The 144,179-nt window shown below is 41.5% G+C and overlaps 2 protein-coding genes across 4 annotated transcripts; one reads left to right on the forward strand and one right to left on the reverse strand.

Moving 5' to 3' along the window:
- Positions 1 to 15,317: 15,317 nt before the first annotated feature.
- SLC45A4 (solute carrier family 45 member 4) lies at positions 15,318 to 85,651 on the forward strand. Of its 2 annotated transcripts, none has more exons than XM_072851818.1 (8): positions 15,318 to 15,392; positions 43,159 to 43,775; positions 70,406 to 70,594; positions 73,644 to 73,823; positions 73,929 to 75,004; positions 75,103 to 75,202; positions 78,076 to 78,287; positions 79,122 to 85,651. In XM_072851818.1, the coding sequence occupies exons 2-8, from the start codon at positions 43,532 to 43,534 to the stop codon at positions 79,482 to 79,484; spliced, it is 2,364 nt and encodes a 787-aa protein (XP_072707919.1). In that variant the 5' UTR covers positions 15,318 to 15,392; positions 43,159 to 43,531; the 3' UTR covers positions 79,485 to 85,651. The 2 variants fall into 2 exon arrangements, with proteins under 2 accessions (XP_072707919.1, XP_072707918.1); XM_072851817.1 differs by having other exon boundaries at positions 15,337 to 15,521.
- Positions 85,652 to 94,072: 8,421 nt separating this feature from the next.
- Positions 94,073 to 134,447, reverse strand: DENND3 (DENN domain containing 3). 2 transcript variants are annotated; one of them, XM_072851819.1, is made up of 23 exons: positions 134,234 to 134,447; positions 128,876 to 129,149; positions 128,025 to 128,140; positions 127,383 to 127,522; positions 121,724 to 121,835; positions 119,990 to 120,109; positions 118,286 to 118,504; positions 116,736 to 116,857; positions 116,106 to 116,261; positions 113,238 to 113,334; positions 109,311 to 109,414; positions 108,816 to 108,997; positions 107,658 to 108,179; positions 106,108 to 106,370; positions 105,379 to 105,549; positions 104,959 to 105,088; positions 104,375 to 104,482; positions 103,005 to 103,144; positions 101,598 to 101,758; positions 99,810 to 99,943; positions 98,655 to 98,770; positions 98,388 to 98,525; positions 94,073 to 95,599 (listed from the first exon to the last, which is right to left on the reverse strand). In XM_072851819.1, exons 1-23 carry the CDS (start codon positions 134,315 to 134,317, stop codon positions 95,399 to 95,401), a joined length of 3,810 nt encoding a protein of 1,269 aa, XP_072707920.1. In that variant the 5' UTR covers positions 134,318 to 134,447; the 3' UTR covers positions 94,073 to 95,398. The 2 variants fall into 2 exon arrangements, with proteins under 2 accessions (XP_072707920.1, XP_072707921.1); XM_072851820.1 differs by lacking the exons at positions 128,876 to 129,149; positions 134,234 to 134,447 and having other exon boundaries at positions 127,383 to 127,533; positions 128,025 to 128,135.
- Between the last annotated feature and the right edge of the window lie 9,732 nt (positions 134,448 to 144,179).

A 144,179-nucleotide genomic window follows, 5' to 3' on the forward strand; every position in this document is an offset into this window, starting at 1 on the left:
TGCGGGTAAATCTCTTGCATACCTCTTCCTTCCTCTGTTACTAAAGTACCTTCCATGGGCCCTGTTCATGCTTCACTCTTACCCATTCAGGATATTACCATGGAGATTTTTCTCCTAACCTCTCCCTTTTGTCTTGCTTCCCAGTCTGTAACCCTCCACTGGCTCCTCCCTTCCTGTAACATCAAACTCAGGTCTTCACTCTCAAAGCCCTGTGACTTCTCTGACCATGGTGATTCCCACCAACAACAAGCACACGATGGTAGCCTCTGTGGCCATCTTCAGAAGGGCTCCTCAGAAACATCCACAAATCAATCCCATGAGAGCCCCCCCAGTCCCTGATAGAAGCCCATCTTTGCCCCCAGTACAACAGTCAGGTTGGCACACAACATACTGACAAACATCGCTTTCCTTCCCCATGTTCTCCTGTTTGGCTGAGCCCACCCATTTTCCTATGTCTCAATCTTGGAATAGCAAACATAAGGGTTTGTTGCGTAGCACAGCTTAGCCCAGCTGCAGCTTCTCGTCCTATGGCAACAGAAACCAGGAATAATAATAGCAAGGTGGTGACTCATTAAAACCAATAACCTCAATAATTAGGCTTACTTAACTTTTCCAATTGTATAAACAACTGAAAAAATAAAGCTCTTAAGCTTTTCCAATATTTTTTACTTTTCCAGTTTCGCACAGAAATTGTCAGTATTGGGCACTTGCCTCAGTCAAATTTCCTCTCTACACAACAGTAAATTCATAGAGTGAGGCGCAACATTTGCCTTGCCCATATTCTGTTAGTGCTAAAGACTCTCCAGCACCTCTTTGCTTCTGAGCAAGGAGGAGGCCAGCTGCAGCCCTGCCTTGGTGCTGACACTGTTCCAGCTGCCGTCGCTATAGGAAAAAAAACCAAAGGCAGAACTGTCCAAGTTTCGAGTTCCTGAAAAATCTGTTCAAATCAGCAGGGATAGAGTCTGGATGCAAATCTCTCTCCAGATCTGATGCTCAGTGGGTGCATCTCTGCCACCCACCACTGCATGCAGCTACTGCTGGTTGAAGTTGTACCCTGGGTACAGCCTCTTCTCTGCTACCCCTGCTATCTGCCCCTCTCTAAATAACCCTTACCTGCCCGTTGCCTCTTGCCAGAGGCAGAGAAGAAGCCATGGACCAAGACAAGAGCGGCCTGTGGGCTTAGGAGAGGGTGTTCATGGGACAAGGAGCCATCAGTAGGAGGAGAGCACTTGGGAGAAGGCACCTGAGGGACAGATGGGCAGGCAGCCCGGGGGCAAGCGGGGCAAAGAGACTGGGACAGTGGCTGGTGAGATAAGGAGGAGTCCTGATGGAAGAGGGTGGAACAAAGGAGACAAGGAGCCAGGGAGGACAATATGAGACAACTGGGCTGAAAAGGGGACAAAGGGACCACGCTGGGAAGAGGTGGGCATCAGATCCATAAGCAAAGCCTCACGCTCCACTCCCCTTCTCTGTCCTTCTCCCTGCATTTCGGGCACACCAGGACCTTGTATTCAACTTCGTCTTTTTTTTAATTGCAAAAGACCTCAGTACCCTGCAGCTCCCAGGCAGACTGGCAGCAGGACTGGTGACTGAACCAGCGCTGCCCTGGAAATGGCTGTTTAGACCCCAGCAGGGCAACTGCCCTGATGCCAGCATTGGGGAAGCCTTAGTGTAGACAAGACCTCAAGAACTTGACCTCCAGGCTGTCAAATCTGCCCCATAGTCCTCATCACCCCCAAAAAAACCCCAATGAGTACAATAATATGGTGTTAAAAATGGAATGTGCTTATGGAGAGAGATCAGCTTGCTTTGTTATGCAGTTTTATGTCCTGGAGTTCCTTTTGATGTAAATGTGTGAAATTACACATTTATTGCAAGATTCAAATGTAGCCATGGCAACGTGATTATCAAACAGTTGCATATGGAAGTGGAAATCTATACAGGTTTCTGGCTGGCGAGATTAAACTGCCCAGGGACAGGACTCAATGTACGCCAAGCCCAGGCCCTCCATGTCCAAAAGGGATCAGCTCTGGTTTTTGTGCCTGAGAAAATTTCATTTCTTTGCATCCAAATTGTCTCCATTCAGCTGGGCTCACCACCAAGCAGATGCAGAAGGACAGCTAAAGAAGCCGGTACCCTCAGCAGAGACGCAGCATCATGCACCTCCCTGCACACCGCTACACGGGGCAACGCTGCCTTCAAGGCTGGTTTAAGCAAACTCCTTTGCTCAGCCTTGTAAGGGACAAGGAGAATTCAGCCAGGAGCTGTGTCTCCGAAGAGTAGGTTTAAGTTACACCTCAAGCAATCGTCAGGCTGTATTCATAGATTTACCGTGCAAGAAAACAGGCTGGGCGGCCAATGGCACCATGCTCAGAGCAGCCAGGGCATTCCCCCACCCACGGTTCACTCATGTGACAGCGATCTGGTGACATCCAAAGAGGGGATGAGCAAAGCTGGCATGCATACTGGCTGCAAGTAGGAAAAGGCTGTGCTCTTACAGCCTCAAAACCATGACCTTGCTGGCCATTCCTCAGAAACAGAGCCCATCAATTAATTTTCCACAGCCACCAGCTACAGGCTAAGTCACAGTATCGCAGCCAAGGAAAGTCTGTCGCAGTCTTCTGCCTTCTCCCTTGGACACGAGGCAGGCTCCAAAACCTCAGGTAGTGGTGTTTGCACGTTGACTGTGCTCAGCTCAGAGTCCTGTTGTGTCCGGACTGATGAGTATATCATCAGGTAGACTGTGAAACAACCGCAAAACTGTTATTAAAAGAAAAAGAAAAAAAAAAAAAAGGAACATGTACCCCAGCATGGAAACAGGCCAGTGGGGAGGAAATACATGTTTTAAATACACACTCAAAGTTTGGCTGAATTTGGCTGTAAATGAAAACAGAATAGTGGAAATGCACAAATTTGTCCTTGTTTTGCTTTTTTCCACAGGCTTAAAGTGGCTCTTTCACCGAGAAACGCAAAAGTAGGGCACAGTCCTCCAGCAGGCACCCAGGAGGTATTCACAGCCCTGAGGTTTGGGTACCTGAGGCAGGAGCCCTGGCATCCCTCTGTAATCAGCAGAAAAGCAGGTTATCTCCAAGACAACGTGGTGAGCAGCTTAGTCGGACACCTAAAACATCTGATGGCAATGCCCCCGAGCCGTCATATAGGAATTCACGGGATAGCTTCCTCAGTAGGATGTTCCTATAGTTAATTAACCTCTGATCCTTATTTCCAGCGGGAACATCTCTTGTTTCTGTCTTCAGCAAATAGCTCTTGTAGCGCTTTGCCTAATAGATCAGACAGCCCACTCAAACCTGGCACCTTCTTCTGCCGCAGGTATTTCTAGGGACCGATCAAATCCCTTTTAACCTTTCCTCCTGCAAGGCAAACATACCGGAGCTCCACCACACTCTTGTTTCCAAACCTTCCAAGTATGTGAAGTTCCAGATCAACTGTCCTCCTCAGTTTCTTTCTCTGCATTGTGACGTTTTATAGCAGAACCTCTTTACTTTTTCTCAGAGATTATTTTAAATAGTACTGTTTCACAGGGAATTTTTGGCTTGAATAAAATATAGGCACTCGTCACTGAAGACAGCCCTTTCTTAGTAAACACGAGGCTTTTGATTTTAAAAGTGACAAATATTGTTTCTTAATAAAAAAAAAATGAATTTCCCCAAGCCGTTTTAGAAAATTAATAAAAACTATTGCTGTGCTAATTGCTATTACCCAAACAATCTTCACATCAGCTCCTGCCTGTGGCCATGCAGATATGGGTCGTCCTGCATACGGACCTGCCATTCCAGGCTGCAGCAGACCAAGTATCTGATTTTTGGTTAACCATGAATTATTGCTAAAATAAAGGCACCACAGCCCTGCCGTTAACGCTGCCTGATGCAACGCTCAGACTCCCACAACGTGGGAGTGCCGGTGTGCTGCCAAACTGTCCGAGCCATGCTGCCGCAGCATCTGCTCCCCAAACTTCGTCTCTGCGGCTTGAGAAAATGGACCAAACCCCTCTAAAGAGGGGAGGGAAGCTGTTGCCTGCATCTCCTCATTCCCCTCGCTGCACTGCCCTTTGTGGTCCTTTGATCTCTGTAACCGGAGAATACTAACGGGAGCACTAGAGTCTGAAGTGGCTCAAAGCCATTTTCTTTATTGCTGGATTAGTGCTGGGAGGGTATGAAATCTGCCGGCGCTCAGCTCAGAGCAAGTCAAGAGCTTTCTGCTTCTCGCAGACATGAGTACGCTAAGCATACCGGCCTGCCTCGCTACAGCACTGCTAACTGCTTTTATGAATGGAGTTAAAAACAATAGATGCTGTGAAGCTGTTGCTAAGAAGCTTTTTTTTTTTTTTCCTGGTGTCCGGACTGCTCCGGCCAATGTAAGCCACAGCACTCCCGAGCACCACACAGCCCTGAAATCAAGAAGGTGGGCAGGAAAAGAAAAGCACAGGTTTCCTATGTTCTCAGCCTGTGTTTAGTTGAGCAATTATGCAATTCCAGATCTGCGATTATTCCTGGCAAGGTTTATTCATCTCATGGGAGACTTTTGGAATAACACAGTGCTTTTGTAGGGAGTGTCAACCACCAGGCGAACGTGCCTTCCAGATCTGATTTTTTTTTTTAAATATGTAAGTAATTGTTTCTTTACAGTTTAGTCTTTGCCTTTTAATGACTCACATTTCTACCTTGTCAGCTTTCAGCACAGGCCCTGCCCTCCCTCCCAGTACTACAATCCTCCCAGATCTCACCTACTGTGCCAGGTCACCCAGGGTGAAATCGTGAAAGACGAGAATCCATTTTGTCAGCGCCCTCTCCAGATGTTCTGCTTATGGGGGCTGCTTTTAGGGGGCTGCAGAGACTACGTGCCCAGCAGTCAGAAGGCATAAAAAACGAGGTGCAAGCCTGCCTCTAATACATTCAAATAGAGGTTTGTCTGTGGTTTATTATTTGGACAAACCCAGATGCATTTTCACGGAGACGGCGACAGACTCTGATCCCCAGCACTGCTTCTGTGCCAAGTGTCTCATTCCGCTTCCAGCCTCCTGCGGTGCAAAAGTGCTCTTCAAAATAAAGAGGGAGAAAGCTTAAACATTCATAAAACTAATTCTTTAGCTTTAATCTCAGTGAAATATGACTGCAACTTTTTAAGAGGGGGGTTTTTGTGTAACTTTTCCCCCTTCACTCCTCTCCAAAAAATGTATTCAACTTGAGGCAGGGAGCAATTATGGAAAATTTCAGGCTGAATGGTTAAAGCATGGCCAACTTGTAAAGTAATTGGAAACATAGAAAGGAAAGTGTTTGGCAACATGGGATAAAGGGTGCTATGTAAGTGGAGGATTCTTTTTTATTGCAACTTCTCCTCTCTCTGATATGTTAATTGTGTTTTGCCTGATCCCTTGACAGTTCATTAATTTTTTTGTCCAATCGCAGGCTGTTGAGTGCAAATAAATTTCAGGCTATTATGGGAACACCCTAGAAGTTTGTATAGAAAGGAAACTCTCTGTTTCCTGTATCATCCTTCTGGGGATCTTGAAAGAGTTCACAAAAGCCACTTAAGCAAACTTTCTTTGCTGGATAACGGAAGGAAAGGAAACTGTGAACAAGCAAACAACACTCAATTCCATGAGACAAGAGATACTCATAGGTCATTAGAGAGAAAGTAAAGTCAATGAATGCAAAACACACACACACACACAGAAAGTATCTTGTACTCTAAAAAGAATGGGAATTTCTGCACCTGCGCACTATTTCTGATCTATAAAAAGGTAAATGATGCAAACCACCAGTGAGACGGGTGGTGGAATATCCGTCCCTGCAATGCGTGATATCTTTTTGAAGTTTTTTGCGGTTCAAATAATGTATCACGGGCTGAGTTGGAAATGGTCATGGATCAGCTGAACAGCTTCACTTTCTTCCTGTCATTAACAGCATGGTTGCCAGAGGTCTGCTACAACCAGCTCTGTATTTTTTGTCACGTACAGATCAAAAGCAAAGGTCTGAACAGCTGTAAGTTTTCCTGGGGCTGGCTTCAAGCACAGAATTGGGACGGAGCTCAGAGGGCTGGGGCAAAACACAGCTTTAGGTGTGCAAATGCAGTCTCTGCCTCCAAACCCTGGAAATATTGGGGACTCCAATTTATAGGCTTGTCCCTGTCTCTGAATTTTACACCAGTTTTCTAAGGATGTGAGGTTGGCTCAACAATATGCCCCCTTTCCTGACAACTTTTAAACCTCTTGGCTTCAGCTGCATTTCAGAGGAAGATCAAAATCACAGAGCGGCTGAAATGCTGCGAGTTTGTTAAAATAAGTGCTTAGAAGAGGAGATTTGCAAATGGCTCATCTGGAATATGGATTTTGTGGTGTTTGATATGAGTAAATCCACATGGTGGAGAGACCTTGTATCTACTTAAACCACAGGAAAACTTCCGGTTGAAGTTTACAGTCAACAGCAAGGCACAGACATGTAAGAAGAAATGGTTTACGGGAATACTTGGTTAGCAGTAAGCAGAGCAGGGAGGAGGGAAGGGAGTGAAAGGGAAGCAGTACAGCAGCATCTCTCATTTCTGGGTAGTGAAGTTCAAAACAAGGCAGAAGGGATGACATAAAGCTGACATCCCCTACAAAACATACCTCTCTCAGAAGAGGAAGAATTTGTGCAGCAGGGTGATTGAAGATCAATATGAAAGGAGCAGGCCATCTGACAGGTCATTATCTATCAGGAGAAAACAATCTAATTACAGCTCAGTTCAGTGCCCCGTAGTCCCCCCTGAACTGCTCTGAACTTCTCCAGCCACACTCTAACCACAGCCTCACCAGACCACACTGAGAGGTCATGAGGAACAGTGTTGCTCATCAGGGGTCGAAAAATACACCTCTAAAGGCAACGTCATGGGCTTGTTGGGCATCTCAGCAGGGAGGAGAAAGACAGAGTGAACTATGGAGCCAGCACCAGCAGGTCTCCAGTTCGGGTCTGACAGATGATAAGAAAAAATGGGAGGTGGCTGGTGTCTGCTCTGTACCTGTTGTATCATTGAAGAGAGGATTTCTGTCTCCAAGGGCGCTGACTGGCAATTTTTGAAAGGCATTTAAGAAAATATAAATTGTGAAAACATTTTTTCTGGCAGATTCTGCAACATATGCTTCTGGTCTGACCAAAACCACTAACAGGGAAAAAAAAAAGAGCGAGGAAAATACATGAAACTTTTGCCAGCTGGAAAAAAAGTATTTCGTTCAAATTCGGAGGAATCCATTCAGGCCAGTTCTTGTTTAATTGGGACTGAGGAAGGCCTTTTTTTGCAGAAATACAACTGATTACTTGACAGGAAAAATTCAAACTCCTCAAAAACATTTCTCCTGGTCTCTTCTCAAAGTTCTCCGCAGCAACAGTGCTTCCCTGGGGAGCTAGTTAAACCTCCCAAATAACCTCATTGCTAGGAACTTTCTCTCTTCTCAGTTTTATTAACTTCTTTATCTTAAGCCGTAATCTCCCGAGTCTGCTCTCAAGGTTGCACATAATCTCCATTCAAATAGTCACCTTGTGACCTTCTGTCATCTTTCTGTGCTCTGGCCCAGGTGAGTGGTAAGATGTCCTTATGGAGAGCACCTGTCTGCATCCAGCATAAACGCATTGCCACTCCAGAAAAATGGGCTGAGACCCTTTCAAGGAGAAAGACCCATTCAAGGAGAAAGGATCTTTATTTATATTCTGACATATTCAGAAAATATCCCCTGCTACATTTTATTCACTAATACTAGAAGAAAAAAAACAGCAATACAAAACTTTTGGTCCTGCCAAAGCAGCCCGGGATCTTTGAGGTACTTAAGTTAGGAGCTTAGTCACCAGGTTCCCTTTAAAAATAAGAAAAGAAGCTGCTGAACTGATAGGATTGCCCAAGTAAGAAGAGCAGCAGGAAAGCACGTCTCTATTACCCCTCTGGTTTCTTTGCTGTTGGCACAGTGTTCATACACACAGCCCTACAAAAGAGCAGTGCCACCTCCGGGTCCCCCTCCAGCAGTTTGTATTGTAGTCTTGGGAAGATCTAGGAAGTGTTTGAGGAAGATGATGAAATTGCTTGAGAAGGAACTGAAAAGTGCAGCTGTTTTCATAGGGGTCAGAAGTGGGAACTGGAGGGTGACTTACCCTTGAGTACTGCAGGCAGCTCTGGAGTCCTCAGCACAGGAAAGACCTGGACCTGTTGGAGCGGGTCCAGAGGAGGGCCACAAAAATGGTCAGAGGGATGGAACACCTCTCCTATGAAGAAAGGCTGAGAGAGTTGGGGTTGTTCAGCCTGGAGAAGAGAAGGCTCCAGCAAGACCTTATTGCAGCCTTTCAGTACTTCAAGGGGACTTATAAGAAAGATGGGGATAGACTTTTTAGTAGGGCCTGTTGCGATAGGACAAGGGGTAATGGTTTTAAACTAAAAAAGGGTAGATTTAGGCTAGATCTAAGGAAGAAATGTTTTACAATGAGGGTGGTGAAACACTGGAACAAGTTGCCCAGAGAGGTGGTAGATGCCCCATCCCTGGAAACATTCAAGGTCAGGTTGGACGGGGCTCTGAGCAACCTGATCTAGTTGAAGATGTCCCTGCTCATTGCAGGGAGGTTGGACTAGATGACCTTTAAAAGTCCCTTCCAACCCAAACTATTCTGTGATTCTATGATACCCTGGGAGAGAAAATATTATGTGAAAGGGCCTGACCATTATCTGCCAGCCTCTGCAAGTTGAAACAAGGTTTAGGACTGTCGCGTGAGTCAATGTGCATGGTTTATCCAGCAGAAAGCTATTCCTTTTTTAATGTAGGGTCTCCCACCAAATCAGCTAGATGAACTGGCTCATCCTGAGCATATACAATCAGCGGACAAAAAGGAAAGGAAAAGTTTCTCCTTTGGGGAGAAACTAGCTTTTAAGTCATTTTAGCTGTAAAGTGAAACTAGACCCCAAGAAGATCAGTGTGCAGTATTCACACTGTGCTTCAGGTAGAGGGATTTCCCCAAATCAAACACTGCATGAAAATTGATGACTGGGGTGATATTCAGTTCTAGGAAAAGGGAAAAATTGTTGAACACAACTGTTTTAATTCCAAAAGCTGTGAATTTGTCAGTTTTCATCCAACTTTTAGTAGGGGGAAGTGATTAAAAGAACCCTAAAAACATCTCATTATTTTGCTGGGGATTTTAATTTCCACTCCAGTCAACTTTGGACTTTGGAAATGCATTTTATTTTTTCCTGAAAGTTTAGAATTGCTTCCATATGAAACACTTCAGGGTCTGCAGTTGTTTGGTTGTGTTTGGAAATTCAAGCAATTAGAATAAAAAGTATTCACCTGATTCATTTCAGTTTCTTGGTCACAACTACAACAACACTCTGCTCGGGGTTATTCTTGAAATTTGGGTTGCTTAAGTCATTTAAATAGATTTCTATTTCAGAAACAAAATGAGAGCCAACAATTTCACAATTAAAAGCTCGAGGGCTATAAAACTTGGCTTCACCTAAGACTCTTAACATTGTTTTTATTATCTTAATCACTAGGTTCTTTACATACTAATTTTCCATCCCGTTGCCAACCAGTGCCAATCCAACTCGCTTTTCCATCACCCAGGTGAGTGTTACTCATGTTTTCAGGGGAATGTCAAAAAACCCTGAATACAGTCAGCACAACAGTATCTATTTTTGCGACCGCTCGTGGACCTCTGCTAACACTGAGTCATAGCTGCAGAAGTCACTAGCTTAGGTGTAGCTCCTTCTGAGTTGTTTCCTAGGATTTTCCAAAAATACAGAGAACACTGCAGATGCAGTTTTGATGACACAGGGCTAAACAATTTGAAATCCTGTCTATGCTGGGACCCAGAATATTGCAAACACTGATTAGGTATATGACCGATTAGGCAAGGGGAGAGATGAGATAAATCACAACACGTGGTTGTAACAGGCCTTAGCAGAGCAAAGAGTAAAGCGAGTCCTCCAGGAAGGCTATAGAGGCTTCAGGTCCCACCTGGGTGATGAAAACAGATGTACCCAATAACACCTGCGTAGTTTAAATCCAGCTGTAGTTAAAGGCTGCAAAACAAGAAGGCAGTGTGAATAGGGACAAATGCTCAGTTAACTAGAGGTCATGTTTTAGTGTCTAGAGCTATAGACTAAGCATTTGTGTTGTGACCAGATAAAATATGATATTTTATTCTGCACTGGACTAGCCCAACTGGCTATCATCTATAAATTGATCCACGAAACATTGTGTTGTTATGAGAAAGCATTAAAGGACCAGGATCTCTCAGGTGAAACTTCAGTAAAGTTGGCTTTCTGGCAGGCTGGAGGAGCCTGTGCAGCCAGAAAACTAACTGGTCTTTTTTCTGTGTTCGCTAGTGTAAACGGGCAATAATACTGGCCAGCTTTCACCAGGGTAAGGCTAATGTGAATGAAGTCACTTGAAAATCATCTCAGACTCAAACAGCCTCCTGTACTTCAGGCTTTGGTTCAGCATTTTGGTTCTTTGCAAATCCAATACGATGAAAATGTATCAGTTTCTCAATTTGGCTTGGAGTAAAAATAGAGAGACCAAAGTACAAATATCCCTGTGCAGCAATGGAAACCTCATAAACATCATAGTCATGGTTTAATATGAGGCAGCTCGGAAGGAAAACTGACTAATCTCAGGTCATTGCCCAAGTGGAGAGAAACAGAAAGAGTAAATAACATAAAAAAAAGAGAGGTTCTGATCTCTCGGTTGCAAGGGAAGAAGTGACTGAACTGAACAAGCCCTGCAGTTCTCAAATGCTCTCTAGCAGCATTTTAACTGCTCTTGGCACTTAAGTGAGGACTGAAAGCCACAGTTCTTGAAGGCCTGTCAAGTCATCCCTTGTCAACTATAAACTGCACTGGAGCTTACTTCCTCGCAGTCTTATTGTGAAGATAATTATAGACCATATAAATTCAAGAGGCAGGATAATTTTTGCAGCAAATAATACCACTTTTCAGCTGTGCAAACCAGGAAAATAATGATAGGGAACTCCCATTCTTCAAGGCATGAACTCATGATGAGACCTCACAAGTGGCAGCAGCAGCAAACACATCTTACAGCCTCTGTGAGCATCTTGCCAATGTAACTGCTATCAGCTTGAGTCTCCACCATGAGCCGTTCATTTTCCATAAGGGGATGGTATGGGAAGGTATAGCTACTGCTTTTACTCCAGGTTTCAGCCCAGGAGAAAGGCAAAGAGACCCTGCACCTGCACCACCCTGTTTGCTTAGGGCTGTTGACATTGCTGTAGGGTGACATGAGCCAACTGTCTCCAGATGGGTAAACTTTGGGCGCGAGACAGGGCAAAGGGTGGGTCGCGCTCTATATCTGCAGATCCTGTCTGAAGCCATTTGGCCCTCAGAATTCAAAGTCAATTTTGGCTACCACATGCAATCTAAATTGACCAGCAAATCTGCCTGTCCGGGTCCCAGTCACAAACCCACACGCAGTATCCTGCTGTCCATGACTTGTCTGTGTCCAGACAAAATATCTTTGGTTGGCTTTCTGCCTCATCCAACAGGCAGAAACCAGAAGCATCCCAATGCTTTTAGGGGGGAAAAAAAAATGCATCAAGGGACAAGGGCCATTTTATACAGCCATTGAAGTTCCAGTTTAATGACAGCATATGTTGGGAGAGGGGAGGAAGAAGGATAAACAGCAGTTTCAAGCCCAGAGCACTGGTTTCCCATCAGATATCTCACCCTTTGTGAGAGATACCCCGAGGATACGTTACCGGCCAAACATGTAAAAGTTGAGACTCATTCTTCATGCTTGTTTACAAGTGTCCTGGCTGGGAGACCTCACCTGGGCTTCTGGGTGCTCCGACTGGCTTCAAGTCTAGCCTTGGGCTTCCTAAACCCTTGGCCACTCCCCATTAGGAGACACCTCTAAGAGTTGGCTGTGTCAAACGTCATTAAGTCTGAAAGCAAGTCAAAACAATCTCATGGGCTTTCGTCCATCCAGATGAAGAATTACCTTTTTTTAAAGTCACAGCTTTCAAGGGTTTAGGAGCAGCAGCAGTCTCATGAGGTTTGGATAATCTAGGAATCCCCGCGTTTCATATAAAGCAATTCACACTAGATCTGAACACTGGCAAATAGTCAGCTAAATCCATTATCGCATGATAATGCTCAAACATTTCATTAATTCCTAACCAGCTGTCCTCTGCTCCCTTACCCCTTTCATCATACAAACATTTCTTTAACTGTCTGAGGGAGGGGAGAGGGAGGATCAGACGCAGCCTCGTAAAATTCCTTCACCCGCTTTGCCTGCGGCAAGTTATTTCTTTTGACACACATGTAAAATCATATTGGGGGTGTTGTTTGTTTGGCTTGGCTGGATGGTAAATTTTCATAACAATTTTGTAAGCCAAGTACCTGTGAAATGGAGCAGAGAGAACTCACAGCAGCTTGTTGATGATCCTGCCATCTGGTTAATTAATATATCTCGCTAAATAGGGAAGACCCCTTACTCCAATTTCTATGCCAAGACAGAGGGCAAGGCTTTTAGATCAGGATATTGCTCTCCAGTGATCAGAGGTCCCGTAGATTTTTTTTTTTAAAGTCCTTGGGTACTGCATGCCAAACAAACCAGTGGAAGCAAGGATAAGTGAGGGATCAGTACCTTGGGGGTTTCTCCAAATACACAATGCACAAAATGGAAACATGCATAATAAGAGTCATACAGAGATTTTAAGGTGACTTCCGGATGCTTTCTTTAGGGAAAGCTCTCACTGAAGTGCCTCAACTCACTACACATTGCCTAGAGTCGCACTGAGGAACAGGACTCACAAAAGACCACCCTGCTGAGCAGGGACCCGCTGAAGGTAGATCCTCACAAACGCCGGGAAGGAGAGCGTGTCTCCAACCTCCCTCTCAACGACAGTTTAGGGGCTTTTCTCCCAGTCCCACAAACATCAGCCCCTCTCCCGCGCAAACGTGGCACACGTCTGGACAGCACATCAGTGTCTTGACTGACACTCATTTCTCCCCTGCCAAGACTTCAGAATGCATTTATTTATTATGGGTTGAATAGTTGGAGTTGAGTAAGAACCTCAGAGGGAAAAGGTGGGACTGCTTCCTTGGATTTTTTTTCCACCCCCTCACTCTCATTATAAAAAAAAGGATTTTTTCAACTAAAATGTTTGTTTTATGGAAAATTACCCTTTCTGACTCTAGGCTCAGCTAAGGGCTGACAGTTAACAACTCTCAAGCAAAAATAACATGAGGAAATACAATGGAGAAATATCTGGACACGTCTGGACATGTCTGGACATTGCCGGAACAGGTCTAAAATGTCAGGGCGAGGTAAGGATCGCACTTCGCCACAACAGCAGGCAATGAAAGGACAAAATTTTTTTTCAGTTATTGTAAAGCGAGCTGTCAAAACATCAGGTAGCCCAGGCTGCCACAAATCTATGGATAAGAAGCACATCTTAGAAGTTGTAACTACACCACAACTTGAGATCCCTTCTTGGTATTTTTGGTTGTGTTAGGGTCTCATATAATTTCCACTAAAGTCACTGAAATCATTTCTCTTACCATAAGTCATTAGACTTTTCTACTACTATAAATATAGGTATATTTTGTTTCTTCTGTGGAATAAACTTTAATGTTTTATTAAGCTATACTACGTACATTCAGTTGTGATACAATGCATGTTGTTTTACTGTCAAGAGTAGGTGTTACACTGGGCTGTTGTCAGTATGGTAGCTTTAACTTTACCATTTGGCTAATTAAGAGAATTATTTTGCCACATTTTTTTCAAAAAGCTAGCAAGGTCATTACAATATTTATAAACATCAGTAGTATGTCAAAAACTCATCATTCTTTGAATAGACTTTGGGAATCCTCACCATAGGACGGTTAATTTAGTGAGTTGTGCATGATTGTGGTCATACATGCTTTTCAGTCCCTGGTCTGAATTAGCCTAAAAATAACTACATCTTGATAATAGCATTTAAGAGTAAAAGATTAATGCCATTATTTTTGTTTCTTTAGGGCTGGCAATTGCAGTATTTTTGTTAGACTCAAGATTCATATTGTTTTTTAATAGCACGTAGATGTGTACAGTTCTTCCATTTTGCCTTCTGTGGTTTTCCTTTTTCTGAAGTCTGGTATGCTTCGTGGTTTATTTATTCATGAGCTGCAGAGAAAGAAGTTCACAATTAAAAAAAATTGTTTTGGAATATATAGTTAACGGCGTGTCAAGAAACACAAAACAATTACACTTATGCAACGTAACATGCATTTTTACATGCCACTCACACACTGTTTTATGCATCCCCAGTTTATGTAAGTAATGAAAGTTAAATATTACGCTACCCTGCCCAATGCAGTCAGCACAATTAAGGCTAGGAGACGTAAGTAATTGGGAATAAAAAACCACACGCCTGTGCTAAAAAAATGTCATCTTTTATGGCAAGTTTGCAGGGGTGCTTACTATGTGGCAGGACTATGGCTGCAGTCAGGACCAAAGCGTTTTAATTTCCTGGGGTCTCAGCACGTTGTATATTGAGCATTGCATATCATAGACGTGACGAATGCTAATTGCCCCCTCGCACAGGGCAGGCGATGGTTGCCTGGCTTGGCACACCCCATTAAAGTGCTGGGCTGGGCTTGTGGAGATGAGGCTCATGGCCTCCAGCGGGTGTAGTGCAGTAGAGGCCAGGTGGGGAGGCAGGATGGCACCTCGCATGTGGCCAAACCTGCGGAAAAGGTGTTATTTTTCCTCATGATGAAGGAAAATTTCGACAATTTGGGGCTGACGTGTTTGCAGTATCTCACGTAGGGAAGGGCGTCCGCTCCAGCACTTGCGAAGTTGTTACGTTTGGAGCTGTACTTGGCACAACTTTTCCGGTCGGGAGAGGGGCTCCAGGCCGTGTCGCCACCAAGTTTCTGTGGAAAACGCTCTCTATCTCGGTGGGGGCTAATCAGGTGGCAGCCTCCAACCGCCCTCAGGTCGCCGCTCGGCGACTCAACGGGCTCACTTTCCGGCCAGAAAACCCCCTTCAGCCCCGGGAGAGGTGCCGGCGGGCTCGTCCCTCCCTCCCGCGGCAGCGGGAACGGCCGCTACACCTGACCCGTCCCCGGCCGCCGCCCGCTGCTCCCCCGGGCTCCCCTCAGGCGGGAGCGCCGCCCGCGCCCCCCGCCCCTGGGGGGATGCCTCGTCGCCCCCGTAGCCCGCCCGCCCGTCTCCCTAGCAACGCCCCCCGCCCGCCCGCGGCCCCCCGGGCCACGCCCCCTCGCTGCATATTCATGACCCCCGGCGCGAGGAGGGGGCGGGGAGGGGGCGGAAGCGGAAGCGGGAGACGGTTTCCGAGGAGCCCGGTATAAAGCGGCCGCTGGTGCCCGGTGTCGCCTGCCGCGCTCGTGCCGTTGTGAGTGACCTCACCCCTCCCTCCTTCCCCCCCCACCCTCCCCGCCGCCCGCCGCGGCCACCCCCCGGCACCGCCGCCTCCGCCGCCGCACGGAGCAGGTCCCGGGTGCAGGGGGAGACCCGGGGGCAGGTAAGGGGGTCGGCGGGCGAGGGGCTTCGGGGGGTGGTTTGGCCTCGGAAGGGGGGGGGGTGTTGAGCTGTAAGGGGTGCCTGGAGTGAGGAGGTGGGGTGTGAAGGTAAAGAGCGGTTGGGGAGCTGTGGGGTGAGGGCTTGGGGCGAGGGAGACGAGGGGCTGGTGAAGGCGAGGAAGGGCTTGGGGCGAGGGAGACGAGGGGCTGGTGAAGGCGAGGAAGGGCTTGGGGCGAGGGAGACGAGGGGCTGGTGAAGGCGAGGAAGGGCTTGGGGCGAGGGAGACGAGGGGCTGGTGAAGGCGAGGAAGGGCTTGGGGCGAGGGAGACGAGGGGCTGGTGAAGGCGAGGAAGGGCTTGGGGCGAGGGAGACGAGGGGCTGGTGAAGGCGAGGAAGGGCTTGGGGCGAGGGAGACGAGGGGCTGGTGAAGGCGAGGAAGGGCTTGGGGCGAGGGAGACGAGGGGCTGGTGAAGGCGAGGAAGGGCTTGGGGCGAGGGAGACGAGGGGCTGGTGAAGGCGAGGAAGAGGATGAGAAATGAGGAGGGAGAGTGAGATGAGGGGCTGGTGAAGGCGAGGAAGAGGATGAGAAATGAGGAGGGAGAGTGAGATGAGGAAGACATAGGGCTGCAGAGGTGGAAATTGAAAAGGGTTGAGCTCTATGGTGAGGGATTGGGCCAAAGGAGAAGTGGGGCTGCAGAGGTTGGGAAGGGATGAGGGAATGTCTGGGATAGTGAGTCCTAACGAGGTGAAGATAGGATAAGAGGTGGCCAAGTGTCCCTTTGGGCTTGTATTGGTGGTGAGTATGCTGGAAGGGGACTTGACAAAGGGACCAAAGATGGAAATTAGTGTAGACTTTCAGACTATTAAACTTCACTGGTCTGCCATTTGAATAATTCCACACTTAATCTGTAACCTGATCTCAATGCTTTACCATGAAGCAGTTGAGTCTCACCTCACCTAGTCTGATATGATGGTGGGAGAGTACTGGGGGAAGAAATTACTTAGCAGTTAACTCTTGAATCTCCCATGAAAGCTGCAATTTTCCTTAAGATCATGTTATCAGTGATTTGCAACTCTAAGATGCCCTAATTTAGCACCTTTATCAGGTGCAGAAACTGTGTTTGACCTTGAAAAATACTCTCCCTGTGGGGCAGTTTTCTGTTGTAGTGATTGGCCTCCAGTATTCTCTATGTATAGAGGAAAACAGGAGGGGAAGAAAAGATCTAGCCAAGGCTCTGACTTGGCACTGGATGCAGTGAGTGAATCAGTGTTGCTAGAGCTTGGCTAATGCAGTGAATTGCAAATGGGAAAGGATAGGAAAGATATTGCAGGATGTTGAATGTTGGACAGAGGAGGTAATTTCTTCTTCAGGAAAGCAGAGATGTTACAGGAACTGGACCTACAGGGACAGGCAACACTAAGTGCAGAGCAGACAGATAACTGCAACATTTTGAGGATTCATGAGAAGAAACTGCACTGTTACAGCATTCTTACTGCTCCAGTATGATTATGTCATGTTCCACTGCCTTGATCAGACAGTGCTACTAAAATATTTAATGAAATATGGCTTGAGCAGGCACTTGAGCTCAAAGAAAGAGCTGGTGAATATTTTGTTTTCCTCTAGAAGTCAGGCTTTTTTGTAAATATCTGGCAGAAGTGGTTGCTGATGTGATTGCACTGACATAGCTTGTGTATGCCTTCTTCCCCCATGTCAGTATTGCAAAAGATAAGGTCTTCCTCGCTTCGTTTGTTTAACGATTATAGTGGACTGATGAAATGTTCAACAGGCCTAATTTTTCCCTTCCTAAATAAGGAAAAGGGCTTCAGATAACAGATTAAGGTATTTAGTTGACACTCTGGCTATAAATGCTTCCAGAAGTACTTTTTACTGTAAGTTTGAAAAGCTGACGCTACCTTAAGCTACTAAAACTGCATCCAGTAGTCTGAGGCATCTGAAAACATCTATGAATTCCTGTGTCTGTCAAAGGTAGTGGCAGCTGCTGTCTTGGAAGTGAGAGCTTCATTCCTGTATTAATGAGATTAAATTGGGTATTTAAGGGAATTTTCATGACAAAATAACAATTTCCATGATGTAATGGATGTGATCAGTGGAACAACTTCTATTTTAGTTAGCTATTTGTAATATCGGAGGCCAGTTTACATGGGCTGGCTTGTGCCTCTGAGCAAGGAAATGATAGCAGTTCTTGCACTCAACTATATGACTGAGGCATCTTCAGTAAAATTGAAAACATATGGTTCTATAGATAACCCTCTTGTGTAATGCCTGTTAACTCCTGTGGAAACCTGCTGCTCTCTGGGAGTTTGTCATTGAGAAAGGAATGAGCAGTATCTGCTGACATGATCTTGTTTGGATGTTATGGGGGCTGCCTGCAATCGAAAGCAGTCCTCTCCCTCAAAGCTGAAATGTCATAGCAATTCAGTCTGTTTTAAATACACTTGTATTGTACTGGCTTAAGCTGACAAGGGAGGATGTCTTCTGCTGGAGGTGTCCTTCATTAGTGGTGAGAAGGTGGTTGGAAGACTGACATAGCTGGTGAACTTGTTGCTCCTTCTGTGTCATGTTACAACAAAATTCATGAAGTGCAATTTTGTTCATGTGCCTCTTCAGTGGAGCAAAACAAGTGGAATATTTACGTGGCTTTCAAGGAAGCATGGTGTAACTCTGAAACAATACACATGTTTGTGTTGAAGTACATGGGACCTAAACTTTTAAACCAAAGCAAACATGTAGCCTGTTTGAGGAGCTTTCTGAAGCAACTGCCTTTCTTCTGCCATGTGGAAATACAGGCTCTGAGGAGCTTAGAGAAAGCAGTCTGAATTTGGACCCATCTCACAAAGCTGTGACCTCAGAGGTTAATTACCTTTAAACTCACTCCAGTCCTGGATTCACTGACAGCTAGAACGTTAGGTCTTGGTAATTTAATATTGCTCTGTTTGTGTGCTAAGGCTGGAATGTGTGGGCTCTGCCTCTATCCCTGTATAAACTTGTTGTAGATGGATCATTCCTAAAAGCTATGAGAATACTAACATTGAATGGTAGCTGCAGAGTATTTCACCAGTGAAACTGCATCTAACATTCAAAAAACCTTCTTGAAGTAAAAATGTGTTGCCAACTGAGTAGCTTAGAAAAGATGCTTAAGCTTTGAGAGGCATCTTATAAATGCCTAGGTGGGAAGCTGATGGCTGAAATGACCTACGAGCTGCTAGATAATGCCTGTGGTTGTGAATACAGTTGCATGTAACACTTCTGTAGTTTCAGCAGACACTGATTTAAACAATAAGCAGTTCCTTTACACAGTAGCTTATCTGTAAACTCTGCCTCTGATGTACTGCTGTTGTTCTTAGTAGAACACCTCATGACTTCAAGCTTCAATTCCTAGAGAAGGTAGCCAGTTTTGCCCACAGTATGTGAGCACCTCTACTTGTGTTGGGCAAAAGCAGTGAAACCCTTTCACATTGCCACCTGCAGCTTCTTATGATGGGTGGTTCTCTCTGAGCTTAACTAGCAGTCTACCTCTGCTGTTACTCCTACAGTAGAAGCCACCCTAAAATACTTGCATCAAATGATGAAGCAGTATGCATTGAGCAACAAGGCACATGCAGTGGTGTCATGCTTGAGATAAGAAGCTTTGCTTGCACTTCAAACTGACTACAATGTGATGGTTAGTGTAAAAGCATGCTGAAAAGAGGCAAAGCTACTCAAGTTGAAATGGGGCTTTCCAGTTGATCTGCCAGGAGAGCTGCTGTGGAAGCGATGAGGCTGTCATGTGATGGAGGGGGAAGCTTTAGCAGCTTGCAGAGTAACTGGTAACATGAAGAACTGTTTGTGCTGCATTTTAGTTTTGCAAGGGTTGCTCCCATGACCTTTTCATGTAATATTTGCAAGGTCCCAGGCTGTGCCCTAGTCCAGCTATAGGCATAAGATTTGTCAAAACTACACTGACAATGGCATACCTGTGTGTGCAGTTGTTTCCATTAGAGAAGGCTTAACTGATTTGATAACTATTCTGTTAGAGCTCCTGGTCCTTCAACTTGTAGCACGTTGTCAGCCTTACTAAACAGCTTCCATTCAACAGTGTGGTTAACTTGGGGAATACAGAGTGCAATGATTGTCACTTGGCTTATTATACCAACACTAAACTGATATGAGTGTTTGAAACAATACTTTTCCTAAGCAGAGCATTATTCCTGCCTAGTAACTGCTTTGAGTCCAATAAACTTTTTAGCAGAGCTGTATATTTAAGTTGCCATACAGAAGCAGAAAATACAAATGATTCTGGCAAATCCAGCTGCCAGAAAGTTGAAGCAGAATGCCTGCTGTCAGGGTGAGTGACACCCTGTGTATAGCTTGACAGATAGCTGGTGTTTCAGTTTGAGAGTCACCTTCCAGATGGGAGATGTTGGACAGCCCGGAAACCAAGCTTGGAAGCAGACACTGTTAAGCTGTGGAGCTCTGTGCTGTGAACTAAAGACTTTACATGGTTTTGGTAAGCTGCTGCTGGTCAGGTGACTGTTTTACAGTCAGCAGCTTATCAGTTACCCACACATCTTTCATTTGGGTCACAGCCCTACTTAGAGTAACCACCCAAAACCTCCACTGGTAAAGGATATTATGTCCTCCACCTGGGAGTGGGAAGGTCTCTTGAATCCCAGCACTGAATAGTTATTGCTATCTTGAATAAGCTGGTTATTCTGTTCTGCTTCTGTATCACAGTTCACGCCTCTGAGTGGAATAAGATACTCTGCATGAAAAAGAGCTGAGTTCATACTATTAAATCTAGATCTCTGATAGAGTTGCTGGAGACTGAATTTGCCTCAAGTTAAAAGCTGAACTTCAGGCATCTCAGCAATGGATTCACAGCACTGCAGCGTCTGAGTCAGAGTGGTTTGTGTGCTGTGAACTGCCATCTTAGGGAAACTGGCACACAGTAGCTTAACTAAAGCCCCTTAGTGCTGGTATTTCCAACAAGTGCTGTAAAGTCATTTAGATTGTGGCTGGCATACTGCATTATAGCAACTTGGGAGAAGCAGCCAGGTTTTCTCATCAAACTTGCTCTTGGTGAGTGACTGTGGCAAGCATCAGGATGCAAAGCTTTCATTGGGTAATGATTTGGTTTGGCTTAGGAGCTGCTTCTGACCTTGGTTTGGCTCTTACTGGCATGTAGTCTGCTTGAACATGAATCTTAATATATAGGTGATGGGAAGTTGGTCTCCACAACATGGACAACTAATAAAACTCTTAAAATCCAGTTAGAGCTGTGGAAGACTTGCTTTCCAGGACTCCCATCTATGAAGGATATTAAACTAGTCTCTTTAGCTTTAGGACACTTGACTGGCTTGACACTTTAGGCTTGACTAGCAGTCTCTTTTGCAGTGTTATATGAAGACTGACTAATCTAGGGGCCTGAGGTGCTCTGGGAGTGGGCTGAGACTGACTTTCCTTGCAAGACTGAAATTGTCAGTCAATAGCTGCTACTCATGTAGCAAGGCATAAAAGAGTAGGAGGTAAACAAAACTCAGCCCTAAGGAATAGACTGAAGATGCTTTTAAGAATCTTAGCAGTGTGTAAACAGCAGCAGGAAAGCATTACTCCTGAATTGTTTTGCTAAACTATATCTTAGGTGGATTTTATCAATGTTCTGGGGAGAGAAAGACTGGTGCTCTTAGCAGAGTGGAGAGAGAACCTAGTTTCCTCATCTTGTATTAAATGAGAGCTCTAATGTTTTTGTAACTGAAATTGAAACCAGTGTTATGCTGACCCTGCATATTTTCTATCCTCTGCTGGCTGGCCTGGACTACTTCTGCATGAAGTATAGTTCATTTATTTTGGAGACTTGAAAACAAGCCATTATCACCCTTCGGTGCCAGATAAATAAATGATCTAACTGGGGGCTGAACCCAAAGCACTCTTTTTGTAAAAGCACAACTGCATGTCACACTTATCGTCTTCATTCTGTCCTTGAATATATGATCAGTCTTCCTGGACCACATCCAGAAACCAGTGGCTTAACCCAACAAGCAACAACTACAGAACAGTCAGATTTCTATGCTGCTTAATTTCCTATCATCACTTACATGCAGCAAGCGGTCTTCCAGAATATACTTAATCTGAGCGCTGTTTAACCTGCAACTTGCTTATCAATCATATGGGAGTACAAATAGGAGGAACAGGAATCAACTATTAAAGTAGTGTTGATGCTGGATCTTTGCTTCCAGGGAACAAGAGCTTCAGGGGTTTTTTGTGGGGGGGGAGAAGGCACACATGCAGGGTAAAAATACTCCTCCCCTTTTCTGAGGGGAATATCTGAGCAACTACACTGGCCTGTGCAGCCTGGCTCTGGGTACTCCCAGAGGAGTGATTTGACAGTCTGAACTATTGCTCCTTAGAGTAGTGTGGCTGGCCAGCTAACTCCCAAGGGTTCAAAAAATAACCCAAAACAAATGCACAACTTGCTTTAACACTAACACATCTAGTGCACATGTCCTGTTTGCTGTCTGAAATGTGTCTGGGGGAATCGGCTTGTGATGTAGGTTTGTTCTTGTTCTTTTTCTTGGCTCTTGTTCTGCTTCTGACTTCAGTGTAGAGAGGGAAAAGGCTTGCTTCTCAGTGCAGGAGTTATCCTGATTGTTTCCAACATCATAGCATCTGTGTGGCTCTGGCTGCCATTCATGTTGGTTGTCACAGCCTAAAAGTCAAAACATTTAGCTCCTTCAGTAGGCTGAAAAGGGGAGTGACTTGACAGTTATCTGTACCCTTCATGCTCCTACAGTTATTGCTGGCCTTACTGTTGGAGCTTTTTCTGCTTTGCTTTATAATCACCTTTCCAGTTTGTCATCTTCCAGGTATGGTCTGTTCAAAACTCAATATGCAGCTGCACAGTAGTAGATCTGTCTGCTGGAGAAATGGCATTGAACCATAGAACGTGTCCTCTTCCAGATGGTCACTCTGGGGTAGTTTGCATGACAATTCAGGATACCATTTGAAAATAAGCCTTTTGACCCTATAGTGCTAGTGGGACCTCTAATCTTCTTTGTATGCATATGAGCTGGACTGGAATGCTAGATGAAAGTATATCTACCGTGGCCTTTCAGCTGTGTAGTAGTCCCCAGTTAAGCTATGTATAAAAGGGTTTGGGTTCCCATCCAGTGAATCTTGTGCTAGCATCTTCCATAGATGCCTATTCATCTAGTGGGCTTGATATTAAGTTGTTAGTAATTCACTTACGAGTTAGGAACAGTAGAATGTACTTGTGGGCAAGTAATAGTCTTTGGTGTGATGACTTAAGATAGAGCCTTACTAGTCTGTCTTGGGGTATTCTTAGCCTGCTCATGGCTAGATCTAATTAATATCACTTCGTCTATGTAAAACCTAATGTGTCTCAGGGATGTTCAGTATAAACTTGACTCTGTATTCCTTAAACAGATTTCTTTGCATCTTCCTACCTCTGCAGAAGTCACTTCATGGAAAGCTACACTTACAAAAAAACCCCACCAGTGTTCAGTAACTGGAAACTACTAAACATGTATGTTCACCAGACTACAAACTTCCAGCTCATTCCAGCAGCTCAACACTGTACAGTATTTCCCTGAGCTGCACTTAGCAGCTTTCTCTTCCTCATTAACTATGCTCCTAAACTAACACACTTTCCAAGAGATCAGTTCCAGTTCTGTGTTAATGCTGGTTACTGAATAACTGGTTGTAATGAATGCCTAAATTTATCATTGGTACAATAATACCTACACTGTTCCCTTAACTTCAGCCTCTTTCAGAAGCTTTTGGTCAACAGACTTGCTGTCTGGGTGGCTTTAAGGAGTCTGTGTAGGTATTTCTAAATATCTCACTTGCAAGATTGTTCAATGAACTTGACAACAAGTTGCCTTGATTGCGGATCACAACCTCATACTGCCTGCTCAGAATTTAGTAATTGATGTGTCTCTGATGGCACTCGCCAATCTTTCATGTTTTAGGGGCTTTTCCACTGACAAAGCCACAGCCTGGTAAGTGGCCCATGGTCAAACATTCCTACTAGACAAAGCTTTAAGTCCATACATAGTAATTACTGTATATTCAAAGACAGAATATATACCACAGCTTACAAAAGACAAATTCTTTAAGTGAGTGGGGAATAAGACTTCACATTACATGCAGAAATTGCTGCAGACCAAATGATTTGGAGATCTTGCCTCTAGGAAATAGAATAAGAAAGCTGCTGCAGTTCTGTGCTTCAAGCATTCTCAGTAAAATTGCTTTGTGGTTGAAAAAGTATTCTGACCTAGAGAGGTGTTCTAGGAGAAGTCTTGGTAATAGTTCCCCAAGCTTTAATACTAAGGGTATATTGTCTAATAAGGGCAGAGTCTAATGTTAATGTGTTTAAATACTTCAGTTCTGCATTTATAACATTTCCACTGTGCAATACACTGGCCATCTTGCATCTAAATTAGTGTGGTCAGGGTGGAAGTACTGTGCAAATGAAAGCAACACTTTGTTTATCTCCAGTAGCAGCATTCAGTTTGTTAATATTGCATCTACCTGTAACTTGGAAAATGAGTGGAAGCCTGCTGGTGACAAATATTAAATAAAAATGGATCTCTTATTTTTGCTTCAATGATTGTCCAGCATCCTTTCTAATTCTTACCTGGTGTGGCTATACTAGTGCTATTATAGTGCTTCATTTTCTTGCTCACTGTTGATGTAGGGATTAAGTAACTTCCTCTTTAATTGTCTGGGTAACAGTGATACCTTTCAAATAACAATAAGAATACTGGCCAATTCTTGGCTTTTGCTGAAGAAACTTTTCAAAATATTGGACTAGACTGAGAGTGAACCAGGAAGCCAAGGCTGGAAACTTCTCAGCTCCGTTGTATCTGATAAAGCAAGCAAGAGCCCAGAACTTTCCTTCACTAATTTATTAGCCTCACAGGACAAACTGTAGCTCTAAGTTGTTTGTGAGCAGCTAAGACTAAAGGTACGCAAGTCTGTCTTTTTGCATCTGAAAGGATTTAGGCTTGTAATAATGCTGTCACCCTTCCAAGGTTGCAGGAAAGAATGAAAATATAGAAGGCTTACATGACCAATGAATATATCTCAAATTGTTTATATCTGGGCTTGTAGTTTAATGTTAGATCTGCATTCCCCAGACTTCTACTTAGAAGGTTAGGCACAGATTTAAATTGCAGACTGGGCAGGGAAAGCCTGGAAGTCTGGGTAGCTTTTCTCATCAGTTAGGTGCACAGTTTCACTCACAGCATATGTGGGGAGGATGTATAAAAAGTGACAGATGAGTGTCCACTGTTCATGATCTAGTGGGATTTGGAGTATGGCTTAGTGTGTAACTACCACCACTTCTGAAACCAGCTTAATCACAGCAAATGGTAGTCACACCTGCTCCTCATGGTAGGAAGTCTTTAATAGAAAGCATGTGAGAAGGCACATATGTGTTCAGTTTTTTGTTCTTGTTCAGTTTTTTCTGTCCAGCAAAGAAATCTGGGATCAGGCCACTCAAGATCCTCCCCAGATGGCTGGGTATGTTATCCCATGTGTGTCCTAAAGTAAACTTGAGTTTACTGGAGTAAATATTTTGTACTGAATCTGGGAAACTTGTGTCTATGCTAATTTCAGTTCCATGTTTTGAAGGCCAATAACAATTTATTTGCAGAGTTTTGCATTCCATGCCAGGGAAGGTTTAAGCCTGGTTGAAGCTTATTGTTACAGGCCAAGTATTCTGTCATCAGGGAAAATACAGGATATAGTTGCACATTCTGTATTCATCCTGTTTCTCCAGACTTCATGTATGATGAGTGGTGAGCAAGGGCATACTAAGTCCTCAAAGGAAGGTGAGCTGAGAATTTTCTTAGCCAAAACTTTTTTGGCTTATCTGCAGTCAATGCAAACTGCAGTGTGTATAAGTAGGGAGGACTTTACAGGTACCACATGAATTCTTTTCCTGCAGGATTTATTTTTTCCTAGTTAATCAATAATTTGTTATCCCCTAACTGTCTACCCCAATTAAGTTAACTTAAACTAACTGCAACTTGATTGAAAGCCATAATGCAAGCTAAGGATAGTAGTGTGTCACATCGTAGCTGTTTTATTGTGGAATTGCAACTTAGAAATTTAAGTATCTTTTGGCTTAAAGGCTTGAAACAAAATGGCAGTGACCTTTTGAACTATGGCTATCTTACTATATGGTGATCTGTACTTCTCCAGAGAAGTTCGTGAGTCACAAGTCTGCCCCGTTATTTTGAAGAAATATTTTTGTAGAGGAAGTATGTCAAACTTAGAAATTTGCTACTGGAAAAACAAACTTAAAGCTCTTACAGGATAATAAATGCATTTCACTTAAATAACAGGGATGTGGTGCCCCTGTTTTGTCTATTAAATCTTGACTGTTACACAAAGCAACTTTAAGATATTTCAAATCTATTTAGGCTCTTAAAACCTAAAACATTTAAGTTATCCTTAACTGCTTATTGCTTTAATCAAATCTTACTCCTCCCAAAAATCTGGCAGGTGAGTGTTCAAACAGTAAACACATTAGCTTATTGCATAAGCTGGTACCATAATTGGGAAAGTAAAATGACTAAGCACAGCATTCTCAGTAAAGCTGCCAAAATAAAATACAGCCCAGAAGGGCAAGCTACACTTTTCATTAAAATAAGCTTCAACAACCATGAAATTTTTCACCCTAAGGGCTTCCTCACTCTGACAAGTGACTAAAATGGGAGATGTCATATACATCCGTGTGCTGACCAGTAACTTGCATCAACTTTAAGATCTTTGTTAGTCAAATACTAAATGTATTCTCTTGTTCACAAGCTACAAGACTTGAATAGTTTTATTCCTCAGCTTCCTGTGTTATTGCTGAAGGTGTGGAACTACACATGCAGGACATGTAAATGTCCTTTATGGAACCTGGTAGCTAGGCAATTGTGTGTGTGCTCACAACTGAAGATGCAAGAATTGCAAGGAGCAACCTCAGCTTCTAGAGCCATGAGAAAGTTATCAATGAGTGTGGCAAGGAAGGAGTGAACTTGCTTTTTGTCTTTCTCATGATGGATAATACCACTTCTGTTACTGATAGCATGTAGAGAATATGCTATAATCCTGGTTACAACTTGGGCCAATCATTACTTCTCTGATGGAGAGATCACTTCATGTTGTCCTTTCAACAGCTTTTACATTTGAAACCTACTGTCAAGCCTCTGTTTAAATAAGTAGAATAATCTCATGCCCTTCAGATTTGTAGTCATGTTGTCTGGCTCTTCTCCTTTCTATTTCCTCCCCCAGCTTTTTCTAGTTGGCTCAGTCTGTTTACATACAGCATGCTTTGTTCACTGAAGTGTTGGGGTTGAATGTTGTTGTGCTTGATGAGGAATCATTAGTCATGTGAGGTGATCCTTATATATATAACACTAGGACAAAAGTAAGAATATATGCTTTCAACAGGATACTGTTGGGTTCTACCTCTTTACTATAATCCACAGGTCTTATTGAAAAATGTGTAACCCTTCTCTAGTTAACCTGCTAGCAGGAGCAGTGTTTGAATAAATATTTGCTGGGTTTTTTGTTTTTGTTTCAGATTGTCCTTTGCAGTCTTACAGATCTCTGTTCAGTAAGCCTACTCTCAGCGCATGAGCTGATGATACTTCTGGACTAACACAAGAAAGCTCCTGAAATGCCACTTAGAAATACTATTTTGGAGTCAGCTACTCTTCATAGCAAAAGTTGTGGAAGCTGTCATGTTCTCCAAGTCCATCTGAGTGTCCTACCCACTTCTGTGGTGGTTTTGTCTAAGATTGCCAGAGCCTTAGTATAGGGATGCATGGCACCTACTACTGCTTATTAATAAGACCTGTAAAATCCTACATAACTGCTAATTTATTAAAACCTTCATGTGTTTCAAAGTAGGGTTTTTCCTGGAAGACTTCTTGAGTGACCAAATTCAGGCAATTCCAGTTGTCTAGAATTGATTCTGAAAGTCACTAACTGCAATGAGAGAAGGCCTATAACAAGCCATCCAGTATGCCAAAGTACCTGCAACAGGCTTTTTAGACATTCTAGGCAAAATTAATGTCACCACAGTAACTCTACCTGTTGCTCAAAGCCTCATTCACTTGCTATTTTTGGTTTGCCTGCTTTTAACAGCCATATACTTTGAGCAGGTGTAACACTTTGAATACTTAGGACTAATATGTACATCACTGTATCAAGGTAACAACTTTTTGTCTGCTCTTCAAGGACTTAGTCAAGTACATGGTAAAGTTGTTCCTTAATCTGAATGACAAGTCTGTTAATTCCAACAAACTGTTGCCTATAAATACCTTGCAAGCAGGGAACCAGCCCAAAGCAGAAAAATAATTCAAGGGCAAATGTGCTATCCCTTATCAACTCCATGTGTGATAAATGGATTTAGCTAGTTCTGATGTTAGAGAAAGGAATCCTGTAAGTGTTAACTATCTTCATGGGAACTGGGTTGGAAGCCAAGCCACTATCTTGTACCAGAATAAACTGATAAGAGGAAGTATTCAGTTAAAAGTAGACCAGTTCTTTAAAGAAATAGTCTGAAGACCTAAAACTCTTTTGAAAATATGAGATTAGGTAATATGCAGTATTCATTCAAGTACTTGACTTTTGTTTTGCAACTTCAACTCACCACTTTGTTCTAGGAATTATGACTGTCCTGTTTTCCCCCACAGATGTAAGCCTGTGATTTCCCCTGCACCACAGAAATAAAGAATCCCTTTCTGAAATTTAGCTAGTCAAAGACACCCAACAGCTTCAACCAAGTGTGTGTGTGCTCACATCATACTTTATCTGACCCCTGCAAGTGATTAGTGATGCTCCTTGGGTTGTTGCTGTGGGCAGTTGTCATAATCTCCTGGAAGATGAACATTTATTTATTCATCTGACTCTCAAAGTCAGCTTTGAAAAATGGAGAAATTAGTATATTATACCAAGTAGAAGCCACCAACAGTTGATCAGGAGTGACAGATCAGGGGAGCTGGAAATGTAACATCTAGAATACTGTAAGGTCAGGCTCAGCTTTCCAGAGGAGCAGTGAGAAGGCTCTGCATCCGTTATACTTCTAGGATCAGAGAACAGAAAGCAATGAAAGCTTAAAGCAAAGAGCTGAATGCCCTAGCTTGTGGTATGCCTGTTCTCAACAGCTTCTGATGAACCACAAAGAAGATTAAACCAGAGCAAAGAGTAGAGGCTAAAAATCTTGTACCAGTAACTTTTCTACCATACAAGCAGAGTAGCAGAGGTGAAGCCAGACTGAATGCAAGGGGAGCAAGATGAGGAAAAGTCAGTGGTGCAGCCACAAACTGTAAGAAGCATAATAAAGGTGTGTGGATGACAGAAGATGAATGGGGAGCTATTTAACTATCTTCATGAAGCCTATGCTATTGCTAGGTGTTATTACTTGAGAATGGTCTAATAGTTTAGAGAAGGTTCCTGACAAACTGTTGAGATGGGTAAGCAGATAGCTTCAGTGCATTAAAGGCAGCATTCATTTATCAGCTCTAAATTTGGTCAGTTCTTCCTCTGTTCTGTGAATAGCCATACAGCCCCTGAGGTAGGAGGTCCCTTAGTGTTAGGTGTGTGTTAGACTAATCTTAAAGACTTCTCTGAGCAAGACATTGCTATTCCTATTTATCCTTCAAATCAACAGTCAAGAAATTTCACTTGCTACTCTTCAAGCTGTAGTTGGTATGCATTTTAAAAAAATGTAAAGGAGATGCTCAAAGCCTTCATCTATATTCACTTGACCAGTTCTGGGGTCCTGAATTTAAGTTGTAGCTGTTATTTACATTGACAGTATACTCTTATAGGCTATGGAGTCCCTTTTATTTTCCTTCCTCTGAAGATGGCTTACACTAACTGCATGTGTCTTTTGGTGTCTCTTTAAACAATAAAGGCACAAAACCAAACCTATTTTGTCAGGTGTTCAGGTTGCTACTTATTTCTGTATCTCCCAGCTGAATTTCCCACTTGGCTTGAGACTTCAGGATCTAGCCAGGGTAACAGAATGAGAAATTATTGCTTGTCCTCTGGCTCCAGTGAATGTACTTCAGAGTAGAGGATCTGATGTCTTTCTGAGGATATTAGATGTCTAGTAGGACAACCTGCCAACTCAGCTGTTGCACTGAAGTATCATGCTATTCTGTGTACTGAAATTCTGGCATTTCCTTCATCGTCCTGCTCCTCCCATATGCTGCTTTCAGTGCCTGCAAGTATTAAAGCAGCTCTACCTACCTACAGAAATATCTGTGATACTATCTGACCACAAATTCATTCTGCCTCTGAGAATGATCTCGAAAGGTACTCTAGCTGGTATGCAATTAGCTGTGCATAAAGAAACAACCACTAGATTAGCTTTGTTTTCTAAACAATCAATCATGCTTGTATAGGCTGAACTTCTCACTACCGCATTCTTTATGCCAGCAACCCTCTGTCTAGAAAATGACTCAAGTCGATCACTTTGAGTCTTACAACTAAATGAATGTTGGCTATGATTTGTTGGCTTTAAATACCCTTTTTATGCAAAGAAACTCTCCTACTAGAAAAAGCCTGCCTAGTCCAGTAGAAAGTATTGCAAAAATATTTTGTCCTTACAAACATTCAAGAAAAGATGTTTCAGCATGTGTAAGAGTGAGTAAACACTGAGGATGTTCTAGATAATTTAAGGCTGCATATCTGGTAGTAACCTCCAACAGAAAATGCTTGTGAGAGACTAGATGCTTTTCAAACAGCATTTGCTGTTCTGTTTGGGTGGGAGGGGGGTGGATAATAGCTCATAAGGCCAACCAATATTCAGGCTAGTTAAATGTAAGTTAGCATCTCTACTGCCTGCATGGCCTGCTTGTGGTAGTCCCGGCTGGCTTGTAACAAATAGTTATAGTGCAGCTGACAAAACCGTTATGCTGGTTCCTCTTAACCACTCTGCCCCTGGAAAATGTCTCTGGGGGGATTTAAAGGGGCACAAGATCTATGCTCTAGATCATATGATAATGCTTACAGTTGCATGGATGAGATCTGCCCCATCTCACAGTGCAGCTTTGTCCTTAAAGGATTCCTTAGGTCATAGGTAAAACTTCCCTTGAAGGATGGCAGCTGGATATTTTGCAGCAAGCATACAGGAAAAGTTGATGGACTGACAGAGCATGATCAAATTGTCTGAATGCAACAGGACTAAACCTAGACTGAGATGAGTTTACTTCCATTTTGTGACTGTCAGCTGTAAGAACTGCTGTAGTGATTGCACCGATACAACTGCAGTCTATAAAAGTGCTTCAGCTTTGGTATGGAACTGCTGCAAGTCTCATCCTGTGGTGGTCCAGATGTATGCTGTTAAAATGGCATGGATGCTGGAGCTTGTGCATCCTATAAGAGGAGAGTGGCTGACAGTCATTCCCAAATTAGGTAAAAGTACCAAATTCTGACAAGCCTTTGCCAAGTGTTTCGTACAAAGTCACAAATGGAAGAGGTCTGTGTCCTCTAAATATTTCCCTGCTAGCAGGTCTTTATGTATTGAGTCCAACTGCCAAGCGCTTGTTAGCCTCTTATTATTTTAGTGTGGGTGTCAGTAAATATCTTATCCTGCCAGTTCTAATGGTTACAGCTTGGCAAAACACATTACTAAAATAGCATTCGTTCATAGTCCAAAATCAAAATATGTCCTGATCAAGCTGCTCATAAATGTGGCCACCGGCTTTCTGCAGGGCTGCTTATAAACCAGCTGTCTAAATCATAGTACCTGCACTAAAATTTTCTAAAACGGATGGTTTTTAAATACTGTATTGGCCAAAGTGCTGTCTGTTCATTACCTGTATTTCTCCTAGAAGGTGTGACTCTTAAATGGTATCTTTCGCCTACTTTGCTTAAAGTACTGTTTGTGGAAGCTCTTACTGTATTGTGTTCCTAAATTCTGTAGTTATGGTCTGAAATCAGTGCAACCCTTCTAAGCACCGATTTAGCCATATTGGCTGAACAGTATTCCTCTGGTATTCTTAAGACTTATTAATTTTATTAATTATTGGTGTTAAGAAGGTATTCTTAATTTTGGTTTCTTTATCGTACACCTTACTTAAAATATGGGCTATGCATCACTGCTAGGTCAGTTAGAATGTTTATTTAAATATAATTCAGAAACTAAATCAAATAGCTATACTTCATGGCAATGAACATAAACATGTCTGTCATGCTGGTATTTGGGAAAGTCTGAAACTGGTGAAGGGATCTGCTCAAGTGCTCTAGCTATACTTTTTTATGGAGTGTGCTTTCTCAACGCTTGTTTGTAATCACTTGTGCTTCAAAAGGGAGGCACTGAAGATGTTTACCAAAGGTGCTGCACCATAAAACTGCTGCTCTAACCTATAGCTGTTTCCTCTATTGGCACCACCTAATGCATCACAGGCTGGAGGTCACGTAGCTGAGAGGCTGCTATTTTACTGCACCCTTTGCAGCACAGTTGCATTAGGAGGAGGCAGGCCTCCTTGGATGCCAGGGAGGAAGTAAGAAATAAAAATTTATCTCTAAACACCTTTATTCCTTTCTTTCAATACTATAGCAGTTAGCTCCATTTAACACCTCATCAGGCATGTTAGAATATTTTACTTGGCCTAGATGGAGGGAAGCTATGTGAAGCTGGGGTGGGGAAGAGGCGGAAGGGATCTCTCTCCTTTATGCTGACAAGAGACAGTTTCCAGCAATCATGCTGAATCAGTGTGGGCTCAAGCTGCAGGTTAGGCTGTAAATGGTTGCTTATTACCAAGCAATCACAGTGATGTGCCAGTTGATCTGTGAATTATAGAATTGTTTAGGTTGGCAAAGACCCTTAAGATCACCAAGTCCAACTGTTAACCTAACACTGCCAAGTCCACCACTAAACCGTGTTTCTAAGCACCACGTCTACACATCTTTTAAATACCTCCAGGCATGGTGACTCAACCATTTCCCTGGGCAGCCTGTTCCAATGCTTGACAACCCTTTCAGTGAAGACGTTTTTTCCTAATATCCAGTCTAAACCTCCCCTGGTGCAACTTGAGGCCATTTCCTCTTGTCCAGTCACTTGTTACTTGGGAGAAGAGACTGACACCCACCTCGCTACAACCTCCTTTCAGGTAGTTGTAGGCTGTGATAAGGTCTCCCCTCAGCTTCCTTTTCTCCAGGCTAAACAACCCCAGTTCCCTCAGCCACTCCTCATAAGATGGCAAAATGAGAATATTTAGTGCAAGATGACATAACCAGTTATATATAGTTGTTTACAAACCCTTTGGAGAATCTGAAATGTGAGAAACCCTCTTCTGCGTTGTTTTGGTTTTCCTCAGAGGGAGTAATTATTTCTTCAGAGTTAGTAAAATCTGGCCAAAGCCTAACTTCTCCATCTTTTTTGGAGGGTGCACAAAATTCTATGGATGCTTTCAAAAGCTTACTTTAACAGTTTTCTGAGATTGAATGATGGTAATGCGTTTAGGGACTGGTAATTGGAGATAATTCCAATGAATCAGACTTTGCAGATGTTAATGATATGCTAGAGGAAGTCAGTTTATGAAGATCTATGCTGTGCTCTTTTTTGTCTTGATCTATTGAATAGTTTCTTTAATTGTCTAATACATATTCTGGCAGTATTTGGGTTTCTTAAGTGTTTACAGCCTGAAGAAACCAGCTTGCTAATTTTCAGAGCAGTGAATATAATTGGTTCAAATGCCAGTACATGAAAATAAAGTATTGCACTCTTCATTGTAGGTACAGTAACATCTGCAAGGAATATCTAACTTTGCATATACAGACTAAATCGGTCCTGGCTTGACTGTTTTTTATGGATGAATATTCACACAAAACACTAGTCAACCTATTCTAGAAAGTATTGCTCATTCTGGAGAGTAATTTGCAAATGGTTGCACTGGTACACTTTTATTTCCCACACTGTGCAATCAGGAGGACAGCCTTGGAGAAAGAACTTGCAAAAAAAATGCTAGTGGCAATGATGTACTGATAGTTAGGATTATTCTTGCACCACCATCCCCACTGGGTTAGACATTGTCCTTCCTTCTGCCTGAAGGTAAGATCGTTCCAGTTAATCCACTTGGTGATGTATTAAGATGATCCCTGATGATAGCCTTAATTTTGTTTTCCTGTGTCCTACCTCACTGAGACAGAGGGAATGAGTCGATTTAATTCTGATGGGAGATAACTCTCGTGTTCAACATGGTTTAAGAACTTGAGGATCTTTTAGTAGGGCATGCCTAAGCTGGGCCATACTTAGCTTGTGCCAGACTGAAGTTTGACTGTGCCTATCTGACCAAATTAGTGGATTTTCTTAGTGAAAGTTATTTGCAGCAGTGTCAGACCATAACAGCATACTTGCACGCTGGTCTGAGAGATCTCCATCCCCATGAGTTTTTGAGTTCTTGGTGCTTATGTGGTGACTAGGTTGTTATTTTTTGGTTTTGAAAGTACTTAGAGCTTGCTATCTTGCCCTTAACCTAATTTTGGGGGTAGAACCTGCTACTTGGAGATCCAGCTGTCACAAATAGGGCATGCCTGTGTCTTTGCTGTAGTGTGGAACTGCTTCTTAGTGCCTGTTTTACCAGCATCACCAGTCCCAGCTGTTATGTTTTCCACTAGCTGGGAAGGCTTCTCTGTTGCTATTTATGCCCATACCACCTTAGCTGTCTACTTGTTTAATGTATCTGTATTAATAAACATGAGGGTAACAGGAGCATATATGAAGTTTTTCACCTAGCAGTAAAACAAAAAAGTTTAATCAGACAATGCTACCTCCCTACTTTAAGAAAGTGAAGTGTTTCCTACTAAAAACAGCAGCAGCAATGATTTAACAATGTAATCTGATCTAATATTAGTAACAGCCTGTGCCTTTAGGGAGCAGTATAATATCTAATCCACTGAATAAAGTCTGTCTCACGTTAAATTCTGGATCCCTTTTAAAAAGATGACTTCCCAGAATTGTTTCAGTAATTTCATAAAGACCCATGGTTTCCTACATCTTTTTCCCAGTAATATAATCAGGCTGGGGAAATGACATTGGCCCCCAAAATATAAAGAATGAGGAAATAGTGCTGTCTGACAAAGATGTTCTCCCTGATGTCATGAGGACATTCATCTCTCCACCTTATGTCTTAAGCTTTCTATTCCTTCCCTTCTGTCTGGTCAGGAAAAAGCGCATCAGAGGAGTTTGTCATGCACAGATTGCCATATAGGACTGCATCACCACATCTTCCAGCAGGAACCAAAAATCTTACTCTTGGTCATTTTCCAAGTAAGCTGGAAGGGGGTAGAAAGAGGGTCCCAAGAAAGCAAAGGAGCTTCTAGTCAAGGCCATGCTTTATGGAAAGAAGTAGCCAGGAAACCCTACAGAAGATTTAATACTGGCAGAGCTGGAGTTGGAAGCCTGTTTATGTCAGGTTTTAATAATTTCTGGAATTTTGTATACATACCAAGGAAAGGGTGCAACAAGTCTTCATTAACCCTTTCAAAATGAAGCAGCACACAGCCTTACACTTATGTTTTGGGGAGATTGTTGTTTGGGTATTTTTATGGATTTGTTGGGGGAGTTGAGGATGTCAGATACTCAGCCTTAATAGCCGGAGAGCTGCCAGGATCATTTGCTTCTCTTGGATGAGTATATTTTTCAAAAGTTATGCCCCAGCTTAAACAACAAGGCAGAGGTTGTAAAAGACATCAACTGGATTACAGTGTGTGAAGAGTCCTGAGGGCAGGCAAAAGTTTGCATTGCAAGAAGTGGAAAAAATGCTGCTTCTCCGTGTGGGGTGGATTGCTCCATATAGTCTTCATTCGTAATATGCTGCAGCATGATTTCCCCTCTCCCAGACTTCGCTTCAGTGGCCTAAATTGTGTGGTAGCCTCAGAAGTAGGTCAAGATGCAAAAGCACTGTGCTGGTTCCAGTGGCTTTTTTTTAAACCAATCTCAGGTTTCAAGATGAACTTGTTAAAAATCTCATCTACGCCTTTGTTCAGTGTCAGTCGTAGGGTTGCTTAGGCACGGTATCCTTGTAGAACAAGCTGTGTATGCTGTTGTGTTTCAATGCCTTTGATTACCTGAATGATGGATTAAATGTTAGGACATGTCAAATGTGGTTCTTTATTGCACCCAGTTAGCCTTAACCTTTTTTCCTTTGGCAGGCTTTTAGTGATTCAAAACAGGTTAGTCCAGTTTGATGTAAGACTATTTTAAAATTAGAGGTTGACTTTCCTCTTAAGATCTGGAGTAATGTAGCTCACATGTGGGACTGTTGTTAGGTAATATGTGGTATAATTGCATTTTTTTAAAATTATTCCTGAGCAAGTATAGTCATCCCCCTCTGATAGGGTTAATACACTTCTGTTTTTAGAAAGCAGTAGCTAAAAATCTGTGTTTGCATTTAACTGTGAGGAGTCTTCATGGGAATTTAAACAACTGCCTGCCTATAACTGCTGCCTCTTTGAACCAAAGGCCTCATGACTCTTATATGATGGTACTTCTAGAAAGTCGCAAGATTTTTTGAGTCTAAACTTTTATGAAGGAACAACATAATCTGTCCACAGAAGGTTACAGCCCCTTTGAACTTCAAGTACAGTAGTTGCACGCATTTGTCCAGCTGGGCCAAAAACTCCAGGTATGTTTTCTAGATGCTTTTCTTCCTAGTGCAGTGGCTGAACACTTCAGTGTCTTGACATGGGCCAAAGAAACTTCCCCTGTGGCCAGTTCTGTTACTATAAACAGCTGCTAATAATTAGCAACAGAGCTGCAAAACAACTGAGGAGAAAATAGCTGCCTGTTGGCTAAGCAAGTGGTATTCTGCCTTGCATCTGGCAAGTACTAGGAGACAGAATACATGATAGCGCTCTCAGCATGACTGAAGATCCTTCTTCTGCCTTCTGAAAAGGTGTCTTGAGCTGGGCAGGCGAGTCTGCTTTTTGACCTTGTAGCCCCAGGGATCCACTGACAACTTCTTTTCTGTGAGCTGCAATTTCACACTGGCTTTGGGTATTGCTACCCAAAGTAATACTTCTAGCTGCCCCTATTCCTCCCTTCCCCCATTATATTGATATGGATCCATGCAGCCATGCAATCAGATAAAACCAACCTGACTTTATAAAGGATTTTTGTAGCTGCTTGGGCGTGTTTTTGTCAGCTTAGTTTTCAGCCTAGATCAGTTGCACTGTCTGGTTTACTACTTAGATGCTTGTGTGGCTGTGCAGGAAGGGGTGGGAGTAAGGAACCTGGGGCAAAGAAAAGGAAGAACAGACCTGCTTTTAGAGGAAGTACTTGTTTATGCCAGCTTCAAGTGATTGAGAAACCTATAGTGTAAGCAGTATAATAAGCTGGTAATGTATTTTGTGATATTTCTATGCAAGCAGCTGACTGTAAAACAAAACCACCCTTGCTAGCAAAACAGGCTGTCCTAGCAAAAGTATAGTTTGCCATTACAATTTGAAGCTGTGATCAGGTTTGTACTGCGGCGTATCTGTCTGGTTTCAGCTGCTACTACCTCTGTAGTGGAAGCTGCTGTCCCTATGGCAGATCTGTAGAACAAAATTAATTAGGGGGGAGCCATCTGTACAAAATCGGTTGGATTGGCATCCGATGGAATCATTTTTAACGTATTTTGAGAATCGACAAGCTTTTGTGAGGTGGTGTAGCCATGCTTGCAGAGAGATGGACAGCCTTGCCTTCAAGAGCTGCTCTTTCACAGCAACGTGCTATTGCTCTATTGGTCTGGTAGAGCACCAGAGGATTTGAACTCAAAACATTAGTAATTGTCCTTGGACAAATGCCATTTTACTCTTGCAAAGGCACAAGTCCAAATGATGTATCATTTTGCAAGCCAGTCAGATGCTGAAGCAGAACCCAGTGTCCATTTTGCATTTAATTGTAGAAGGAATAGTAAGTGATGTTTGTCGGCAGCATAGGGATAGAAGTGTTCTAGCCAAACACTTATTTAGTCTGAGGAAAAGCCAGATAAACTCAGAATGCCTTTCTTTCCAATGCTAATATTAAAGCTATACTTAAATCAGTCTAGAAGCTTTTCAAGAGATGGCCAGGTTACTTGAAAACCTTAGCATAAACCAACATGGTAGAAAAGTATTTGACAAATAAATGGAATGACTGGGCAATTATAGGCTTGCCAGCCTAATGTGATTCACAGGTGAAATACTAAGGTTACTAGCATGTATGTCTGGGATGTACTCATTGATGAATTGAAGGAGGGTAAGGTGTAAGACTCTAGGAGGAAAAAAAATCTTGTCCTGTTAGACTGGCAGCTTCTGGACTCAAACTTTTTTCCAGTCAAATATTTTCATATTTCATGAAGTAGAAGTACACCTGCCTTGGTTTTTTGTTGTTTATGGTTTTCTTGATGTGTCATGCAGAATGTCACCTTAGGATCTGTTGGTGATCCAATGACAACTGTGACCAGAATCATTAAAGCCTAGTTCAGTTCTGGAAGAATTAGTTCTTAGCTATTTTCCTTTATGAAGTTAGCGGTAAACAATGAAGACATTTGTATGCAATGATGGCTCAAGGTATGTCTTCATCCTCCCTTTTGGTGTCAAGAAGGTAGAATTCTTTTAAACTGGAGAATCTTTGTTTTGAGCTAGAGTATTTCCTACATTGCCAGAAAACAATTCCTGTGGAGAAAAACTAAATGCACTTCACTATGATTTGAGGAGACTTTGATCAATCTATATACTTGCATGTAAAAGTAAGTAATGATAATGGAAGAAGCAGATCTCGGAGACATGAGATGGCTAAATAAGTTACTGGAAGTTAATGCAATAAACTGTAAAGACTGGGATGAGAGAAGGGTGTAGTTTGTCTCTGCTCAATCCCCACCTTGTTCCCTTAGATATGCAATAGTTTTTGGACAGGACTCTTTCCATCCTTTTCAGTTTTCTCATTCCAATTTTTCTTAGGCCGTGCTTATTTTTCCCTTCAGAACTTAGGATTTTGTAACTAGTGCACACGTACCATGTTGAAATGAATTGTTTCTTACATACATAAGTGCCTTAAGGATTGCTTAATGGCCTCAGAGGAAGAAAGCCCTCCTAAAGAGTTGAAATTTTCTCATGGTATCCAGTTGGACCCCTTTAACTGTATCTACTTGCCAGGCTTTATTACTGCTTAATAAAGTATGTGTGTGATTACCTGAAACTTGCTGCATACTCCATAGCTTAAAGTCATATGCTTTGGCACTGGTTCAGAAAATCTAGTTGTTTGTCAAACAGTATGTTCCTATTCCTTGTAAGTGAGAGATATCTGGAAACATGCATTAAAAATAGTTCTGTCTTAAAAGACTTGGGCAGGACCACTGTTAACCCTGTTTATTTTGGGATTGATGGGTGTACTACTAATCTTCTGACCTCCAGATGATGGTATCACAAATGCAAAAACACAGCTTGTCAACCTCTAAGTCTAAACTTACAGAACATGCTGAGAAGTGTGATAGAAGTCATTTGCCCAAGGCATTGTGTTGCATAATTGTCTAGCGTGAGCTTTTTGTGCATTTCTAGTATCTTGAGGGAAAAGAAAACCACTGAATTCTGTGGGCTGCAAATACGACCTATATAACTCTTCTTCTTTGGAAAACCCTCAAGAAAAGCAGTAATTTTCCTCTGGTTCTTCGATGATTCACATGCTTTATCTGTGAATGCTACCCATTTGAGGCACAGGATTATTGTGATATAGCCTTGTCAAGCCTATAACATCTTGTTTTGTGTTTCACATAGCCATATTATGACTTATGCCTAGATGGAAGATAGATAGGAAAAGCATAACAGATAAGATTACAAGCAATTTAAGCAGCTTTTATAAAATTTTGCTTACAGATTAGTTTTCAGAATATATTACTTGCCTGTTTTGTTGAAATATTAACTACTGCTTTATAGGTTTGTCATTGTTGCAAAGAGGCCAAAGGTCAAAGATGTGCAATTAGGTTGAAGAGCTCTAGTGTAATCAGTCCCCTCCTCTCATATACGCTTTGCAAGATCAGGACTATTTTTGTATCTAAACTTCCCTTCATACCCAACCTCTGTACAATGCCCAACATGAACCCCTTTCCATGGCTGAAATTCTTCATTCTACTTCCTTATTCTTTGTTAGTCATGAAAATGCCTTTTAAAACTTCAGGGAAAGTATAGTGAGAGTGCATGGCAGAATGGGGGACATGGCCTCAGCTTCCCGAGATAAATGCTGTCTCGTGTGCCAGTTTACATTTTTAAATTATTTTGTTTAGCTGCTACGTGGCTGGATGGTCAGAAAGGTACTTTTGAAAGGGAAGCTGTCTTTCTGACACACTTTGCCACCAGGCCTTTCAACATCTGTTTGAGGAAGGGATGCCAGCTCTCTTAATACTGAGTCTGCTTGAATGACAGGTAAAATGTAAGCCTAATTCCTCATTTCTTTAAAAAAGAATATAATATATTATAATATAATAATGCTGGCATGTTTCTTTGGACTCCTCATGCAACGAAGCCTTTGAACCACATGAGTAAAGGGACTGTATTGGAAATTACCATGGATATTCAATACTACAATTAAACTATATATACTGTCAATTCAGGTTTGGTTTTACTAACCAAGAAACATGATAAAATACTTGTGCTAGATGCAGACATGGGAGCATGCCCTCTTTGGTGTATTAATCCAGCTCCTCTTTAGATGCTGTTTACTTTGGAGTTCTGTGCTGCATAAAAGCTGCTGTAATATTTACTTCCAGCAGGTAAATGAATTTGTCTCCTGTTTTGATAAGGAAGAATGCAACTGTTCAGACTTGCCAAATTCAAAATGAACTTGGAAGAAGCAGCAGCAGAATCTGGATCGCTCTAAAATTATTATGAACACAACCTAGCAGAACTTAAGAACTGGAAGACCTTTCTGAGAGAGAGGCTCTTGTTAGTCTCTGGCTTTTGTATTAGCTATGCACTTGGAGTCAGATGAAAGTGCTGCAGGAAGACTAGTGTTATGCTTACCACAAAATTGGCATAATGGAACAGTAATTCTCTGTTCCTTTAGATAAAACCTGTCCATTGTGCCTCTTGCCATTGCACCTGAATACTGTAACTGCTTTTTCTGGCATGTTTAAAATCTACTGTTCTTATCTGTGTCAATTAGAGCTTCAAAGTCTACCTCCATCTATCATCCATTATCCCTGTCTCTTAAATTATCTGATCACTCCCCATCATCTTCCACTTCAAGAATAACTTTTTCAGTCATCCCTTAAGAGTCTTGCTCAAATGGGCTAAATCTCAGATATCCTCTTTTGTTCTGCCTCTTTATCCTGTCCAGTGCTCCCAGCCTGGTGTCATCCTGCTTGCGTACGCAGGCTGCCCCAGTGCATCATAAAACATTCTGGTGTGATGAACTGCCTTCCTCTCCGTGCCTCATTCTGCTACCCTGTAACTGTTAAATGAGGTGTTTAGGGAAATTGAGTTAAATCCTTCATAGATGGTGACAGGAGGGGGAATTAAGTATAAGAAAATGCTAGAGACTTTAAAGCTATCTTGTACAGGAGTGTTATCCATGACCTTTAGTCTGTAATACAACACATGTTCTGAGTGATTTCTGAATAATAAGAGCTGATATGTAAACTTTTAAATTCTCGCAAATGCAATTTTGCCTCAGTCTGCCAGCAATTAAACATTTTATGACTAGTCTCTAAAATAATTGTTCCTATTCTGGAACCTGTATTTTGTAGGTTTTACTCACCCAGAACTTGTGTTATGAAAAGTGGATGTGTGTGTTTTTAATACACACAGTACTTAACTTCATATTTATGATAAACTAATAGGCCTTCAAGGTTTGAGTTGAAACCTCAGACACTACAGCAAAGAAAGAGAATCGCATCCCTTCCCCTCCTGATGCGAGTTCAACACTCTACTAACTACTGGAAGGAGGCAAATGAACTCTGTTGCATGCAGGAGCTTAGCAAATCCAAACCCTGACTGGTGGAAAGAAAAACCTTTATAAAAACAGGGTGCTTATGAAGAACTTGAATAAGCACCTGTCTGTGCCATAATTCAGTAACCCTAGGCACTGCATCTCAACTCCTCCTGTTAGTTCTGAGTGGGTGGAGAAACACTTTCTTGAGTCCTTTTTGTTCTGAGTGATTTAATGCTTATAGATTAAAACTTGGAACTTAAAACTCAGCTTATAGCACTTGTATTCAGTAAGTTATTTTAACTTCTCTCATGTGATTTGAAGATGTGACTAGCTCAAAAGCAAATCATAGTATTAAGTTGTTACTGAGGTGATCAAATCTGAACTCCAGTAATCTTGGGGGAGCGTGGGAGGACAAGCCCAAACCAAAAAAAGTTGCTTTTGAATGGAAGAACAAGATACACACAATAAACCCACTGTGGGGGTACAGCTCGAAGGAAGGTATCAACAGGAGGGAGTGCTCAAGATGATGTTCCCATGCTGTGCTTTTAGTAGAACAGTGTGTCGGGTCACACTGAAAAAGAGTTCCTGTTGTGATGTGCTTTAAACCCCAAACATGTCATCTTTTTCCTTAAGGCTCATTTTTAGGTTCACCGCTTAATGATCTGGTTTGTGCTCTAGCCCACAAAGAGTTTTTGTTGCCACAACTGAAGGGGCAGTGAACTGCAGCGTGGGGACTTCTTAGGCCAGCTTTGCTGCCAAAGCCAGCATCTCGTGGAACCATATCCCCGAGGGGTTTTGTTCTGGGAGACGACTTCAGTCACACTGTGTGCATAGATGTGACTATGCATCCTTCTAGTACAAACATTATGTGATCTGACTTTTTATAAAATGCTTTTCTTTTCTCCTAAGTGCTTAAACACATTTTGGTTGCCATGGTACAGTATGTATGTCCGCTTAGACTTTGTGGCGCAAAGGGCAGGGAAATACAGGAAAAGCTTGTCTTAACTGGTTGGAATATATTTTAATAATTTTAATGTATGGTGGAAGATACTGTACCATTCTGTTTTCATGGACTTCAGAAGCCTCATAGGATGTGGGAGTAAGATGCTCTGATCTTGTGTGCAGAAAGTGAAGATGGATGCATATGCTGTATATATCTTCATTAGAAGTTTAAATATCAATCCTCAAAGTTATATTCTTAATGGCTTATTTTTGCTCATGCTTGCTTGAGGAATATCTTCATTATAAGATGGTGTGATAGTTACTGCCAAGTAACTGGCAACTTCCAAAAGTCTAAATGGAGATGTCTGTGTGGCCAGTGAGTAAATTATAATCAGTGAATCATCTTCCTGGCATAGTACTAGAATATCCTACGCAGTTTCTGAAATGGAACCTGCATTAAATTTCCCAGAATTTGTTAGTCTTGTGCTTGATGTTCTGAGGACCTCATACACTGATATATTCTTCTGTGGCTTCATGTCGGACCACAAACTAGAGGAACTCACGAGTAGAGTTAAGGATCATTTAAATATGAGGAGTAACTGCATTTCAATGGAAAGTCCAGGGGTAGGAGGGAATGTGGAATAAAAGACCCTACACTAGGCAAGGACAATGGAAAGCATTAAGCAGGAAATAGGGTATATAGTTAAGAGGGGGGGCACAATATCCTGAAAAATGCTATTGAAATTTTTAACTGCTTGCTTTTTGTTGCAGATTAATCAGCCACTCGATGGGGATTAACAGTGGAGCACCTCTTTGTGTCGCCTTTCCACCTCTCTGTAGCAAGAATAACAACTTCAGCACTTCTTCAATAATAATTATGAAACTGGTATTAACTGAATGGCAATTATGGATTTTTAACTCTAACTCACAGTAAACCAGCAAGCCATATGTTGAAATTCCTACCAAATAGCTTTTTGTTCTTAATGTCTCATATCTATACAAGAAGTTGCAAGATACGTGTTTGTACAAGAGGAATATAAGCATTACTTACCTGAGGAACAGAAGCTGAAAGAAGACACGCTAACTTGTTCGTGGAGTTATGGTAGTATTATTTATATAGATATAACAAATATATATATTTTTTATGGTAATGAAAATGGCTCCCCAGAATGCTGACTCGGAATCTATGCAAGTTCAAGACCTACCTGTGGCACAGCTTCAGAAACCAGAAAACAAGGAGAATGAAAGTAGGGAGGAGACCATTAGCGAAGGATCCATAGACCGAATACCAATACGCCTGTGGGTGATGCATGGTGCAGTAATGTTTGGCAGGGAATTTTGTTACGCCATGGAGACAGCTTTGGTAACACCTGTATTGTTACAAATTGGTAAGTAATTCTTATTTCTGTTAACTGAAACTTTGTACATCTTTTTGCATTGATTGAAGTCCAAGGAAGAGGGAAGTGGGCTCTGCCAACTAAAAATACACAAGGTAAAAAATTTGGGTTTTTTTGTTATTGGCCGTGCCACAGATGCAGTTGTGTAACCATGTTTAAGTGGGAAGGATTTCTATATGCATTAATCTTCTGTCTAATATTGCTTCCCTCTGTAAAATTTTTTGTGATTCAAGTCTAAATTTCTTTATTGAAAGGTAAGTGTCCTAGAAACTAGAAACCATATCAGACTATAAAAGATTCCAGTGAAGCTTTTTTCATTTACAGAGAAATGCTTCAGGTTACAGTACTTTAGAATAAACAGTTAAATAAATTGGCTTTTCCAACTACTAGTGAAATACTGCATTTATTTCGAACTACTAGTGAGTCTTGTTTTATGTGATTAATCTGTCTAGTTTATAACATGTGAATACATATAAATAAACCAAGATACCAGTAGTTTTAAATAATAAGGGGGGCTAAAGGGGAGCTAAGAATAGGAGTAGACAGTGTTAAATTTCATGGTGAGTACTGTAATTACGTTTCCAATAAACTGCTTACAGTATTAACAGTATCTGGTATTACCTTTATCAAATCCAGAAAATCATGTTCTCTATCAGATATCAGAAAATACTACATGAAACTGAATGGAAGTACTGGACTGAGCATGCTTCCATGAGTGAATAAAACAATTATGTGTGCACTGTATAAGCATATATATAATATATGCATATTGTATGTTTGCTAATGTTTGCTTTGGCTTATACGTGCAGTTGTACCTTCCAGCATGCTCAGTTGTGGCCAAACAGAAGCACTCAGCCAACTCTCTAAAGTAATGTTCATTAAATGCTATTTACAACATTGTTTAAAAATTTCAAGATTAGCATCTTAAATGAAACATCTGTATTTTTATATTTGATATGGCAAAAGGGCATAAGAGATTGAACTTGTGAGATGCAATGTACAAATTCTTTTGTGTGGTCTTCCTGCAGTTAATGTATTTTAGTATGAAATTACTAGTTGGTTTATTTTGAATCAACAGAGGGGTCAATAATCAGTGCAGTTAGTGCCATGAGATATGCTGTTGAGTTATGCCTCCAAGTTTTCCTGAAAATTTTTATTTTCAGAGCTCATCAAATGTCCTTTTTGGACCTATTGGTAGCGTAGTTAAAATAGATTATAAGTGTTCCCCAAATAAGAGCTTTCTGATCAACCTGACTTGCTGAATAAAACACATGCAACTTCATCTAGGAATGTATATAATGACCATAACTTGTTTTGAGGTTTTGTCTTTTGGGTAAGTTGAGATTTAGAGCCTTAGTTTATTTGTACTAGCAGCTTTGGTTCAATTACTGTCTACAATGAATGCAAAAACTTGCATCCTGCTTTGCATGGAGAAGACCCCCAGTTTAAGTGACCTGTACTTTTTTGTTCGCTTTCTTGTTTGTGCTGGCACTTGGATGTTTAAAATGTATAGCTGGCTAAGCTGACTTTACCTTACCATAGAGTAAGGTCAGACAGTATAAATAAACCATCCTCTTAATTACTGACCAGCTTACTAGCTTACATTTCTTTTGTGAGCTCTTCTAGTAGATCTGTTTCCTCCAGATAATTTGAGAAATATCTCTTCCCTTCCTGCCTCAACCCCAGTGATCAAAATAACATTGCGATTTGGGGGAAGGGAAAAAAAGAGCTCTCACTTGTAGAAAAGCTGGCAAATTGACAAAGCAATGCAAAAGACTGTGGGGATGCAATGATGATGTTCCATGCTGTAGAGATAAGAAATGGAGGTGGCTGGTTACAAATGTTAGCACTCTGGGAACTAATTGAAATCTTTCCTGCTCTGGCTCATGTTCCCTCAGCAGGGGAATAAACAATGTTGGATTCACTGAAGGGTTAAGTTATTCATGGGTGACTTATCTAGCCTGTTTGGTAATTACCTCTTACATGGTTCTGTTTACCTTTATCAACCTCAACATCTGTCTGCCTCAACATGAGCTATATTTATTCCTCACTGGTAGGGGTTGCATATAGCTGTCAAACTGCTGTAATAGTCCCTTTGCTTCTTGTTTTGGTAAAAGCAACATTCAGTTGCTTTCTGTGAGATTAAATTGGCTTGAGAAACTATTTTTGAGAAGTGGCACCTGGGGAAGTGTGGTGACTCAACCAACTAACTTTGCTTATAATAAATTGAAGAACCAGAAGCCTTTTGGTTATGCAGAAAAGACTCTGCCTTACAGATGTGTGTTGAGTATTAACAATTAAGCTTCACGGTGTGTGCTTGTGTTCTGTATCTCAGAAGACTTTGGTCACTGAAATAATCTGAGATTCTTATCTGATACTACCATTAAAACCTTACATACTTTCTGCTTGCAGGTATTTGACTTTCTAGCTGTCTGTATACCCTGGATCAGAGGTGTAGTTATGATTTGGCAGATCAACGACCGGTCCTACTTGTTCTGTAAGCCATGAGATTGGGGCAACTGAAGGAAACAATCCTTTGGACAGTCCCTTTCAAATTCAACAGTGGTTGACTTCTCGATGTGTTTAAATTTCCTGAAGTTTTGAGTTCTTAACAAAAGAACTAAAGGCAGCAGTGAGCTGCTTGGATTGATGGATACTGTGAACTGGAAAGGTCTGGAAGTGCCCAAGTTGCTGTACCCCTACTGAAATAAGTTCTGATTTGTGACTTTAATCTTTGCCTTTATTGCTCTGCTTAGATTGATGTTACATTGCCTTGTCAGAAATGCAGCTACAAATCTGTAGTCATAACTGGGCTTTAGTAGCTTAGCAACAAGAACAAGCCAAATATATATTACATGGGTCTTTTCATTCTAACTGGCTCTTTGATTTCTTGCTATCTGCAGCTTAGGAATTCAAAATGAAGCAGCCAACTTTTTTAGAAGAATTCAGAGGATGTAAAAATATGCCAAATATGAGAAGTGGCAGACTGGCTCCGGATGAAATTACATTAGTTGGCACTTTCACAAGTTTTGATCTCTAGAACTCTTCATTAGCCTTTTTTAGAGACCTGTTCAATCAGCAGTTCCTCCCAGCCAGTGTTAAAACTTTACTAGAAAATAAACTGTCAGTGCCTTCAGCACTCTAAGTTTACTTGTTCCTCAGTCTGAGATTTGAGAAACAGAGTGATTTCTTGTTATGATTATGTTCTGTACGTTAACACTACTGTTTGCTTCCCCTGTCACATTTCAGCCACATACTATAAATGCCATAGGAGCAGGATGAGGCCTTTGTCTTCTGAAACATCTGGTACTTAATGCTGCTTATCTGTGAGAAGGAATTAAAATCCCTGCTATTGTTTATAAATGACAGTGTATTTTTTCCATCATTAAACTTGGCTTCTGAGGATTAAATCTCTAAATCTACTTCCAGTTCATAACAGTTCATGCAAAATTTGGATACATTTTAGAAATTACTTTGCAAGGGATTTTGAGTGAATAAAAGTGAGGAGAAACTAATGACTGATATGGTGTAAATTCAGAGAAGCTGTCAGCTTTTTGAAGAAACTTTTTCAGTGAAATCACAGTTCATGGCTTCTGTTAACAACACTTTAAACCATTATTAAATAACATAATTGGGTAACTTCAGACTTCCGGCTGTAATTCAAGCAGAATTTGGGTGGTAATGCAACCAGTAAATCCATTTCAGTTCTTCTGAAAAGTGTGCCTGTTTCATTTAGGACTATGGAAGAAAAAAAAATCTGTATTCTGTGTCTTGGGGTGGCTGCTGCTTTCCACATGAAAAACTTGCTGTCTGAGTAATGAGTAGTAGTAGCTGTAAACATGAAGTTTCATGTTTTATATTTAATATGATAAAAGCTTTGCTAAGCCTTTACCGTTGCTTCAAAGGATCTTTCCAATGCTATTGAGTGTTTTATGAATAGTTAATAGGCACAGAAGTGACTGTCAGCACCAGAACTGTTCCTCATTCTCCTGCATAAATTAAATATATTACACTAGTGCTTTTAAAAAGAAACTGTGTACATTTACATAAGGAAAAATGTGAACAGTTTATATGTGCTGCTTACCTTTATAATGTCACTTAATTTAAGGGATGTTTCTCTGGTATGGTACAGGAATAGCCTGTATGCATTTCATATCTGAGTGCCTATCTGTGATGGCATTACTTTGTTTTGCTGTGAGAGTTAATGGGCTCTTAGAGTAAACATTAGCTAGTCTAGCATTAAATATTGAAGTTGGTTGTTTTAATCTTAACCCTGAGCATGGTGTTCTTTTTAGGCAATAACAGTAAGGAACAGCATTTCTGGAACCTGTTTTTCAGTGCTAATTAATAGACTTTAATACGGAAAAAGGCTGAGCTAAGAGCAGAATACCATAGGTTATTTTTGTTTGGAAAATAATTTATTTCTCATTAAATGCTTTTGAATCAGCAAAATACTGTAGTTGTTGGTGTCTCATATGAGACATGAGATGTTTCCTATATGTCTCATACATGTAGAAAAATTCTTCAGGGGTTTGGGCTGTCATTTCTCAGTTAAAGCATTTAGACATAATCTCAAAAAAATTATCTAACACTCAAAATTCTTCCAGCCTAAAGCTTAGCAGACCATGCTTAAAGGGTCTTGAAATCCATTTCATGTGGAATTGCTAGTATGGAAAAAGTGTGTTAAGCAATAATTCAAACTGCTGATTCTGAGAAATCTCAGTGGTAGCTGGGGAGTCATTATCCTGAAGAGATTTAATATTATGGAGTGAACTTTTAGTATGAAGTAGTGAATCTCCCCATTGAAATTTAGTGTTGATACTTGTCTGAGAAGAATGCATGTAGGTAAAGAGGAGATCATGGAGATGTATTTAGAAACCAAGCATGAAATGTTACAGATAAGCTAGCTTTTAGTAGCTTCAAAGGAGGTTTCTTCAAAGGAGTTAAGGTATCAATTGCTGACTCAATTCAGTGTGGAAGGGGATAGTCTTCCTAAGGCTAAGCCTGAGATCAAAGGAAATCTAAAAACCTTAAAGATCTGGTGGGGGAGAAGGGAACAAAGGGATTGGATGAGCTTTTAGAAGCTGCCTATAATTCAAGTGAAGAAAGGCTGTCTGGAAAAACTCTCGCAGATGGAGGAAGCTCTTCAACATAAAGCAGCACTGACTCTTTATTTCAGCTCAAGTAGTCAAGCTTATTCCTCATCTCTGCCAGAGGTTACATTTATGTTAAGGTTATATGTATTTATAACTGTCTTTCTATAAAGCTGCATCTTATTTGAGCTGTGCCTTACCTTGTCTTACCAGGAAGAAACTGTTTTGAGTTGCTATAACCTGTTCTTTGACTCTCAAAGTTAAATTCCTGTAAGATCCAGCTGCATCTGGGCTCCCAGGCATAGCTGCATTTGATGCTGAGAGTGAATTACAGGATCTGAATTCCTCCTTGGAAGAATTAATGGCTTGAGAGCTGACCTGTCCCAAGAGGTGACTTTAACACAGCTAACTTAAGGACAAGAATTGAATTTACAGTGGGTCCAGAAAACCTAGAATAAAAAAACAATTAAATACATTTTTCAGCCTTGTTAACTTTGAAGTTAGTCTTTAAGATAATGTAAAGTTTGTATTCACATCTCAAGTGGTGGAATGTATAAAATGGCAAATATTGTGCCTGAGGCACATGTTAATTGCCCTATAAAACCTCCCCACCCATAATTTTTTTACTTATTGACTAATTTTATGCCCACTGAGGGGTTGTGTAAGACTAATTTTACTGTACTCTTTTTTTAACCAACAAGCAAGTCAGTAAGGCCTTCATATCATGTATTGCTGTTCTCTTACATAAAATATGTTTTCACCTCAAATCAAGAGCAGCACAGTTTTTGAACACATGTAGTCTTTAGTGGAAGGTTTGGTTAAGGATATGTTTAAGGCACCTTTGAAAGAAAGGTGCTATGCAACTATTAAGGCTTTTAAACCTGGGGGCAGTAGGAGCACATGCTTTATTTTCATATCAAGGCAAATGCCATGTGGTCTGGCAGTTGGGCAATAACTGTTACTGAGCTTTTTTTATATCAGTGTTCTGTCTTTCTTTAACACTGAATCTGGCCTTCAGAGGCAAAACTGATAACACATGGCAGATTTTCAGCTGGGGTAACATGAGGTTTTGTGCTGGCTTTAGGATTGTACAGACTGTGTGGCTTTGGATGAACAGCCTTACTAGGAAAAGGAAGTTGAGCGCGAAGGAATTCAGAGGCTTCTCCCATAGCATGAAATATGTTTCCTATTACTTAGCAGTAGGTAACTTTTTGTTCCCTATTTTTTTGGCTGAATAAGGTCTGCTGAAGAAGCTGCTTCTAAAATAAGTCTCATACTTGCTCTGGTGCTGTTTTCTCCTGTTCCAAGTCTTTAACAAAAGTTCTTGATCTTTTAATTGTGTACTGTGGGAATGTTACTATTTTTTTCCTAGCATAAAGAATATTTGCAGTAAAAATTGCATGTGAGAACACTTCTTTGAATCTTCAGAAGTCTGTTTTCCTTTTGAGAGCTTGTGTGATCTGAGGTTAGTGCAAGTGACCATATATGACATGCAAGAAATGTTAACAGGTCTGAGAACTGTGGACTGATAGAAAAAGCATGCTGCAGGACAAAGCAAACTGTATTAAAAAAGCACACTGTCAACTCTTATATAAGGATGGAGGTTTAAAAGCCATTTTTAATTTCATCATCTCTGTTCTTCGAATCTATGTTTTTCTACAGTGGTAGACATTTTAGTCTGTGATTTGTGGAAAGAGCTTGAGGCCTCCAAAAATAATCACTCCCTAAGAGGGAAATGGACATCTCTATCTACCCTTATGTAGATGCCTCTTTCTACCAGTAGATCTTTCCTGTGCAGCATGCTGCCTCCTTTTTATCTTGAGTAGCCATGATTTAACAGAGACTAAACTTCTTGAGATGAATTAGGAGTACTTTGACATCTCTGTTCCCCTTCTTTCCTAAATCTCTTCTCTCCTGCCCAAAGGAGACCTAGTAAAGCAGCAGAAGTAAGGACCAGTTAATAACACTGCTACAGGCTAATAATGCTGAACTGGTTATGGGACTATATTAAGTTATAAGCAGATTTTTTGTTTTAATTTGCATATCAGCCACTAGTTTTAAAATTTTCTTTCAGTCTGTTGTAAATGTGCTTTTTACTTCTCTTTTACATTGGGTCACCAAATTGTCTTGCAATTCTTCCCTCCCACACATACTGACCCCCCTTCTTGCTATAGCCAAGACAAGCCTGTAGGCTTTCTTCTCCTTTCAAGGGCAGCTCTGGAGTAGAAAGGGACACACATAGGACTCAAGAAACTGCAGGATCCCTGTATTTTTAGTGCTCCCTTAAAGATTTCCTGTGGTTAGTGGGGAAAGGATGGGAGAAGTAGGGGGCAGACTTTGGCCTCCTGAAAATGTGGTAAAATCGAGTGGTTTTAAACATGTGCCTTTACACAACCTCTTTCCTAGCCTAAACCCTTCCTCTTAATCTGCTTTCTACCCACATACACTCTCAGCCAAACTTAAAGCCCACATCTTTTTATACTTCTGTCTAAACATCCTGTAGGAGAGCAAGATGTCAGGTGAACCTGTGAACGCATGTGCACACACACTGGCTGTCTGAGTTTCAGTTTTCTGTTCAGAATTTGAGTTTGACCCTCACCTCTGAGAGGTAACTTTGCCATAGCGATAACATGAAACATAATAGTGCTTCCATGCTCTTTATTACAAAGTAATTGCCACCAGAGCAATCTTCTAGCAGGCAATTGCCTGGTTTTTACTGTAAAAGGAAACCTTTCAGCTCTTTGGATGGGGTTCTGGTGATGGAGACTTGCAGATGGAGAACTGAGATTCGGGCACCCAGCTTTTGAAACTTGCAGTGCCAAGCCTCAAATCAATGGTTTTCTATTGAACGTGGATTGTGAAACAGGTTATGAAAAGGGAATGGCTGAGAACTCCTTAATGAACAGGAGTCTTACTTTTCAAGGAAATAAAATTAAGGCCACTTTTGAAATGAAAAGAATGTCAACAGGCTGTTGCCAAATCACGTAATGCTCTAATAAAGCTTGCTTCAAGAGGATTGTCAGAGCTGCAGCCCCTTAAGCTCTGTTCTCTGAGTCTCCTGTGTGCTTGTTGCAACAGTATTGCTGTTGTCATGTACCCTCTGGGACTCCATTTTAATCATCCTCTTTTAACCAAACAACAGTTGAGAAGGTTTCAGATATGCTTCCTGCAGGCTATTTTGCAAGAAATTATTGGAGAAGTTTTGAGCTGCTCATTCAGTTTGATAAAATTTAATACAAGTCCATTTAACTAAACAGGGAAAAACTGGGTCATAGATTTTATTTACATTGGTTTGGATAAATCCCTGATAACTCATGTCATTCCATAAACATATTCTTCTCTGAAGTCTTGAGTAACAGTGGGTACAAAGCAGCACAGATGCAGATTTTTCCATAAATAGATAAACCCAGCAATATACTGTATTAACATTTGGTGATCTACAGTTGGAGCCTCATGATGGATTTTTTTGCAGTGTAGTAGATGCAGAGCATGTAAACTGAATATGACCTCTTTTTCTACAGAAATTGGATTTAAAAGGGTTTCATTAAACAAGCAAGTGTAACTTGCCCACAATCAGAATGACCTCAAAGCCTAAACTCTGCAAAGAAGAATAGGATGAGTAGGTAGCAAAAAGGAGGGGAAGACTTTTAGCTGGGGGCAGTGATGGGCAGGTAGTGGCTGGCAAGAGCACTAAAGTACTTAGCAAGTGCTGCTAGACCTGGGAGCTGATTCGCTTGTGCTTTGAAACTGAGAAGAGATTCAAGTCCTTTATTGTCACTCCTCATTTGGGGGAAAACACATAGTCCCTGTTCCCACTGTTGGGGAGGATGTCTGTCAAACAACGTTTCCCCCTTCCAGTTGCAGTCTTGGAAACTGTGTAGCATAAAAGTTCGTGAAAGCAGGTCTTCTAAGTAACTGTGCTGTCACTGTAGTATCTCTCAGCTGTCCCTATTTATATTGAATCCCTTTGTAAAGTAGGTGCTTTATGAAGTTGTTTCAACCTTGAAATGCCCCGTGTCCATGTGGCTTTCTGAAAAACGAAGATTTTGATGCGAATACCTTATTGGGATTGAGTAAACAGAAGGATTTGAGTCTGAGTTTCTATTATATATAGGGAATGGTGACTGCTGCATTACACTGCTCTACAGCAAAGTTAGATGCCATCTCGCTGGGCTGTGAGGAGGGCTCTGTGTGAGGAGAGAGCTGATGTTTTGGATAGACACAGGTACCGGGCACCTGAAACCACTCAGACACTCCTGCATGTGACCCCACCAACATTTTGCATAGCAGCTGGAGGGAGACTTTCTCCAAAGTCAGATGAGCTTAAACTTTGGAGGTAGAGCAGTTGAATGCTGCAATCGCAGCTTCATCATCTACCTCCAGATTACTTTAAGTAAAAAGCATTTTAGGGAAGCAAACTTTCTGCAAATAGAGACTGAATTACCTGGAAGCCAGAACCGCGGCCATAAAGTAATGTCAAATCATAGACATTACTGTGACAAGCAATCTTCAGAAACAGCTTCTGCACTCGGCTCAAGAAGCCTTAACACACTTACAGAGCAAGACTACTTTTCCCCACAGAAGTCTTGATACGGAGAACAGTGAAGGGAAAGGATCAGTCCCTACAGTGGCCTGGTCCTGTCCTCAGAATCAGTTTTGTCTTTGGCAAGTGTCCCACCATGAAGCAGTGCAATCTCTTTTAATATGCTTATAAATTTTTTGTAGTTTTCTGTTCAGATCATCTTAACCTTGAATTTCTATCCTCCTCTGGATCCCGATTTATGTTCTCCCTAGCTCAAGTGATAAACTGAGATGGATCATTTTCTGTGTGTTCTCATGTATAAACTGTTTAAAAACATGACTTTCCTCCTTTTATCAGTTGTGCTGCTCTGTAAACAATGGTCTTTCAATAATTCAGTCTATCAGAATTGAGGCCCCCCAGGATAATTTCCAAATTCCAAAAATATCCTTCTGGCTTTAAATGAGGTCTTGATCTGGAGGTGTTTAATGTTATGTAGAAATGTTATATCTGGACACTTCTGGAAACTAAAACATTTCTTTGGAGATGAAGTTCATATGCTTCAGGGTTCATGTAGGTGGCAGGCAAATTAATATTAAATTACATATTCTAAAATCAGTATTAAACTTTGACACTTTAGGAGAAATCTTCACGAATCTAATGCCTTGGGTGTTCAGATAAATTATTACTTACCAGGGTAGGTTAGTTGTAGTGGATACAGTTGCAGCATTCACTGTGTTTTCCTTGCCTGATTTGGAAAGTCAGGCATAGTGTCTTACCAAGCCAGACATTTTCTGGCAAGGAAGAGTCATTACAGGCATACCTGCTGTCTTACATGGACTACATCAGGTGACTTAAAAATGATTGTTTATTGTACTTGGATGCAAATTAGACAATATATGTAGCGATGGGATGCCGCTGCAGCCTCGGAAACATCTGATCTGGTGTTTTGTTCCAAGCTACAACAGAAATTAAGAACAGACACACTGTGCTCTGCTCCTTCTTTCTCCCCTTGAGTCATTATTCCATAAAACTTTACAAAAATAGGTTTCTGGTTGCTAGATTTTGGTGTCAGTTTATCACCTCTGTAGTGGTTCTGCAATATATCTGCCTTTTTAGAAAAACTGCTTATTTGAAGGGGTTTGGGTTTTTTCACTAAGGGATATATTCCTAATATTAATGCCTTTGCAACATAAATCGAATGATGCTGACTTTATACTGACTTTAAATGAGAGCAGAAGGGAACTTTGTCATCTGTCTGAAATTAAAATTGAGTTTAAAATTTTTTCTTTCCTTTTTGGTTCAACAAACAGCAGTATGCAAGAAACACGGTTTACAAACCTGAACTGGCTAGCATCTCAGAGGTCATCACTAGCAACCCATGGTGAGCAGCAGTATTGACACTCTTTCCCTAGTGATTTGCTGGGTCTCCCCAGATACAGACATGCTGTGTAACGGTAGGGAAGCTGAAGAAGTGTATGGGGGAGCTTTCAGGATATTTGGGGATGGAATGAGGAAATAAGATGATGTAATTGCTAAAAAGCTGAAGGTGGCTCTTTCTGTGTAATTTAATTAAGGAGTAGTCTTAACAAGTGCCCTTCCCTCCTCTGAGGTAGTCAAAGTCATGGGTCATAAATATTGTGCCAGGGACTCCATCGGTTTGGGTAGCAAGTCAGCGTGTGTGAGAGGTTATGGAGATAAATGAAGGGGAAGGTTATTTTTCTGCACTATGGATTCCTATCCCCTTGACGTGGCAAATGTGTTTAAAATTTCAAATGTTTTTTAAGCTGTGACCTGCAGGGGAGGGGTTTGGTACAACTTCCTCTCCATCAGATAAGAAAGGATTGCCAAATTCAATCTTGAAAATTATTTAGGTTTCAATCTTAATTAATTAGGTTTCAATCTTAATTAATTAGGTTTCAATCTTACAATCTTAATTAATCTTACAATCTTAATTAATTAGGTTTCAATCTTAGTCTTTGCTGACTACATCCATAACTCATATAACTCATTCCATTCTTTTATAAGTTCAAATGACAAGAAAAAGGTTACAAGCAGAGTGATGTGAAGTAAAACCACTTTTCACAATATGATAAAAATACTTGTCTGGTTGTTGGGAAAAGAGTTCTGTGTTTTTTTCCCATTAGGACCTATTTCTCATAATTTGCACATTTGGAAAGGAAATGTTTGCTGTTTTATTCGCTGGTGTGCTCTGCTTGTTTAACTTCAGATTTTATTGGTAAATTTATCCTTCTATGCATAGCCTCACTGGTTGTGAAACATAACACGTGCAAGTAAAGATTGCATATAAAAGAGTCTGCGGTAAGAAGCCTTTTTCATCTTGTGTGATTTAGTTTTATTCCAAACTATCAATTCTAGTTATTTGGTGCAAAGTGACTCCATGGATCTCATTATCCCTCATGTAGAAATGCAAGTGGTATAATTTTTAAACAGTTCAATAAGGGTGGGGGAAGCCACTCCTCCATGACACAGTAAGCTTGTTATTTGGAGTGCTGGCTGAGACTTGGGGGTTAAGTTCTGCTCTAGTTACCAGAATTTCCCATGTGTGCAACTTTGTAGTATGACCCTGCAAGCTCAAAATACTAAAATCAAGATTTTTATTTAGGTGGAGTTTAGAAGACTTCAATATGAAAGCAGCTCTGCTTTTAAATCTCTCTGGTACGCGTGTAGAACGTGTTTTGTGTAAGTTAATGTTCAAGCCAAAACATACAAGTTTATAGAAGGCGGAGTGTAGGAAAGTTTGAAAGTTTGAGGCAGGCTACATAAACACCAACACCATCTTTTTTAATCAGCCCCCATAATTTCATCTGAGAGGATGGTTTTCCATAATGCTTTACCCGCAAGGCAGGCAGTTGGTGGCATGAATAGCTATAGAGGAAGACCACTTTTTGGGGGGCAGGGACCTTCAGTTGATTAAAATTCTCTGTATGGTAGTGCTGTTACCAGCATTTGTATGTCTAGAGATTTTTAAAACAACTGAACTGCAGTGTTTTTCCTGGAGCAATGGTCTGTGTGGAAAACCATGCCTGCAAACTACAACCTGCAGTTCATTTGTCAAAGCAAATAGGAAAAGCACTAATAGGATTTATGTTTTGCTTGATATAGCCACATGAGGAATTAACCTCAATAAAGGCCACTGCGTAGAGGAATGCAGTTTCTCTTTAGGAGCTTAGTATGGGTTATTTTCAAAATTCCTCTTTTCTTTTTTTTTAAAGTGTACAATGAATAATGAGTTAAAAGAATCACTGTGTTTATGTATAATTCAGCAACATTTTTTAAATGGCAAATAACTTAAAAGTGAATGCAGTGTTACTGTTCTTTACTGACTTTTAGCTGGTAGGGTTTCCCAGTAGCACAGTTGTGATAAATACTCTGCCTGCGATCATTTTTATTCCTATCATAAACAAACCTATAGTCCCAAAGACTTTAGAAAGGCCAGAAGGTTGATTTTGCAGTGTAGTAACAATTAACAATACACTTTTTGTAAGTCTGTTATGGGAATGGTGGCTTTTTGGGAGGCTTTGTGTATTGAAAAGGAGGGGAGTAAAGCACTTTGAGACTGCATGAATGGCCTAAGGACTGTAGGTAGAATCAGTTCAGCGCTTTTCCCCTCTAATAGTTTGGGCATTTCTAACTGGAAAAATAGCTTTTAGAATTTGAAGTTTATGTGAGGTACCTATAATCTTTATTAGCTATGATATTTGTTTTGCTTTAAGTCAGCTAGGATAATTATAGAAGGAGCTGCCTGCACCATTTACTGACCCTTAAAAGGACTATGCAAATGTGATCCTGGCTGACACTTAGAGATCAACTGTCTGGTCAGTAATCCCCAAGAAGATGGAGGTTCTCAGATGGTATCCGCAGGTGGATGCGGGCCAAAAAACACCTTCTTGAGTCACCACTTTCACGTGGCTTCCAAGTATGTAGTCAAGCCTAAAAATTGGGGGAGAAAAGGCTGATTTTTGTCCATGTGCAAAGATGAGCTCCTTGTGTTTTACTCTGCTGTACACTTACTGTATTTTTCTAATAAATGCAACCTGAGGCTGGAAGTGAGCTGTCGTCTTGCAATTCAAGGGCACAAATGTTGTGCTGACTATACTGTGCCTGGCTTCCTGCTCAACAAAAAATACTTCTTTGGCTACCTTCAAGTCTGTCTGCTTTCCTTTTTCAAGTTCTGTTCCTGGATACACTGACCAGATGCCATGCTGGGCTAAGTATATGCCAGTCATTTGTTTGGCAGTGTGAACCAGATCCTTTATGGTTTCCTAGGGCTTGGGGGTTGGTGGGGTAGAATGGACACATCAGAAGTAAACTTCTGCTGCAGTGAATGGGGAGTTTAACATCCAGGTGATGCCTTTTAGCCCAGCGTTTCCTTTGTAGAATGGTATTTTAAAAGTCTTAACTCTGAGCAAGTGATAAAATTTGGGATGTCCTAGCCATGCTCTTCACCTTGCCCTTGCTTAGTTATATTAATCATGCTTCCACCTTCCCTTGAGGTCTGCTTAGAGCAGTGCAGAAGGGTAGTCAAAGCTTCCCTTAGGCACAAAATCCTTGCACTGCAGGGCTGTACAGGACCAGAGCACCCGAGCAAGGGCCCAGGTTGCACCTACTGCTGCCTTGTGATGCTGCTGGACAGCCCTCTCCCAGCAATGTGGGGCTAAATCAGCCCCACATTGAATAGGTCCCCATTAAGCAAGTATGATTTTTAATTGAAAACTTGTTCTTAAGCAGAACAGAAAAGTTGTTTGTTAACCAGATTTTTTTAGGAGATGGGAGAGGGTCAGTTCAGCCTGGGTTGAACATGGATTTCAGAGTTAACAGTTCAGGTTTGGCTCCACTTGGAGGAAAAAAACAGGTGTTAACACCAGTTTTTGGTTAGGATTCGGTTCAGCTGTATAAGTAGACAGTCATATTCTGGGGTATTAATGTGTTAATCGCTGCAACAAAAGCTCCACTGTTGATTAACAGAACAGGCTTGCGAGTTGGTGCTGAAAGATTTTCTATTGTATATGTAAGAGTCTTTTGAGTTTGGGAATTTTAAAGTGCGTTTGAGCCAAAGTGTCTTTGTTTATAAATTTGCCAATATTCTAGAAGTGGTGACGAAAAACCCTATTGAGCTTTGGATAAACTGGGATGCTGCATATCTTCAGGCAACACATGTCACTGTAATTGATGTCCGCTCTTGCGGTGGGAGCGAGCTGTGAAGCGCTGCAGCGTTACGTAATGCGTGCAGAGTCGAAGTGGGGCATCGTGTACAGCTGATGCATTTTAATTACATCCCGTAAAGGCGAGGGAAGGATTAGTGTGGCAAAACGATTTATTGATTGCTGCATTCATATACATGTCTGCATATGTTTAGATGCTTGTGAGTGATGGGAAATGGATGCTAGCTTAGTTGCGTGTGACCTTCGAATCCTTCTGTATCTGTATCTCGCTTAACTGGCGAGCAACAGGAGACAGCCTTTGCAGCCTGGGAATAAATACACTGGCATTGTGAAGTTAGCCTTGCGTGGTTGTACTGATACGTATGTATAGTTGAATACAACCTGCATTTTTCTGGGACCGTGAAGAAAATTCTCAGCTTTTTATTTGATATAAACACCTTTATTATATCCCCAAAACTGCTCTTTGGTGGAGGTTAAAAGGATTCTTTTTTATGACTGCTGGTTCAGCACCCTGGCAGTTGCATCAGATTTAATCTATACTCAATTTCAGCTCGTTAAACACTGTGATGCAAATTTCTTATTAGTGTCAAAGTGATCTATTTCTAAATATTGGTTAATAAGTGAGAGGGGAAGAAAAGTTAAAAACAAGTTTCCCAAGAGCCAAGAAAGACGGCATAGATAATCTAGAAAACTCCAGTGAATCAGTTTCAGCAGTCGATAGGAGCTCTTAGCAATGTTGCGTTTCCTTGCCCTCTCTGGAGCTTAATTACCTGCTGCAGCATGGAGAAAGCTTGTTTGGCACTGTTAATGTTTGAGTATAAAAGGTTCAGCGTCTGGCTTAAGTAAACCTGGCGCTTTTCACTGGTCTGAATGTACCCTGGCAAAAATAAATACCATCATTTTGGTAAGGATGTCATTCTGCACAACCTATAGGAATTGCTAAGCATTTTTTCTACAATAAAAAGTTGACAACAGCCATTGATGCCCTGCTCAGGGAAAGACCAAAGAATGTCATATGTGTTGCCTTTGATTCCTCCTCTTCAGCAGCAGCAGGAGTAGCTAATATTGGCATATATGTCTATTAGCAATTGCTTGATATATTGGATAAGGAAGTAGAAAGCTGGATGCTATCAAGGCAGTAAGCTAGAAATAATCTTCTACCTGAATTACTACAGGTTACTCCTGTGGAAGTAGGTTAGTAGGAGGGTTAGAAACTTAAATAATTAAAAGCTTTAAAAGCATTACTTGACAGCATTTGTGATCATGCTAAAAGGAAAACCATATTTGCCTGCCTGCAGATCAGTGCATGTGTTCTTTCTCCAGTGCCTCAGACCTCAGCTGTTCTCAGGCTTTTGCTTCCCCTCTCCCCCTTCCACACATACCTTTGGCTCACTTCTCTTAACATATGCTTCTCCTTCCTGACACAGCACCATAAAACTGGGTTATAAACTAGGAATTGTCAGGGAAGCCACATAAACCTTTCTACAACTTTGGCAGAATGGCAGTGTAGCAGCAGAGCTTAATGAAACACTGATGACTCTCACGGTTGCCAAATATGAGAAGGGGAGGACAGTTGTAGGAGGTTGAGAAGCAATAATTGAGCCGAGACAGAAAATGGGAGAGTTGGATGATGAAATCCTTTAAGACGCCTGTCACTTATTTCCTTAATTCCATTTTTCACAAGTGTTGTTTAACCCAACATGGTTGCTGCTGGCATGCTATTGCATGGGTAATTCCAAAAGCTATTGCTGTACCGAAAGGCAGAATAGCTTTGCCAGAAGGGGATATTACTCTTCTGCAGCATAAAAACACCTCCAGGACTCTATGTGAAACACCGCACTAATATTTCTGGACTGAAGCTGTTGGAGAGCAAGAGCATTGTTTTGTTACCAGTTTAGTTGTTGGTCTTTCAAAATGGGTGGCTCTAGTCTAGTTGTAGGCATGGCATGTAATAGTTGTAATAGTTTCCAAATTTTTGGAATTTGTTTCAGCTGTAAAAGTGTGACTTGTTTGCATCCAACTACTAAGGAAATTTAAAATTCAAAATACAAGTTTTAAGGAAATGTTGGACAATTTTTCCAGCATATCTAACCTAATTTAATGCTTTTAATATTCCTGTTAATTATTTGTTGATATATCTCAAATCTAGATCCAGCTTTCGTCTATAACTTTCTCCTTATGACTGGGATTGACTAAAGCAGAAATGTAGGTGCATTTTAAAGGCATGAATCTGCTGTAAAAGTTTTGGATGTCACAGTGATGCAGGTAGCGGATCCCTGTCCTGGAAGAGGAAGACAGACAGTGCTCAAGCCCTCTCCCCTGCAAAGTGTCATTTTGGTCCTGTGGGTTTCTCCCAGTTGCATTCAGGGTGGGCTGCAGCTGCCTTTTACTGGTAGCTTTGGAAGAAATTTTCTGCATTTTGTCCTTGGATCAGTCCTTCGAAGTACCATGCTTTTTATGTCCTTGTAATACTCCTATTAATTATTTGTTCTCTTGATTATCACTCCCCTCAGTGCTAATAACCCATCCAAATGTGGGAATCGTGCTTTATCCCTCCACTCTCGTGTCCCACAACTGATTCCTGATTCGCACTGAAGAGGCAGCCCTATCCTCGCTTCGTATCATCCAGAGCAATAACAGACCAGCTGAGTGAGGCCAAGAGCCCAGCACTCCCAGCCATTGTGCAGACATCCCTGCTGACAAGAGCTAAACAGGAGGGGGAAGGAGAGGATAGACTTCTTGCAACTGGGTGATAGTTTGTGTTCCAGAAAAGTATGTTCAGATTGCAGAGTGCACGTACTCCTCCCTATAAGATGTATATAATGTGCTGACAGCTTGTGAATGTTGCAGGCTAAGCAGAAGAGCTCTTATTTGACAGGCACAAGAAGAATTTCAGGATGTGAATTTTACCAGTGGGAAGATTTAAGCCACAGTTTTGATATTGCTCCTATTTTATGTGGTGTTTATTGCAATAGGTCATTTCTGAGACACTGAGCAAATAAAGATGCCTGACAACTTGATAGGCTATCATTTTTATGTAGAAAGCTAGCAGCAATTAAAAACCTCATGGTACTGATTCTATTCTGAGTTCTTCCACCTGCGTGCTTGCAACCAAAATGATTACACATAACTGGTCAGTATAATTTTCCTCCAGTATTGTTGTGCAATTTGCAGCTTGTTAAGAGTGGCTTCTGAACGAGCACTTGGCTTGAGCCAGTGTCATCTTATGATACAGGCTGGGCAGGCATAATTTGATGAAGAGCAAAATTTTCAAATAAAAAAAGTCTAGTATTGGACTTCACTACTTCTCACACCAGCAGCCATAAGATGTTGTAGCATTAGGGGTGCAAATTAGAGGCACTCTGGTCTCATATGAAATCAGACTCTGATTTCAAGTAGTACTTAAAATTATTTCCTTCTTAAAAGCTTGCACTCCCATGTTTGGAAGCTGCTGAAATCATGGTAATGGGCACCAGGAGAAATTACTGTGCTTTTTCATATCCCTTCACTGTTGGTCAGAGCTCCTCTTTCAATCCAAAAGTTAAAAGGTGGTTTCTCATGGGTGCAATAAACTCAACGTACGAGTGCTGACTGTACTGCAATAGTGCCCAGACCACCAGTCAAGCCTATTCCAGTGCATCAGTTCAACATATATTGGCTCAGATGTGGGGTTTTTTTGGCAGCTGAGTCCCACACAAGCTCTAAGCCATTGGAAGCCCTAAAATCTGAGGGGAGATAGCAAGAAACAAAAGGATTTGTGGTTGAAGTTTCATGGTGATACAGTTGTCAAAATAGGCATGCAGCTTGTTTGGAGTTTCTCTGGGGGGCCGAAATGTGTGGCAACTCTGTATTTTTATTTTAAATATAAGGGAGTGGTTATCAGGGTGCATTTATGAAATGATTGCAGCTGCATTCTGAAATCCCCATTCCTCATATAGACACTCCAAAGCTAAAATGCTTGAGTTTGCGGTGGTTTCTACGATTCTGTTGTAACAAGATGAAGAGCAGATACTGGGGTTCTGACTTTTTCATAGCTTTTTGACAAGCATTGGTTTTGCTTGCTACTCTCTTTAAAAATAGAGGCTAAACAAAGCAGCTTGTATAAGCAAAGCATTTTAAACAGATCAATGTAAAATATTTTTAGCAGCACACAGTATTTTATACAGGGATGAAATTGCCGAATACGAAGTATTTGCGGGGCATGACAGCTTCTCATGCTGGTTCAGAAATTTGTATGGTGTTTACTTTAAGAGTATAAACAAGTCTCTAGGTGATGATTTCTGACAAATGAAAATAGGAGCTTAGCATCCTATTCCCATATCAGATCTTATTGTTAAGCTTATAAAGAACTATTTTTCCCCCAATAGAACTTATCAAAAAGAGGTTTTGAATAGAAACTGCTGCATGTGACTTAATCTTTCTTCCATGTAACTCGTGACCTCACGCAGCCCTTAGACTGATGGTGACACAGTGAGCATTTCCTGTGAACCGTGAGCAGTGCTGGTCCCACTATTGTTGGGCACTTTTTTTGTCTGGGAAAAAACAAACCCTTATTTACTAGAAGCCAGTGTCCTGTTTGTTTGTAGCTGGCTGGGAAATGCCATATTACAAGGGTCTCAGTGGCAGTCGTCGCTGCTAACAGAAGCTGCTGTTGTGTTTTGCTGTTTTTCTCACTGATTTGTATGAGACTTCTCAGTCTGCTTTGTGACCTGCTCCAGATTCAGTTCACAGCACAAATGCTAACCTTGTTTATCCAATATGTTTTTTTCCTCCTCGGTGTTTCCTCAGATTAGCTGTTAGTAAAAGGCTAAATAATAACCCTCCAGTTATTATTCCTCCCCCAAGAGGCCACCAGGTTAGTTTTCCAAGTTGGTGGATGACGGTTCGCTGCTAGAGCTGCTACCTGGCAAGGCAAGCATGGCGGTGGAAAATTACAGACAAAATAAAGGAAGAGCATTAAACTGGTAATGGGATGCAGCTGCTTTGGCCTTTGAGTCCGCATGTGAGTCTCAGCAGCCTTTGGTAAAGTATTTGCTGTGTGATACTTCTCTTGGCCATGTGAAATCGATCCCAGCCTAGTTATAGCCTGTTCCAGGTGGGTATAGCAGCTCTCAGCAGTTGGGACATTTTACATTTGGCTGTAAGAGGTTGTGATGAGGCAGTCATATGAATGACAAGCTTGCTGTGTGGTACTGCCTTGAAATCTAGTCAAAGCCAGTATCCGTACATCTGTTCTGCACCTCAGAGACTGGATGCAGCAGGGCTGCTGGCTGGGTGCATCACTGTAGCCAAATTTAAAATACATGCTGCATCTGAGTCCTTGCCACTAGATGGGGGTATCAGAAGGAACTTCTTGGTGTCAAAATATTCCCGTTATCTTTTTGTTTCTTCTCGTTGTCTTCTTGTCCTGGCTTTGATGCTTTCTTAACTGTCTTCCCATTTTAAAATATGGTCAAGTTGTGTAGGTATAGCAGCATATATATACAGAGAAAGGAACCATTAGGCTATGTAATTATCTTCCTTGACTGCCTGGTGCCCTTCGCAGACATAATTTCTATTAAATTTTATTATTGGAGCTCATTTTTGTTGTGAGGGAGCAAACATTTGGGAGGCTTGTATATTTTATATATATATGCACACATATACACACTACCTCTTAAGTATTTCAATTTTCAGTCATCTTATTTATTTTGCTTCTACTGCCAAATCATGCACGCCAACCTAAATATGCATATCATGTAAACAGACATTCAAGATACTAAAACCAGAACAGCCTCTTTTAAGGGAAAAAAGTATTTGGGGGTTGGAGTTCTCCTTGTCTGTCTGGAACTTTCTCAATTATATGAAAATGTCTAGCGCTAAAGCAAACCTGCTGTTGAAATTATGAAAGTTGTGCCAGTATGAAGCACGAATTTTAAGAACATCTATAAGGTATGTTTGGAAGTCTTGCTTCATGGGACAGTGGAGGAAGTGTTCAGTGTCTTGGAAAGCTCTTTCCTGGAAGACCTATGGTAGAACATGACTGTGAGCTTTACAAAAGTCTGACTTTCCAGCAACAGTGCTGAGTGCAGACATCAGAGGTGACAACTAAATATATACGGAGAGAAGAGAAGGCTCTTCTAGGCACCAGAACTGTTGTCTTACAGCGTTTGGCTTTACTGGGTAGACTACAGCTTATCAATAACACATCTCAACTTTACGATGTAAGAAGCAAATGCAAAAGGAAGCTTTGGGTAACTAACTTTACTACCCATTGCTAAAATGATTGCTCTATTTGCCTGCCTGGACGTTGTTCAGGTGAGGAGTCTGGTGTCCTTCAGACAGGTTTGGGAGGGAATTCTCCCACCACCAAATTAATTTTTCCTGTGCGGTTTTATTTTAGCTTTCACGTGCACCAGCTTTCCCACCAGGAATCTTCTCTAACCCAACTCAGTAGTTTTCCCCTTGAGTAACCAACTAAATTCTAATGTGGCGATATCACTGTTTACATACTTACGATAAAGAAAAATCATACACTTCACTTAACAAATGATAACTATTTTGAATTCTGCGTAACTGTATATGAAACACATATGATGATTTTATAAACTGCTAGCTTACACTTGGAATGCAATTTATAAGAGCCCTGCCACTTAGGTTACAGAAGTAGCCCTATAGCCTGACTTCTCCAGCAAGAGAAAAAGCAGGTTGTGCTCATGTTGATGGTTCCTACCATTATACAATCTGTGGGAATTGCTCATGTTTCACTTGAAAGTTATCCCTTTCCTGTTTACTTGGAGGAGCACTGAAAGCTTTTTAGAAATTATTCCATTTTTCTTGGCATGGGGCTATTAATTCTTGTATAGATTTTTATCATGGCCTCTTTTTCTAAAGATAGATATTTTGGCTGCTAAAGAGAGGTTCAATTTAAAAAAAAAAAAGGTTTGTCTAAAGAAGGATCTCCAAACATAATTTTCTTGGTTTAAGTGTCCTTTTTACCCTTCCATAAAAGCTACGTCCCTAGCTCTGTTCTGAAATCATTGGGATTCATGTCCTTTTGCAAAGTAAGCCATTTCAATGTAAATATTCAGATTTAGGCTTTTATTTATAATACTTAGATGTTAGGAAGATCACCCTTTTCAATCAGTGAAAATAAAGCCTTCTCAAGAAAGCATTTCAATCTCTCTCCTCTGACTTAATGGAAAGTTAAAACTCCCTAATTGTAGGCATGTAACAGAGGTTGGGGAAAAACCCTTTTTTCCTTTCTTTTACTGGCCTGTAAAATCAAACCAGAATGCAGGCCTTAATCTGATTTTGAGTTGTTACATGCAAAGTTGACCTTGAAAGTGCTGAAGTCAGAGTAATGCTGGCAGTAAAAATCACTGTGTTTATTAATAATCTTGGGACATTTTTATGACAGTTGGTTAACTGTGGCTATAAAGCATAAAAAAACCCTATTTTTCCAATTTAGAAATGTGCAGTTTTTACAGTTGAAGGAAAAATATTTGTAAACAGGTTTTAATTCTCTGCAGAAGTCATCATTTTGAATGGATTAAGTGTTTCCAGAAGTTTCTTTGTTAAAATTTGTATACACCACAGAGAAGTGCCGTTGTAGACCGGAGACAAAGTGGTGGCCACAAGGACAGAGGGACAGTGAGCTGTGCAAGCCCTGGTGTCCCTGGATATACACTCCTATTGCTTGTCCCTGCTCTACTAGCATTTCCTTGTTGTTTCTACTCATAGTCTCCATTAAAATGAGTTGGTTGTCTCAATGGATGTTGGAATATTAAAGGAGTCTCTTAATTGTATCCATTTTACTTTTATCTATCTATTTAAGATTGTTTATTCGTATAAGATAGAATGATGCTTGTAATGCCAGTAACAGAGCTCTTGCTAGCCTTCATCCCGTGTTTATTTGAAGCAACTGTACAACTTACTGCAAAACCTTCCCTACATCTCTCAAGTGTTTACTGATGGGTGAGCTTGACTGAGATGTCCCAGCTCATAATTCACAAGTCACAACATAATTCAGAAAATAAACTTCTGTTCTCAACATACAGTCCTCTTGCAGTGATACGACATCAAATTATTTCAGATGTTGGTGATCGCTACAATAAAGATCAATGACGTTGGTTAAGCTATAGCTTCTAACTTTGTTTAAAACAGACTCGCTGCAGTGAGTTGGCATCACACAATAGCAACCTCTGATGCATAACTGCTGCTCAACAGGATGGCTCTGTGGAGGCAGAATGGGATAAGTATTTACACGTTGCCATTTCTTTCATATCCTGCAGAAAAATCATTCACCCTAAATGAATCATAACCTGCCTACCATTTAGTTTTGCTTGCCTTGAACTAAATGTTTCCTCTTTCCCATCATTAATTTTTTTGAAGCAGACCCACCCCTCCCCATCTATATGCCATTTGAGGCATTGGTAAGCATTAGCATCTGGAGCAGGTGAGGTGCCAGTTAAACACACAACATCTGAACCTGCTGGTTTGGGAAGGCTATTGAACTCGGTGAAGTTAAAACGGATGTTAAAACCACAGGGAGAGGGAGGTTTTCTCTGTGCTTTTATTTGGATTACTGGCTTGCTGACTTGCACCTATGATTAGGATAGCGCTCATTAGGAGAAGCTGGGTGGTACAACTGCAGGTTGGGATCTGGAGGAACGGTGGTTTCCTGAACAAGAGCTTTAAACCTAATATGCCCCTTCCCAATCCTAGTGTTCCCTAGTAAGTATGTCTCAGCTAAAACTTCTGTGTCAGCCACGGCATCATGAAACAGTTGGAAAAGCTAAGCAAGAGGTAGTGGTTTGAACCATGCTGTGAACAAGGTGCCATCTTTACAAACACAGCCCTGTCCTAGAGATCTAAAACCTGCTGCAAAAGGAGTCAATAGTTGTATGGTAAGTGCCCATGTGGAGTACTGGCCTCAGGTACAGGCCTGTAGCAAGGAAGCATGGCTAAACCCACGATGCTTTCGCCATTCCCTGTGGGCGGAGTGCTCACAGGCATATTTGGGCTGAAAGCGCAAGTTGTGCGGGTTCAGAAGAGGCAAATCTCTTCCAATAACTCTGTACTCGTCAAGGCAGCGGTTGCCGTTAGCTTGTTCGTTAGCCAAAGTTGAGTCAAATCGCATAGACCTTTGTGTCAGACCTGGATTTTGAATCCTGATGGTGAATTTGGTTATTTATTATAAGTTGTGGGCAAAAAATGTCCTATTTCTCTATATCTGCATTACTGCAGAGCACGCCAGTCTCGGAAAATGTGATTTATCTCGTGGAAGAAGTCAGCGTCATCAGTCAAGATTTGATGACATTTTAAACAGCAGGAAATTAGACTTCCAAATTTGCAGCATAAGCTATTTTGGGCAGGGATTGGTATAATCCTGCTTTGTAATGGATGCCCCAGCGTGCTGGACAGGGAGCATAAGGTACAGGTTGATCTCGCCAGCAAAGGTCGAATGCTACTCACGTTCACAATATGTGGGTTTGAATAATAAATGGTTTTCCTTCCTAGGGTAAAGATACTGAACATCCAGTCTTGGCATCAGCTGGACTGCAAGAAATTGGTTGTTTTGTTTTTAATGCTTTGCTAAGAAACATGTCAAAGTGGTTACCTGACCCGTGTGGATAAACCGAGAGGGAGGCAGATCTCAAAGGACCCGAGTGTAGCTGCTCTTCTGGGCCAGTCTGCCATCTGCAGGCCATTGCTCTCCACGCTGGAGAGGTGTAAAGCAGGGCTTTGGGGGTTTCTTTCCTTCTCCAGAAAATATTATTTTTAACAAGGGTTTTTTTTTCTAGGAAAATATTACATATTAAATCCAATTTGTTTCCATTTGATCCTATGAATAGTCACCTCAGTTCTGGAAAATAAAAGCAAGGATGGTAGAGATAAGCAAGCCTCTTTAGCTGCTCTCTAAAGGTTAATGAATAATTGCTTTTTCTTTTATTGTCTGTTGTTCAATTTTATAAGTAAACATTTTTGTGCTTAGAAATGGGACATTTCATATGACAGTCAAATTCTGTCCATCATTCTCAGTCCACTGAATCTTTAGTAACTCTTTATGGTGGTGGTCTTAGATGAACAGTATCACTATAATGTTTAACTCCTGTTGAATGTTAAAAGTTTTGCTGAGAAGGGGATATGTGTATACGACAACCAGGTAGCTTTCCAAGCATCCCAAAGATCTTTGTTTTTATAGTCCGCAAGTGGAAGGAGAATGCAACAAAGCTATTGGACTTCTACACAGCAGACCTCGGCTGCTGCTTCTTCACAGAGGCCGTCCCTACCAACAGCCCCATCAAAAGAAATCTGGCACACTCAGCAAAATTCAGCAAAAGTGTGATTTTTTTTTTTTTTTTTTTTTTTTTTTTGGACCGTAGTAACTAATCTAGATGTACTGGGTTTGCATGGCAAAGTTTTGGTAGTGGGGGCGTTACAGGGGTGGCTTCTGTGAGAAGCTGCTAGAAGCTCCCCCTATATCCTATAGAGCCAGTTCCAGCCGGCTCCAAGACGGATCCACCGCTGGCCAAGGCCGAGCCAATCGGCAATGGTGGTAGCACCTCTGGGATAACATATTTAAGAAGGGGAAAAAGTTGCTGCGCAACAGCAGTTGCAGCCGGAGAGCAGAGTGGGAATATGTGAGAGAAACAACTCTGCAGACACCAAGGCCAGTGAAGAAAAAGGGGGAGGAGGTGCTCCAGGTGCCGGAGCAGAGATTCCCCTGCAGCCCGTGGTGAAGACCATGGTGAGGCAGGCTGTCCCCCTGCAGCCCATGAAGGTTAACAGTGGAGCAGATATCCTCCTGCAGCCCGTGGAGGACCCCACAGCGGAGCAGGTGGATGCCCGAAGGAGGCTGTGACCCCGTGGAGAGCCCACGCTGGAGCAGGCTCCTGGCAGGACCTGTGGACCCGTGGAGAGAGGAGCCCACACTGGAGCAGGTTTGCTGGCAGAACTTGTGACCCCATGGGGGACCCACGCTGGAGCAGCCTGTTCCTGAAGGACTGCACCCCATGGAAGGGACCCACGCTGGAGCAGTTTGTGAAGAACTGTAGCCTGTGGGAAGGACCCACGCTGGAGAAGTTCATGGAGGACTGTCTTACGTGGGAGGGACCTCACACTGGAGCAGGGGGAGGGTGTGAGGAGTCCTCCCCCTGAAGAGGAAGGAGCAGCAGAGAAGTGTGATGAACTGACCGCAAACCCTATTCCCCATCCCCCTGTGCTGCTGGCAGGGAGGAGGTAGAGAAATCAGGAGTAAAGTTAAGCCAGGGAAGAAGGGAGGGGTGGGGGGCAGGTATTTTAAGATTTGGTTTTATTTCTCATTATCCTGCTCTGATTTTATTGGTAATAAATTAAATTAATTTTTCCCAAGTCGATGCCTGCAACAGTTAATTGCCGAGCGATCTCCCTGTCCTTATCTCAACCCACGAGCCTTTCGTTGTATTTTCTCTCCCTTTTCTCGTTGAGGAGGGGGAGTGATAGAGTGGCTTTGGTGGGCACCTGGTGTCTAGCCAGGGTCAACCCACCACACTAGAATAGTGATTCCACTGTTAGATATATCTTTTTCCTTTAACTTTTATTTCAATAGCTTAAATATACCTATTGTTCCCTTCTTATTGCCCAGGTATTTGAAAGATAGATGATCTGTGCTTTAAGGAAGGCTGTTTTATTAACCATCGGTAAGAAATCTTAACTGAGTTGTTCACTTGGGAGTGAATTTACTGTAGGTAAATTACTGATCAATTTATAGTTTTCAAAGGTCTAACAAAATTTCATGTATTAAGTGAAACGTTCGGTGTGTACCACATAACCTTTAAATCATTTTTGTCTTTGTTTTAGGTCTTCCTGAACAGTACTACAGCCTCACTTGGTTCCTTAGCCCTATCCTGGGCTTGATCTTCACTCCGCTTATAGGTTCGGCTAGCGACCGCTGCACACTGAGCTGGGGCCGCCGGCGGCCTTTTATTCTTGCTCTCTGCATTGGTGTCCTCTTTGGAGTTGCACTTTTCCTTAATGGCTCTGTTATAGGTAAATAATAGGAAATCACCTGCGTATATCTCCTGCTAACATATCTGCTTTAAGATTTTTATGTAGGAAGTAAAGGTAATGATAGGCAGTTGATTTAACTTACGTTTAGTCTTAGAATCACTAGAAATCTCTGCAACACTGCATTTGAGCTATCCATCTTGCATGTTTTTATTCTTATTCAAAAGTTACGGTGCTGTAAGAGGTATTGTGCAATCATAGCTGTAACTGTTAATACAGTGTTATTAATACAATGGTTGCCAGCATAATGTTTGCAGTCGCTGAGATGAATTTGGTCGATCCTTGACATGGGAAAATTGTAGCAACCTGTTCACAGGGAAATGTTTCCTGTTGTGATCCATTTTCCCTTTAATGCATATCTGGCAACACATCCTGTTTCCAGCATTATTTCAAAAATTATCTTTTCACTTTTTCTTGTGCTTTTCTTAGACCCGGTATTGAAAAAGTCCAGAACACAGTTAATATTTGTTTATCAAAAACTATGTGGGAAAATAATTTTTCCTGAGCCCCCATCAAAGCTGGTAAAAATAGTTTCCCTTGAACATAGTTTACTATCGAACTTAATCTACAATCTCCAATCTCTTTGTAAATTTAGTGTAGGAGAGGTGACAGCAAGTACATTTGGGGAAATGTTTACATCATGGTTGGACTGATGCAAATGAAAGGAACTTAGCACCTAATGATATCCTCTTGGCTCTCTTTTTTTTGGGCTAGATGCAGCTCTATTGTGAAAAAGTTTTCCTAATTGAGGGAAATGAGTGGAACGTTACCTTGGCTCAGCATGTTAGCTTTTTAAAGCCAGATCGGGGTGCAATATGATGGTTTTCAATTTTCTGCAAACTGCAGTGGACAAACTGTTCAGATGAATGACGTTTAGCTTATGTTTTACCCAAGCGATAAATATTAATTATTTGAATTGCTATCACGTGTTATCAATTGTACTTTGTAGTTGTGTCTCCAAGACTTATTCCTCCTCATCCAGATGCATGCAAGATGTTAGACTGCAGCCCTCTTACAAGATTTTAATCGATAGGAAGTTCTTACTTCCACACAGTGGTTTACGTCAGTATCATTGATACTGGCAAGCAAAGCTCATACGCAGTTTATAGGTTTATTTTGAAGTAGCTCACTTTCTAATAAATCAGCAGAAAGTATTGTCTTTGATTTTTCTCTAATTCTTTGTTACATGGTAATACAGTCTATTGTATAGCCTTCTAGAAAACCTGCACTTTCCAGGTACTCTAGTGGTACTTTTGTGCAATGAAACTTCTTTAAAAGACAGAGGTTGTTGCAATGCACCACAAAAGTGAGCTGTATGCTTTAAGCATCCGTTCCTGGGATGTGGTTGTGGTAGATTTTGAACAAAAACCCTCTTCTGAAAAGCACTTTAAACTTTGGTGTGCCTCTCCAGAGGGAGCCTGGAACGAACTGAACTGAAGTGAGAGCCATTCCATGGTCTTCTCTTAGACCTGTTCCATACTAGAAGATAGAGATTTGCCACTAACATTCAATTTACATCAGCATAAGGTAGCACTTGATTTACTATTTAGAGAAGATGCACAATATGATAAAGCAATTTTAGTCTCTCTTTATTTGAAGTTTTTGAAATGGTGGCTTGTGTCACTTTTCAAAGAGAAAAGGCACTGCTTAACAGTCTCGCAGAAGAGAGAGGGTGTCTAGCGGTTTGCAGGAAAAGCTCCCATTTGTAACCAGATTTTCTTCTAGATGGACCCTGTATGCTTTCATTGTCTGTCTTCTTCCCATTTTATGTTCACACTTTCCTATCCTTAGTCTCCAGTTACTTGCACTCCTAATTTCAATTTGGGGCGACAGGAGATGCTGCAAAAACGGAGGTGGTCATTGTATTGTACCCTTTTTCATAACCTGGCCTCTGGCAATAGGAGTCATCAGGAGGGGAACAAGGAGTACAAGAGTGTGCTAAAAAAGAGGTTCTCCAATCCTAATAATAATACAACCATGTTCCAGGAGAACAGCTGTGTATAGATCTTATTCAACTCTTATTCTCTCCACTGTATGCACTGTTCATGTTTCCCACAAATCTAAAGCACTGACACCGTTGGTGTTTTCTGCTGTAAGATTCAGCTGAGCGTGGAACACATATAAACTTCATCATTCAGAGGACTTGATATAAATGAGGATTGAATATACAGGAATTGTAGCCCTTGAGATTTAGATGATTTTTGGTGGCTTAGCCAGTTCATCTTTTTCCACAGTTTTTTCATCAGTTTCATCGTCATTTTCATCAGTTACGCTAATGGTTTTATCAGTCTTGCATGTGTAATGTTTAAATCTCTCTGATTCAAGTAATTCATGCTTCTGTCAGTGGTTCATTTCATGAAAAATTCTCTAGCTATATACTAACGCTGCCTTCCTACTCTGTAGACAAAAAGCATTTAATCTCATCCTATCAACAGAAGCTGACTGATGCTTTTTGCAATGCAAAATACCTTCATGTTGCTTCATCCTTAAAAGTTTTGCTTATAAAAGTGACCTAGAAAATATGAATGTCTAAGAAAAGCAAAGAGAGAGGTGAGAGGGTTAAATTTCACTTTATCCTGTTGTGCTGCAACCATTACATATTAGGCACTGTGTTAGGAATGCTGTCAGCAGTGCAGTTACCTGTGTTTGTGACTGATAGATGAGGTATGACAGTTTGTTTTTTGATGCTCTACTCTCTCACCATGGCTGTCTTTTATAAAAACAGCCTTCAGCATTTGAAGAAAAATATATGCAAGGAGCATGAAATAGTATTTAATGCTCCCAAAGGTTTAAGAGATACTTTTAAAATAACATTTTGAAATATGAATGTCAGTCCTAAAAATTTAAAAACATAATCTTCTGTCCCATACCTTCCATGAAGCTGTGCCAAAGTTGAAATTGCCATTTTATTCTGTAAAGGAATGTTTCCAGTGAGTGCGTTTGCCACCTTTCTTTTAAGGAGTTAAGCTTGCTCTTAGTAGTTTTTCCTTTTTGAATGACGTGCTCAGATTCCTCTTCTGTTTTTCCTCAGGTCTGGCTATTGGTGATGTCCCAGACAAGCAGCCCATTGGTATAGTTCTCACGGTGCTTGGTGTTGTGGTGTTGGACTTTTGCGCTGATGCAACAGAAGGGCCAATTCGGGCCTACTTGTTGGATGTGGTGGACAGTGAAGAACAAGACATGGCCCTTAACATCCATGCATTTTCAGCTGGTATGGAGTTAATTGATATGTTTTTGGAAGCTGACAGGTCTTCCTGATGACCAAGTTGTGACTGAATTGATTTTTCCTGGGCTCCTTGTTTTTTCTCTTCTACAGGTCTTGGAGGAGCAATCGGTTATATGTTAGGAGGGCTGGACTGGACACAGACCTTCTTGGGCGGTATTTTTAAATCTCAAGAGCAAGTCCTTTTCTTCTTTGCAGCCATTATTTTCTCTGTCTCCGTTGCTCTCCACCTTTTTAGCATTGAAGAAGAGCAATATAACCCTCAGCAGGACAGGATTGATGACGAAGGAGACACACTTTCCAGTGTCAAATTCAGTGGTAGTCTACCCCCTCTGAATCGACTGAATGTAATTAGTGAGGAAGAGCCGTATGGAGCCTCTATGTTCCACGATGAGGTTCAGTCAGAGCATGATCTCAATATTGAGTTCCTTGAGGTGAACATTGTAAGAAGTAAGAGTGATTCAGTTCTGCACATGCCCGATGCTACATTGGAAATTGAGTCGGAGCTGCTTTTTCTGCATGACATCGAACCCTCCATCTTTCAGGATGCTTCGTATCCAAACACTCCCCACAACACAAGCCAAGAGATCATGAAATCCAAACTCAACCACCTGTCTGCTTTCCTCAGGGACAATGAGAAAGAGGAGGAAATGTTACTTGATAATCGCTTAAATGAAGATAAAGTCCCAAACGTGAATGGCTCCCTACCAAAAGAGTTCCTCAATGGACACGCTAGAATAGGCATGAAGCAATCCAGTACTTCAAACTCCATGCGAAGGAGGCGGCACATGTTCTACCGTCAGCCATCTTACACCTTCTCGTACTATGGCAAAATAGGCTCTCACCGCTATCGCTTTCGTCGGGCCAATGCCATCGTCTTGATAAAGTCCTCACGCAGCATGAATGATATCTACGACATGCAGAAGCGGCAGCGACAGAGGTACAGACACAGGAATCAAAGTGGCACAACAAATTCAAGTGGAGACACAGAGAGCGAAGAGGGGGAGACTGAAACCACTGTCAGACTCTTGTGGTTGTCGATGCTAAAGATGCCAAAGGAGCTACTGAGACTGTGCGTCTGCCACCTCTTAACTTGGTTTTCGATCATTGCCGAAGCTGTGTTCTATACAGATTTCATGGGTCAGGTCATCTTTCAGGGCGATCCAAAGGTAAGAGAACAGTTACCATTGGCCAGCCTGCTTATAGTTACTCATTTCTGAGATGTGCTTGTTACAAGAAAACATCTTTGCATTTCTGTTTGTTGCAGGCCCCTTCTAACTCAACTGAGTTACATGCCTATAATGCTGGAGTTCAGATGGGATGCTGGGGACTGGTAATTTATGCTGCTACTGCTGCCGTTTGTTCAGGTAAGAATCAGACAGTGGAATGCACCTCATATATGTATTTGCAAGGTAAAAATAGTTTTGCTTCAGTTAGCATCCGCCTCCTTGTTTGGGGTGAAGGATATTTTGGAAAAGCATTTCACGTGGTCATAAGGGGAGAGGCTTCTTTAAGAATCGATATTAAAAAGTTCCTCCAAATGTAGAGGTAGAAATATGAACAGATCAGTTAAGTGGCATAAAGCACAAAATGATATCAAAGGATATTGAATGGCATTTAGCTAGTCACCTGGAAACTAAATTATGCTTGTTAGAAGATTCAGAGAATCACAGAATTGTTTAGATTGGAAAAGACCTTTAAGATCATCAGGTCCAACCATTAACCTAGCACTGCTAAGTCCACCACTAAACCATGACCCTAAGCACCATGTCTACACGTCTTTTTAAATACCTCCAGGCATGGTGACCCAGTCACTTCCCTGGGCAGCCTGTTCCAATGCTTGATAACCCTTTCAGTGAAGACATTTTTCCTAATATCCAATCTAAACCTCCCCTGGTGCAACTTGAGGCCATTTCCTCTTGTCCTATCGCTTGCTACTTGGGAGAAGAGACCAACACCCACCTTGCTACAAGCTCCTTTCAGGTAGTTGTAGAGAGCAATAAGGTCTCCCCTCAGCCTCCTTTTCTCCACGCTAAACAACCCCAGTTCCCTCAGCCGCTCCTCATCAGACTTCTGCTCTAGACCCTTCCCAGCTTCGGTGCCCTTCTCTGGACACGCTCCAGCACCTCAATGTCTCTCTTGTAGTGAGGGGCCCAAAACTGAACACAGTATTTGAGGTGCGGCCTCACCAGTGGTGAGTACAGGGGGACAATCACTTCCCTAGTCCTGCTGGCCACACTATTTCTGATACAAACCAGGATGCCATTGGCCTTCTTGGCCACCTGGGCACACTGCCGGCTCATATTCAGGCGGCTGTCAACCAATACTCCCAGGTCCTTTTCTGCCAGGCAGCTTTCCAGCCACTCTTCCCCAAGCCTGTATTGTTGCATGTGGTTGTTGTGACCTAAGTGCAGGATCCAGCACTTAGCCTTGTTGAATCTCATACACTTGGCCTCAGCCAATCCATCCAGCCTGTCCAGGTCCCTCTGGAGAGCCTTCCTACCCTCAAGCAGATCAACATTCCCGCACAACTTGGTGTCCTCTGCAAACTTACTGAGGGTGCACTCGATCCCCTCATCCAGATCATTGATAAAGATATTAAACAGAACTGGCCCCAATACTCAGCTCTGGGGAACACCACTTGTGACTGGCCACCAACTGGATTTAACTCCATTCACCACAACTCTTTGGGCCTGGCCAGACAGCCACATTTTTACCCAGCGAAACGTAAGCCCATCCAAGCCACAAGGAGCCAGTTTCTCCAGGAGAATGCTGTGGGAAACGGTGTCAAAGGCTTTACTAAAGTCTAGGTAGGCAACATCCACAGCCTTTCCTTCATCCACTAAGAGGGTCACCTTGTCATGGAAGGAGATCAGGTCAGTCAAGCAGGACCTGCCTTTCATAAACCCATGCTGACTGGACCTGATCACCTGGTTGTCCTGTACATGATGCGTGATGGCACTCAGGATGATCTGCTCCATAACCTTCCCCGGCACCGAGGTCAGACTGACAGGCCTGTAGTTCCCCGGATCCTCCTTCCAGCCCTTCTTGTAGATGGGCATCACATTTGCTAACTTCCAGTCAACTGGGACTTCCCCAGTGAGCCAGGACTGGTGATAAAGGATGGAAAGTGGCTTGGTGGCACTTCTGCCAGCTCCCTCAGTACTCTTGGGTGGATTCCATCCAGCCCCATAGACTTGTGTCTGTCCAAGTGATGTAGCAGGTGTCTAACCATTTGCCCTTGGATTATGGGGGCTTAATTCTGTTCCCCATCCCTGTCTTCCAGCTCAGGGAGCTGGGTACCCAGAGAACAACTGGTCTTACTGTGAAAGACTGAGGCAAAGAAGGCATTAAGTACCTCAGCCTTCTCCTCGTCCTTTGTCACTATGTTTCCCCCTGCATCCAGTAAAGGTTGGAGATTCTCCTTAGCCTTCCTTTTGTTGCTAATGTAGTTATAGAAACATTTTTTATTGTCTTTTACAGCAGTAGTCAGATTAAGTTCTAGTTGGGCTTTGGCCCTTCTAATTTTCTGCCTGCATAATTCAAGCATATGTAAGAGGGTTTTTGCAAAGACTGTTTTTAAAATAAAAATTATAAATATATATTTCTGAAAGTCTCTTTCTTGCTCTCTAATAACAGATAAACCAACTACAGACAATTTAGGCTTGGAATACAGACTGAAATTGAAAGCTTTTGCCAAACTTAAATTCTGCCTTTTGCAGCACATGTGCAGGCACGCCTGCACAGATCAGTATCATGGGGACTGCCTCTTTGTTGAGACATGTCAAATTGAAGTTCAGGTGGGCAGCTTGTTTCTGAACACAAACTGAAATGTGGCTATAAACATCAGTTATCTGATCACTTTGTTTAGCGAATGTGCTTGCATTAGAAACAGAATCTCTTCTGTGCTCAAAGTGTTACCTGCATTGATAAAGTTAATAAATAGGTAAAATTAATGAATGGTCTGAGTGGACCATGATGTGTTTGAGTCTCAGAGCATTTTGTTCTGCCTCAGACTTGTAGCATGGCTTAGGCAAGTCTCTGAGCTCATTTGTTCCCTGGTTTCTGAAGTAGCAATACATCCTTTTCCCAATGAGGGCTGAGCTATGCTGCTAAGACAAGCCAAATAGGTAGCAAGCATCCAAGTCCCAAACAGCGTATTGAGCTGCCACAGCCTCATCGATATCATAAAACTTCACTGAGTAAACTGATATTTATGTTTTATTCTTGATCTCTGCAGCCTTGTTGCAGAAATACTTGGACAACTATGACCTTAGTATAAAAGTGATCTACATCCTGGGCACGCTGGGTTTTTCTCTTGGCACTGCAGTGATGGCTATATTCCCCAACGTGTACGTCACCATGATAATGATCAGCACTATGGGAATAGTATCTATGAGTATCTCCTACTGCCCCTATGCGCTTTTGGGACAATACCATGATATTAAAGAGGTACGTGGAATATTTGAATATTTTAATCAAGGCAAAGCATTCACGTTTCTCTGAAGATCACAGTGGCAAAATGGATTTATTAAATCCCATTATTTGAGATACCTGCTTTGTTGGGATGTGTGCCAAAGCACAGATTCATCCTTGATAGTAAGTAGCAAGAGCTGCTACTTAAATCAGATGGTATTACCATCAAGTTGGCTCAGCGGGGTAATGATTGCTTTAGTGCTGAGGTATAAAAGGATTTGGGTGCATATGGTAGACGAAGAGAGATGAAATAATTATTGGAGTATTTATTATATACCTAGTTGTTACTACTGTTTCTGACATGTTATGTTAGCATTACTCAGGTTCTTTGCAGTCTTAGACACTGAGGTGCGTCTGGAAATGCAGCTGTAAGTTTGGGGAGACGTAAGGCAAACTGATTCTGCTGGAAACAAGGACAGATTTACTTTCCACTTTTTAGCATGGTTCCATTTGTATTACAAATTACAGGAGGATCATTTATTTTAACATGTTTCTGCATTGAGATTGGGAGGGAGATAAAAATAATTTCCACGGACTGTTTCGTGTAAATTTTTTTTTTTTTACAAAACCTAATCTTGGAGCCAGTTCACACCAGGAGTGCCCCAGTACATATCTGCCTGTTGGTGTAAGATGAGGAGGCCACTGACAAGTAGATAAGGAGGCTGTCGCTCTGGACTTGTATAGCCTGTGTGATGCACAAGGATGGCGTAAAGTTGACCAAGCGGCTGAGAAATCGGAGGAAGATATTAGCGTTTAAATATTTTTTCATCCGTTGTTTTACCTCCTAACACATTTCTTGTCTTTTTCTAGTATATTCACCATAGCCCCGGGAACTCAAAGCGAGGATTTGGCATAGACTGCGCTATTCTGTCATGTCAGGTTTACATCTCCCAGATCCTGGTGGCCTCTGCGCTTGGTGGTGTGGTGGATGTGGTTGGCACAGTCAGAGTCATTCCCATGGTGGCTTCAGTCGGATCCTTCCTGGGTTTTTTGACAGCTACCTTCTTGGTGATTTACCCCGAAGTCAATGAAGAGCCAAAGGAAGAACAGAAAGGACTAGGTCCTCCAGAGAAAACTGAGGGCAACGGCACGAGCGCAGAGAAGCCAACTGTGCTGAAGCTCACGCGCAAAGGAGCTGCCACGTCAGAGCTGGAGAGCGAGTCAGCCGTGTGAGGCCGTCGCTTGTTGTTCACCCACATTCCAGGGAGGGCAGGTGCAGGATCAAGAACTTTTTTTTTTTTCCCCAGGAAAACAAATTAGGATCTTCACTACTTGTAGCTAAAATTGCAGAAGAAAAGGCAGTTTCGTGCAAAAGTGTAAATGAAATTCTGTAGTCCTTAATATAGGCTTTAACAGGTAGCTATGATGTTAATTGCTTTCTCTACAACTTAGAAATGTCATTTCTGAACACTTTTTTATTAAGAATACATTTAGATTTCGAATAAGTTTTATTAATCTGCATGAGACTCACAGTGTATACAATTAGCAGTTAGAAAAATTAAGTTTTCGGCTGTTTTGAAACTAACTCAAAATGGAAGCTATCTTGACTTCTAGTCTCTTGCTATTTCTTTGTCTGAACATTTCAGATTTCACTAGTGTAATAGCTGAATGAAACGCTTAGACATCTTGATCAATTTTTTTCATAAGCATGATATTATTGGTCTGACAGCTACAGTTCTTTGTTAATTTTAGACTTCATGTTTTTTTAGTGCAAGTACTACAGAATGGTTTTATTTGCAATTATTTTCAAGAAAAACAAAAGCAATTACTGCAGTTTCTAAGAAACTGCCATGAATCCTTTTAGTCGTACTGTTCAACAGCTGCTCCCAAGTCTGCTGCTTGTCAGGAGAGGGAGACATTGGGTGCATGATGTGAACTGTAGATGGAAGGAGCAGCAACTGGGAGAGGTGACCAGCACTGACAGGTTTTTATCACAAGTGCTGAATTTTATGAATGTTGTTGGAATACGCTGTGACAATTTTTAGCTCGAAGTTTTGCGTGCTGGTGAACTCGGGGGTTTTCTTGGCATTTAAACCTGATCATCTCTGGATGAAGCTGCCATGGAGAAAGGGCGTCTCTGGGGTCAGCTTCATGGGAGGGGGCGTGCGGATTCTCTCTCATGGGGAAAGGAAGTTGTTGATTAATTGCACTTTTTATGATCCTTTAACCTCCTGGCTGGGAACACAGCAGCCAAGGTAAAGGCACAGTGTCAGTACAACAAGGTAAACCGAAGGCCTACCTCCGTCATTTTATGGCATAGTTTGGGTGTATAAAAATCTGTCAGAAACAGTTTTTAGGCCTTAAAATTCAATCCACTAGCATGTGTTGCTGTTCCAGTCCCTGTGTTGGAGGAACTGTAGGCTGGAGCTCTTCCGAGCTGCTGTATCAATGTCGTCAGCGCAACTTCCATGCCCCCTTCCTTGATTCAGGACATAGCTGCAGTGCAAAGACATTTTTCTGTGAAGAGCTTGAAAGAGTTGTGCTAATCTGATTTAAAATAGTGTTTGGATCGCTAGCAGTGTGCCCCAATCCATAGGTGGCCAAAGCTCAGAGATCCAGCACCCGTTTAAAGAAACTTTAGAAACTGAACTTCCGTTTGTCATCTTATAAGAAGTGTTTGTGATGCTATTTACTCATTTTCGCATGGACCTCCGGGCTGCAGTCAATCCATGTGCTAAACAGACAAATCACAGCTCGTTGTAAAATTTCTGCTGCCTCAAACTTCTCATACTACAGTACTTTAAAATACATGTGTAAATCATGCTGCAATATAGTCATTCAAAAGAAGAATATATATTTCAAAATGAAAAGCAGTTTTTAATAAGTTACTTGAATTGTCAATGTATTTAAGAAATGTATGTTTTGGTATATTTGAAGTTAACACGCAGTCTTGGCCAGCATCATTGACAAATTCCTGGTGGCATACATGGGTTTCTTAGCTGAAGGCTTTCAGTCGGTGCCGATGTCCTATGCTATCAAGAGTGACGATGTTGTTTTTAGGCTGGTGAAATGGCCGAGCACTAAAGTACACGTAATCGCGCAGGACTTTGGTTTCTTTGTTTGTTTGTTTCAAGTGTCTTGAGAAAGTCTTTTTTTCTTTAAGGTGAATATTTTTTTTTATTTAGAACACATACTGTGAACTGTGTTCAGACAGGGGAATAATACTACTGAAGAATATGAGACCTTATTGAAGAAATCAGTTGTGAGAAATACTTTAACTGAACTTCTGCCGTGAATTTTATCATCTCAATTACATTTAATATATTCTGGTGATGTTCATATATAACAGAGATGAGTTGTATTTCACCCTATAACTGGCATTCATATAAAATACACACTGAGTTAGACATTTTAAAGTGGCTTTAATATTTTATTTTTAAAGCTTCTTGAAGATTCTGCTTTTGGTTAAACGAATGCTGTCAAGTACTCCTTATTTTAATCTCTATTTCTGGAAAGGTTCTTCTACAGTTTGAAAATCTGCAACTTCTGGCCGGTGCCAGCCTTGCCCTTTTCCCCATGAGCTTCATGGATCAGTGTGGTTTCAAATCACCGTTACTCCACATAGCACCTTCGTAAGCCAAGATTTCTTTCACAGCACCATCGAGCTGACCAAGGTCTAGCAGCAAAGAGGGAGGAGAAGTTGAAGCTCCCTCTTGCTTCACACCCAGCAGAGGGAATGTGAAACTGTTTTGGGGGGTGAGCTCACACACATTTATTTAGCTTTCTCAGTCAGGGGAAGGGTGAGGAGGGAGGAAGGACGTTTCAAACCCAGAGGGTTTCAAAGGCACGGCAGGTCCAATTTTGTCCCAGCCAGCATTTGGCATAGCCTCATTTCTAAGAATTGGATGTTAAAATCCATATTTGGAGTTGTTTATGCGGCTGTTTAATTACCGTTTGTAATGCATGAATACGCACGCTGCCTTGTAGCAGGAAGCTCTATTTCACTCCCCTGTAAAGCCGAAGGAAATAATTATCCATTGTAAATGTGCTGAAGTATTTGTAGTATTGCCAGAAGAATTAACTTGGGGGAGCCCCTGCCAAAGTATCTCCTCCTGTACCTTAGCCAGCCTGTGAAACCACCACGCTGGCTTCCACCGTGCTGCCGGTGAGGGCTCCCGAGATCTTTCATAGTAATGCTTTTTCTTGAATTTGAGAGAGTTTTCTTTCTAGTCCCAGCACTTCTCAGGGTAGAGTGGGCATTGATTTATTTCTTCATGTGTCCCTTACCTTATCTTTTGATACGGAAATGTCTTTTGTTGTTGTTGTCATGATTAGAAGTAGTACAATTTTATGCATTTATTGCAGAAGTTGTGGGAAGAGAGATTTGAAGGGGCTTTTTTTTATTATTCCTGCTGACAAGCATCATTTTTTGTTTGTCGGTATTACTGCATAGTCAAATTCATCCTGCATGTTCCATCTCTTTGGACCTTTACTGCAGTATGCTTAAGGTTTAGTGGTTTCATTCTGTGTTGCTCTATACTGTAAACAATTTTAACATATTCTGCTCTAGTCCTTCTGGTGACGTGTAACACCTCGGACATGAGACACCACTAGTGCTCAGATTCTCGAGTGCTGTAGTTGGTAAGCTGCATGTCTAGAAATGTTTCACATGAGAGCAGAGAAGCTCAAACTTTAACCGCTCGGAAAGGCGTAGCATGGAGTTTGCACCGTTGGGTTATTGCAAGAGTCCAGTAGGATCTGCACTGTTTGTGGATGGCAATTTCAGACTCCAGAAGCAATAATTTCTTAGGAATGTTTATCTTCCTGCTGGTTAGATGACTTTCATAGAGATTTATTACCTAAATAGCCTTTTAATAACATGAATTTGGTTGTTTGCTAGCGCTGGCAGTAAGCAGTTATGGAAAGATGTGGGTGGTTCATCATCGGAAGGGAGGAAGCCAGTAAATCCAGCGGAGGTTAGTGCTCCTTGAAACACACAGTGTCCTTTTCCCCTCTCACTTGGAGCCTTTTTCTAGACTATGAAGTATTCCCAGCTCGGCAGGCTGAAAAGGAGGCAGCTGTGAATTTAGCCTCCCGGTTTTCTTGCCAGTGCTGATGCTGGCATGTGGACCCCGTGATGAAGCAGGCTTGCGTGAGGTTTTCCACACGAGGGCTGAACCTTTCTCATTCCTCTCCTGTCTGATCTGAATCCCCCCAGCACTTGGAATGACAGCGGCAACAGCAGTGATTACTGCCAGGTACCTCATTAAAACCTCCGTTCCATCATTAGAAATGTCCGCCCTCGGTTTGGGATGAGCTTGGCCTTCCTCCGACATCCACCATTAAAGGCAGGATTTTCATGGCTACCAGTGGGGTCTTGCAGCCATGCGGATTGAGGTCACATTTACAAATAAAGGTGGGGAAAGTCACAGTTTGTTCCTGGGAGAGCTCCCTCCGCATCTGGGCAGGAGGGGAGTTCAGGGGGGGCTTCCTTCCTGGAGGCGCGTGGCAAGGGTCAGCTTTCGTTTTTGGTGGTCGCTCGTGTTTTCAGTAATTTAGTGTAGACATGTAGCCGGGTTGCGCGACACTCCATTGTTCAGTCCCTGCGACGAATTGTAGTTCAGTCACTGAGAGTTGGGGTTTTTTAGGTGCGCGTGTGCGTGTATACATATTTGTGTGTATATACATTTATATACACGCTGCTCGGGCCAAAATATCTTTGGTGGTTGTGTGCTCGTCATCACTGTACTCAACGTTTTCAACTGAGTTCTTCCAGGTTTCCCTCATTCTAGTCCAATGCAAGACAAGCTCAGCTATAAATATGTATCCTATTTGAATGAATAAGTAACCTCCTGCATGATATTCCAAGCACATGTAGCAGCTTCGGCATCTGAAGTATCTGTTGTGAAAGAAAAGTTGGTTTTATTTGCAGCTGTTTTGTCCTTGTTTCCTTTTAATAGGCCAAATAAATGTAACGAACACCAAATGTTGCACAGAAATGTTATTAATGACTGTGTAGAAGAAATACCAAATTTTATTTTTCTTTGCAGAAACTTTATGGTTACAGAGAGTCCTCTAGCTGTTACTCCTTAACCGACAAAGCTGAACATTTGTAAAGTGCGTCAAAAATGGTCATTTTTAAAAAGTGGAGCTACCCAAAGTTTTCTGTTTCTCATGTTGCATCCAGAACAAGCCATTGGCAAAGGCGAGCTGCAGAAGCTCACATATCAACTGGTGTTTTGTTTTCGAGGCTCAGCAGCCCAGACAGTTAGGAAACTGCGTTAGATAATAACAAAAAGGCTCAATTGCCTTTTCGTAATGTCGCACTAACATCTGCCAGGGCAGCAAGGTCTGCTCCTTAAGATGGTCCAGTTTTTCCTTTAATTTAAATTAAGATCACCTCCTGGAAAACCGGTTTTGTTTGGTTCCTCAACCCAAGCAGCCCTGTGGCTCACCTGTCTTTCAACCTCACCTTCCCTCGCCCCGGGGAGCACGGGGGACCATGAGGAGTGTCCAGGAGGGACAAATACCTCCCCCCACACCCCGAAGAGAGCATCTGCTAAAATTAAAAGGCTTTCGATGCCCTTGTGACCTGCTAAAGCTTTAGTGAAAACCCAGGACACAGTTCAGTTTGACATGCTCCGACACATTTTTTTCTTAAATTTTTGAAGTTGGGGGTGAAGCTCTAGGAGCGTTTAGCCAAACTGGGCATCACCTTATTTAGTCTGGACCTATTCAATCCTCAGTGATAGCCAAATTGTAGTAAATAGCCCTGAAAAATCAGAAAGACTTTTCTCTCAACAAATTGGCAGTTCCCAATATTATTTTTTTTTCTGATGTAACATGAACACTAAGCCCTTTCGGTAGCCAAATGACCAGCTTATTTTAAATGCCTCATATTAATAGAAAGCTGCATATAGGCATCTCATAGCGGAAAAAAAAAGAAAAAAAGAGAGAATATTTAGTTCCTTTGTGAACTGGCCATATGACAACTACTTTTTTATCAACTTATTAAGTTGGGGCACTATAATAGCTCTTGCTGAGTTTAGCAATGTTTATAAGCATGTGTTAAACACATAATGTTAAGTTTTATGAGGAAAAAGGGATAAAGAAAAGTAATGTCACAGATGAATGTTTGAGTGCGTAGACGGCATAATGTATGTATGTTTTTTATTTCTACACTGTTGAGCTTATTTTCTGTTTTAAGGTTAAAAAAAAAGATTTGTTGCATGAGAACTGTTTTATTGTGTTCTGCACTTTCTGTTCTTTTTGTATAATCTTGATTTTTTTTTCACATACGCATAGAAAAGAAAAATCAATTTAGAAATATTCTACTCCACAAGACATTGTGTTCCGATCCGTTATTCTGAAGTTCGATCTTAATAAACATTTCAATAAGAGTTGATGGCTCACGTTCCTGTGTTGTTTGTAGGGAACATGAGTAGAGGCACGAGTCCTTTCTGTGATGCACCTCCAGGGCTGGCAGCAATGCAGGCTCCCGGCTAAACACTGCTGCTGCTTCTCCTTGTTCCTAAGCTGTACGAGACAAATAATATTCACTTATTTCCCAAATCTTAATTAATATTTCTAAAAATGCAACTACCAAATATTGGCTGACAAAAAAACCAAGTGTTATAATTCACAAACGCTTGAGAAACTCAACTGACACTTGCAGGGTTCAGGTGTAACAAAGGAGGGAGCACAGATGGAGGAGCAAAGCAGTGACTCCTGAGAGGTCTATGTCCCCGGCTGCAGACTCTGCTCTTGCCCTGGTTGCTCTGACCCATTCCCAGGAGGAGACGAGGGGTGGTGGCTGTCACCTGCGAAGCAAGCAAAATCTGTTGTGTCTCATGCCATCACCAAGAGCACTACCAGGGCCGCGGGGCTGTCTCTCTTCCCTTCCCTTCGAGTGGATGGCAGGGGGCTCTGGCTCTTGCCGTTGCAGCAGGGAGGGTCTCGTCCCTCCTTTGCCAGCACATTGGCCTTTTCCCACTCCCTCTGCCTTACTGTAGTGTGGGATCCCTCTGCATGGGAAGGCCTGGAAGCATTTCAGGAGGAAATAAGAGTAACCACAAGCAGCTTCCACAGAAACCAGTTCACATCCAAACTGATTAACCACTTGGGCTGTTGTGAGTGACAGGAGAGGGGAAAGCCAGAGGGACCTCTGTACCAGATCACAAATGCCAGCTGACAGGGTTAAACTTGAAGTGTGAAGAACTCGGTTGTCCTGCTTTCATTTCTAGCAGTTTCCTTGACAGATTTGATCTGTGACTTCTGAAGGCACTTCTTCAGAATTGGTATCAGCAGCTTGGAGAAGTTGATGCCCACACAGTGTTTGGTTCATTTTTGACTAAACATAGCTCAGCTGTGCTCTCTTCTCGCTGGACCTGAGGTTAAGGAAGAAGTGAAAACATAAAACGCAATAAATCTGACTTTTGGCCTGTGCTATGAACTTGCATTTTCACCAGCACCAAGGGGAGAACGTGGACCCTGCCTCGCTGGGGAAGGAGCCACTCCAAATACCTACAGAAGACCCAGAGGATTGTATGCTTTTTTTGGCTGGGATAGAGTTAATTTTCTTCATATTAGCTAGTACAGGGCTCCTGTGAAGTGTGGGGGAGTGAGCAAGTGGCCGTGTGGTGCTTAGTTGCTGGCTGGGGTTAAACTATGATAAGGGCAAGAGCCTCCCCTCGCCCCACTTCGCTCAGCAGAGCCCTGGGTGCTCATCCTCACCGTGGGGGACTCCACCTGGCAGAGCCCAAAGCAATGTGGGGATTAAGTGGCAGGGACTGGCCTACATCCCTGTCCTCTCCTGGCACAATTGAAAGAGAAAAGGCCAAAGGGATGTGAAAGGAGCAAAGAAATAAACCTGAACCTCCCTGGGCTGGGGTTTGCAAGGTGTGACACTGAGCCCCTCTCTGTCCATGCATCTCCTCCTGAGTATCCGCGTATCAGCCCTATCGCCTGTGCCAAGAGAGGGGGAGGACGGGGCAGCCCTCTTCATCCTTCCCAGTGCCGTGGCAGGATGTGGCCGGGGGAGAGCAGCAGGAAGCAGAAACATCTTGGGTGCTGTTGTTCCTGCAGGGTGATCCCCAGCGAGGAGGAGAGGCGAGAAAGCGCGTTGCTCGGCTCAGGAGACGTGACTCATCTCCTGGCCCTGGGAGCGGGACACTGTGATCCCCAGCCAGGGGCAATGGGTCCCTCCTTGGGGTGGGAGCAGGGCGTCAGGTCTGGGCTGGCCGGAGCATGCTGAGGAAGGGGTGAGGACAGAGGAGCTGCGTCACTCCCGAGCTATTGTTCGAGTTAAACGCAGCCGTTACAAAATAGCTTGCGGTGACCTTGGAGTGGCTGGGAACAGCTTGGAGAGGAGCCTGCCCCAGCGCTGCCCCCGCTTTCCAGTCTGGACCGAGGATGGAACAGCCAGCAAACCAGTATCTTCCCCCCAGCAGGGCTGGCCCCTGCATCCCTCAGCCTTTGCAGCAGCCGGGGTGGCATCTCTCCCATCCTGGGCGGGTGGGTGGCATATGTTCCCCATGATCCTTGCCAGCCCTCAACACTGAAGGGGAGGCAATGCTGCCTGCTGCCAAGGGCTATCGTTAGGTATTTACAGAGGAAAAACTAATGGCTGCTTGTCACTGCCTCTTGCGTGGCTGCTGCTGCTGGATGCAGGCTCTGTGGAGCAGCTCCAACCCAGCTGTGCCCTGCAGGATCAGGCCCTATTGTGCACGCTGCATGGTTGCCCCCACACAGGCACCAGGCAGTGCTGAGACCTCCTGCACTCTCAGACTGCCACTACCGCCCACTCCCCAGCAGCTCTGGCCTTGCTGCATGACACACTCACAGGCACGGAGCTCACTGGGGACATGGGATGTGCCTGTGGGGTGTCACCATCTTCCAGGTGGTGACACCCCATGCTCGAGTTGGGGTCCCGTGCTGTGGGCAGCCCTTCACACCCTGAAAAGGGGCAGGGGGCAGCCACCCGGCAGGTCCCAGCCCTGGAGGGCCACAGCGATGAAAGGGGAGTTGCAGCAGGAGTGGCACAAATCCTGGGGCCAAGGGTGGTGGGCAGCTGCCGCTGGAGCTCCCAGCCCCGAGCAGACAGCGTTTGCCTCCTTTTCTGGGTCTGAGAGGCTGCACTGGTGCCAAGTGGCATTTGTGCAGCATCTTCCCTGTCCTGACACCTGGGATGGCACAAAGGCCACCCACCCGCTGCCGAGAGCAGGGGACCTGTGCCCAGGCACTGGGGTAAAGCACCATGGAGTGGGAGGGAAAGCCAGACACCGGGGGAACTCCTGCAAGCTTACATCCTGCCTCGTCCTCAGCCCCCAAACGGCAGCTGACCCCATCGCAGCTGGGACCCACATCAACGCCACACAGCGAGCGCCAGCCCCCGCCATGGGGTGTGCTGCGTCCCTGGGCAGTCGGGGGGAGAGGGCTGGAAACGTGGCAGCTGAAATGGATGCAGAGAGAGCAACAGAGGTAAGTAATTCATGGCAGAGGGGTGAGGATGGCTTTTTGCTTCATTTGCTCCAAAAGACTGACAGCGACAGGCAGGATTCAGTTGGTACTGATGGAGAAAGGGGTCTAGTCCTACAAAGAGACTCACAGCAGCCCATGAACACAGGCTGGAAGGCAGAGGAAGGGACTGTTTCCTACCTCACTGCATGGCCCCATCGGAAAGATCACAGCCAGCCCAAGACAGCCTGAATTTCCAAGCAGCTCCAGTCTCCACAACTGGGAGATTTCTAGAAGCAAACACTGCCATCCCTTGGTTTGAATCATAGAATGACAGAATATCACAAGTTGGAACGGACCCATAAGGATCATCGAGTCCAACTCCCTGCTGCTCCCAGGACTGCCCAAAACTAAACTATATGACTAAGAGCATCATCCAGATGCTCCTTGAACTCTTGACAGGATTGGTGCCATGACCACTTCCCTGGGGCGCCTGTTCCAGTGACCAACCACCCTCTCAGTGAAAAATCTTTTCCTAATGTCCAATCTGAACTTCCCCTGACGCTGCTTCATAACAATTCCATGTTCTGGTGACCTCCTATTGCTGGTCCCCAGAGAGAGGAGATCAGCAACCCCACCACCACCACCACCCCCCCCCCCACTGCCCCCCTTGAGGAAGTTGTAGACTGCGATGAGGTCACCTCTCAGCCTTCTCTTCTCCAAGCTGAACACGCCAAGTGACCTCAGCCACTCCTCCTAAGTCTTGCCCTTGAGGCCTTTCACCATCTTGGTCACCCTCTTCTGGACACACTCTAATAGTTTGATGTCCTTCTTATACTGAGGTGCCCAAAACTGCACACAGTACTCGAGGTGGGGCCATACCAGTGCAGTGTAGAGTGGGACAATCACCTCCCTCGACCAGCTAGCTACGCTGTGCTTGATGCACCCCAGGACATGGTTGGCCCTTTTAGCTGCCAGGACACACTGTTGACTCATGTTAAAATTGTCGTCAACCCAACACCCCCCCACCCTACCCCCTCCCGATCTCGTTCCGCGGGGCTGCTCTCTGTAGTCCTCCCATGTCACTGGTCCTTGCTTCCAATGTTCATACACTTTTCCATCTAAGTTCTAGAAGAAGCTCCTTGCTCAGCCAAGCAGGTCTTCTGCCCCACTTGCTTGACTTCCAACGTTTTTGGAATTGCCTGCTCCTGCGCTCTTAAGAGATGGCTCTTAAAAAGTGACCAGCATTCATGGACCCCAATACCTTCAAAAGCAGATTCCCAGGAGACCTTACTAACTACCTTCTTCAGCAGCCCAAAGTCTGTTCTCCCCATACAAAGGGCTGAAGTTTTGCTGGCAGGTTTTTCTCCTGTCACCAACACTTTGAAACTCAACTGCTTCATGGTCACTGTGACCAAGACAGCCACCAATCACCACATCACCCATGAGTCCTTCCCTGTTTACAAACAACAAGTCTAGCAGGGCACCTTTCCTAGTTGGCTCCCTTAGTACCTGCACCAAGAAGTTACCTATCTTCAACAGGCTCCAGAAACATCCTGGACCTGTTTGTGTCCACTGTATGATGACATTCCCGGTTGACATCTGGGAAGTTAAAATCACCCATATGGACAAGGGCAGTTGATCTAGAAATAGTCCTTAATTCCTGGTAGAATAATTCATCATCAGTGTTGTCATCCTGGCTCGGAGGTCTCACAGCTGGCTGAGTAGACGCCCACAAAATCCCCTTTATTTGCTTTCCGCTTCATCCTTACCCAGAGGCTCTCAACCATGTTGTCGCCAGCTGTAAGTGCCATACAGTCCAACCCCTCCCTTCCATACAGCACCAACCCCCGCCTCGCCTGCCCTGCCTATCCCTCCTGAAGAGCCTAGAACCATCCATCATGGCATCCCAGTCACAGGACTCATCCCAACAGGTTTCGCTTATGCCAGTGGCATTGTAGCTCTGGGACTGGGCCAAAGCTTCTAGCGCCTCTTGTTTATTCCTTGTGCGTGCGCATTAGTATAAAGGCATTTCAAATGTGCTCCAGTGTACTCAGCACATCATGGAGCAGACTGAAGGCCCTTGCTAGCACACCGTCCCTCAGACATTGGCGTGCTGCCTCCAGGCTTATCTGTAGCAAGCCTGGTTTTATCCCTTTCCCCCTTCAAATCTAGTTTAAAGCTCCTTCAATGAGCCCTGCTAACTCCTGCACAAAGCTCCTTTTTCCCCTTTGAGACAAGTGTACCCCACCTGTTGCCAGCAGGCCTGGTGTTGTGTAGACCAACCCATGATTAAAAAAACCCAACATTCTGCCTGTGATACCAGGCTTAGATCCAGGTATTGATCTGCTGGGTCGTCCTGTATCTTCTCTCATCATTCCCAGCAACTGGAAGGATAGAGGAGAACACTACTTGTGCACCTAATCCCTTAACCAGGCATCCCAGGGCCCTGAAGTCTCTCGTGATTGCCCTTGGACTTCTTATTGCAACTTCATCTCTGCCTACATAAAAAGGCAATAATGGATAATAATCCGAGAGCTGTACCAGGGTAGGAAGCTTTCTCTTCACGTCTTTAACCCGGCCCCAGGGAGGCAGCAGACTTCCCTAAGAAGTGGGTCCGAGCTGCATGTTGGGCCTTCTGTTCCCTTCAGAAGGGAGTCTCCTCTGACAATGACGTGCCTTTTTTTCCTTTATAGAAGTGGTTTTGGCACAGGGCATAGGCCAACTTAACCTTGGTGACACCTCCAACCTAGATGAACCATCATCCTCATCGTTGTTTGGTTCCACTTGCAGAGCCTCGTACCTATTATGCAAGGGCACCTGGGAAGGTGGGGTGGTCACAGAGGAGATGCACCTGCTGCGCCAGGCAGGAACTTGTTGCCATTGCCCCCTATCCCTTAAGTCACTGTGTTCTGCAGGGTAGAGAGAGGATAGGGAATCCTCCATATCATGTGTTCTGTCTGCCTGTTGGGCCTGTCCCAGGGATGGTAGGGTGCAGTTCCAGTAGTCCATCTCTCTCTCACACTCCCTGATACTCCTCAACCTACTCACCTCCTCCCAGAGCTCTGCCACTAAGCAAAGGACTCTGCTTAGTACTTACCTCCTCTACCTGTACTTACCCTCCTCAGTACTTACCCTCCCCTACCTGGGTGCACCTCCCACAGGTCTGCTCACTATTGCCATCCAGTACTGGCATAAGAGCAGGGCACACCCTGATGACACCTGGGTGGCAGCATGTTCCCATCGGAGCTCTGTCTGGGAAGCTGCGTCAGTCGTGGTGGGTGCAGAGCTTAGAGAGGCCACGGCTTTCTGCCGGGTGGACACCATTGCTCCTTGGTCGAGCTGGCAGAGCTTCAGTGCCCTTCCTGCATGCCTTCCATGCAAACTGCCATGCCATGCCCTTGCCAATGCACCATGCCCTGTCACTAGCGCTCCCTAAGGGCTTCTTTTATACTTGTGTGGGCTTGGCCACTGTTGCTCCTGTCCCCGCTCAGGTCTTCTCACCCACTGTGGTAAGAGCTGCAGGTTCCTGGTGGGTCTCTCTGCTCCCCTGAGGTTGCCCCAGTTCAGGAAACCAGGGAAAAATGAACAGCAAAAAGGAGTTGAACAAACATTAGCCTTGAACTTCAGCTGGCTTCCAAGGAATGGGAAACATTTCACAGAGGCAGAGCAGAAGGGGATGGTGGCACAGCTGGACTGGGGGAGGACCTCGCCAGAGGCTCATGTGGAGGCTGACTAACCCCAACAGCAGCTCAGTACTAGGGCAAGAGAGGGATCGAGTATGCTCAGACCCATCACTTACTGCATCTCTACTCCTGCCAGGGGCATCTTGCTGCTTGGAAGGACTTTGTCCCTTCTCTGGGGAGCAATTACTTGGAGACAGGCAGAGAGGAGCCTCTCTGGAGCATCTCTCAGAGCAAGGAAAGGAGAACAGACTGGCAGGGTGCAGGGCCTCTGTTGTCAGTAAGTTTATAAATATTTATAAAACTTCTGTTTTCTATTCACATAGCAACCTCTAAAGACTGTTTTGAGATTGAGACAATTTCAGGTAGAGCATAAAACTTGCCCACTGTTTGTCAGCCTGTTTTGAGCCCTGACAATCTGCTTTTTAACTGAAAGGCTCAACAAATGTTTTACAAAATCCAAGCCAACAAGCGCTACTATTTCTAGTCTCACAATTTGCAGGAGTCTTTGCTACGAGCCAACACAGCATCATGCTAAGTGTTACATGACCATAACCAGAAGAACAGTCTCTGCCTCAAACAGCTTGCTCCAGGGTGAAACAACAGCTGGACAGAGAGACAAATATACAGAAGTCATGAGCCAGTATCAGTCAGCAGAATCAGTGCGGGCTGCGCACTGGCACATAGACCTGGCAAGCTCTTGGTAGGCATCGTGGCAAAGAGGAGTTCTGAGGACGACTAGGGATGTGAGGATCCCTTCTCCTGTGAGAGAAGTAACTCCCTTCTCTACCACGAGAAGTAACTGAAAATCCACTGAAAATTGAAGAAAACCCCACAGCGCTGTTCCTGCAGGTTCATTTCCACAGCTGTAATGCTGGAGCAAAGCTGAAATGGTAAGTGAACACAGACCTGCGCTTCTCGTCACACCAGGTGAGACAAACCAACATGCCATTGTGCTCCTCAAGTCAGTTGAATTGGTATTGCTGGTCGTCCTGCTGTTGGGGATGGGTTAGTTTTCTTGAAGGATCTTTGCATCTCATGGTTTTGTCTGATGTGGTTAAACTCTTCTCCTGGTGTTCAACAGCTGCTATTAAAGAAAGCAGTGTTTTTAAAAAGGAGACATCTACTCAATAAATTATGTCCCTATTCAATAAATTACTTTGGAGTCTTCTATCAACAAAATTTACAAGCTTGAAAATGGACATTTGCTAGTTTTGTCATCTGACATTTTCACAAGCTGGGTACGAATCAGTTGAGAAGGCAAAACCAGGTTTAAAAGGTCTGGCAGGAATGAAAAATCAATGAAGGCAATGACAGGCAGGTGGCAGGTTGGTGTAGCTGGGTTCTTCTCTGCAGCAAGTGAAATGTCTTTAGCAGCACTTGTGTGTCTCTGTACAGAGAAATCTTTTAATTCAGTAAATAATTCGTTTCACTTACTACCACCAGCCAGACAGCTGCCAGGGGAGGAAATAAGGAACCTGAAAGTTACAGATGAGGGGCTCAAAGGAGGACACATTACCAACAGAAACTGGTTTTAGAAAGGAGAATATATAGAGAGAAAACCCCAGGCAATTACTCTCCCTAGAACACAGATAGGATGCAAGTCACTGCTAAAAATCATAACTTTTTGTACTGTGTATTGAGTTACACAAGAAAAAGAACACGGTACAAAGAGAGGCCAGAGTATCAATATAGTGTTTAATATTCTTAAATTGAAAAAAAAAAAAACAAACCCCAAACTAAAAAGGTAAAATTTCAGTTACCATCATATGATAAAACCTTTCATCAGCACATTGAAAGAGTTAGAAATATTACATGGAGTATATTTCCAGTAGTTTACACTTCTATTAGGCCTACAGTGTTTTATTTATTAACAAAAGTAGCAGCCCATTTCTTCCTTCTTTCCTATTTTAAATATTGTATTCCACTTTACTCAGCACTGACACAGATAAAACTATTCTGCATAGATTTATTGTTTTACTTGTAGATAATTGTCATCAATAGAAAAAACAATGTACATCAGGAAGTGAGTAGGCAATGCTGCTCAAGACAATCCCCTAGATTGCAACCTGATGATGCTTGCTTCAGTAATTAAGGAGTAGTTTGATGAGTTGGCAGAACTTAAAAATTAAGCAGGTTCTACCCAAAATAACAGCAGTTCCTCTGATTACAGAAATGACGACTGAAGGGAGGAGTGGCAGAGGTTTGTTTGCACAGTAACTGAAAGGTTGCTTCCAAAAGCAAGTATAATATATATGGAAATTAAATAAAGTGCTTCAGAAGAAAAAAAAGTCAGTTTCACAAACTGTTACAAATGCCAAGTGCTGTGCATTGTTTTTAAAGGAAAAACAAGTTTAAAACAGTCATTAAGAATATCCAAGTATCTTGTTTCACCAGCAGGGAGCTTTCAGTGCTATCAGGGAGAGCCTGTCTGTGTCTATATTTTAAATAATACAGCACCATAAATATACATACAGGGATAATGGACAGTCTTCCCAGCTAAATCTAGCTGCTAGTTCAGAAAGATATTCAGCATTTACAGTAATTCCATAAATCCAACAAACACACTTAGTTTTTTCTTTTTGGTGACCATTTCCAGCTATTACAGGCTGTAAAGACAGTATTAAATCCCACTTTTCAGGCAACCCATGCGCTGCCCAGAAAGAGCTCCAGTGGAATTACTGAGCTGGCTTCAGCGCTCTCAATGCAACCTGCACCACGCAGTCTGGCCTATAACCCTGACCCTTCACAACAACACACGTCAAGTTTAAAGCCACTGACCCCTCTATTCACGTTTCCGTTTATCAAACATGCAGGAGTGGTACAAGGTGCAAGGAGAGATTCATTTCTATTTCCATGTTCTACAACAATGTAGGGACTAAAATAACTCAATAAATACAAAACAATAACACTGACAGGTGGTTGAAATATATGCAAAATACTGGAGTAAACACAGCCTGAGGTCTTCACTTTTTTCCAGCACAGGTAGACATCTTTTGAATAGCTTAACTACTCAGCTTTCCAAATGGCAATCTTCCCTTCTTCCTTTCCGGAGCCGCTGAGGACATATCTATCCTCTGCCGAGCACAGCGCCTTTACTGTATCGGCATGACCAACCAACTCTTTCTCCACAGTCTTCTTCTCAGCACTGATCACGTAGATCTTCCCCTTGCTTTTGCCTTGCGATCTTCCACTGCTGCCAACCCACATCTGGAGGAAAAACAAAACAAAACCAAACTACAATCATTTTCAGTACTTTACATTTCAGTCTAGGATGCAGTTGAGGAGTTTTACATGCCACATTGATATGGTGAGGGCTCTCTCTTGCTAGGCTGGAAAAGGCAAACACTGAAAATTTCCTATATATCTCTCTCTATCTGTTGGAGTTCATGTCTCTCTCTCTCTCGCACTCCCTGATACTCCTCAACCTACTCGCCTGCTGCCGGAGCTCTGCCACTAAGCAGAGGAGTTCCTCTACCTGGGCACACCTCCCACAGGTCTGCTCACTACAGCCATCCGGTACCGGCATAAGAGCAGGGTGGCATGCTGCTGGGTGGCAGCATGTTCCCATCAGAGCTCTGTCTGGGAAGCTGCATCAGTCGTGGTGGGTGCAGAGCTTAGAGAGGCCATGGCTTTCTGCCGGGTGGATACCATTGCTCCCTGGTTGAGCTGGCAGAGTTACAGTGCCCTTCCTGCGCACCAACTGCCACGTGTACTGCCACACTGCAGCCTGGTCACGGCACTCCCCAGGGGCTTCTTCTGTGGGGGGACTTGGCTGCTGTTGCTCCTGGCCCCACCCAAGTCTCCTCACCCACTGTCACACAAGCTGCGGCCTCCTGCCGGGTCTCTCTGCTCCCCTAAGGTTCCCTCGGTTCAGGAAACCCCCCTGTGCACCACGCTCGAGCACTCTGCTGCCAATCCTGCCAGCACTGGAGCTGCTCACCTCGGTGACTCGACTTGCCTTTGGTTCCACAGACCCAGGGCAGAGAACAAGACAGAAGGTGTCACTTTACCACTATATAAACCACAGCATACCCGTATCTTGAGTGCTGTGTGCAGTTCTGCTCTCTGCACTGCAAAAGCAGAGAAAATCCAGGGAAGAGTAACTAAAACTATCAAGAGAAAGGAACAGCTGTCATATGAGCAAAGATGGAAAAAGCCAGGACTTAGGCTGGAGAGAAAGCAGCTAAGGAGGGATCACATTAAGGTTTACAAAATCACAAAAGTGCAGATAAGCAGAATATAGAACCATTGTTCAACACATCCCACAATTAGAGAAGTAAGGGACACGTGGAAACCAGTAAGAGTTCAGTTTCACTTAGAAGAAAGTACTTCTCTGTACATGGCTGGCAGTGAACTTCTGGAACCTGCTGCGACAGGAAACTGTGGCACCAGCAAGTTCAGAATGAAATCAGATCCACAGAGACTGCATCCAAAAATAGATAATAAAAGACTGAGGCAGAGGTGTACAGTTTAGTACCCCTAAACAAGAACCATGGACAGTGAGGGAGCTTAAGGGGAATGGACTGCAGACACAGGCCAGGTTCACACACTCTCCCTAGCATTGCTATTGCCACCGTCAGAGGCAGAATATGGGGTCAGCTGCATCTGGTCTGACCCAGCAGAAAACAGCTGTGGTCTTCTTGTGCGTAGTTTGGTACAGGGTAAGTACCCACCGTTGTGTACTAATAACGCTTGCCAGCCAGAAAGCATCTTATTTCAGATAGACCCATTATGCGATTCGTATTGTCTCAGGTTTCTTACAGACAAACAATGGCTTGTTTTTAATTAAAGCACTTAAAAGCAAGCCTGTGGCAGACAACCCTATCAATGTTGTCGGTAGCCTTTACCATGCTGCAAGTTCATTCTCAGTACTGTAATGCTGTGTAAAAGAGGAGTATGGGTGCTCCAGCTACTACAACGGGCTCCAGACTCCCCCTCGGACAACCAAGGCTGCCAAGCTGTTGGCAGGCTGAAAGATGGTGCATTGAACACTCAAGTTCAGGGGATGGATTAAACAGCGATATTTTCCAGTTGTTCCTTTTGTATCAATGAGTTGGACTACAATGTTAGTTAACGTGGAGCTGAGCGAGTAATAAGTGGAAGAGAAAACTAACAAAGTTTTTAAGTAGAACAAAAGAGAGCTTAATGCCTTGGGGTTTCCAAACAATCCTCTAACTCCCTTAAAACAGGGGTTAAATATATTCATCTCTACTTTGGGGATGCATATCTCAAGGTTTTTCCATTTTGGTTCACAAATCTAACCACAGTCTGAATACACAGAAAGCTTCCCTGTTTCATGAGGCACTTCACGAAAAAGGTCATTTTTGAGGAAGGAAGGAGAGAAAATCTGAGAAAAAGATTCAGAAAGTTGCTTTCCTGATAGATATATATTACCTATTAATTTGCAAATTAATCCTAAACCTGTCCATGTGGTATTACAACTACAGTCATTTGCACAGCTACTGATACCATGCAGAAAGAGCAGGTATGCAGCCTGAGGCCAATAATGACAGGGACACAAGATGCTAAGGTAGGAAGCCATTGGCTCCTTTGGTCTCTGCTGAGTTAGGAATGTGGTAACTAAACAAGAAACAAGTCATCTACAAAAATAGGCCAGCTAATTGGTATTTATTGTTTGTCTATTAACCTTTTCCAAGGCTTAGTCTTAGGAGCCCTGAGCTTAAAATATCAAGGGACCTAAACTTTCAATTTCTACGGTTCCCTGAAAATGTCAATGGCTAATAAAAGTCACCATGCATTTAATTACTGATGAGGCTTTTAGCTTGGCATGCATTTTGGGGTATACCTGTAACAGCCAGTTGTGTTGGGCAGTCATTAGCTTCTCTGATTTCAAAGAGGAATCAACGTTTCAAACCAGTACATATGCAAACACCCAGTAAGGAAGCTAACCAATGACAGCCCATGAGAGCTGCAAACAAACAAAACTTTAGTAAAGAATTCCCCAACAGGTAAAAACAGTCCAAACGCTTCTCACCTGATTTTTAACTCTTATCATACAAGTAATCTCAGAGCAATCTTGAAGATGAATCTTTTGAGGTGTACTTGTAAAGTCTCTGGTGTTCCAAATATACAGGTCACTACTCCCTGAATAAGATGCCCACACTTCATCTCTCTAAAGCACAGAAAGATATGTTTAATATGAGCACTGCTGACAGGAAGTATATTGTGATAAGTAACTATGTCTTGTAATGCAACACAGTCATGCTTCGTTTAAACTCTATTAACAGTTTAAATATAATACCTCAGGAAAGAGCTGGAAGCAGAGAAAATAGGAACACACATCCTTCAGGTGATGCTCAATTTTCATTTGTAGTCGAAATTCATAAGTAGACACTACAAGTATGCAACTTCCAGTACCTCCAATATTAAAGATAAAGAGTTAGTATCAGAAATGCCTACTTCCTCCATCTCTATAAACCATGGAGAAAAAAGGCAAAATAAAATGGATGCATCTAACAACTGTCTTGTTTCTCAGTCAACAGTGAAATCTTTGAGGTACTTCTTCCTGCTTTTCACAGTATCTATTTTTTAGATCTGCTCTTTCTCCAAACACTAGTCGCTATTCTGTAGCGCATACATCTGTTAGTTAAGAGTCCAAAAATGATGAGAGGAGGGGAAACAAACTCCTTAAAATTAGGACATCTCATACCTAGGTTCTGAAATACACAATTATTTTCATCTATAGAACTGAGATCAAGTGTCTGCGCTACGAAGTTAACAGGGCTGAATCCTTACCCACCACAGCACTGGCAGCATTGCTACTGCTCACAGCAGGGCCAGGAATTTCCCAAGGCTTTAGCTGCTGTTCTGTTAAGATGTGTTTGGATCCAGGCTCTTGTGTATGGCAGTACTGAGAATCAGTGCAAAATCCGTGAATCTGTCGCCATTTATGAAACAACTTCAAGAAGATCTTTTACCCTAGCACAACGCTTTACTTAATTCATCTAAACTCCTACAGAGGGGATGACATTTCTAGAAGCGGCCAAAATGCAAGTCTGGGGATTACCAAGTCAGACCAATACCCTAAAATCTAGCTGCAATACCAAACGCAATTTGCAACCACTGTTGCCCCTCTAAACTTTAAAAGGACTTTCTCAAAGTTTTCCATTCCAATTTACAGGCATCACCAGGAGAGGTCAGTCAAATACAGTGTAGCCAGAAGTCACATCTTGCAGCAGGGGCAATACCTCCAGGAGTGATCCAAGCTAGCCATCTCTATGTCTTTTGGAGGCCTTACCTACAGAAGGCTGCTTAAACAGACTAAGTGGAGAATGGGGGAAGAACATCACATATACATAACTCTGAGTTTGAGATTAATGTATTGTTCTGTCTAATAAAACAGTGTATTATGTGAACATGTAATTTTTTTTTTTAATTATTTGAGGAATGAACTTACAGCACCACAGCTGGTCATTATGAAGCTTGATAGAAGTGAGATTTTGGCAGGGCAGCTGAAAGACACGGTTAACTTTCAGAGTGCTGATGTTCCAAGCAATCACTGTTCCATCTAAACTGCTTGAGTACGCTTCACTGTTGGTACAGATTAAAAAAATAATAAAAATAGTAAAGTGTACATTCATGTTCAGAACAGAGTGCATACACAGAAGAGACTTACTTGCAAAATAACCAATTTTACAGTAAGCCAAATTAATGTTGTTCATTTCAGAGACTGGAAGAGTAAAGCACAGTAACTATTTCCAACAGAAAATGGACTGAAGTCCAAAGCCTTCCAGGACAGATACTATCATTATTTTAATAGCAAACAATTAGACTGGTTCAATTCTTTTAAACAAGGTGACCAGAGTCTTGAGTGGACAGGAACATGTCCATCCTGTGCCCACCAAGATGCCTAGGGAAGGATCTAAACTTTTTTCTTTAGTTCTATTCTAGAACTCTATTCTAGGTAGCTGGCTCTAGACAGCTGAAAGTGCATTTAAGCAACCAACAGCTCTGGGTTGCAGCCAGGCATCCACCTTTCAAGCTGCTTATGTCTCCTATTGGAACAAAAGTATTCTAATTCTAGTACAGATATTTTTTTCTTCTTCTTAAGATTATACTTTACAAACTCTGTATCACTGGAAACACTGCACACTAATTCAGAGCTCTAAGTGAACTACGGCATGCATTACATCATGCATGAGGAGTTAAGTACAACAAAAACTTTCCCTGTAATTCTCCTGCACACTGTTGCCTGTTGGATTTTCTCTCTTTTTCTCTCAAGTTCGGACAAAAATACCTCAAAACTGTTTTTCTTTGCTACTGCACCTGAGAAAACAAATTATACTATCCCCCTTTTTTTTTATTACCTTTAACATTTGTTGTCTTCAGATGAGAAAACCTTTTTCAGAAGGTTCCAACAATACCTAAGCAAATTCTCCCTGAAACCCATTTACGCCTGCTGCACCACTGGCAGAGCTATGGCTGACGTCTGGTCTGGCCTAGGAGCTGCTGCTCCCATAGGAAGACAGCAGGTTAAGGCCTCCAGCCAACACTCTTCCCAGTGCTACCAAAAGATCAAAAGCATTTTGCCTGAACAAAACAACAAATGTATTATTTTTTACAAACAGGAAGAAAAAAAAATCCAGAAGCATGCTGTAAACATCTAGTCGATGGTGTGCTTAAACCAAAAATGAAGTGGTCTTTAAACCGCATCTGTATTAATTCATCAATGGATGCTGCCAATTCCTGGCTGCTCTCATCCTCGTCCAGAAAAGCATTCCTTTATCCTCTTTGTTCCAAAGTACATAATGCTCTTTCTTTAAAAAGGAAATTCTTAGGTTACCATATACAATATGGGAGCTACAAAAACGGGCTAAATGAAGGCTTATGTTAGCAGGATAAGCCCTCCTCGTTTAAAACAATAAATTATTTCCAACATCTAGGAAAACCAGTCACTGGTTTCCTATATGGGCTCCTTTTCCTTGAGCACAAGTTAACTTTTTGCCTTTGTTTCAGTCAAATAATTAAAGCACAATACTGTATCACTTGGATCTTTAACTAGTCCTCTGCTCACTGTGGGCCAAATTCTCTAGACTGGTAAATACTGTTCTAGCTACCTAAAATAGCTTTCTATTTAACCACAGAAAGATTCTCTGCATGTCCATGACTCTTCTAGGGGTACAGATGTCCTTCATATTTGCTTGTATATGTATTTTTAAGAAGAAAACTTTGTAATTAAGTATACCTGGGTATTCCATTCTTCTTTTCCACAATGATGTCTGTAACATCAGAACGATGATCATTTAGTTGCTTATTACAAGACATACTGTGGGTGTTGATTATATAAATAATGGAGTCTTGAGAACCGATCCACACTTGACTCTGTTCTACCATGATCATACAAGTCTGGGGAGAAAAAGCAGGATTAAATAAAATCTAGAAGAAAAATCACTCTCTAATGTAACATGGAAAAAGGCTGTACTAAGATGCTACAGTTTTCTGGTGATTACAGTAAGAGATCAAGACTCGGCGCTCCAGTATTCTATCCTTTGCTCTGCTCTATAAATAATGAGAGAGGATAGATCTCTTTGCTGAGTTTATCCTTCAGAAAATAGGATTAATAATGTATCTTGGTAACTGACTCAAAGCTGTGTTTCCTGGCCCAAACAGAGTAAACGTTACAAAGGGCATCAGGGGAAACCCCAGAAGTTAGTGTATTTCTCTCTTCTGAATTGGAAACTGTCCTAACCATCTGATATAAACATACTTCCTACTTCAGTTAGAAGTGGTGTCTAAGAAAATACTGTCTTCTCCTCTACTGTCTGTGGAACGTCCTTCCCTCATTCAGAAGCTCTTCATTTCTCTCCCTCCTGAGTCCCATCAGTTTCAAACTTTCCTCCTCTTTTCTTTCTCTTTTTTAGAATAGGTCAGTATCTGACTCTTCTCCTGGATTTCCATCTTGCCTCCACCCAGCCCTTCACTATCAGCTTTACCTCTCCCTTTTTGACTCTCTCCCACACTCATCCACAGTGATGTTTCTCAGCTTTCACACAAGTGACCTATCCAATCCCTCTTCCTGCATGTTCTCTCTACTGCATGTTTTTCACTCAGTCTGCAGCTCTGGTTCAGCTTCCCCTTTCATGGAGAGTTATTCTTTTCAGGTGGTCTTTCACAAGCAACTCTCTTTAACCTGCTGGTTGAGTCATCTTCTTTTAGAGCACTAGCTCTCTTTCAATATCATCCACCTGGTTTCCTTACACCTTTCTCCAATTTCCACTTCTTCAGCACAAGTGACTTTTCATCCATTCTTACGGTTCATCTCATCTTCTCTTTATATTGATTCTCTCCATTATTCTTTCTCCTCAACTGTTTCAAACCCACCTTCCTGCCCCAAGAAGCCATGCCGTTAGGCCAGCAGGCCCTCCTGATAGCCAATCTATCACTTCCCACCAGTTGACTTGTTTCATTATGAATCCATTTTCTCTCCTTTCTGTTTTTCTCAAAAATCTCAATTTCTCCAAGTTAACTGAAGCCCAGACAACTCAAGTGTCTTTCTGCAACTTTTAAGGAATGACAGTGATTCAGGGTCATACAGGCTATAGCAACAAAAACACCGAGCTAAAGCAGCAATTGTGATACGTGTCAGTCTTACCAGTTTAGAGCGGCCCATTTTGAAACAGTGCTGTTGAATAGACCAGGTAGATGCATCAAAGACCACCACTTTCCCCTCATTTAAAGCACACCATAGTTTCGGATGAGCATTGCCAGGTCTTTCTGAAGGGTCAAGATGCCCTAGAAATGAAGCAGAGAAGATGAGAGAGGTAAAAGAAAATAAACCACTTTTGAAATGTGTGGGAAAACCATTATTAGGCAGAGCAGCTTTCTAACAAAACGCATCTGTGTTCTGGAACTTACATCACCAGTTAATGAATAACACAGTTTTCACAATGAATTTGTGCTCATTCTCATCTATTTGTTGAGCTCGCCTTATGGTTTAATCTTACACTTCAAAGTTATTCAGAGCAGAGATAATCTTTTTCATTGATGACCAAGTACTTAAGCTAACTGGGATTGCAGGAAGGCTTTTAAGCCCTATGAAATACACCTAATAAATCCACTCCTTCTATCTGCTCCGTTAGAGCTCCACTTAGAAGTCTCATACTACAAAGAAAGAAAAGCACCACTGAACTCACCACCACCCACCCACCCACATACAATTGCTCCTGCCCACTTTCTTAACTTTGAATTCCACTAACTTTCCCCTTTTGTCTCAAATTGCTCAAATACTAGGAATTACATATGAGCTTACATCAGAAGACTAGTAAGGTTATGAAGTTGAGTTAGGAATTTCCAGAATTAACATATCTGCTACCTAAATTCATGCCCATTGCACACAGTCCTTAACCTTTCTTTTTTTTTTTTTCTCCAATACTTTTTGAATTAGTCAGATATAAATGTGCCAAGTATCACACAAAAGCTCACAAGGAAATTGATAACGCTTTCTTCAGGGATGGACTCAAATTACATGCGATGAATAGTACATTAGATCACATATTATACAGTGAGAGTTACGGGCATATAGGTCTGGCTGGGATTTCAAGAGGTGGTACACTGTTCCCTGCACTGTGGTTCAACCAAACACCCCCATATGACCCTACTGAAAAATAAAAAAATAACAATTAATATTGATCAATGGTGGAGCATCATTCATCCACCCTGCTCAATAAATGAAGCAGAAATCTTAAAGGGAAATTGGCACATTAACACATAATTGAAGTCTATTATAAGGCATATACACACAGGAAGACAAATTAAGACTGTGAAAGCTATGCCTTGGAGTATCTTAATATGCAATATTACCGTTCTTTTTTAATGATTTGCTGTTTTAGTATTCAACACACAACGAAAGCATGTCAGAATGTGAACAAAATCAGGCAGTCATAATACCAGGTGTTATGAGATAACATGCTTTATAGGCTAATTAAAGCTGGGCTAACAAAAGCAAGCAATACATCACCTTACCTGGCGTATAAAGCAAGACATCTATTGCCTGTGGAAATGTCTCACCAGCTGAGGGGTTGATCTTGTGCTTTAATGTCTCTGAAGTTGTTTTGGGGACCATCATAGGCCCTAAAATAGATTTTTAAAAGGTCATGAAGTGCATGCTTAAGCCTGAAATAGATCTATAATTCTTATGAAATAATAATTCTGCACCATTTATTCACATTTCTCACTTTTCCTTCCCTCTAGCCTTAGCTGACTAGGAGAGCCCAAACACCATTTGTATGAGTTCTGGTAGCAGAAGCATGCATACAACACCCAAGCAGTCGAAACAACCAAGCAGCAGCCAACAGGGAGACAGACATGTCAACTAAGGTTCTGATGCACAGAACACACACACACAAAAAACCCCCCAAAAACCAAAAAAACAACCCCTAAGCTTTCTATAAATACTATTTAATAAACTACATCTGTGAAAGTGCAATCAGACTAACACCTTTTCGTATTTCTACAGATAATCAGTTTGAAAACCGGAATATAAACAGAAAGAGCTGAGACAGATGATGCAACAACAGCAGGCTTTGTAGCATTGCTATGTGACTGACCTTCATTTTTCATCCTGTCAAAATAAGACAGTTTAGAGGCTGCATATATGGTTTTGGAGGACTGCAGGGCACCAACCACAGCATCCATCAGGAGAACATTTGTCAGTGCTTGCTGAATATACTGAGGATCCTAAAGACAAAAGTCCTACTGTAGTTTATCTGTTGCTCATTATTCTCACAAGTCTCTGTGTTCAACAATCACAATGCATGTCATGCTTAGCACAAGCAACTAGCCAGTTGCTGCCCTGCAGCATAATTCATACTACTTGCAGTCAAACCCCAAAAATTCAAAATTCATTCAAACAACATTAATTCAACAAAATTCATTCAGCAAAACTCATTCAAAGCACGAATTATTTAGAACAGAAACAGAAAGCACATACTTCATAGTTAGTTGGTTAGAAATTCCCATATTTATACCTTGTGATCATCCGCCATTTTCTTTCCAGCCCACATTTCTTTCACTATCAGGTACCAGAGATCACACTCAGTTTTAAGGTTAGCTTCAAAGACTTCTTTTTTAGATAATGTTTTAATCCTCAGAGTAGGTATTCTCAAAAGAAGGAAAGCTACAGTCGTGCTTTTAACATCCTGGAAATGTAGGAAAACAAAGAAAGCAAGGAAGATACAACATGCAATCACAGATAAGGTGCAGTACTCATCCTACAGGGCAACTTTCTCTATTTATAACTACAGCTAATGATTTCAATTGTCCATACACACCATTAAGCAGAGATGGTTTTATGAAAATAAGTTTCAAACAACATCATACAGACTTCACTACATAGTGGGTACAAGCTGGCTCGCTGATACCACAGTCAAATAAGCACACTTAATGCTCATGTTATTAAACTTCTCTAGCTCTATATCCCATGTGCTGTGCTTTGCACCCTTCTGTACATCTAGAGGTTATGACCTCTAGATTTTTATTCTATGTCATCCTAGCACCTAGCAAACTGTACTACATCAGCCCTGAAATTCTTGGGCCAAAGACCCAGAATTTTATCTAATCACTCATAAGTTACTGACTTCAGAGGTGTTTCCTACACTCCTTACTGAAACTTTAAGTTGAGAGGCAGATCTCTACAGAATGGAACACGGCCTATATCCTTACGCATGCAAGAGAACAAGAAGTTACTTGATGCTCACCTCTATATCCCTGAAAGCAGCAATTTGGACATAGCCAGGACGTCCTCCTTCAGTCAAAAGGAACAAGCGCTTTTGGGTCAGAGCTATTTTTCCTACACCATAGTTAGTTTTAACTGAGCAAGATAACTTGTAGACACATTCATTTTTATCTAGATGCTCTATTACTGTTGGTGGCAGATTCACCTCTTGAGCTTCTGCTTCAGTTTCTTTCCAGTAGTTGTAGAAATCTCTGAATGTTTCAGGATCGATTTGTTTCTGATGTCCTAAAAATTTTTTAAAACTTGTTTATTGTGAGAAACGATTATACAGATTTGCACAGAAAGATAGCTTTAAAAGACACTAACTTTCAAATTGTGCCTCTAACAGCATAATGGGTAAGCGAGGTGCAAAAACTACCAAAAAATAGGCCTGGAAAACCATTAAGAGACAAAATTCTTCTCTTGATGTAGAAAGATGCCTCTGCAGTTAGCCTAGGCCATAGGTCCCATGCATCTGGCATCCTCCCTTCCACGCTACTGTACAGAGGGAGGGAGCAAACACTGTGCCAGTCTTGCCTTTTTAAGTTCATGCCAAAAATCCAATCAGCCAGTGGGAAAGGATTTGTACTTCCTACTAAACTGAACTCTTTTAATTATGACTTTCCAGTTCTTTATTCTATTGAATGCTACTATATCACATACTTACCAACCTGGGATAAAAGCTAAAGTTATAACAGTTAAAGACTTCAGCAATAGGTATTCTAAGTAATTAATTATTCTATGAATTCAAGTGTTTGAACAGCAGAATCTCAAACAAACACAAATTCTTGTGAGATGTATGCTACCTCTGGCTTCAGAAAGTCTTGCTATAATCTTGCTATTTTGACCAATGTTTAATCCTTTGTGGCCACAAAATATAACAGTTACCAGAGTAACTAGGCACAGAAAGAGAACTGAATAGTATTTTATAAAAGCACTCTCAAACTATGTTTTTAGAAATCAATCACAAGATTCAGATCTCATTCAGGAGAGAAGAAAGTTCTCTCGAATAAAAACGTAACCTCTCCTTTTGCTATGATGTCCATCCAAGAGGAGTTTTGTTAGGTTTTTTTTTAGTATTTTTCACAGACTGACACCTTGCCATGTTACTAAGTGGTTTTACAACACAGAGGTATTTTCCATAGCAACTAGGACACTTTCGTATTCACTCTAGTCATGATCTAAGCCAAAGCAGGACTGCATACCATCAGATCACAAAACTACCTCCCCTACACAACCTGAAAAATTGTAAATTGTGTGCCCAAATGTAAGTAGATTCCTTGTCTTTACTGTGGATGCAAGTATAGACATTCTTGTATACATTAAATCTGTTCTCTGTAATTATCCTAATTAAATAAAATTGTCCATAAAGCTCACATATTGTGAGTTTTTAGAGGCCCAGAAAATGTTGAATAATAATTAAAAAGAAAAACAACTGGAGACAAAAAATTTATTTTGGTTCATAAAAAGAAACGGTTTGAAATTGTCATTGCACCAGTGTAGATGGTCGCTAAAAATGTATCTTGTACTCACCTACTGTTAGGGCATCAAATAACCGATGTATAGTGTCTATATCTTTGACAATCCCAGATTCCTGGATTCGCTTCACAAAATCATCCAGTTGCATGTGTGTTTTTGGCAATTCAAAATTTTTTACATGGTCATCTATTTTCGCAACTTCTCTTTGTTTTTCCATCACTCGACTTATCAGCTTCTTCAGCTCAGGTTTGCGGTCTGCTTGAGAACGCTCAGAAGGAGGCATGGTTTCCACTATTTTTCTTACAAGATCAGTAGGGAAAATTCTTAAGTCTGTTTTATCTAGGTTCTGAAAGTCAGAAAGTGCATTTAGTAGTTTCCCTTGCATCAAGCTAATAAGCCCCCGGAGGTAGAAGTACCTTGCCAGCAATGCTGAGTTATCAGGTGGTAAGGTATTTATAGCTTTGCTGAGATGGTTGAAGAAGTCTGTATAGTAGGAATGAACACACTGGAACATCAGAGGAAAGTGAATTTCTGGGATTTTGAACGTACTAATTGATTTGGAGGGCATTTTTACAGCTAAAAATAAAACAAAACAAAAAATACATTGATTAGTGTAAGCAGTGCATAAAAGTGCTAGTATCTTCACAACCAGCCATGCTACAAACTACAAAAAGAATCCCCATCAGAGCAACAAGCAATTACATGGCATGAAATTCAAGTAAGATTACAGTTGTGCTAGGGACACAAATATATTTCTATGTCCATCGTCCTTATTATCAGAATATTCCCTAATCTGATAATATCAATTCTGGCAAAGGAAACAAAAAAAAAAAGGAAAAAAACCCCACAAACCATGCAGTTTCTATAGGACTTGCTTTGTTAAATACTGATAAGCCTAAGCCTACGTTTAAAGGTAGTGGAGAACTGGACATAAGGTGGGTGAGGACTGAACATGATTACTGACTCAGGAAGCAATTCTACAATATCAATCCTACTGTGACCAATCAGTCTTTTGTGGTACAGCAAAACTTACAGCAGGCTACAGACCGATTTAACATGCAAGGAGAAGCACAGACAGACCTCAGTTCAAAATGACCCAGCTCACCATTTCTTTCCAGCATCTGACACTGTTTCTGTGAAAATTATTCAGTGATGTCACCCATCAAGACAACAGAAAAGACACTGTATTTGTTCAACCCATTCTTTGCTTACCAACGCCTGTATCTATTCTTCGAAGTGAGGAATTTCTAGTAGGGCCCTCTGGCAGCTTGATATCTTGCAGATTAGGCATACTGATTACCATACGCCTACTAATCATGTACTGTGGATTAAATTGTTTAGAAGCCATTTTCTCCATAGTCAGTCTTCTCGGGGTATGAAACATCAAGTTTAATCTGACAAAAAAAAAAAAAAAAATACAACTAGTTTTAAAATTCAGTATACATATACACTAAATTACGACTTGATTTTATTTTCTTTCTGTATAATAGTAGTAAATTACAATTATAGTACCAATTTACAATTTCAACAGCCATGGCTGGACACGTTCATACCACGCTTTTACAGTAATCTTAATAAAATGGCCTATCAATTAGTCCTAATCTTATTCATAGATGACCTGATCTCATACCAATAGAGTCCAATGGACTTTTATCACTGATATCAACAGAAGATTCAAAACCAGAATAAGGAATGAGAAAACTTTACCTATCCTCTTCAGACTGGGTACTCAACTCAAGTCGAGCGAAAGCATCCATCTTTCTGTTCAGACGAGCTTTAAGAAAAGAGTGAAACATGTAGGTCTCTAAAACCTGTGAGACACAAACTGGTTAACTGTGGATCATTTACATATTACATTTTTATTAGCATGTTTAGCTCATTTTTATTACCGTTACATATGCCAAGCTGAGAACTTCCAATTTAGCAATCACAAAACCAAAAATATTCGAAAGCTTCAGTAACAGAAAACTAACTCAGTTTCCATTCCTTCTGTACTTTCATGATATTTGCTCAGTGGCAAACAGGAATCTCAGCCCGCCCGCCCTCCAAAACATGAAACCAAACAAAAAAAGAGAAATACTGAGCAAAACAGAGTTTTAGCTACTGAAGTTTAACAGTGTATTTTCTGCCTATAACTAAGTGCTGTTAATATCGTCTATGGTTTGGAATAGGAAGTTTGTGGCACTCTAAATTAACATTATGTCATCAAACTAAAAAGACAAGTGAGTCATCTTTTCTCCTAGTAACCCCCAAAATTGTTCCCTGCTCAGGTAATTATTGTGGTATCATGCAGAAATAATTTCTAAAAGGTCAAATTGCTACTTTTAGGATAGAGGACACCACAAAAAAATGTCAAGTGTGAATTAAAAGAAGTGGAAAGCTACCATCTCTCACCATTGCAAATTAAAACAAGATGAAAGCTAGGATTTGAGGCAATACAACATGTGTACTATATAAATGTTAGTTCTAGCACAGGGCTCTTTGCATTGTTTGAAATAAACAATTCAGAAAACTACTCCGTTCAGAAAATCAAATGCAAACTTCATCAGGAGATTAATATTATTATAACCACGAAACTTGTCTTTCTGTTTATACAACCTCCACCCTTTACAAACTTACTAACAGAAAGACACTTGTATCTTTGAATGTAACTATGAAAAATTACTTTGATTAATGATATATCCCAGAGGCTTGCCTAAACTACCCTTGTTAGTCCTGGACTGTATCACAGGCCAAAAAAAGTCCAAACAAACCCAATCCAAAAAACCCACTGATCAGACTTCAGTGCATTTCTATGATGTTTTTAAAAAGAAAATGAGAAAGATTCATGAGTAATCTAGGTACTCTGAAATTAACGGAAACATTTCACCAACAAATAGGTCATTCTTATTCAAGATGCCTCTTATCAATCCATTTGCAACATATCCTATAAAATGGCATCTACAAAAGCATTAGGATTTCTGCTTTTAAGTCTTTCTCCAGTAGATGGCATATTTTGTTGGCAATTGTACGTACAGGAGATGACAAGCTGCAGGAACTGAAAGGGTCCCTTCTAATGGTTTTTGGAGTTGTCTTAATATAATTCACTATTATATATATCACTATATATCACTAGTAACTACCCAAAGGATATTGAATGGCATTTATCTAGTTATCTGGAATCTAAATTATGCTTGTTAGAAGATTCAGAGAATCACAGAATCGTTTAGGTTGGAAAAGACCTTTAAGATCATCAAGTCCAACCGCTAACCTAGCACTGCCAAGTCCACCACTAAACCATGTCCCTAAGCACTGCATCTACATGTCTTAAATACCTCCAGGGATGACGACTCAACCACTTCCCTGGGCAGCCTGTTCCAATGCTTGACAACCCTTTCGGTGAAGACAGTATTCCTAATATCCAATCTAAACCTCCCCTGGCACAACTTGAGGCCATTTCCTCTTCTCCTATTGCTTGTTACTTGGGAGAAGAGACCAACACCCACTTCACTACAACCTCCTTTCAGGTAGTTGTAGAGCACGATAAGGTCTCCCCTCAGCCTCCTTTTCTCCAGCCTAAACAACCCCAGTTCCCTCAGCCGCTCCTCATAAGACTTGTTCTCCAGACCCTTCACCAGCTTCGTTGCCCTTCCTTGGACACGCTCCAGCACCTCAATGTCTCTCTTGTAGTGAGGGGCCCAAAACTGAACACAGTATTCGAGGTGCAGTCTCACCAGTGCCGAGTACAGGGGGATGATCACTTCTCTAGTCCTGCTGGCCACACTACTTCTGATACAAGCCAGGATGCCATTGGCCTTCTTGGCCACCTAGGCACACTGCCGGCTCATATTCAGCTGGCTATCGACCAACATTCGCAGGTCCTTTTCCGCCAGGCAGCTTTCCAGCCACTCTTCCCCAAGGCTGTAGCATTGCATGAGGTGGTTGTGACCCAAGTGCAGGACCCAGCACTTAGCCTTGTTGAATCTCATACAATTGGCCTTGGGCCATCGATCCAGCCTGTCCAGGTCCCTCCCAGTTCAGGGTAAGAGTCTTCCAAACAATTATTTTTTCATTTAACTAAGGTAAACTTTTTATTTGGTTAATAATCTTGACACTTAAAAAAAAATCACAAGAGTTTATAACTTCGGGGTTTGGCTTGCTGCATCGAGACCAAATTCTCCTAGAGCACTGTACGTGGCTAGACACAAACCCTTAAAACATGTAAATTCTGTTTTTCACATACACAACAGTTTAGCTTAATTATTTGAAGGCAAATATTAATTTAATCAGGTGGAAACAGTTTAATGTAAAATAACAGTCTCAACTGCAAGGATTAAACTCTCAACCTTCCCACTTTTGGGTAAAGTACCCTAACATTGCAAGATACTCTTGCAGGAACCTGTGTACTCTTAGTCTCTCTTTCTCTCCCTGCTCCTTTCCTTCTGTTCCCCCTTCCTTTCTCCTTCCTTCTGACCCAAAGGATCTCCAACCTTTGAGGGTCAGTGACAGTCCTACACCAAGGGCCCAGAGAACTAATCTAAATCCTACAGTCTAGTGTAGAGTGTCCTACCAAAAGAGTGTCCTACCAAGACACTCTTTTTAATGAAGAAATGAAACCCACCCCATTTCCTTTGGATATACAAAGCCATTACATAAAAGGCAGACTCATGTACCAGTACTGTCTACGTTCCAGAGGAAAACAGACCTGCATCCTTCATAATCACCTGGTTCACTGTATACACTGGGTGAAAATTGAGTCATTCTGGAGCTTCAGCAGATCAAGCTTATGCTAATGGCAGGATCAAGCTGATCAGGGCAGGTGCAAAAGGGACTCAGGGCTTGTACGGAAAAACTCCAACCCATACAGGGTTTCAAACTCAGGTAAGTATCTGAGAAGGTGAGTTAGCAAAAGGGCTAAGAAAAACTAAGTGGGGATTTCAGGTTGTTCTTTAGCCTCTGGCACTATGAGGCCTGGCCTGAGGCTACGCACTATTTGAGTATTACTTCATAGGCTTCACCAGCACATAAAAGCAAGCTACGGTTATACTACCTGGTAAAGCACGTCAGCTACATCAACTTATGTCCCGTATGCCCTGTCACACCGCAGGCCCTAAGGACACCAGTGTCACTCATGTGCTCAGAGTCAGCAGCATGCCTTCACTGTGACGCATTGTGGGAAACAGATGCATGGCCTGGAGCCAAGCAGGCATCCTCAACTCCATGCCCTGTTGCTCAGGCTGCAGATAAAGCAGGTACTTCGATTTGTGTCATTTGAGCTCCCTTCTGCTGTGCTCACAGGCTTGCTGAAAACTCATGTCTACATATGGGCTTCGGTCCAAACAGTTTGGACAGGTGCCTGTGCTTAAAATACAGTTTAGATGTAGCTTTACTGACCATCTGCCATAGGTTAATCTCACTCCCGAGGAATTACATTTAATTTGCTCTGGAATTACATAGTACCTTACTCTCCAAAATACTGTCTACTATTTTATCTGTTTATAGCAAATAAAATAAATTTGGTAAAACATTCTGTGAAAGTTGGAGGTTCAACAACACCACACAGACCAAACTGTGACCATTCTATTAATTTTTGGCATTAATCCTAAAATACAGATTAATAACAGAGAATCACAACATACTTAACACTGAATTTACCTTTTTGTAAAATGGCTGGTCTCTGATTGCCCTTGTTTTCAGAAATTCATCACTGTTAAACACTCTATGTTCGTAATTTAGATGGTCTTTTACCTCCCTGGAGACAAAAATAAAGAAATAGATAAATATGCTTGGAGATTTGTAAGCAAGTTGCACTTTTGCAGTAGCAGCAGCCCACTGGTACTACTAGAAATACACTGCAGCATCACAAGGCAAAATAGAAATATGCTGCAGTATCAGAAGACATGCTCAGTCTTAATGAACAAGTCTGAGTTACTGAATCATAGAAAAAGAATGCAAACTCTTATAAGACAGGCTACCTGCTGCCACTGCCATTTCAAATCAGCAAAATCACTGAGAGACTGTGGGATCAATTTTAGTAGCCCACAGAAGAGAATCTGTATATTTAAGTCATGACTTAGGCTCCAATCCTGGAATTACCTTTACATACAGAGTTCCTGAATCACATACAACCCATCTGGAGCACTAAAAAGACAAGTGTACCTATCCACAGAGGCAATTTGAAAGATGTGATCTGACCTCACACTGTCCCATTACATTGCATCCATAACATGCACATGAAATATTATAGGTTACGTAATTTTTTGCTGCACTCTCAAACTCTCCTCATAAAGGCAGCAATAACTGGAAATTGTGTTAAACTAAAGAACTTAAACAGAACTACTGAAATAAAAGAGAAAGCGAGATAAAGAACCAATGCATATTTTAGTATATGCATGGTGATAGCAGGCAGCGGAGGCCCTATACTATCCCTTGTAAACCAGACATTAATAGTAACTTCCGCGCCCTAAAGGCGAGCCAGAACAAGTTGTTTCAGGAGCAGAAAGTGGGAAGTTTTCAGAAAAAGGCTGCTCTCTGAACTGAAGTCTGTGAGTAAGAAACAATAGTTATTTAAGCTAGATATGTGCAAGTGGCTAAAATCAGGGCTCCTTTTATTATTACATCTTATTTCTTCTACTTACGCTGGGTATCAAGGAATAAGAAATTCCCATTAAAACATGTGAACGAAGAAAATAATTTGGTGAGCTAAAATTTGAATGTAAGCACAAAAGGGGAATCTCATACCCATGCATAGACCTGACAGAAGGCCTATACATCGCTTGTTTTTCATAAATCAGTGACAAAAGCCCATTACCAGTTTATCAAGAAAAAAGATGGTTAGTAAAAGTATATAGTTCTATATAATTCTACATAATTTAGCACTGTTTGCTTTAAACATGGAACCTCCACGCACACATAAATACTACAGTGCTTCACTGAAGACAGCAGCAACTGGCAGCACAACTGCATCAGAGATTTACTTTCCTTCACTCCTGGACGCTGGTAGATATAGCATTAGAAGATAGAAGAAACAAGGCTGAAAAAAAGAACAAAGAAAGAAAGTTTGAAGGAAAGAAGAAAGAAAGCAAGAAAAGAATCAACCCCTTTGCAAAACATATTATCTCTTAGAGAGCAAAGCATCCGTTCATCTTTTGTAGCCAAGCATTTAGTGTGTCAAAGAGTTCAAGCTGCCAGCAGCAAAATGCATTTCTCCTCATCTTTATCTGGAACATATTGTTGCCAAACACTGAAATCCACCAAATCCCACAGTGGTAGCACATCAGGTTGTAAATGCATTTCATTCTCCTTATCCAGCGGTGCTAGCTGTAAAGTCCGTTCTACCCTCCATACCCAGCAGCTATTGTCCCCCTGGAGGACCCAGACACTTGTATGAACACTCCCCAAGCTGATCCAACAAAAGCGAGCAGGTTAACAGAGACCTGGTATTTGGACTATATAAATTAACCCAGCACCTTCTGACTGAAAGTGTTAGGGAGCATTCACGTGAGCAATTCGGTAGCTGATCCAAAGGGGAGCACCATCTCCAGCAAGAGGCAGCAAGAAATAGCTGGGGATGGTTATCTGCACAGCTATTTGCAGACCTCTGTCCATATAATCAGATTCTTTAGGAACACCAGGTAGGCAGTTTCATTTTCATGGTCAAGTATGTTAGTATCTATGTAAAAAGAAATGAAGCCTATACAAACCAGCCATCAATTTGCTGCACTTTTTTGTACAAATCACCTACCACACTTCCATTGCCTCCCCAAATACAAGCAAATAATAGCAGGATTTACAACCAGTACCCAGATAAAGCAACTGTGGGTATCAACACATTAGACTAGGTTAAGAAACAAGGAAAATTAGCGTAGCCGGACCTTTTTCTAGAGGGGGAAAAAAAAAAAACCAAAACCAAACCTACTCCACATCATTAATAAAATGTCACTCCCATTTTACCCAGAAATACCCAGAAGTTCTTGTGCCAACTCTGTCCTTGAGCTGAAACAGCTCCCCTTCCTCCTTCCTTCTCTTGTGGTTGCAATCTCCAGATATCTCATCCCTTCTCAGAATTTGTACAGTTAGCCAAAACACACCCAAGTGTCCTGAACTCCCGATCCTGCTTTCAGCTCTTCTACCCTGTCCCAGTTCAAATTCATTTTTCTCTAACAGGAGTGACTAAGACTGTTTCCAGTTACAAATTAATATCCGTACTAGGCCTTAAGCTCTTCCTAATTATGAAATGTGAGGACCGCAGTTCTCTTCCTGTAATCTTTATACAAGAGACATACAGGTTCAAAATTAGAACAGTTTTATCTAAGATGTCCTAGCAATGTCTATGTACCTGAATACATTAATTATTGATATTCCAGCAGGCTACCAGGACCTCCTTCACATTCCCTCACAAAACTTAAGAGATTTACAAAATATCTATAAAGCAAGACAAAATAAAGAATATTTTCAGCAACAGTGGAAGTGTCTTAACCTGTACCATATGCTTTTATAATAAAAAATACTATATCCACTCACCTGAAGATATTAACAATTAACTGCAAAGTTGTTTGCTGAACTTCTGTATTCAGTTTCTGTTGCCAAGCTCTTCTACGCATTTGGAGTTCACTAAGATCTGTGCTGGCTGGGAGATGGCAGAGCTCTAGATCATAATGCATCTGAAGACTCTCCACTCTACACAGAGAAGAAAATTATCGAGTTACATCCTAACACCAACAATTTTTTTCATACCTTTTAAAGAAAAAGTCATTTAGGCCTCACGCATCTTACAGCTAGAGAAAGTGCAAGATTGATTTGCAAGCGTTGACAAGCTAACAAGATTCCTGGAAGTCCTACTAGCACATGTAAATCACAGTGCACTCAGTCTTCTGTGTAAAGAACAGTAAAGTTCAGAGAATAATCAGTATCAGTAATAAAAAAGAAACAAGAATTCCAGGTATTGCAAAACAATATGGTTATGATTAAAACTGCTGAAAGTTACTTTTTAATTAATTAATTGAAATTTTCAATTTGCCCTTATCAAGTACAGTGTTTTTATATGAATGAAATCATATAAGATAATAATTAATAATACAAAATAAAAAACTTAGAAAGAGGGTCAAACATAATTTATGCACTAAGATAAACACAACTTCAACATCTTTTCACCTTTTTATGAAAGTTTCTGCTGCTTGTGCTGGAACATCTGGAATTTCAGGTTCCTCTTCAGCCATTTTTGAATGTGTAATATCTCCATTATCTATATTAATTAGAATTAAGTCTTCGGTTTCCTTTTAACAAAAGAAAATAGAATGACTGTAAATATACTTAGATTGTAAAAACATTTACTTCTCCTTTATGTATTCCTCAGACAGTGAATTATTTCAGCAAGAAGGTAAACCAGAAAAGGATTGACTTTTTTCCCCAACTAGAAGATCATATTCTAGTTGAAAGTCTACTTTCAACAAAAAAAAGTCATTAAATTAATAGATATTAATCTCAGTACATAAACATTTGGTAACCTAATATGCACTTCATGTAGTATTAAATTAATACTAAATCTCTAAGCCCATCCTTGAAAAGGTATACATTATGAAGGTATGTACAAAACCATATATATGTACACAAAGAAGCTCTCAGAAAGCTTTCTCCATTCAGCACCTACTCCTGTACTTAGCCTGTGGGATGACAGGGAGAGAAGGGTTTATATATTAGTCTCAAACACAGAAACACATGCTAATGCACAAAGCATCACATGGAGGTAAAGCCCATGCTGATCTCTCAGGTTGCAATTTCAATAACCTTAAAGATCAGACTGCAACACAGTGTATATATAAGCAAACACAAAATCTTTCAAATTATATCAAAGAAAAGTGTGTTCTCTAATCTGTACTTATTTCTGATAGTGACATCATCTTACCACTAACTAAAATAAATACTTACCTGCTTCATTTTAACTTAATTCTTTGTTCATTTTGAACTAGATGGACCAGCTTCACTTTGGCTTATAATTAAACAGATTCATCTAATATAAATTTACATAATTTTTCTGTGTTCGGTTTTGAACACTCACAGAAACCCTATGTGACACCCTCAAAAAAGTATATTCACATTAGCCCTCCACTATGAAGCTGAATTTTTCTTAAAGCTTTTTGGGTAACCAAGATCAATGTTACCCACTGAAAGAGGCTTAGTTAAATAAGATTCTAAAAAAATAAGCCAAAAAAACCTTCAGAAAAACTGTGAGATTATATTCTTTACATCGCTTTTTCTTTCTTATATTATTAAATACTTAACTCCACTACGGGGAACAGCAGCATCATTAGAGTATTTTCAAGTACATGCTCAATTCTTAACCCAGATGCCTGGAAAAGGCACCTAATTCATGCCACACAACTCTGAGCCAAAAATACACTCACCGATCTGAAGGGAAACTATTTACACTATAAAAACAACATGTAAGTAGAATTTTTCCCCAAATGAAACTTGAACTCACAAAAATCATGATATTATCCTGCAAAGAAAAGAAAGGTAAGGGATACAACAGTAAGTTTTTTCCAGTAAGCCAGTGGTTACATCAGTATGGTTCCATCACTTTTCATTTCTTCACTTCTCACACATCTAAGTAACAAAAGCAAGTTTCTAGATGCATCTAAAAGAAGTAAGAGGACAAGTGCACTGCAAGTGAACAGCAAGAGTGGTAACTGTCTGAAACATACCGTGCTAACTTCTTCAAAATGATCAATATGACATCCCATAAGAAAAGATGTTGGAGCCATTACAAAATCCAGCATTTGACGAGACAGAATAGGCACAAAAGTGTGTTGCCACTGAAGAGGATGAAGGTACAACATAAAGCATTCAGCAACGAGTGTCAACAGAGCCCAATCAGAAGAGAAGAAAACTATTCTCTGCTCAGTCAAAATACAGGTCATAATCTGGAAAAAAACAAAATGCTACATGTTTACAAAGAGTTATATCTAGAACATACTAGATATGCACAAATATTTCATCTGCTTGCAAAACTCAGCCTCACAAGTTCTGTTTTCTAAGAGCTACCTTACATATTTATAAATTGAAATAATGTCCACTGAAGGATTCTTACAAAATTAAGAAGAGAGGAAAACACAAAAGGAGAGAAAATTTAATTGACACTGAAAGTCAGTGAGAGTTTTGCCACCAATGTCAACAAGGCTAGGATTTAGCTGGAATTACTGAGAAGACCTGTCGCCTTTCTTTCACAGTATTAGACTGTAAAATGCCTGTAAAAAGTACCCAGATGAAGAATATAAGCAAACCTGTCTTTGATGATGAACACAAAGACTGTCTAGATTTTAGACATCTCAGCCAAACATCTATTCAAGACTCTAGCTAGTCACATTCCTTACAGTGCCAGTGGAGAGCCGTGATTTCACAGAGCAATTCAGGAAGCTATCTGGAGATGTCCACCCTTTTCCACTGATAGAAAGGGACCCAATTGCATCTAAGCACCAAACTCAGATGCCTCAAGTTAGGTGGGATGAATTCAAGCCAAGAAGACTAATGGCACATGTGGGACATCTCGCAGCGGTGCCAACACATAAAACTCTGTGCTCAAGATGCACCAGTTGCAGAGGACCATTTAGGATTTAGAATTGAATAGAATAGACTATTTCAGTTGGAATTTTTATTCATAATGTGCACATGCGGGCAGAAGCCTGCATGGGTGGAAGAATGGGCATATCCAGAAAAATAAGCCAGTATTGCCTGCTTTCGGGACTGAGGTTACGAGCACCCCTGGAAAGAGGCCTCCAATCTGCTCTTTTTAGAGGAACTGGCACCAACAATATTGATGACATCGAGCAACCTAATTTAACTTCATAAGTGGCCTTTGAGCAGGGAGTTGGATCAGGAAACTTACAAAGGATGCTCCAAACCAAAATTATTGTACCATTCTATGAAGCACTGAAAAAATTATTTGCAAATAGCTTTTTGTATTTTCTTGTCTTTCTACACCATTTACACTTTATTTATATGAGAGTGCCAACTGTTACTAATCCATCCTACAAGTCCCTTTCTTACACATGAAAAAGGTTCTTATGAATCTTGTAGAAATGCATGTAATGAGAATTCAAAATAAAATCTGACAATCGGCTTGGGTATTTATATTTTAAAATATACTCTTAAGAAATTTAGAATCTATTGCTAACCCACAGGAGAAAGAAATCCAGTATGACTTAATCTAATCTGATCTATAAATAACAAAATATCTTAATAAGAAGTATATTTTATTGTGCCATATGTCTAATATGCAGAACTAACACTATTCTGGATTCCTGGGTTTATAATGTTTTTTGGGTAACTAAACATCTTGATTTTTTTAAAACCACAAATTACTAGTACTGTCAATCTCTAATACATTTTAAAGTATCAATTAGTTTTACCTGCAGGACCTGTTCTGGCTTGAAACACAGCAACGGAAGATGAAGATCCAAGTCAATAATTGGACTGTCTGGATCCTCTCGTGAAGGAATTATTATTTGAAGTGGTTTCATATTAAATACCTGTAATAACAGATGTTTTCCATTTACTTCTTGATGAAAATGTTCCCACAACAGATTTAATTCTGGATTTTAGTTCCAACTACAAAATATTAACATTAATTGAGAGCAAGAAGACAGATATTTGCATACTGCAGAAAACTGAAATAGAAAGAAAGGGAAATATTAAAAGACATAATAACTAGCTTGAAAGATTAACATGGACTTTGTCTCCTTTCATTCTCATAGGTTGTTTAGCCAATAAAACTTTAAATATATATATATTATTTTAACAAAATTAAACTCGCTTTGTTATAAGCATAATAAAATAATGCAATTTGTAGATACAACTGGGAAATCAAAAGTATTGATAAAATTAATACAGGAAATAGAAAAAATATGAACAAAAGAACTGAGCATAGCTGCTCAAGTTAAGAAGATAGAACAAGCCAAAACAAATGAGCTCTTTCAGTGTTTCAAATACTCCAGCTCAAATCTCTGGGGGCCAGATCCTGCACGTGCTCCATATTTCAGCACTTAGAAGCTGCTTCAGCCAATCATTCAGACAATTTTCCAGCTACGCTATTTTTTCCTCTGCTCCTAAACCCTCATCCCAGGGTCAAGGAAAGCAGCTAAAGAGAAGTCCATGGCTGAAGCACTGTTTTCCTCGTAGCCATTTCAGTAGACAAAAGAGAGAGTGTGCAGAAATCACTGACTCGGCTAACATATACCTTGACTTGGGAAGGGTTATAAAGAAGAAAATACAGCCCACACATCTCAGCTTCTACATTGAATACAAATGTTTATGTGAGTTTCTCTTCTCAGCTAGGTCTTATCCAGGCAGCAGCCAATCCAGAACATTTAATCCACTCACCAGAACATATAATCCACTACACACTGTGCTGCTTCCCCAGAGTCATTCAGACACAAGAAAAGCACAAGTCCAGAGCTGTACATGTTGTTCCAGCAACTTATTTCTTTGGCCTCTTTTCTCTCACAGCGACTGCACTACTTCTCAGTCACACCACTGCACGTCCACCCATCACACAATCATGATGACAGCCACGAGCATCCGCATCAGACAGCATGTCTCAATATCAGACACAAGACAGGGAACTCCCACACTTTGGTTGAGTGTTAGTTACATGATTTACTGGAGTTTATACATGTGTACTCAACGAGATGGCAATGGCATACTGTTCAGGTGAAAGGTAAGCTTCCATTCTTACAGAGCAGTTACAGGCTGAAGCTTCCAACTGCTTCTAGTAGAGATTATGTGCACTGCCCTTCTAGAAACCAAAATCTAGATTATGCTGTCCCCAGACCTACCCAGGCATCATCTCAGACAGTAAATAACTGGCATGAGCCAAATCCATCCCAGAACAGTATTAAAAATTAAACAGTATGGCCAACTGCTATGCCAGTGCTCAAGCCTGCACCTTGGTCACACCATTATTTCATGTACTAATAACGCATAGCCTTATTTTCAAAGCACAGGTATTGACATCAGTTTTATATCAGCAAGTAAAATCTCTGACCTGACAGTGAAGAATTTTCCCCAATTTATAGAAAACAACATCTTAGTACTTTATAAGACATAATGTTAAAGTAATTATGAAATTCAGCATCAGTAATTACCAAGTGGAGTGGTCCTGGTGGCGGGCTGGGTATTAAAAATAATTTTGCTGCAAATTCTTTTATGTGCTCCTCAACATCTAAATCCTTGAAAGGTCGCAGTTGCACTAGTAAACTGAAATTAAATTACAGAAAATTACTTATAGAGAGTAACATGCAAACAGAAAAAAAAAAAGCCTTTTTGCTGATAAGCTAGAACTAAAAAAAAAAAAATTAGGAGCAACGCAGCTATTATTCCAGCTAATTAATTTCTAATTTATTAGACGCTTTAGCAGTTCCATTTGATTTTAATGATGCTGCTGTGTCAGAAACAGGTTTTTTTACTTCTGTGCATAACATACTACTGCATCATATATATCAGAGGATGCAGATAGCACACTGGGTCTCATGACGGCAAAGAAAACCTAAAGGTGAGACGCAGCTAAAGGAAGTATCTTTATAGAGATTGCTTGCGGAACCAAACACCCGCAGCTGCAACATACTGCCATAGTGTTTCTCCCATCCCAAGCATAAGACATCAGCTCTGGGATGGAAAACAGCATCAGAGGAAAAGAGAGGTTGTAGACATGGGCTTAACTGCAGAAGAATGTAAAGCAAGAGCCATATTTAGCATAAGGCCTAGGCCTGCATGAACACTGCTCTTTGCTATTGTTCCTACCCATACAAAGAACAAATACTGTTGTGCAAACCTATCAACTGTTTCTATTTTAGAACTGTATTACCCTAGCTGTGTCAAAGCCACAAAGGTCATGCAGTTTATATTATATGCCAGATCAATTAATCAACATTTAAACATACACGATATTAAGACTGCAAACCATTAAGTCCAATGGCATTTCTGAAATGTAACAATTAAGAAGTTACATATTTGCAGTCAGAAAGGGCATTTTGTTCAATATAAGATTCACATTCGTGTTTATAGCAAAAAAAAGAAAAAAAAAGACCCCAAACCTTTACAAAATCAGAAATTTAAGCCTGCAAATCTATATATACAGAAACTAGGAACTTAATATGGTTATATTCTCCCTTGAGGTTTTATTTCAGTTTGCAGTTTTACTGGTTTCCTGCAGAAGAATACTTGCTCTTCAGGAAGAAAGTGGTCTAGAAGGCAACTGAATAGGTCAAGAGATATATTGGAATCCAGGACATTGTATTTGTGTATGGCATTTAGATTCCTGAATAAGAATATTCTGTCATATATTACTGAGCTTTTAGCTGAATGAATGAGACATTTAAGTTTACTAAATTCACATTTGGAAACTGCCCTGGGCTGAGTACTAGGCTGTTACACATATTCCCAAAAAGCCCATCAACTATTTAGGGGAGCAGAGGAGGCAGGGGGAGGAGAATTTAAGAATTATCAAAGAAAACCAGACAGTAGAGCCATCAATTTAAACAAATATGCTGTCACACTTAGTAATGCCTTAGATGTGGCCTAACAGCATAGGTAAACCTGATTTTTGTTTGTTTGCTTGTTTGTTTTGAGACAAAAAGCACATATCAACACACCCAGTAAATGCTTCAACAGAAACAACCTGACCCAATGCTCAAAAAGCAGCAGATGTACAGAAAGGACAGTAAGAGCTCCCTAATCAGCACACTGTGCCCATTAATGCACCGTAATAGCAGCTGACAGCTCTGCACTCCAAACGTCTGCAGCAATAAATGAAGTAATCTCTGAAGCATTAAAGCAGAGAGCTAAGGAGTTTATGAAGCTTCCATTACCTCTATTAACTGTCCACAGACAGATGTTTCGGAAAGCAAGAACGTCTAAGAATAGGTCCTTTGTACTGCCTCAATGCTGAGCTATTTGCACACTTCCACCTTTTCTCAAGGCAGCTGAAAGGACTCATACACAGGTTGGAAGATTTACTGTTTGAATGGAGCCTATTCATCCATCCAAGACGGGAGTTCATCCGGAAGGAGATTACTGCCAGGAATATTTCACTTTTCATGTAGTGTAACAGACTGAGGTAAAACTACCTGTGCAAGGTGCCAAAACATCTCAAATTAAAACTGAACCTTTTCAAATAATTACATAGAATAATCCAACAGCCGCAGTGTTGTGAAATGGTCTAGATGCACATCTGCTTGCTTTGGAGAGAGGCAGACACGCTCCATTCAAATAGTTCTGGATTTGGAAGCACTGTATGCTAGTAATATGTGAATTAGTTATAAAATTAATTACACAGAATATGAAGACCTTTGTTACTATGATGAAAGTTTGCAAGTTCCCCTTGCAGTTCAAAGCACGTAAACGGATTTATAGTTTTGACATTGCCTTTGTATCTCAGTTTGGTCTCAGTTTTCAGTTGTGATATCTACTGTACTCTGCCATTTGAAAAAGTTCAGGAAGCCGGGTTTTATCTGGGAATGCTTATGACAATAAAATACTTTTGAGGACTCTTCTGAATGACAACAAGTACCACCCCACTTCTAAGCAATCCTGTGCACTGCAGGTGCTGGAGAAAATAAGCTATGCACAGCAGAATTCTGTAGGAAATATTTTGCTGCAGAAGGTCCTGAATAGAAGCAGAACCCCTTCAGATGCTACTTCAACATCAGGCCTTCATTAGCAATAATAAATAGTATTTTTTTCACTGGTTCTCACGAAGAAAGGGCTACACACTAGAAATACGTGATTTGAGGTCCACCAGCATTTTCAAATCCCCAGACTTCCAGAATGATTAATCAGTTGAAGCATCCTGCAGAACACCACTGAAGCATACCAAGGATACAAGTGTGCTGTTGAACGTGTTATTATTTGTTAAGTATAAGCGGCACTACTACTTGAGTACATTCAGTCAATGAAAACATTTAATTAGATTTTTAACCCATTGGCCACCTGATTACAGCTAAGGCATCTGAATCGAAAATAACTCCCTTTCTGGTTTACAGGAAAATACTGTCAATGTTTTGCAATGTTACAAAAAGCTGAAACACCCCCAGCTGTACAGCTGCTCAAAATATACTGAGGTCTTTACTGTAATTGCTTATATTCCATTCTGAACAGCCACACATCCCAGCAGTTGTTTCATGCCATATGGAAAAATTTCAGTAACACAACCAAAATAAGGAAAAACGGTACCTCTCCACTCCTTCCTTTCCTCCCACTCAATACTCTGGCACAGTAAAATACTTTTTTTTTTAAAAAAAAAAAAAGGAAGGGCTGAAGGGCAGACATTCTGAAATTATCTATCAAATAGTATCAAGGAAAATATGTGGTGATCATGAGACTTAAAAAAAAACAAAACCAAAAAAACCAGAAGAAAATATCATGGAATCTTAATCAGTTGAGTTTCCAGTACAGTGGGAAACGCCAGCACCAAATGTGGCTTTTCCACTTGCATTCCCCCTCTCCTGCCAGTAACACAGACTTGCATCTTATATCCAGATGCAGCAGCAAAAACGAGAGAGAGCTGTGCAACTGTATGACAAATTCCCCTGTTAAATGACCAGGACAACACACGGTACTAATGTGGTAGGCTATTGTCCTCTTGACAACTCCCCTGTAATTATTCACATATTTACAAATCACTTAAAGCTTAGATGGTAGGTTACTGATAAATCTGAACGCCCCTTAGAAACCAGTACAGACTCAGCTTAAAGGGAAAAGCTATCCATAGTAGTTAGCTTGGACATTAATGCTTTAAATAGGTGCAAAACCCTACTATATATGACCAAGGCAGGGATGTTTAATGTTTAAAATACCCACCCAGAGGCAGAAGTTTGCATCTCTAGAGTTAACTCCACCTGATTCCTGTCTGCTCTAAACAAATATGAGACCTAGAAACATTTTTGTCACTTCTGGAATTTTCCGTGATTCTCCTGAACATTTTCCCACTTCTCCCTTAGTGGGCTATTTAAAAATCCATTTGCAAATTGACTGCTTCTCCCAGCTCAGAGATGTCTCACTTCAGAGAAGAAATTACTCATTTATGAACATACTATACAAACCACTGATGAAGACCACAACTGTAAAGCTGAATCTACACTATTTCCCACCCAGTGGAAAGCTAGTGTGCAGTAAGCTCCCATACAGGTTGAGTTCAGAGTGCAAAAGAAGGATGAATCCTATTATAAAGACTGGATATAAACAGTAAAGCACCACAGCTCAGGTATATAGCTGTAAGAGTTACATATGCAGATTAGTGTTTACTTGAGTTTTGAGACTATAAAAAGGCAGCAATGAATCAGCTCCTGCAATACCAACAGCTGATGTAATTGACTTAAACATAAGGAGTGGAAAAAGTGATCTGGGCAGGAAAGGAGAAAGGGAAACAAACATTTCCTTTTTATTTTACTGCTTATCTTGATTTTGCACTAACCTGTGAATACCTAGTTTCCATCATGTTGAAGTCCCTTGTCCACATTAAACCCCTTTACTAATGCTTTGAAAATTACAGAGCAGAGGTAGCATGAGTGTCAGTGGTGCGTTTGCTCATACTTAAGGGCTGCCAGAGTGACTCACTTCTGATACCACAGCTTTTTTGGAGGCAAACATCTGAACTGCCCAGGAGGAAGGCACTGCTTTGTTCCTCCAGGGCTCTCTTCATCTCAACCAGGGAAAGCCAGTCAGTGCTCCAAACAGATCCAAGCCCACAGCATTGGGAAGAAGAGGTGCATGGGGTGGGGAAATGAGTGCCCAAGTCTCATCCTGGTATTGAGTGAGGTTAGGGGCTAGCGATGCTCCTCAGCTAGCACCCAGGAAGCACATCCTTGCTTGCTCATCTGCTCAGCATACCGACCGCCAGCAGAACAAACTGGAAGATTCAAGCTCCGACCTAAAACCCTAATATCTTTCAACTTACGTATAAGAAGCAAATACCTTGCAAAAGGAAAACACCTGACTTCAAATGTGACTCTAGAAAGCTTGACTGGAATGTAGTGAAAAAAACTCTTCTACCTTTGGACTACCGATCTGCAAGTGAAGACTACCCAGCAATGTCCAATGTACAGAGGCAGGCTCCCTGATGCAAGTTTTTAATCTGCTTCAGAATAGAAGCACATAGATCTTAACAATTTAACAATAAAGCAACACACAACCTCAATAACAAGACAGACCTATGTCCACTTATCTTTTAACTCATCTGCACTGTGGAGTATTTGAGTGTTTCTAACCAGTGAAGTACTCTGTATCCTAAGATTTTCTCTCCTAGTTCTAAACAGCCAAGTAACCACTGTACTCCCTCAAGTGACTTGGATTATTTAGTTAAAGAATAAAGTGTCATTAAGTGCCTATTAATACAAATATTCATGTTCTTATGACATTTATTTGGTGCATTATAAAGAGGTTTTTGTGCTTTCAAAGTGACTTTCACCAGTGTGGCAAAATTACAGGTAACCTTCTTCCAAAAAAACCCCAAATCTTTGAGAAATCTGTTCCTTGCAAATTACGATTTTCTAGACTTACCAAAAACCTCAAAGAAAACGAAGACAACATCATAACTCATTTCCTTGATATTTAGAACTTGCGCTTACTGCCTGGGTAACATTCACATTACATTTCTTCTTTTCTTCTCCCACACATCTCACACTACCATAACTTAAAACGAATGCCAGTTTTAGCATTATGCAGCTATCCTGACCACATCATGCAAATTCATGTATTAAAACCTGCACAGTTATTTCCAGGAGGAACACACAGGATAGTAAGTCTTACCAAGAAAGACAGTCCTTGAGGGCATTAAAATATGGATATCTGGATATAACACAAATAGCGAATGGTACAAAACAAACAGGCATCTTCCCAGTCTGCTCAGATTCCCAATGGGCCTGCCCATTCGAGGAAATACAGCCACCCTGCAAGAAAACTACAGATTAATGTGTTTATGTTAATCATGAATTTATGGCTGATATTTTCTTGAGAACCCTAGAGATATGATACCCAATCCCCTTCAAATTTCAAGGGGATTTGGATGCCTATCTCCCTTAAGCTCTTCAGAAAAATGTCAGCCTACAAGGCTTAGACATACGTATTAAAAATAATTTCAGTGCAAAAGATATTTAGAAAGAACACAGGGTACAATCTTCACCAAAAAAAATGTCCAAGGGACAAAGTCTGCTCCTAAATATTCAAAACTCCTAAATGAAATCTGTAACAGTTTTTCCTAATGCAATGCTGTTCCAGTGCACTTAATTTACAATGGCAATATAAAGTATGATTTGTTCTGTATTCCTACTAACATAAAAACATATATGTTAACTAATTTCATAAATTAAACCTGACATTATTCTCAAAGTGTTCTGTCTTATTTTATATCTTTTAATATGTCTTAATAAAAGCATGAGTTACATAACATACTTGCATAGGCTGGTAGTACTGTGCAACAACACCGTATGTTCTGTTACCACAGACATCTGTGAAGACCAGGAAATGAATGTGGTCCTCTTTTGATTCAGAAGTTATGTAAAGTCCTCCTGCAATGAAGGCAGAAACCTTCTTTTTAACTACAGCTGCTTGAAAAGTGATTCATGACAAATACTGCACATTTCCACTTAATTTCAAGAGAAATGTCTCCTTTTAAGGGATTAAAATGCACATATGCAATCCATTTGATCTAAGGGTTGTTACAAAGGCTGTACGCTGCACATTATTGAAGAAGCAAAATATTATCTGATTATTCTGCATTTTAAGTGGCAAAATACAATAGATGGGTTTTGTTCACTCTTTTTTTTCTTTCAAGATATTTATAAGGTCTGCAATAGTGACATGCATATTAAAATTTCTGCAATTAAACCTGGAGGAAACAGTCACTACTTCAGGTATATCCTAATACCAAATGAAAAGTGAAAGAGTGCTCAGTCATTTGAAGGAGGGGCGCGAAATTTAAAAGTGTGTGCATGTGTGCACTTCACTCAAACTAAGGTTTACCAATAAGGGCTAAAGTGACTTTCAGCTTCCCTCTCTTGCAGGTGTTGCAGCTACTATTGCTAATGGATCTGTTTTGCACAACAGAGCCATACAGAGTAAGGGCACCCCATTCAGGTAACAGCTGCCTTCAGCACTGACCTGCTCACAAGCAGACACATTTTTTATACTGTGAAATACAAAGAGATAGAAAAGATGATCATAAAAAAAAAAATTGGCTGTACTCTAGGTCAAAAAATACGTATTAAAACAGTTCTCATTAAGAAGTGTGAACCCTACCGTACCTGGAAAGCATAGCTGTGGCAAACCAATAAGATCAACGTCCTTTGGAACTGTAATATCTTCAGTGTCAGGTGCTTTCTGGTCCCCATTGAGACTCTTGACATTTTCAATCTTTGGTCTCTCTTTTTTCTTTCGGAAAGACCGGCGTTTACTTTTATTCAAGTTATTACCAGCATTAATCACCTGAATATCATCTCTGCTGATAAATGGAGGCACAAATACAGAAAGAACTTCTGGATCAAGGGGAGGAAGACTTTTGGGTTTTCTTTGAGTACCCTATAAAAAAAAAACATAACAAAAAAAAAAACAACACTAAGTTGACACTCATCCTGATAGGTTTTTTAAACCATTTTTAGCCCTGTTTCCTCTTTACCCCTAAAATTGTGGGTTTAGAATACATTTTTTCTTCTTCCTAAAGAATTAATTTTTCCTTCTAATTTCTTGCTTTACATATATTAATGCGAGGGGAGTACTCTGGACATTTTCAGTAGGCAAAGAATCATTCTTCATCATTCAAAATGCACCATACCAATATTATGCCTCTGGCATAAGAAAACTAACAAATATCAAATACAATATTTCCTCCTTTGAAGTGTTAGGATATACTTCAGCTGTACTTAAAATAAACACTGGTAAGAGAAACCAGGCAACAAATAAATGAAAACAAAGAAAAACAGCTGAACTCCCTAGATAAGTCTTTGTTCAACTTCAGGAAAAGCCACATTTTTCCTCTACAGAAAAAAAAGAAAAAAAAAAATCACCACACAAGCTTTCACAATACAACTTTAACTTTATAAGGCAATTAAGAAAGTACAATTAAAAACGACAATCACTGTTACAATAAACACAATTTTAAGACACCGTGCAACATGAAGCCATGAAAATTTCTCTGTATACTGATGACTAAGTGGAACAGGCATCCCAAGAGCATGTATGAAATTACAACATTTTTTAGTAGGCAGCTTTGCAAAGTACTACCGCACTGAAAGCCCTGGCTGCCTCGCTATGAAAAACCTGTGGAGAAAGCGATCAGAAGAGGAGATTTCCTCATACTTGGGAGCACTTTTTGTATTCTTGACCATATAGTAGAGACAAGTAACTGCATTTTCAATTACTTCACTGCAATTTTAATTCTTCCTGCAAGGTCAAAACAGCAAGTAAAAGCTTTGTTTAGTCAACGGATATTTGGAAACAGGAAAGGTGAGCCTCACTGTGGCTAAAATGCTGTTTCATTTTCAACTTTTTGCTAACTGATTCAAAGACAGATGAAGCATACGTGTTGCTTTTACCTTCAGACATGATGCATCAGTATTACTTGTATTTCAGATATTCCTTGAGAACCAATGCTGGCCCTGCACCATTTCCCTACTTTTTAAAATAGCTACAACATACAAAGCTCTATTGCTTCATTGAAGCCAGTCTTCCACCATCCAAGTTTTGGAACAGAAAGTCTCAGCTTATTTGTCTTAGTAGATGAGTCCACCAGTAGTCTTTTTCACATTTGAGCATCACAGGAAAAACGAGAAGACATACTTACCTTCATGATATATTAGCTACTGTATCTTAAGCTCCACCATATTCTATAATAGGATACTTAAAAGGAAGTACTTCAATAAAAATAAGTGAAAAAACTCTTTTAATGAACACACGGAGTCTGAACTAGAAAGAAATTGAGTGGAAAAGGTAAAAGTTCAGATAAGTATCCACTGGGATACTAAAAAGATAGCAATGACTTTAAAAAGCACGCTACAAATTGGGGTATTGAGTGCCATACCCTGCCATGCTAAAAACTTCCAAGTGTCATTTTCCTTAGCTGGCAGCTGACATCCACTTCAAGCGAAGAAACGGGAAACACAGATAAATCCAACATGATTACTCTCAAAATAACATGCAGCTAAACATTTCAGAAGGAAATTAAGAATTAAGACTCAGCCCTGAGGCTGTTATGCAAGAAAAACACAGACCTACTCAAACACTAGCAACCTCAACTTGGCAGATGTGCCCTGCAGAGGTTTTCATACAAAGCTGCTTTGACAGGGCAATCCCTGACTTACACTGAAGGCATCTCTGTGCTACAAAGTGCTGGATGAGAGGCAGCAACTTAATAGCCTCACAGTGTAACAGCTTCTAAAATGGCAGGTCCTTGATGTCTTGAACTACAACAGAGGCATTAAACACCATTTTTTTTTTCCACAGAACAGCACTGTCAGCACTGTCGCTGACCCAGTGACTCAGTCATCAGCATTCAAGTCAGCTCATATTAATGTCTATGGCCAAAGTAATATTTTCTTACCCCTTCAGTTCATGGATAGTGAATAGGCAGCAACAGAACAATATTCACTTGTTTCTACTATTCTTTGACCATTTTATATTTTCTGCTTCTACTGTCACTTCTTCATTTTGAAATGCTTCCCTTCTGTCGCTTTTTACTATCAAATGTCCTTGCATCATACATAGCTTCTTACAAACACTAATGCCTTTTCTTTCCTGTAATTCTGCAAGATTCCAGAAGTCAGGGATTTTATTCCATCCCCATCTACTGATTATGTTCCTGTAACAATGGTGCCATATAGGACATGGATAAGACACAGACTTTTTACAATGAATACGCTATTTTAGACACAAACAAGAAGTAGTGTGTTGAAACCACAGATCGGAGTATGATCTCTGCTATTTGGTGTTTCCTTGATCTCATTCTCCTCTTCCCATCACTGAAGAAGTTAATTTCATTTTTGAATGTCATGAAAGAACTGGCTTCTTTAAGGAATAATTGGGCAGGGAAAAGTATGAAGCCTTAGAAAAATTAGGTTGGAGGGGACATCTGCAGGTTCTAGTGCAACCCTTTGCTCAAAGAAATGATAACTTTGAAATTACATCAGGTTGCTCTGTGTCTCATCCAGACAAGTTTCAGAAATCCCTTAGGAAGGTGATTCTTCCCCCCTTGTACTCCAGCCCTCATATAGCTTAGCTGCTTCTGGTCTCGCTCCCGTTTATCAGCAGTTCTCCGGTATCAAGGTACCCAAATCTGGGACGGTATTCCAGATGTGACCTCAAGAGTGCTGAGTAATAACAATAATAGTAATGATCCCTTCCCTTCACCCATGAGCTATGGTCCTGATGATGCAGGACATTACAGTTACTTTTCACTGCCACAAGTGCACACTGCTGACTAACGCTCAACTTTGATCATACCTCATTTTTTTCGTGCAACTCGACACCCAGGGGGAAATTACAGAAGAAGGAAAAAATTGGTTTGGCGGTTAAGTCTGCATTAGCAGGGCCAGAAAGCATAATGCAGGCATTGTAAGAGACAAGATCTGTACCACTGACTGTGATAGGTAGATACGAAACCCAACGATGGAGCTGATAGGAAGATGTGAGACATCTCACAGACGGCTTGCATGTCACACTTGCCATATCAAAACCCAGCTTTATAGCTGAAGATAATTTGGGGGAAAGAAGTCTTATCAAAGATGGCTGTATGATCTTCATTATTGCACATCTCATTCCTACAAAATACACACTTCCAACGTTAAAAAAGTAACCTCTAGTTTAAAATAGCGGCCTTTGATCTCTTCAAATGGAAATCTGAGAGTGATAATTATCTTGGCAATAAGGACAATCAATGGACGACAGCCCAGAAACTTCAGTTGCATGAGCTTCAGTGAAAAACTGTATCTTTGTTCCTGGAATCCCCATCGATGACAGGTCAGTCATATAAGACTTTTCTTACTTTGGGAGAGGGTTATATTGTGTTCCCGCTGACTTCATTACTCCGTACTGCAATAAAATTAAGAATGCACAAACACACTTTCAAGACCAAGATTTGAAGCACTATCAAGATTTTTACCCTGTTGTTTTATCTGTAAATATCATCAGAGGTTCACTATTTTCCATTGAAATGTTCTTATTTTCTGTCAATAAGGTCTCTTCTTTCTACATTCACTGAAATTAGACACAAAACACATTCCACCATTTCCTCATGTACATAGTGCTACAGAAGGAAAAGGAAATGAAGTAAATCTATAAACTTGCCCTCAGGCAGTGATTGAAATCCCTGTGGTGTAACAGCTTGCAGGGACACTACTATAGTTAATATTGACAAGCGTAGGGACTACTTTCCTTTCTGACACTCCATTTTATATCTTGAGCAAAGAAACAATTCAAAACCTGTAGTGTGATCGGAATATCAGAATGGCTTCTACTTTTTGTAGCCAATTTCTTATTTGTTGTTCTACAGGTTTTTTGGAAGCAATGACATCAAATGGAGCAGACTGGAATGAAAAAGAAATTCCCTTTCTCTTCGGTTTACTTCTCACACAGATGCTGAAACTGATTTCAAAAGTCTGGTGGTGACATTTGTGGCACAACTATTTCCCCAATTTGCATGTATACATGAATGAGATCCTGGAATTTTAATCTCTGCTTAGCTGATCTCACTTAAGAAGCTAACATCAGCAAAAGCTGTCTCCTGAGCAAGTGAGCAGCAACAAGTTTAACAATGACTTCTTTATCTAATGCTATTAGAGCGCGCAATCAAATTCAAGTTCAAGCAAGACAACCGAGATCCCTGGGAGCAGCTTGGCTTTTCAGCACGTGCTGGCACCACAGCTATTCCCACAGCGGGGCAGCTCATAGGTATCGAACAAAACCATCAGCACATTTTAATAAAGCAGAATCAGGAAGAGGACTTTAATTGTTAACTCACATGTGAAGTGGCTATAATAATAAGAAAATTACAAACCACATATTCAAAGCAGAAACCAACTCATCAACTTCCACTGTATCTGAATTGCTCAGGTTGTGCCAAATTCAGAGCACTAAGCTCAGAGGCATTTAGACCTCGTGTTGTCCTAAGGATACAAGTTACCAGGCTTTATTCCCCTATCTTTAGCTTTTATCTCTAACAGAAGATGAGAAATTGCTTATCATCCAGTAAAGGACAGGCATTGTTCAAGCATTTTGCTGTTCCTGTTTATATAAAGCTACGTTGCATTCTTCATCTAAGCTCAGACCTTTGAAAAAGTGTAATTACTTAACACCACTACCAAACTATCCCTACTTTGTTGATGATCGCCTGTCAGAACAAATTTTCTTTTAAAGTATTTCAGCCCTATCCCATGGTGACAGCAACAAGGCAACCCTATAGTTTTACTCAAGTAAAATAGTTTTACTCATACGGGGGAGAGAGACTCGGCCAGGGAGGAGCTGACCCGGCTCAGACTCCGGTTAGACTTCCGAGCAGAGAACGGCGCTGACAGAAGCTGCCCCACAGACCAGCCGGGGCACCCGGCCGGCGGGCACCGCCGAGCGCGCCCGCTCCCCCCCCCGCTCCCTCACTGCACCGAACTCCCTCTCACCTGGAGGAGCGCCCTCACCCGCTCCCTGGGCACACCGACCAGCAGGCAGATCTCCAGCAGGCCCGAGGGCAGCACGTCCTCCATGGCACAGGGGAGCAGGGGCGGCCGGGACAGCGGGCTGCTGCGGCTCCTTCCCGCAGGGCCGCTCGGCCCCTCCCCGCGGGCCTGACCTTACTTGGCCGGAGGGGCGAGCACCCGCGCCCTCACACAGGCAAGCGCGCTCACAGCAGCCCTCCCCGCCCCTCGCGGTAAAGCACGCTTTGATTGGCTGCCTCCCCCGTCGCTCTGAGGACCTATGACCAATCAGAACGGCAGCCTGTATCTGCGGCGGCCCTGTGACCGGGCGGGGGCGGGGCGTGGGGCGCGGGAGCTGAGGGCTGAGGTACTGTCCGCCTCGCGGCTGCATGGCGGTTGTTGGTTGTTAGTCCCTTTCTTCTCACCTCGTCTCTCTGTCCTGCCGGGAAAGGCCCCGGGGAAGACGCTTCCCGACCCAAGGGGGAGGTCACTGTTTTCTCCCGACCAGCCACGGGCTGATTTCCCGGTGGGGCCGTTGGCCCAGAGGGGCTGAGGTGCCTCAGGGCTGCCTGTCGCCGGCGCTTCAGAGAGGTGGGTGAAGTCGTGGCCTGGTGCTTTGATAAGTGGTGCCATTTCCTGCTGTTTGCTCCAGGTGACTCAGTAGGGGTATGTGACTGCCACTACATAAGAGTCTTATATTTATCATGGGTCATAGTTTCAATGAACTGTAAGCACAGAGGTGATTGCAGAGTGTGTGGTGCTTTCACTTCCGGAGCAGCAGCGTTCTCACTGGAGCTGCCTGCGCAGCAGAGGAACAGCCTAGAGGAGTCCAGCATTTTTTTGTGAGCTGTTTAATCTAAATGGACAATGAGTCACTCTGTGTGTATTGGCTCTGTGTAGATTTTCACTGAGAAATGGTTTCCTCTGGGACTGGTGCATAAAGTACCCAAAACTGTAGAGAGCAGTTTCTGTGAAACTGAAGGTATGAGACATACTTTCATCACAGCCACAAACTTTTTTGGTGGGCTAGTGTTCATGTATTTTTAAGTGCAAAAAATCCCAATATAAATGGCTCCAGGCTTTCATGAGTTTGTTATCAGCCCAGGGTTCAGAAGAGACTTCTTCAAAAAGTACAAAGAGCATCAGAAACACAAAGTGTGGTCTTCATGGGGATTTTATTATCTGAATTTTTGTGGTGTTAAAGCTCAGGACTATATGGCCTCTAGTGTCTCAAGTAACTTATTTAGAGGAAGTCACAAATGCAGAATATAGGAAACTATGTTTGTATAGCACTGGCTAAAAGAAGGAAATTCTTGAAAACCTGGAAGTTCAGGGATTACTTCCTCAAAGTGATAGAAGAAGATCATAGGCTCAAAGGTGTATATTAATGAACTTTAAGGTCATAAGGGATTGTTAAAATCATCTTGTTTAGCTTGTGTAGCCCAGGGCACAGAATCAGAGGGATTCCTGTATTAAATTTGTTACTTCTGGCTGACACCACGAGTTCCTGCAATAGGGATTACTAACAGTCACTGTTAGAAGTTAGGCATCTCATTTTTCGTTTCACTGTTTAGCTTAGCTTTTTGCCACTGGATCATGCTATGGTTTGCCTGCTGTTTGAACAGATTCTTCACTATGAAAAGGTTTCTTGTTGCAGTGTTCAAGATAATTAATCTCAATTTATTTTTAGGAGATTATACAACTGATACTTCTTAAATGTCTTTCCTAATCACTTGTGTGCATCTTTTCTCAACCTTTTCAAATTTTTCCAATATTCTTTTTGAATTATGAACACAAAAAATAAGCTTTACTATTGCTGAATATACAGTGGTAAGTCACATTGCTATTTCTAACTGATATCCCCACCTAATTAAAACAGAGAAAGACTGATATATGAATCATTCAGAAAGGGTGTAATGTTTAATTAGTTATCCACTGTAACCCTGTATGGTTTTCTTAGGGTTATTACTTCCAACATGACAGTCCTACATCTTACATTCATTGACCTATGACTATGACCTAGCATTTGACCACATTAAAAGAAAACTACAAATGAACCAAGGCTATTAAGCAATCCAGGTGACCCTATAGTTAATTAATCTGGATCATGATTAGTGTCTGATTTCTCTGCTATCTGCAATGATAAATACTGGATGATTCTTGTTCATAATTAATGTAGCCCTCAAAGCAAGGATATGGTGAAGTTATTATCAAAACAGAACTACAACATGAAAGGTACTAATGTGAATCTGATAAAATCTCAAGAACTCTGGAAGTAGGAAACCTGCTATATGGGGTCACTGGTAAGAGACAAAATAACTCACATAGAGAAGAATCCCTCTGTGCTACAAAAAGATTCATTTAGTTAAATAATTTTTTTCCTAAGAAAAATTGTCAACTGAGGAAGAAATGCCAGCTTTTATTATGTGTTTTCTTTTTGTAAGATCACAAATACAGTAAATGTTTGTTTGTTAAGTATCTGATGTGCTACTCAGCTGCTTAGAGCTATGTGCAGAAAGACCTGCTCGTGTATCCTCAACAGGGTAAGGCTTTATCAGACCTGAGGGCCGTATCTGAATAATTGAAGATTCCCTTGACATAGAAATCTAATTCAGCTTCCAAATACACTGTTAATGTTTTAGCTAGACTGCCTCTGTTAAGAGGAGAAAATAATTTTACAAGTCATGTGTTTCTTTGATGCAATCTTGCTTATAAAATATAGCCTACCCAATCAGATGAGAAGCCTTGAGCTGGCTCTAGCTTTAACAAGGCCACCCTCAAAATCCCATACTTATAGGTGATATAATTCAGCCTTACATTTGAAATACCTTCCAAAATCATCTCCAAACTTCTACCCTTGCCTCTTTCAAATTACTGCTGTAAATTAGGAGCTGTGAATGGGATTTGTCTGGCAATCATGCTGTAGACTGCATGGAAATGGTTGAGTTGCTCTCCATCAACCCTGAAGGGAGCTCTGAGTGACTTGTTGAGTTGTAGATGCCTATACTGCGAACACCTCAATCTTGAGGGATATGGGCCAGGTGAAGAGTAGAGTCAGGACCCTGAATTTTAGGAGAACAAACTTTCAGTTGTTTAAGGAATTAGCAAATGGGACCCCCTGGGAAACTGCTCTCAAGGAGCTAAAAAGAGCTGGCAGCTCTTTAAGACATCATTCTTAGAGTGCAAGAGCTCTCAATTCCCATGTGTAAGAAATCAATCAAGGAAGGCAGGAGACCAGCATGGGTCAGTGAGGAACTTCTGGTCCAACTAAAGTGTGAGAAGGAAATGCGCAAGCAGTGGAACAAGGAACATGTATCCTGGGAAGAATACAGGGATGCTGCCTGGATGTGTAGGGATGGGATCAGGAAAGCTAAAGGCACAGTTGGAGCTGAATTTGACAAGGGATGCAAAGAATAATAAGAAGGGCTTCTACAGGTATGTTGGCCAAAAAGGGAAGATTAAAGCAAGAGTACAGACACACCAACACACACGCCCAGATAAATAAGACAGGAGAGCTGGTGAAAACCAACATGGAGAAGGCTGAGGTACTCAAGAATATTTTTGCTTCCGTTTTCAATGGTAATCTCTATTCCTATGTCTCAAGCCACTGAACCTCAAGGCAGGGACTGGGGGAATGAAGTCCCTCCCATCGTAAGCGAAGATCATGTTCAAGACCACCTGAGGAATCTGAACATGCATAAGTCCATGGGACCCGACGAGATGCGTGCCAGGGTCCTGAGGGAGCGGGCTGATGTAGTTGCCAAGCCACGCTCCATCATATTTGAAAAGTCATGGCAGTTAGGTGAAGTCCCCAGTCACTGGAAAAAGGGAAACATCATGCCCATTTTTAAAAGGGGGGACCCTGGGAACTACCGACCAGTCAGCCTCACCTCTCTGCCCTGGAAGGTCATGGAGCAGGTCCTCCTGGAAGACATGTTGAAACATGGAAGACAGGGAGGTGATTAGAGAAAGCCACCATGGCTTCACCAAGGGCAAACTGTGCCTAACTAATCTGGTGACCTTCTATGATGGAATGTCTGCATCAGTGGACAAGGGAAGAGCTACAGATGTCATCTACCTGGACTTCTGTAAGGCCTTTGATGTGGTCCCATACAGCATTCTTGCCCCTAAATTAGAGAGATTGTGGTTTGATGGGTGGGCTGTTAGGCGGATAAAGAATTGGTTGGCTGGTTGCATCCACAGTTGCAGTCAATAGCTCAATGTCCAAATGGAAATCATTAACAAGCAGTGTCCTTCAGGGGTCCATACTGGGGCCAGTACTATTTAATATGTTCATCAACAACATAGACAAAGGGATTGAGTGCACCCTCAGCAAGTTTGCAAATGACAGACACCAAGCTGAGTGGTGCATTTGATTTGCTTGAGGGAAGGGATGCCAATGGGAGGGATCTTGACAGGCTTGAGGAGTGGGCCCATGTGAACCTCATGAAGTTCAGCAAAGCCAAGTGCAAGGTCCTGCACCTGAGTCAGGGCAATCCCCAGTATCAGTATGGGCTGGGTGATGAATGGATTGAGAGCAGCCCTGAGGAGGACTTGGGAGCACTGGTGGATGAAAGACTGGACATGAGCTGGCAATGTGCGCTCACAGCCCAGAAAGCCAATTGCATCCTGGGCCGCATCAAAAGAAGCGTGGCCAGCAGGTCGAAGGAGGTGATTCTCCCCCTCTACTGTGCTCTCATGAGACCCCACCTAGAGTACTGTGTCCAGCTCTGGGGTCCCCAGCACAAGAAAGACATGAACCTGTTGGAGCGGGTCCAGAGGAGGGCCGTGGAAATGGTCAGAGGGCTGGAGCACCTCTGCTGTGAAGAAAGGCTGACAGAGTTGGGGATGTTCAGCCTGGAGAAGAGAAGGCTCTGGGGAGACCTTATTGCAGCCTTTCAATACTTAAAGGGGGCTTATAAGAAAGACTGAGACTCTTTACAAAGGCCTGTAGCAACAGGACAAGGGGCAAGGGTTTTAAACTGAAAGAGGGTAGATTTAGATTGGACATAAGGAATAATTTTTTTCCAGTGAGGGTGGTGAGACACTGGAACAGGTTGCCCAGAGAAGTTGTGGATGCCCCATCATTGGAAGTGTTCAAGGTCAGGCTGGTCGGAGCTTTTAGCAACCTCATCTGGTGAAAGATGTCCCTGCCCAGGCCAGGGGGTTTGGACTAGATGACTTTTGAAGGTCCCTACCAACCCAAACCATGCTATGATTCTATTTAGTGACATGAATCCTAGCCTGTGTAATAGTAAAGCCATTCAATATATCTTCATCATAGCATCTTTTCTCACATATATGTCGTCTTTTATCTTTGGTACCCATAATACAGGACTGAGTCCTCAACCCTGATGTGTTCCCTCCCAATGGAGATGATAAAACCACCTGATAACAACAGCTCTGCAGTCAGAAGCTCTAGGACTGTAAGCTGTAAAATGCCTAAGTGACTTCTGGAGTTTCAAAATATTATCATTATTGGGCATGCCCTTTTAGTGCTGATTTTTATTCATGCTTGTGCGTCTTTTCAAACAGTGCTGAGAACTATACGTAGGCTAACTCAGGAATGTACATGAACTCTTGCAGAATTTCACCATGATGTGTATAAAGACTACAGGAATTTCCTTTTGAAAATGAATATAGACATCATTTGTATTCTGCAGGTTTATTGATACGTTGCTCAGTTCAGTATCCTCTCTTTGGCTTATGATTAAGGTTGACACACAGCACTATCTTTAGGTGAGAACTGAAACTCAGACCACTGCTTCCTTCCGCTACCTGGCTCACAGGAATATATATTGCTCAGAGAGGTGGTAGATGCCCCATCCCTGGAAACATTCAAGGTCAGGTTGGACGGGGCTCTGAGCAACCTGATCGAGTTGAAGATGTCCTTGCCCTTTGCAGGGGGGGGTTGGACTAAATGACCTTTAAAGGTCCCTTCCAACCCAAACTATTCTATGATTTCTGTGTCTATGCTAAGCAAGATTGCATAGATAAGTCTTTATTCCATCTGGTAAGAACTGTGTGCTCTAGCCAAAGAGAAGAGAGGAAGTAGAGCATGAAGTATGCAGCTCTAATATGTATCAGACAACTCTTTGCAGTCTAGAAGTCCATGAAAAAACACCGCATCTCAGGATTTTAAACCCTTTGTCTCTAAAATCAGTTCTTATTAACAAGGTCATTCATAGGGGGAGGGATTTGTTTTGAACAAAACTCAGGGAGTCAGCTTGACGTATTCTCTCCAACTTCAGCATTTCTCATGTTATATTCTTTCTTCCAGAATAATGAAGCAGAATTCCATGAATCTGCAGAGAAAGATCTTTATTGGCAGATACAACATTTCTTTCATTGCAGGACAATACACTTTCTAAATTTACACTGATATTAGCAACGAAGCAACCACTTGGTAACTGACTATGCAAATTGAATCATGATTTTCAAACTAGGGCCCTGCACAGTCTTAAATTTCCTCTCTCAGTGTCTCAGACGTTTATTCCCATTCTTAATAATGCTACAAAAACCTACTACGAGAATTCTTTATTGTCCCAGGTATTGTCCAACTGAGTGCAGTGACTTTGACCCCACTATTATTCCTTAAAAGGTCACCAGGTTCAGAGTAAGTGTGTCAGAGGGAAAGGAGGACAGTTCAGGGATCTCTGCGTCTATTAACAGTTCCATTTGCATTTTTCTTTTTTTACTTGGCTTGTCTGGTTCATGCTGCCACCATTTATGGTATAACAATACAAATTTTTTGCAACATGTAGCATGCATCTCTTTAATAATACATAATTGTGTTTCACTGGCATTACAGAAAAATGCTAGCATGAGACCAGTTTTTACAACATATCACCAGATGGGATTTTTATTCTCCACAGATTGTACCTGCCTGTGTACTGGAGAAGTCAGCTACTGTCTGCTTTTTCCTCAGTTCTCAAGCTATGGAAAGTTACCCCCAATTCAAACTTTTGTAGGGAAACACACCCCTTAAAGCTCAGATCCTTGCGATTTGTCCACGTATGCTGAAGGGCTTTGTTTTGTTTCTCTGCCACCTCTGAATAAGGTAGTGCAAGTACAAAAAACAGGCAGCAGTGAAGTCTGCTGTTTCACCCTGGGAATGCTCATAAAGTACCTGAGCTAGTACCTCTACCCTGCACTACAGTATGCAGTATAGACATATCCTAGAACTGTCAATAGCAGTCTTTTGTGCTAAGAACTAGTGCTAAGAACCTAAGTACTAAGGAAAATAGTTTTCATTCTGAGAGTAGTTGAGCACTGTAACAGAGGCCTAGAGATGTGCCGTCTCCATCTTCAGAGGTTTTCAAGAAGAGACTGAATAAAGCCATGAGCAAGCTGGTCTGACCTGACAGCCGACCCTGCTTTGAGCAGGAGGTTGGACTAGAGATATCCTGAGGTCCCTTCCAACCTGGATGATTCTGTCATCCTCAGGGACTCTGTACAAATACAGCAAGAGGTTTAAAAATTTTTATATGAAGGAAACAAAATGTTAGAATTCCAGTCAACCAAGTAGGGAGAATCCTCAGCCAGTTGTACAGTCAATGACCTTTCAATTTAACACAAATAATTTTTTCATGATGGGGTAGCTGAGGCTCAAGGAAATAGCTTTGGGTGTCAGTGCAACACTTACTCCTTATCATCTCTATATTTCTGATAAGAAGGCTGTCTGTAGTGTTGTTTTTCTGAGAAAAATCTGTTGAAAGTCCTGGGAGGGGAAAAAACAAAAAAGCTGAGCTTTTATCACAGGTCCTGCATCTACAGACATGTAGCAACACTAAGCTGTCAGGTCTTGGCAAAGAACCAGCCTAATGTGAGTGATCTGAATATTAGAAATGCTTTGCATTGTAGATATTGTGAGATATTCCTGAGGCTACAGAAGAGCTTATTCCTGAATCTAATCACTCTAGGGTCAGTTTTAGCAGTGTTTTATTTATGTGGGATGCATAACGTCCCCCAAATCTGACTTGCTTAATATGGCATTTATACTTCCAGTTCTTTACCATCTGCCACAATCTCAGGCAGCCAAACAGATTTTGATAGTTTTGCAGCTGCTTTTATAGTAGCATTAAGACTTCATAACACTTGTCCTTTTACTGCAGTGCTGTAAAAGAAGTGCAGATTCAGAATTACTGAAGTGGTGGGACAAGAGAGAGGAGAGGTCAATTAGTGCACAAAGATGGAAAGTCAGATACAAAAAAATAAAATTTCAGGTAGAACAGTTTTTGTGTAATAGCTTCTTGTATACATCAATGTAAGAAACCTTAAAATACATAAACACAGATATCATACTTCATAACTATGAACTGCTTTTTTTTTTAATAAAGTAAACTTGGTTCTGTCCCTGGAATCTGGAGAATCTCTTGGCGTGCTCCACTGCTTTCAGAAAAGATCTATCAGCAGTTCGTAGCTTGATGAAAGCACAATATAGTAAACTTCACCAGTAATTAACGTTAGCTTAGTGAAACATATACTAAAAGCCAAACACTTTCCCTCTTGATCTTTTTGTAGCTGCCCCCACATCACTTTCTTTATGAAAAAACAGCATATATAAATAAAATTAACTTTGTTATATATAAACCAATCTTTTCTAAGCTTGGGAACTGTTTAAATATGATAAGGTTGTTCACTTTTAAATATTCACTTTACAAGGTTGTTGACGAAGATTAATTCAGGTTTGGATCCAACCAGAATACCAAACAGTTGTATTTTCCGTATAAAATAACTAGCTTCAAAGCGACCTCAGTTTATCCCCCAATAAAAAATGCATCAAGAAGAACTGCAATAAGGCAGCACACAGCGGGTATCCTTTATAGCAGTCTAATGTAAACACAAAAAGAAGAGAATCCATGGGCATTAGCCAGTATGGTTATGTATAATGTGAGACCATTCTAACTTGACAGCATTTCATGCTGATGCTCCTCGTTCTCTAGCAGGCAGTGTGCAACACTGTGGAACAAGACCTCATGAAAGCCATTTCTAAGCACAGAGGGACAGAAGGTGCCTAGAAGTGGTGAGCATGGGTTTACCAAGGGCAATCATGCCTTACCAACCTGTGTGCCTTACCTTGATGACTGACTTTGTGGAGGAGAAGGGGGAAATGGATATCGTTTACCTTCTCACAAGGCTTTGACACAGTCTCTCATAGATTCCTGTAGCCAAGCTGGGAAGAAATGGACTAGATAGGTGGACTACCAGGTGGTTGAAAACTGTCTGGACTATCAGGTTCAAAGGGTTGTGGTGAACAGTTTGAAATCGGACAGCTGGTTATGAGTAGCATTCCTCAATGTTTAATATGGGGGCTAATAATAATTAGCATCTTCATCTTGAACGTGGACCATGGGATGAAAGGCATCCTCAGCAAGCTTGTGGATGCCACTATGGGGGCAGAGGTTGGTATGCTGAAGGGCAGAGCTGCCAGAAGAGAAGGCTAAGGAGAGATCTAATTGTAATCTACCTGAAGAGGGGTTATAAAGAAGAGCGATGCAGATTCTTCTCAGAGGTGCACAGTGGGAGGACAAGAGGCGACAGTCGAAAAGTTGCAGCAAGAGATATTCTGATTGAATATAAGGAGAAAGGCAACCAGATCTAACTTTGACGTTATTGATGCTTTGAGCAAAGAGTTGGACTAGAGACCTCCAAAGGTCCCTTCTGAACATTTGTATTTGATTCTATAATTAATTAAGCCCATATTGTTTTATTTGCATCCAGGGGTCCTTAGAGATTTAAAAGCGCAGCAGACAGAGAACAAAGTTCAACCATTTGCATAGCTAAACATATCATATAGTTTTAGGTGTACTTCTATATCACTATAAAAGGAGTACATTTAAATATTGTCTGACACGTCAAATATAGCAATTAGGCACATGTTACTCTATCACGTATGACTGAAACTGGACAGAACGTAACTTCTCGTAAA

This window comes from Ciconia boyciana, chromosome 2 (genome assembly GCF_034638445.1).
Source record: "Ciconia boyciana chromosome 2, ASM3463844v1, whole genome shotgun sequence".
Lineage (NCBI taxonomy): Eukaryota > Metazoa > Chordata > Aves > Ciconiiformes > Ciconiidae > Ciconia > Ciconia boyciana.

What these genes read in the sequence shown, in the direction of transcription:
- SLC45A4 (XM_072851818.1), top strand. Translation starts at nt 43,532, where the DNA reads ATGGTAATGAAAATGGCTCCCCAGAATGCTGACTCGGAATCTATGCAA. An exon ending in TACTGCTGCCGTTTGTTCAG is followed by an intron (nt 75,203 to 78,075) that starts GTAAGAATCAGA and finishes TGATCTCTGCAG; the next exon opens with CCTTGTTGCAGAAATACTTG. An exon ending in AATACCATGATATTAAAGAG is followed by an intron (nt 78,288 to 79,121) that starts GTACGTGGAATA and finishes GTCTTTTTCTAG; the next exon opens with TATATTCACCATAGCCCCGG.
- DENND3 (XM_072851819.1), bottom strand. Translation starts at nt 134,317, where the DNA reads ATGGAGGACGTGCTGCCCTCGGGCCTGCTGGAGATCTGCCTGCTGGTC. An exon ending in CTGCTTTCAGGGATATAGAG is followed by an intron (nt 105,550 to 106,107) that starts GTGAGCATCAAG and finishes CTACATTTCCAG; the next exon opens with GATGTTAAAAGCACGACTGT. An exon ending in TGTCTTGCTTTATACGCCAG is followed by an intron (nt 103,145 to 104,374) that starts GTAAGGTGATGT and finishes CTTCATTTCTAG; the next exon opens with GGCATCTTGACCCTTCAGAA.